General features: G+C 35.9%; 3 protein-coding genes across 3 annotated transcripts; 2 read left to right on the top strand and 1 right to left on the bottom strand.

Moving 5' to 3' along the window:
* The first annotated feature begins 54,248 nt into the window (after positions 1-54,248).
* On the top strand, positions 54,249-65,184 carry LOC117341764 (sodium-coupled monocarboxylate transporter 2-like). Its single transcript, XM_033903627.1, has 16 exons — positions 54,249-54,275; positions 54,419-54,535; positions 55,133-55,184; positions 55,355-55,422; positions 55,670-55,750; positions 57,037-57,110; positions 57,482-57,619; positions 57,834-57,969; positions 58,221-58,309; positions 58,832-58,944; positions 61,631-61,701; positions 61,990-62,076; positions 62,539-62,783; positions 63,497-63,597; positions 63,934-64,052; positions 64,433-65,184. Exons 1-16 carry the CDS (start codon positions 54,249-54,251, stop codon positions 64,565-64,567), a joined length of 1,653 nt encoding a protein of 550 aa, XP_033759518.1. The 3' UTR covers positions 64,568-65,184.
* An 18,056-nt stretch (positions 65,185-83,240) lies between these two features.
* LOC117341763 (sodium-coupled monocarboxylate transporter 2-like) lies at positions 83,241-126,104 on the top strand. Its single transcript, XM_033903626.1, has 32 exons — positions 83,241-83,685; positions 91,183-91,553; positions 94,372-94,440; positions 94,761-94,812; positions 95,242-95,309; positions 95,764-95,844; positions 96,736-96,809; positions 97,498-97,635; positions 97,876-98,011; positions 98,409-98,497; positions 99,085-99,197; positions 100,597-100,667; positions 101,842-101,928; positions 103,073-103,317; positions 103,642-103,742; positions 106,042-106,160; positions 106,384-106,515; positions 114,898-114,966; positions 115,235-115,286; positions 116,197-116,264; positions 116,580-116,660; positions 116,781-116,854; positions 117,184-117,321; positions 117,542-117,677; positions 117,845-117,933; positions 118,326-118,438; positions 118,771-118,841; positions 119,225-119,311; positions 119,851-120,095; positions 121,141-121,241; positions 121,883-122,001; positions 122,616-126,104. The coding sequence occupies exons 2-32, from the start codon at positions 91,206-91,208 to the stop codon at positions 122,715-122,717; spliced, it is 3,468 nt and encodes a 1,155-aa protein (XP_033759517.1). The 5' UTR covers positions 83,241-83,685; positions 91,183-91,205; the 3' UTR covers positions 122,718-126,104.
* Positions 126,105-130,418: 4,314 nt separating this feature from the next.
* On the bottom strand, positions 130,419-143,850 carry LOC117342176. Its single transcript, XM_033904205.1, has 3 exons — positions 143,517-143,850; positions 139,591-139,746; positions 130,419-131,284 (listed from the first exon to the last, which is right to left on the bottom strand). Exons 1-3 carry the CDS (start codon positions 143,746-143,748, stop codon positions 131,064-131,066), a joined length of 609 nt encoding a protein of 202 aa, XP_033760096.1. The 5' UTR covers positions 143,749-143,850; the 3' UTR covers positions 130,419-131,063.
* Positions 143,851-144,179: the final 329 nt, after the last annotated feature.

Genomic DNA, 144,179 nt, shown 5'->3' with positions numbered 1-144,179 from the left:
TTATACTGACAACGGGCGAACCAGTCGTCCCACTCCTAATATTGCTGAGCGCTAAGCAGGAGCAGCAACTACCATTATTAAAGACTCTGGTATGTCTCGGCCAGGGGACAGAACCCAAAGCCTTCCTCACAGGGGCGAACGCTCAACTAAAGGCCAAAAGTGAGGCATTGTCAAGGGAGACATTAGGAAGAAAGTTAAGAAAGAGAAAAGATAAGATCCCAAGTTTAGTCGCCTCTTACGATCATGCAATAGGGGCAGCAGGTACAATTCTTACGCCCTACCTGCGAACTCAATATATTAATGCAGATAACTTAATACCAAATAATAAGATATATATCTGATATTGAAGGCAATGTTATTTCATTTAGCTAATTTAGAAGATACTTAATAATAGTAACAAACATGACATTTACATGTTACTAGGGTTGTTTAGGGACATTATGCGTCCCTTGGAGTTCACGTGAATATCTGCATAACGTTGCAATTATAAACGTGTTTTGGCAATATTGATAGAGTATCTTCAAAACAATAAAAACATTTAAACTTAAGTAACAAAATATGGTAAGTCAGGTATAGGTAGAGAGATTAAAAGCCAACAAGCCAGTGTTCGCCCGCTCAGTCAATTTACTGCTGTTATAAGGTGCAAGGCGTGGATTGAAACGACTGGTTCGCCCGTTGTCAGTATAATGTGACCGGGTGGGGTGTGCTGCTGGGTGTCTGGCAGTATGCTTCAGTGAGGTAGCACTATAATCGGCAAACGTTCCTATATAGCCTCCCAAACACACACAAACGCACCCACCACAGGCATACATATCGCAAACACGGGAGGCCGTCCTTAAATGACCCTAGCTGTTAATAGAAAGTAAAACAAATACAACCAAACCGAAATCAAATGCCCCGAACGGTAGCAGCAACCACTATTTCAATGGTATATACAATGAATGTGGGGGTTATGATGCCATTGTTCAATAATAGTGGAGTATTTTTTACGTCTTTTTCAATACGCCGTTTCCGGGATACAACGCTCAGCGGTTTAGTCGTGTGATGCTCATCGCGTGACTTTATTTAGGGCATGTAAAAAGCAAAAATGTCCGCGATGTCGGTGACAGTAAACAGTTTAGATTTTTAAGGGCACTGGACACTGTACTCAGAAACTATCGGTGTGCGTAGATGTCTTTTACTGGAGCTCTCACTGCATTGACCCCGTTTAAATATCCTAGATCTTTGACGTAACAAGTGGAACGTGGTTGACTCACCCCGGGCCCCTTGCTATAGGTCATCAGGCAAGACCCTTCGGGTCAGATGACCTAAAAAGTGAACTACAACTCAAATGTTATCAGTCATTTATGTAATATTTATCAAAGAGCTATGACGTACGAAAACTATATATATAATTTGCAAACCTCTCGTTCTTGGGGATGAAAGCATATATACTTGTCATCAGCAGGGATATCTGTCATCAGAAACTTTCAAAGGGTAATCTCATATATATTCTATACATGCATGTGTTAATCAGTTTCTTTGTTTTTAAAATCTCACACGAGAATCTCAATCGAGTTACATCTCACGCTATAAATTAACCGTGTATTGTCAACTACTTAGTTTAGAAAACATCTTGATTGTCAGGACTCCCTGTTGATTGGTGCAGGCCGCGTCGGTTAACGTGAAAAGAAACGCGGCCAATCTGTCGTGTTTTGTTGACTAGGCTTAATGACTGTCTACAGCAAGATGCAACTTCACAGTTGTCAAATAGGCCAACTATATATATTCATTAATTGCATCCCGATGGGACAGTTCAAAAATACACCGGGCGTTATAATATTAATTACAATTCACAGGCAAAATAGTTGAACTCTAATTATCAGATAAAACATGACTGAAGTGCAATTAAAAGTGCTAAAATGTTTAAACTCGCAATAGCTGTATCATTGCCATCAGTAATAATCCATTGTAGATATATTTGATATTGTTATACGATTAATTTAACAAATAATCGCAAACCTGTATATAGGAACCGTGACTGACCTTCGTATTTAAAATACTTATCTCCTAAAAAATTGAAAGTGTGTAAATGACATTATATTATGGCGTGGCAAACATTGCACTATTCAATAAACCATATCGATATTCAATATTTCAAATTTATGTTCAGTATTTGATATTAATCCTGACATGTAGGTAGGGCGTAAGAATTGTACCTGCTGCCCCCACTGCATGATCGTAAGAGGCGACTAAATTTGGGATCTTATCTTTTCTCTTTAGTTGAGCGTTCGCCCCTGTAAGGAAAGCTTTGAGTTCTGTCCCCTAGCCGAGACATACCAGTCTTTAAAAATGGTAGTTGCTGATCCTGCTTAGCACTCAGGATATGCATGCGTGTTGTCAGTGCGTATGTATGTTTTTGGAGGCTGCGGTATGCTCGTGTTAAGTCTCCTTGTGATAGGCCGGAACTTTTGCCAATTTATAGTGCTACCTCACTGAAGCATACTGCCAAAGACATCCATCAGGACACCCCACCCGGTCACATACAACGGGCGAACCAGTCGTCCCACTCCTTGTATGCTGAGCGCTAAGCAGGAGCAGCAACTACCATTTTTAAAGACTCTGGTATGTCTCGGCCAGGGGATATAATCCAAAGCCTTACTCACAGGGGCGAACGCTTAACTCAAGGCCAAAAGTTAGGCAGTGTCAAGGGAGACATTATTCTTGATAAAGTATTCAGGTGATTTCAAGTCAAATCGTGATTTTTGTTTTGTAAACGTGGCGACGATTTATGGACTCCATTGTTTAACCGAGCCCGTACACCGAGCTCGATATGATTCATGTACTGGCTTAACAATAGGTCCAATTTTGTCATATTTTGTTTAGTAATAGCAATAATACTGATTTACATTAATTACAATACAAACTCGTATTTTACATGTATAGATTTGTTAATGAAGATTTATACAGGAAATCTAAGTGGTATTTTTAGATGAGCTTTGCTGTAAATGCGAAAGCCAGTAGAAACAAAACGTACCTGGATGGATAACGGAAAACACGCATTAAGTTTTAAAGGAAAACAAAGGATATTTTAATGGAAAAAAACTTTGTGGAAATACTTTGTTATGTTCAGGACATTTTAAAGAAACAGTTTCCTAAGATAAACGGTATGCATGATACGTTCCAATTTTGAGAGAATGAATGTATTTACAACCGTCATCGAGGAACACTCCTCTTTAACTAAACGTGTCACTCAATACGAATTTTTATATCCAAAACACAATATTTTTCCATGTTTAAACATTCCCAAGATACACATTTAGAAATAATACATTACAGATTGGTCTTGGAGTGTACACTCATCTTTCGATCGACGCATATCCACCGATTGGGTCTGGAAACTGGACAAGAATATAAAGCGGTTATGCGGCAATTCCACTATGCTGGAAAAAAAAGTGTCCGAACATTTTCGACGGTAACCAGATAAAGGCATTGCTTTCTACGTCGGTGTCCAAAGTAGGACGACTGGTTGGCCCGTTGTCAGTATAATGTGACCGGGTGTGGTGTGCTGCTGGGTGTCTTCGGCAGTATGCTTCAGTGAGGTAGCACTATAAATCGGCAAAAGTTTCGGCCTATCACAAGGAGACTTAACACGAAAATAACGCAGCCTCCCAAAACACACATACGCACTCACCACACAAGAGGTAACATTACCAAATTTGGAAAGTAAAATCACCGAGGAGGCAAATGAAAGACTAAGTTTAGAAATATGGGGTCGTAAATGGAACCTTGTGTTTCGTGGGGTAGAGGGGGATTCAAGGGAAAATCCATCAGAAACTGAAACTAAAATTCGTCAACATCTCGCAGACAATATGCAATTGAATGCACAGAAAGTGGGAAGCATGTTATTCCAGGCTATCCATCGTCTACCTAATGGACCTGAAGGAAAGAAGAACATCATTGTTCGGTTCATATCCCTATCGGATCGTGACTACGTCCTTGGTAAAGCCGTCGAGGTGTTCCGCCACGGATGTGGATATTCTGTTGTGATGGATCTCCCTCCTTCTCTCGCGCGTCTCCGCTATGAACTTCTGCAAGAAAGGAATCAGCTTCTCGTTGATGAGCGGAGATTCACTAAGCTCCAATACCTCAAACGCGCACCATTTCTAGAACTTGTGAGGCGTGCACCCAGGACCAAATAAAATCCGACGAACAAGCTCCCATGGTGTCATGAGCGGTCCTCGCACTGACTTGTTGACACAAGTGACTGGTATGCTGTTTGCCTGTGTATACACGTGAGTGGACACACCTACTGAACCTCGTTACCTGTTCCATTGTAAACCAAACAACATATAAATGTAGTATGTTTTTTTTGTTTTTTTTTTTTTTTCTCATAGCGATTTCTAATCAAATGATTAAACATACTACCCATTAAATGTGTATGAAATATATTGCAGTCGTTAATAAAATCCAAACCAGAGCTAACAATCAGAAGTCCATGTTATATGTCCTTTATCATATTTGTCTTATCTATGGGTTGATACCCCCTCCAGCTTTTAATCATGAAGAAATACAATTACAGTGTATCAAAATTTGAATATAGTATGTATACTTAGAACTGATAAATGTGTGCTGCTGCTGTATAAAGCCAGCCCTACGGACAACATCAATTATTTTCACAATACCCACCTACTAGTATTACATGATCAAAATTCATAATACCTGAATATCGGATAAATGAGAGATGCCATATTGTGACATGCAATTTGACGTTCTGATCTGGGTGTGAAGTAACTGCATGCTTACTTTGTAACTGATCCTTTTATATCATAATGTGATATCGTATAAAACCTGGGTATCACTAAATGTTTCATTGTATATTTCTGATTATCCACTAGTTGATGAAAGTGGTCTACATATGGTTTACAGTGTAATTTCTTTCTCTTTTTTTTTCCTTCTTCATTGTTCTGATTCGATGAGTATCATCGTGTGTTCTGTTGTTTCTTTTTTCGTTTTTTGTAGGTGAGTGTTAAATAACAGTATTAAGATTTAAGTATATGCTGTGCTTTGTTTAGTTTCCCTTAGTTTATTATTTATCAAGCCGTTTTTTGCTTCTTTTTTGCTTTTGTCGTTGCAACATTACTTCTGTATTACGTATATATTTATACATGTGTATGATATTGTGTATAGTGTCTCTCCACCTCAGTACAAGTTAATTTTATTATAAAATGTCTTTCATGTATGTCATGTATCCCATAGTGTTCCACCATTTGGACACATGCTGATGACTACAATATGTAATAAAACTGTGGATACATGTCATGCATGAAAGTAACATATACATTACATCCAAACTGTATCCTGATATACTCTATGTAATTCTAACTACTATTGTGAACAATATATTTTTTAACTTAATACTAATCATTCTTCTACTGATGTGTAATGATATTGAACTAAATCCGGGACCTCTGCGCAATCTTAAACTTTCTCATCTCAATGTTATATCCATAAGAAACAAATTAGACATTATAGACCATGAACTCTCTGAAAATGATATACTATGTCTTACAGAAACACATCTTAACCCATCTATACCAGATTGTGACCTTGCTTTGGACAGTTTTACTCACGATTTTTTTTCGAAGATATAGGCAAATAGGAAATGGTGGTGGAATTATTACATATACAAAAAATACAGTTGTCAGTAAGCGTAGACGAGATTTAGAACATAATGATATCGAACTCATTTGGCTAGAAGTAACGGTTGATAACCATAAACTACTCCTAGGTTGCATTTATAGACCAGAATCCACTATCGAATACTGGCGAAAGTTAGACGATATATTTGATAACAAGAGGCCCAAAGGGCCTTAACGGTCACCTGAGATTTGAAATATTTCGGCCAACTAAATTGACCCTTTTTGGCCCCACCCATCAGTCCTAATGGGGTCAGTCTATGAAGAGTATTTGATTCTAACATATAGTAGATAAGAAGATTTTTGAAATTTCAGTCAATTTGACCCTTTTTGGCCCCGCCCACCAGCCCCTGGGGGACAACTAGGGCCAACATGTACATAACATCAAACTGTAATCCCATGCTGATAATTTGAACCAAGTTAGAATGAATTCCAATACAAATCCAACAAATAATAGTCAAAAATGTGATTTCCCTATATAAACTATAGTAAAGTTTACCCCCTCCCCAGGGGCAAACGTGAGACCCCAGGGTAATGAAATTCACAATTTTGGTAAAGCACCTTAAGACCCTTCCATCTATGAAGAGTATTTGATTCTAACATATCTGAGAGTATAGAGAAAGATTTTTGAAATTTCAGTCAATTTGACCCTTTTTGGCCCCGCCCACCAGCCCCTGGGGGTCAACCAGGGCCAACATGTACATAACATCAAACTGTCATCCCATGCTGATAATTTGATACAAGTTAGAATGAATTCCAATAGAAATCCAACAAATAATAGTCAAAAATGTGATTTCCCTATATAAACTATAGTAAAGTTTACCCCCTCCCCAGGGGCAAACGTGAGATCCCAGGGTCATGAAATTCACAATTTTGATAAAGCACCTTAAGACCCTTCCATCTATGAAGAGTATTTGATTCTACCATATCTGAGAGTAGAGAAGAAGATTTTTGAAATTTCAGTCAATTTGACCCTTTTTGGCCCCGCCCACCAGCCCCTGGGGGTCAACCAGGGCCAACATGTACATAACATCAAACTGTCATCCCATGCTGATAATTTGATACAAGTTAGAATGAATTCCAATAGAAATCCAACAAATAATAGTCAAAAATGTGATTTCCCTATATAAACTATAGTAAAGTTTACCCCCTCCCCAGGGGCAAACGTGAGATCCCAGGGTCATGAAATTCACAATTTTGATAAAGCACCTTAAGACCCTTCCATCTATGAAGAGTATTTGATTCTACCATATCTGAGAGTAGAGAAGAAGATTTTTGAAGTTTTAGTCAATTTGACCCTTTTTGGCCCCACCCCTAAGGCCCCTGGGGGCTGGGGACCATATAATCCACAATTTTGGTTGACCTTCAGCCATAGAAACTTTCTGCCAAATTTCATTGAATTTTGTTAAGTGGTTTTGGAGAAGAAGTCGAAAATGTATAAAGTTTACGGACGCACGACGCACGACGCACGACGGACGACGGACGACGACGGACAAAAGGCGATTAGAATAGGTCACTTGAGACTTCGTCTCAGGTGACCTAAAAAGTGTTTGATGATGATGTTACGGATGTTATTATAACTGGCGATATAAATGTAGACATGCTATCCCTTCAGCAACACTCTCATCTGGGTCTCTTACTAACAAAATATAACCTAACCAGTTTAATCAACGAACCTACTAGAATTACTCCCACTTCTGCTACTTCTATAGATGTTATTCTCACTAATAACAACAACTTGGTAAATAATACATATGTTCTTAGTCCGGTTTGCAGTGATCATTGTCTTATCAACTTTGGCATATCATACTCAGTATATAAACGAACTGCATATAAGAAAACAATTTTTGATTATGATGGCGCCGACATTGATTTGATTATTAATAATATTAGAGATATTGACTGGATTTCTACTTCTCAGAATAATGATGTTAACGATTTCAGTAATAGTCTTGTTGAATCAATAAATAAACAAATTGAAGATAATGTACCGCATAGGACAGTAATAATACGACCAAATGATAAACCTTGGTTTTCTAATACCATTAGACTGAAAATAAGACAAAGAAATCGTACCCATAAAAAAGCTGTAAATTCTAACTCCCCTGCTCATTGGGAAAGGTATAGATTAATTCGCAATGAAACAATCGATCTCATTAGAGAAACTAAAAAACAATATCTTGCTAACCTTGAATCCTCTCTGAATAACGATACACTACCTCCAGATAAGTGGTGGAGAAAAGCTAGATCTTTGTTAAAAATTGATAATAAAGAAACCTGCATTCCTCCTCTAAATGATAGAGGCACTCTACTTCAACACCCATTCGATAAAGCAGAATGTTTGAATACTTTTCTTCTATCTCTACATCGTCAAATGATCTTGATCCTCTTTCTCCCCTCCTGAATCCCCTTTTCGAATTGACAACATTGTATTCACCCAACAGGACATCAAAGATCAACTCTATACATTAAATGAGAAAAAGCCCGCTGGCCCTGATGGAGTAGTCCCAAAATTGATAAAACTATTAGCTCCTTCTCTCATACTTCCTCTTACTCTTCTTTGTAATAAAACCATGGAAACTGGCTCTATCCCATTATCTTGGAAATCTGCAAACATCAATGCCATATACAAAGGCAAAGGTGATGCAAATGAAACTTCAAATTATCGTCCTATTTCCGTAACTACTTGTTTTAGTAAAATAATCGAAAAAGTAATTTTTAAATACCCATATAACTACTTAAGTGAACATGAAATTATTTCTAAACATCAGTCAGGTTTTATACCGGGCGATTCAACTGTGAATCAACTTTTATCGATATATCATACAATTATGGATTCCCGAGAGAAAGGAAAGGAAGTTCGCACGGTTTTCTGTGACATAAGTAAAGCCTTTGATAGAGTGTGGCATAAAGGGTTAATATATAAACTAGGTTCCTATGGTATTACAGGTAAATTATTAGAGTTGTTTAAGAATTATTTGTCTGATAGAAAACAACGCGTTTTAACTGAGGGTATATTTTCAACTTTTAAATCCGTAAACGCTGGAGTCCCATAAGGATCAGTTTTGGATCCATTTTTATTTCTTTTATACATTAATGATATAACTACTACCGTTTCTAGCGATATTAAACTGTTTGCTGATGATACTTCATTATGTGAAATTATTGAAAATAACGAAGTTGAAATAACCAGAAAACTTTCTAAAATTTAACGAATATAAGTACATGGGGAACGAAATGGGACATAAAATTCAACCCTACAAAAACAGTATCTATGATATTTACTAGGAAAAGAGATGTCATTCATCCTGATATTTATTTTAATATGACCCAGTTCAGCGTCTCTCTACTCATAAACACTTAGGTTTAGTTCTTTCTAAGACGGGAAATGGCTACATCATATCAATTATATGTATGAAAAAGCGTTTAAACCAGTTAATATTTTAAAATCATTGAAACACCGGGTTGCTAGGAAAACTCTTTTAAATATATATAAAACGTATATAATGCCTATTTTGGAGTATGCAGATGTGTTATGGGACAACTGCACTGAACAATCAAAACCATTACTAGAATCTGTTCATTTAGAAGCTGCAAGAATTTTAACAGAATTGCGCAGAGGTACCTCTCATCACAAGCTATATAAAGAACTTAGTTGGGAATCTCTCTCTGACAGACGCCAAAAACATAAATTAATATTGATGTTTAAAATAATACATGATATGGCCCCACAACACCTTAAAGAAATTATTGAACCATTTTTATATCACCAGGAAGACGAACGATATCCGTTAAGGACGACTAGATATTTCAATACCCCTATTTGTAGATCAGTAAGCTATTATAGTAGTTATTTTCCTTGTACATTTAGAGATTTCAACTCGTTCGTTCTCAATTTCGACTTATCTAATGTGAACTCTCTTGCACAATTCAAATCTCTCCTTTTTAATAATACAGATAAAAACTCCGAAACTACAAAAACCTTTCTGAACGATGGCAGTCGAACTATTAATATAATTATGTATCAGCTAAGAAATAAGGCCAGTAACTTGAACGCCGACTTATTTCTTGATCATTTGAGAGATTCCCCACTCTGTTCTTGTGACCGCGGCGAAGAAACAGCGGAACGTTACTTCTTAAAATGCCCTGAATTCAACAATCACATACTTAAATTTAGAAATAATCTCAATAAACCAGTTTTTACTCATTACCATTTTAACATTAGAACACTACTCCATGGATGTCATATCTGCGAAGAAGAAACCAACATATTTTTATTAAAGTGTATATCAGAATATATTACTGATATACATATTATATTAAAGTGTCGAACTATTGTTAGTGGGATTGGAGATACACTGTACATATGACTTATATGCTTGTTAATATTGTTGTTGTGTACTATATGCTTGTAACATACCGAAGTTGTATGGAGAAGGCTTTGCCTGATGCCTAACCCTTTTGCTTTGTTGCAATAAAATTTGTTGAAATTGAAGAAGAAAGTTGTTCAGAAAGAAGAGAAAAGATAAGATCCCAAATTTAGTCGCCTCTTACGATCATGCAATGGGGGCAGCAGGTACAATTCTTACGCCCTACCTGCAGGGCAGGTGTGAGGCAGTATCAAAGAGAAAGGAATAACAAAAATGGGTCTTGCCAAGAGGGCAGCAGGTACATGTCTTACGACATACCTGCAAGACACCCGCATAGCTGAATTTAAGACACTCAAACACATTAACAATAAGGGAGTACCAAAAGCTATTGCATGATTATGTTTGAAATCCTTTTATATGTGTTCGGGAGGCCATCCTTAAATGACATTAGCTGTTAATAGGACGTTAAACAAAATAAACCAAACCAAACATGTTCTAAATAATAAAAATATAGACAATATTTTGTTTGTCAATTAATGTATTCACCATAAAACATATTCAGTTTTTATGCTAATTGAAATCAGCAGACAAAACAGAGCATTATCACCTTATGGCTTACATCTCAAACATTGTTTTATTTAAGATGTATAGGCGATTTGAAATTATTGAAGAAGTTTAATAAGTTGTATATGATACAGCCCAGTTTGTAGCAATGTGCTGATAACATAACGCATTTAATTGAATTCTATATAAGAATGGAAAATTTCGATTTTAGGTATGGGTTTTCTGCTACAGACATTCATATGGCATCACCTATTAACTGTGGTTTGGTTTGGTTTATTTTGTTTAACGTCCTATTAACTGTGACGTTATCAATTATGTATTGCGATATGGATATCATCGCCGTATCACATAGTAAATCATAACTCAACCAACAAAAATCATTAGCCTAACATATTACAAATGTATACTGTGTATGTGTTTAAGAGTTAACAACACCTGTCGCTTTTGGCCGGGCTTTACTGCCAAGAGAGTCGGGCCCAGTGTGTAAACAAGTACCATTGATCCAAAAATGCTCTCCACCTAATTTAATTTAAACAATCCGCCATTCGAAGGATCATTTCTGTCGCCTATCACGGTTCTCTTTTAATTAGAAATAGTTCCTTTCAAACAAACCATTATCAAAGTGGAACGACTGGTTCGTCCATTGTTTTTATAATGTGATCAAGACAAACGCAAACATACGTTACCCGCATGCATCTCGGACACAGGGGAGGTCGTCTTTAAATGACCTTAGCTACTACCCGAACCTGCGTTCACCTAAAAGAATACAAAACGGATCTCCGAGCATACTCTAATATTTTGTTATCAATATGTTTTATATGTATTTATATTTTTTATAATCGATTGCAGTTTGAAGTTAAGTAGTACTTAATTATATCGCACGAATGCTCATTTATTAACAACTATATTCTTCTACTTTCGGTGCAAGTTCGGGGGGGGGGGGGGGGGGTATGAGTTGGTCCCCGGACGACAGTTCTAGGTCTTCCTAACGTCTTCATTGACACTGTCTCTCTTTTTTGCCTTTAATTGAGCGTTCACCCCTTCTGAGAAAGTCTGGTAGTTGCTACTCCTGTTTAGCGTTCGACATTTTGGTTGATTGGGCGGTATAATGTGACCGGATGAGGTGTACTGCTAGGTCTCAAAATACATTTGCTATACTAAACAAAAAAACTGATCACTGGTTTACGATATATACTTACCAATGTTCAAAACGGTTGTTTGTTGTGTCGATAAGCATACTTCGATGAGCAATATCAGTTTCAATTTTAAAATGACGTTAGTCACAGAGAGTCTCGCATTTTCCATAGTGACAGCAAAAATAATTTCCACATACAATGTACACTTGTATACCAATCCAAAAAATCATTTACGATTAGAAGTCCATACTTAACCACCCGAACACTGAATTCGTTGTTATTCCATATGCTAATCAATGAATAGGAATGGTGGTTTCATACAGAACGTTGACATTTAACACATTCGATGACAAAGTATCAAGCACATGGTATTTTCCTTATAAGATCCATTATTAAGTAAACACGTAATTCTGGAAATACACAGAAAATATCATATCCAACAATCATTAGCAGGAAGACCATGTCATGAACTCCGGCATGTTATCGACTGGTTTTCTGTCGTCATTTAATAATGTAAAGGTAAATCTCTATGGACTAACATTTCCTCGGGAATCAACCAATGACACGAACAGATCCAACACGCTGTTTAAAACAGCATTATTATTTTACAAGATTACGACTCGCTGATATTCAGGCGTTTATTAACTCACGTGGTACGAGACTGGTTAGCCTATTAAATGGCGCGGAGACCGTTCGTCAACTTTTCCTTAATTCACTTGTCGTGAACCGCTGAATGGATTCTAATCAAATTTTGTTTCTAAAACATATTTTCGTAAAGGGAAACCAATTTTATTTAAACGGTGTGTTTTGCAACTAGGGAACTGAGGGGCGGGCCCAATATGACCTTAGCTGTTAATAGGACGTTAAACAAAATAAACCAAACCAAACCAAACCAATGGGGAAATACAACCACTTCTTTCAAACCAAAGGAATTTCGTCTGATTGATCCTTGTGTAAATGGAAATAAATTTAAAACTCATTATTGGTCTTGGCCACCGTGGAATTGAGGGGCGGAGCAAAACACCCGGGAAAAGCAAATTCTTTACAATCCTTCTTTAGGAAAGACGCAATCTGGTCTGAATCATCCTTTGGTGAGGGGAACCAATTTTGTATAAATTGGGGGCCCGGGGGCAGGCCCAAATAGGGAAAATATAGCAAATTATTATTAAACCCACACTACTATAACTGTAGACAAAAACTACGCTCGATCAAAGGAAATGTCGGTGAATATCTCCTTGCAACAGAAACAATCGCCGAGACAAGATTATTCTTAGCCGACTTAGGATGGGCCTTACATTATATAACGCATTACTACTTATCGAAGCTTGTTGACCAGCCTCGATGCATCGCGTGCAATGCATCTTTTGCCGTTAAATACGTTTTATTGGATTACATTGATATGCAACTTACAAGAAAGCAAGGCAATTATATCTGAACTATCTGATACCACACTCATAGCTTTATGTATATAATATATTAACGGCGGCTAGGGTCACTTAAGGACGACCTCATTTGCGTGCGACATGCACGCATGTAGTGAGTGCAAATATGTGTTGCGGGAGGCTGTGTTAAGTATCCTTGTGATAGTCCGGATCTTTGCCGATTTATAGTGCTACCTCACTGAAGCATACTGCCGAAGACACCAAGCAGGACACCCCCATCCGGTCACATTGTACTGACAACAGGCGAACCAACCAGGCGTTTCACAACTTTGCCCTGCAGGTAGGGCGTAATAATTGTACCTGCTGCCCCCATTGAGGCGACTATTAAGAGGCGACTAAATGTTTGATCCTATCCTTTCTCTTCTTTCTGAACAACTTTCTTCTTCCTAATATCTCTTGACAATGCCTCACTTTTGGCCTTTAGTTGAGCGTTCGCCGCTGTGAGGAAGGCTTTGGGTTCTGTCCCCTAGCCGAAACATACCAGAGTCTTTAAAAATGGCAGTTACTGCTCCTGCTAAGCGCTCAGCATATTAGAAGTGGGAAGACTGATTGTCAGTATAATGTGACCGGGTGGGGTGTACTGCTGGGTGTCTTCGGCAGTATGCTTCAGTGAGGTAGCACTATAAATCGGCAAAAGTTCCGGCCTATCACAAGGAGATTTATCACGAACATACTGCAGCCTCCCAAAACACACATATGCACTCACCACACACATGCATGTCGCACGCACGGGAGTTTGGTTTATTTTTTTTAACGTCCTATTAACAGCTAAGGTCATTCAAGGACGGCCTCCCGTGCGTGCGACATGCATGCGTGTTGTGAGTGCGTATGTGTGTTTTGGGAGGCTGCGGTATGTTCGTGTTAAGTTTCCTTGTGATAGCACGGGAGGCCGTCCTTAAATGACCTTAGCTGCTAATAGGACGTTAAACAAAATAAACCAAACCAAACGTTACACAACTAAAATGCTGAGCGCTAAGCAGGAGTAGCAACTACCATTTTTAAGACTCTAGTATAAGACTAAAGAATAAGGCGAAAGCGACCGAGGTATTACTCCAGTAAGCGACACGTTCGTGGTTCATACTTCGTGTTGAATTGATTATACGAATGATTAATATTTACATTATGGACATATTACTCATAACGACAGAAAATAACGTCGCTGTGATGGGACAATATCTGTCTGGGTCATTATATTTGTCACCAAAATAAAGCTTGACATATTGTATATAATTCTCTTTTCTTGGCCGAATATGGATGGCGGCAATCACAGAAAAATAATCAAACTACCTTCTATTGCTTTGGATGTGAAGCGCAATACAGTGTAGATCTCTGCCAAGGTGTACACATGATCAATGCCTAGCGCTACCATTGTTATTATAATCAATTTGAAATTTGATATTACTTTCTGAACCAAAATTTAAATGAAATACATATGCCAGTCTGTATCACTGAACAAACTTCGATTAGAAAACAAATGTCATAGGAATGGTCTTTCTGCAGTGTAACATTCATTAACGTGTAGCGTTCTATAACGACTCTGGTCAGACTCGTTTAGCAACCGAAATAGGCAATCTCCTAAAATAAATAGATTAGTTCGGAGAAGGAAGTCTAAGATTAAATACTGTTATTGAATCTGATATTAGAGAATAGATTTTCTTTCGTTTAGATATACATTTACAAGGTCATACTCAAGCTTGCCTGTTTCAGGAGTTAATGTGCATTTTACCGCATTCGCCATTCAGTAATGCATAGTTCCTTTTCTTTTCGAAGATGATCAGCCTATATGTCAATGAAAAGACCAACCTGTGAAACCATTACTACATAGGTACCGCATTCATATAAGATTGACAATTACTTGTAGAAAATGTATTTAGCACCTCGTGTGATTTCTGTCATTAGGAGTTCATTATTTTCCTGATAGGCTGTTGGGAGTATTTCTTGAAGATGAGGGAGTATATTACGATGGGTATAAGTATCCAAACGTGACCAATTCGTTTTTATACAGGACGTAATCATTTCATGATTGTGAAAGAAAAGAATATTGAGATGTACTCGCCAGTATATGTCGCGTGTGTTTGTTTCCTGTCATTAAGGTAAGATAACTACAATGCTTGTTTTTAAACAAATTTGTAGAAAATGGCCACATTTATACGAATAAGTTTTTGACAAAAAGAATATCAAGTGTTTTTCAAATGTACAGGGAAAACACAAATACTTTAATATGACAAAATCCTGAGAGTTTTGCTTTTTTAGAGATGAAGTGGTATTATTTTGTATGAAAAGTATTTCGCAAGTGATTGCAACAATTATAACGTTGGGTCCATTTTACCCGATATACAAAAAAAAAAGGTAAATTCGATGTACAGAGCAAAGCTCTCCCACTCATGGACAATGGAATTGTAACTTCTCCATATGCACATATCAAAACAACATTTCTGATACATGTACATATCAATGCACTTTTTGTCATCTTGCTTTTAATAACGATATTTTTAAAAACATGTTTCGTGCATCATCTCTACTGGTATACGATTTGCTTTGGTGTTTTTATTTGATCACGAAAGCAATAGTAATCTGCTGCACCCCATTCGACATTTGGAATATTCACTTTCACTCACGTCTGCTTTGCTCTTGGCAATATTTCGATTTTTTTGCCTTTATAGTGAAGATGTGCGTTCCGTACCTTGCCCGAGTCCAACAATCGTAAAACGCCTTTTCCAGGTCTAATTTAGGTTGAATTTGCTGTTAAAACGCGTTCTATCGTGGCCGGTCGTGATTCCATTTCTAGATAGACTATATTTTTCAAGGATATAAGAGATGTTATGTATGTAATTTTAGATTATTATTTTTTTAATATTTCAAATTATATTGATCCCTGATCCCTTGTCATCATTTTTTAGCTGATCATTAGTTCCATGGTCGTATTAATTTCCTATGAGAACGTACAGTTAATTATAAATGAAAGAGACCTGAGGGCGTGAAAGAAATATGCAACCGAAAGGATTATATTATTGGTCTTGTAACCCGAGACTGTACCGTGAGTTAAACAATCAAGAATATCGCCCCATGATTGAAGGTTTTGGTGTCACGTCCTCAGATAAGGGCTAATTTTTTTATCAGCCACCATGCTATTTTATTTACGCAGGGTCCAGTTATTCACATATGTTTTAAGAATTTATGCAATGCAACACAATGTTGACGTGATGTAACTGTTATATATACCTTTTTCATACAGTTTCTGAAATCGTGTATATTTTGATTATCTACGTGTATTATAGCTACACCATTGGTTTTGTGTAATAATTAATTTGTCATACGAGTTAGTTTTGTATCGGTGATTCTTAGATTTTTACCTTTCAATATATTAGTATGGGTCTGATGTCTTCTTTTCTGTGAATTCCCTTTTAATCTGTTATTTGGTGCTGATTGTCGATACGCCGTTAAACAATACAATCTACGCGACTTCATTCTACTGTTACCGTGGTGTTATTGAAAATGTATTGTTGCCGTGATGTCGTTGTACCGTTGCAAGTACGTGTTATCTGATATTCCCAATTGGATTCTAGAGCAATCATTAACGGGTAAAACTGGAAACAATTCTGAACGACAGCTGAAACAAAATCCATCTTTAATTTTTGTGAAAATTTTTGTGAAAATTTTGTAACTGACGACACATAAAAATGTCATTTATGTGCAAACACGTTTCAATTGCATTACTATGGAGGCGCATAGTCTGTAATTGGTCAGATCTTTTTAAGGAAATATTCTTTAATACGGTATCTCTATTCGCTTTCGCTTCGAGCGTATTTACTTGCTAGGAAGAGTTTGGTTTGATTTGTTTAACGTCTATTAACAGCGAAGAGCGAGTCTGTCTTCGTCATTAACCATGCAACAGCACTGTGTTCCTTAAACAGAATCATAGTTTAAATATCGACAGAAGGAACAGTTTCAACATCTCCACCTTTTCCATGTATATAACATTATGTGTCATTTTATAACAAAAGCAATTACATATGTAGTTAAGAATAAACCTCTGATATTTTGTTTAATGAGAAAATAAATCCGTTTGAGAGTTGCTTCATTTAATTTATCATTTAATACTTGTTAGCGATTTCATTTTGGATGGAAATCACCCATTGTTGTTGTTTTATCGTATTATCATTTCCACAAATCTTCACTACCTCAAAAATGAAAACATAACAAGAGGCCCAAGGGCCTTAACGGTCATCCGACTCTTAAGACCCTTATACTATTGTTACTATTGTAATATGCATTCTCTGTAGCGTCAGGACCATACCAGGATCATTTCTGGTAAGTTAGAACTCTATCCCACTGGTGGAATTTGAGAAGTTTGAAATAAGTGTTGTTAAGGAAAACCATGATTGCGCAATCATGTTACAAAATGGCAACCGTGGCCGAAAAATAACAACATTTTGTTGGCTTTAGTTCCTTAACATCCTCACCAATTTCCAACTCAATGGCACCAGTGGAACTGAGAGGAAATTTAAAATGTGTTCTTCAAGATGGCGGCCATCTTGGATTTCTGGCCGACGCAACAAATAACAACACTTGGTCAAGACCATCTCAGGATCATTTCTTGTACAAATTATAAGTAAGTTAGAGCAAAATTCCATTGGTGGAATTTGAGAAGTTTGAAACAGGTGTTGTTCAGGAAAACCATGATTGTGCAATCATGTTATAAAATGACCGCCGTAGCTGTTATGTCAAAGTTTTTACGGGGCCGAAAAATAACAACACTTTGTTGGCTCTTTCTTAACATCCTCACCAATTTCCAGATCAAAGGCACCAGTGGAACTGGAAAAGAAGTTTAACATATGTTTTTCAAGATGGTTGCCATGGCGGCCTTCTTGGATTTCTGACCAACAAAACTTTGTCAAGACCATCTCTGGATCATTTCTGGCAAGTTTCAGCTCAATCCCACTGACTATAGTTCATCCTGACCCTTCGGTCACAGATTTTGGAGAATATGTGTTTTATGAATAAACTAACCATTTCTATTATCATAATATAAAAATAATATCAATAGCACTTTGTAAATAATCCAAGCCGTTTCCGTTTTTTAATTAATGAATAGTACTTCATGACAGTTTTATTTTTAACCGATGAAGACGTCGTTAAACAAATGAAATCCTTTTCAATGCAATCTGCTAGTCATGATATGTTGTGGTAACATGGTCAGAATTAAAAGAAAATACATACCAGCAAAAAATCTGCATAGTTATTAATCCTTACCTCCCATCAACTCTATAGGTAATCCGGTGTAAAAATGGGCATAAAACGAAACAATCTCAAAGTATGTAAAATCGGTGTTGTGTTTGGTTTGGTTTAGTTTGGTTTATTTAGTGTAACGTCCTATTAACAGCTAATGTCATTTAAGGACGGCCTCCCGTGCGTGCGACATGCATGTGTGTGGTGAGTGCGTATGTGTGTTTTGGGAGGCTGCGGTATGTTCGTGTTAAGTCTCCTTGTGATAGGCCGGAACTTTTGCCGATTTAAAGTGCTACCTCGCTGAAGCATACTGCCGAAGACACCCAGCAGCACACCCCACCTAGTCACATTATACTGACAACGGGCAAACCAGTCGTCCAACTCCAAATATGTTGAGCGCTAAGCAGGAGTAGTAACTACCATTTTATAAAGACTCTGGTATGTCTCGGCCAGGGGACAGAACCCAAAGCCTTCCTCACAGCGGCGAATGCTCAACTAAAGGCCAAAAGTGAGACATTATCAAGGGGGACATTAGGAAGAAGAAAGTTGTTAAGAAAGAAGAGAAAAGGTAAGATCCCAAATTTATTCGCCTTTTACGATCAATGCAATGGGGTCAGCAGGTACAATTCTTACGCCCTACCTGCAGGACAGAAAAATCGGTACAATCGTGTTTAAAGTTTAAAATGAGAAATGTGGCTATATGTACTCGAATCTTGTGGTAGTACAGACCTGCAGCTTTTACAAAGATCAACATTTTGTATATGTTGACAATTTCGCAAAGAAGCTTCAGAGCAGGGGTATCAGTCATGACGACACTTAACTGAAAGAGATTATTAAAGAGATACATTCTTTAATGTAGGGCTGTAACGATACTTTCCCTCACGATACGATACGCATCTCGATACAGGACCCACGATACGATATGTATCTCGATACATAAAATGATTTAACAAAATTACAAAACCATCAGATAATTTTTGCTTTCCAGAATTTAATGTTTAAATTTGTTTAGATCTTTAAACATGTTTGTTTACTGTTTCTTTCCCGTCAACTGTTTCGTATGGGAATCCAAATTGTCGCCAAACTGGCGACTTCAATGTTGCAGGTGGTGAGGCAAGTTTCCTTCTCTCGGCCATGTTGCTTTTTGTAGTAGGTTTAGAGAGCGCGCAAAGGGCGACAACTCGTTGATAGTAAGTAATTTAAGGTATCGCGATACTAAGTTTACGTATCGTGTATCGTATCGCGGTTATGTACGACGACATTTATCGTAGTATCGATATATCGTTACAGCCCTACTTTAATGTAAAGTGTTTTCTACCACATTACGCTGTGTTATTTCAAACTCAAGCCATTGCATAAATGTGCCGACTGTTGGATATATAAATGGTATATTCCACTAGTTGAATACGTCGTTCCGGCTTTTTGATTGGTCAATAATTCAAACGTTGACCTGAGCTGCAATTGTTATTGACGCCATCAATAATCAAATGACGTTATATCATCGGGTCCCTGCCGTCACCTATACTCCTTATTTGCATACTTGGCTGCGTTTTTCTTTGATTCAAAGCTAGTGTCTTTTGTAACTGTACAAATTATATTACTCGAGTGAAATACATTCCATATCCGACAACCACTCGTTTAGTAATTCCTATGTATCCAATATCGCATATAACAAATACAATAAAATCAAAACACAATTCACTTCTTGTATCAAAATGGTAAACAAAATTGGTTTGAAACGAAAGAACATTATACAAACAAAATTGTAAATCTTGCAAAAATGTATTAGAACACTCCCGTATAATAAGACCAATTTGACTAGTGTTACTAATATCTATATGGTACACACCAACATCATTTGGATATTCAAATTTCAACAGTTTCGTAAAGAAGTTTGAGATCGCTTTGAATCAGTATTCAGACAATAAATTACACTCGATTTAAGCAAATGTCAGTGAATGGTGCTCTTGCTGCAGAACCAATCTCCGAGACAACGTTGCTATTGACTGTATAAGGATGGGCGTTACAAATATAACACTTTCCTTATTGAAACGCTGCCCTGCAGGTAGGGCGTAAGAATTGTACCTGCTGCCCCCATTGCATGATCGTAAGAGGCGACTAAACTTGGGAACTGATCTTTTCTCTTCTTTCTTAACAACTTTCTTCTTCCTAATGTCTCCCTTGACAAAGCCTCACTTTTGGCCTTTAGTTGAGCGTTCGCCCCTGTGAGGAAGGCTTTGGGTTCTGTCCCCTGGCCGAGACATACCAGAGTCTTTAAAAATGGTAGTTGCTGCTCCTGCTTAGCGCTCAGCAAATTAGGAGTGGGACGACTGGTCCGCCCGTTGTCAGTATAATGTGACCGGGTGGGGTGTGCTGCTGGGTGTCTTCGGCAGTATGCTTCAGTGAGGTAGCACTCTAAATCGGCAAAAGATCCGGCCTATCACAAGGAGACTTAACACAAACATACCACAGCCTCCCAAAACACACATACGCACTCATCACACGCATACATTTCGCACGCACGGGAGGCCGTCCTTAAATGATCTTGGCTGTTAATGGGACGTTAAACAAAATAAACCAAACCAAACCAAACTTATTGAAACGCGATGGCCAGCCTCAGTGCATGAGGTGCAATGATCATTTTACCGTTAAACATGTTTTAGTTCTTTTCAAACCAGAGTCTTTAAAAATGGTCGTTGCTACTCCTGCTTAGCGCTCAGCATATTTGGAGTGGGACGACTGGTTGGCCCGTTGTCAGTATAATGTGACCGGGTGGGGTGTGCTGCTGGGTGTCTTCGGCAGTATGCTTCAGTGAGATAGCACTTTAAATCGGCAAAAGTTCCGGCCTATCACAAGGAGACTTAACACGAACATACCGCAAACTCCCAAAACACACATACGCACTCAACACACGCACGCACTCAACACACGCATACATGTCGCACGCACGGGAGGCCGTCCTCAAATGACCTTAGATGTTAATAGGACGTTTAAACAAAATTAACCAAACCATACATCTTTTCAAAACTATTAGCATGGGCGTTATACGTTTTGAACTATCAAAATGTTGTTTGCCTGTATCACAAGATTAAAATAACCATATTAATTTTAAACTAAAAGTTAGTGTACCAGTATCTTTTCACATGTTTCGTGTGTTTGGTAATGATTCATCTTTTGCCTGTTTTGCTTATATCTTGTACTCACTATTTTTTGGGATTAATGACATTTATATTGTGGATGGGCCGTTAAGAATGTATAGCCAACTAACAATATATTCAGCATGCATCCATAGGTTTTATGCTTCGAGCTTTTTGCAATGTATAATTCACGCTTTCTGTTAGAAAGAATAAAAGATCAAACAGGCCAATGAATATACAATGATCATGTTATCTCAACATTGTGATACTGTTTGTCCCTCGGGTAAAAGACTAAGTAATATCCAATTTATTATTGAAGTGATCTCTGGGATTCATGGAGGATGCTTGTATTGTATTGATGTCCGGAGGCGTCCCGACTTTAAAGCGTATATTATCGTATATCCTGTGACCAGTAGGAAAAAGGCAATATGTTATATGTACATTTCGGTTCTAGAATGACATTATCGAAAGTACGTAATTACGCACCTTTAACATAATTTTAGTTAGAAATAAGTTGGACTCGAAAATTGATTGCACGTTTTATCCAACAAGAACGCTGTGCAAATGTATTGCTATGTTAGATGTTACAGGCAAAACACCAATTATACAGGGAATTGTGTATCAGAAAACCGGTAATATTACAATCTGTCATTCATTGTGCTATTGTTACATCCACTCGTACAGGTATGGATATGTTGTATTCTAAAACATCCTAGAAACGTCTTGGTTATTGGAAAATTAAGCGAGATGCATGCGTGTAGTATATGTGTGTGCTTTGGGAGGCAACATATGTTTGTTTGTCTCCACGTGATAACGCGGAACTGATGCCGACATTATACTGATGCCGACATTATAATGTAACCTAACTGTAGGACACTGCCGAAAACACCGAGCAGGATATCTACCCGGTCACGTTATACTTAAAACCGGCCAAGCAGACGTACCGCTTATAAAATGCTTATAAAATACCCTAAAAAGGAGTGGCATTATTTTTAGCTAACCTACACAAAGGGCAAGTGAGATTATGTCATGGTGCGGCGTCCGTCATTCATCCGTTCGGGGTCAACTTGTCCTTACTTAATGACCGCGAGACGCTGATATTTGTCTTGTGGCATGCTGAGGGAAGGGCTTTCAAGTTTGTTAGAATGATTGACCGTGACTAACATTCAAGGTCACAGTAGTCAAATACGTTAAAACTTTTAAAGGAATTTATTTCAATAAACAAGAGTTTCTCTCTAAGCAAGAGTTCCAGGGACTTGTTAATGGGATAGTAAACTGTTTTGATTGTAGGCTACCAAATGTGTTTCCGAAAATGAATAACTTAGACCTATATTCAAGTTCACAGGTGTCAAATAGCCTAGACTCTTTTAAACGACTTCTCTCATTAACAAGGAATTCCAGAAAGTTAATATTCGGCCTGTTGCATACTTGGAAAAGGCTACGAAGTATGTTCAAATGAATGACCAAGAACCACATTCAAATTACCAGGGGCCAAATCGGCTGAAATCTTTAAATGTCTTCTCAATAACTATAAGTCAAAGGGGATTGGTAATGGGCCAAAAACATGCTGGGGTGAAGGGCTACCAAGTTCGTTCATCATATTAATGACGTCGACCCATTACCTGCATAAATTACCTAGATGAACTTCAAAGCGGAGCGATGCATGCTCATAGCGCCTCTTGTTACAGACCTTGATATGCCAGTGCAGTAGCATTCAAAATCGACCATTAATTGAATAATCTGTAAAATCATTAAACAGTATTATACCAAACCCAACCAATCCTGTGGTCAGTTTCGACAAGCGAAATTGGTGGCCATATCCCAGGACAATATATAATGAGACCGACTAAATATATAGGTTATTAGGGAATCCGGAATGAACAGCGCAATGGATGATATATTTTAAGCAAGTATTTGGTACTTGTAATTTCTGCTTGGAAAGCGTTGTCATTGCTTCGTAAGGCTCATGGCTTGTCGATTTCATAATGTATTCAAAGGCAAAAGTTCCGGCCTCGACATGGCTTGTCGATTTCATAATGTATTCAAAGGCAAAAGTTCCGGCCTATCACTGCCCTGCAGGTAGGGCGTAAGAATTGTACCTGCTGCCCCCATTGCATGATCGTAAGAGGCGACTGAATTTGGGATCATATCTTTTCTCTTCTTTCTTACAAACTTTCTTCTTCCTAATGTCTCCCTTGACAATGCCTCACTTTTGGCCTTTAGTTGAGCGTTCGCCGCTGTGAGGAAGGCTTTGAGTTCTGGCCCCTAGCCGAGACATACCAGAGTCTTTAAAAATGGTAGTTGCTGCTCCTGCTTAGCGCTCAGCATATTTGGAGTGGGACGACTGGTTGGCCCGTTGTCAGTATAATGTGACCGGGTGGGGTGTGCTGCTGGATGTCTTCGGCAGTATGCTTCAGTGAGATAGCACTTTAAATCGGCCTATCACAACATGTCTTAGGCAGTATGCTTCAGTGAGATAGCACTTTAAATCGGCCTATCACAAGGAGATTTAACACGAACATACCGCAGCTTCCCAAAACACACATACGCACTCACCACACGCATACATGTCGCACTCATGGGAGGCCGTCCTTAAATGACCTTAGATGTTAATAGGACGTTAAACAAAATAAACCAAACCAAACCAATCCGGCCTATCATAACACCAACATACCGCAACCTCCCAAAACACACATACGCAATCGCCACACGCATGCATGTCGCACGCACGTGAGGCCGTCCTTAATGACCTTAGCTGTTAATAGGACGTTAAACAAAATAAACCAACGGGAACGCATCGCCTACACCAGCTAGCGAAGGGTTCCGATAAAAAGTAAACCTGTTGTGAATAACTAGTCTAGCTAGATTGTTGGATAATTTCCCAAATATGGTAAACTGAAGCGTGCGATGCGCGTGGCGAATGTGTTTGTGTTTTAGGCTGCTGTATGCAGCATGGTCCACTCTGTGCAAAAAATGTCAATTACCTAAATATGAATTTCAACTGGAAAGTATTTCGCCAATGATTAGTAAATTGATTAAAAAAATCTTTGTTCTTATTTTTCTTCATTTCAATAACAAGCTAAAATATTATAGTAACCTCTATCTTGATGGCGACGTTACATTTACTTTTTTCACTTCCAGTTCCTGCATTTCCAACATTGTCTGCCTGGAACAAATAACCCCTATGGCTGTGTCAGACAATTCCATATCGAACAATCCGAAGTCTGGAAACCACAAAAAAGGAGGGTGCGATAAACCAGGACACGCAACACAGCCGCATGTGACACTGGTATCTCTTGATGTACAGAACGACAACCAAAAGCAATTAAGTCACAAAGCAGACGGGGACAGTGGAAGAGATAGTATAGAAATTGCAGTTGATGGATCTAGAGATATCGATGTTTCACGTAGTCATATGATGGAAAATAAAGTCCTCACCAATGTTCTTGGTAACGGGGACACCAAGCAAGGCGTTCTGAATGATGATAATTTAGAAACTGTTATAAAAGTTTATATTGATGGAGATTCGACATCAGAATATGAGACTGGTTCGAGTAAATCTTCAACACAAAGCACGGTCGGGCCGCGATATGATACTGAAACTGTTATTGGTAAAACAGAAAGCATGCATGTCGGTGATACATACAGACAAAAGAGGTCACCGGCGTGGGTTTATTCCTATAGTAGAAGACATGGAAGACGCACATGGAAACGATACAGAGACTTCTGGAAGTGGTATTACCCATATAAGAACTCGTTTGACCCTCTAGCGTCAAATATCATCGGTTAAAGCATTTGCATCTCTCCGCGACTCTCGGCCGGCGAACGAATTGCATATTTAGACGGCTTGAAGAAAACTGGTAAAGACGTTAAGTCATTGAATATTCATGTTAAACTAATAATCGTTTATTATTGAAATCATAATGCAATTTGTATGTTATTTATGCCTTAAATGCATTAAATGCCTATCTGTAACGGTCTTGTAGCGTTCCAATTGCATGGTCAATGGGACTTAGTCTTGTGACGTCTCGACAACAAGCTGCCATTACCAACAAGAAATAAAATTAAAATAGTACGTGGATATCAAAAAAAAACGTCAATTTTATTTTACATTTTGATCAATATATTCCATCATGAGACTATTCAACTTGTTAAAAATAGTTCATTGATCAATCCATGGTAACTATAATCAGATGTTTTCTGTTCTGTTTAAGGTGTGTTGATGGAATTGGTCTCAATTGACAATGATACTTTGTCTTTAATTTCATAAATGAACTGTCGTTTGGCTTCACAAAACATCGGAAAATGGTGGGATTTCAGTTATTCGGACACCGTGTCGTCCGGCGAAAACATTTGGTTTGGTTTGTTTCGTTTAACGTCCTATTAACAGCTAAGGTAATGTAAACATCTTGAGTAGGTAGCATAAAAAGTGTGACATGCCAGTTCAAAAGCCCGTGTAGCCTGCCCTGCAGGTAGGGCGTAAGTATTGTACCTGCTGTCCCCATTGCATGATCGTAAAAGGCGACTAAATTTGGGATCTTATCTTTTCTCTTCTTTCTGAACAACTTTCTTCTTCCTAATATCTCCCTTGACAATGATTCACTTTTGGCATTTAGTTGAGCGTTCGCCGCTGTCAGGAAGGATTTAGGTTCTGTCCCCTGGCCGAGACATACATGTACCAGAGTCTTTAAAAATGGTAGTTTCTGCTCCTGCTTAGCGCTCAGCATATTAGGAGTGGGACGACTGGTTCGCCCGTTGTCAGTATAATGTGACCGGGTTGGGTGTGCATCTGGGTGTCTTCGGCAGTATGATTCAGTGAGGTAGCACTATAAATCGGCAAAAGTTCCGGCCTATCACAAGGAGACTTAACACGAACATACCGCAGCCTCTCGTTACACATACGCACTCAACACACGCATTCATGTCGCACGCACGGGAGGCCGTCCTTAAATGACCTTAGCTGTTAATAGGACGTTAAACAAAATAAACCAAACCTAAACCAAATCTTCCTAATGTCTCCCTTGAAAATGCCTCACTTTATGTCTTCAGTTGAGCGTTCGCCCCTCGTATTTTTAATCACTTTTGTTTGCCCTAATGACCTTTATAGTGTCGATGGGCCGTTAAGCATTTTAACTAACTAATTACAGACCCGTGTACGTTCCCTGTTCCGTCTTAAACGCAAACGCTACGGTAATGCTACGGAAATGGTACGGAAGTGCTACACTAATGTTACGGTATTACGACGGTAACGCTGCGGTTGTGCTACGGTTGACGTTCACAAATATTCAACCGTTTCTGAATAAAATGTCTGGTTCGTATAAAAAGCGGATCCTAGACGAAGCGAACAAGTAGAAACGACAGTAAAATGGTGTCTGATGGAGTAAATGTTGCATCGAGAAGTGGAAGAACGTTTTATCAAACCGTACTACAATAGAAAACCTAAGTATGCGAACATTTGTACAACTTTTAGAAACCAGAAATATTAAGGTCATATAAGGATTTTTCTTTTGGAAAATGTATTAATCTCGGCAACAAAAGACGATAGCATTTAATTTAGAAATAAAATCACTCTCTACACTAGCGCTGTGGTCGAGTATGTGTGGTCTCTGTGTGTCCGAACTTTACTGTTTTGTTTTTATGTATTTATCTATATTTTCGCTATTTATTCACTGTATTTGTACTGATAAACCGTAAGTTTTAAGTAATAAACTAATTGAATTGAAAAACTTGTATCAAAGGGTTAATTTAGGTACAGGTAAACAGATCAAGAATTCTGAACACAGATTGACCAGGCTAATAGACCCCCTATAGGGATAATTGTAAAAATGAGAAACTGACCAGGTGTGGTGATGACTTACACACTTGAGCCCGATGACTCCTAATCAATTGCTGGGCGTCTTCGGCAATATGCTTCAGTGAGGTAGCACTATAAATCGGCAAAAAACGACCTACCACAAGGAGACTTAACATGAACATACGCAAAACACACATACGCACTCACCACACGCTATCATGTCGCACGCACGGGAGGCCGTCCTTAAATTACATTAGCTGTTAATAGGACGTTTAACAAAATAAACCACACCAAACTCCTAATCAATTGTATATCCATTGCCATCAGGTGAACTTAATGGTGGTGGGGAGGGGATTAGTACCCATGGCAACAAGTTAGGGGGACAATTAAGTCGAGCACATGTACATGTCTGGCAAGTCTATATATAACAATCACTGGTACACATAACTGTTGTGTAAGCATTGAAGATTTGTTTAAAAGTCTGATCTCGGATAAGAGGAAACTCTGGCTGGGGAGGGATCAAAACTAAAAACAAGACATCAATAAGTATATACTTAAGAATATACAATGTACATGTGCAATCAGATACGTGTATATCACAGTCTGCAATGGAGCAGACTCTGTGTTTACGTGATAATGGATAACACTCTGAAAATCTGTATTAATGGACTTGTTTTGTGATCTAACCTTCATCTTGATACAAACAGATATTAAATTCAACTAAAAAAGATGTATGGTAAAGTTTTTAAAGTTAATGGGCTCTTGATATGACGGTGCCTTTGTCTAGGGCCCATGCCCGGGGGGGGGGGGGGGGTTCCATACCCAACAGTTGAGTGTCAATCAGTTAACCTTTGCACCCTAGGAAAAGTGAGGAGTGCACGAGATGATTTAAGGTACTGAAGTGAACTGTTTTTTTAAGTTAATATCACAAAAGACATAACCCGGTAATACATTGTTTCAATATATAAATATTTCAACAGTGTAGAGTGAAGAATCTACTTTTGAAATTAATTTTGATGCTATTTGCGATCATTTTAACCATTTGCATGCTTCTAATACAACACATCAGTTTGTGTCAGAGGTATCAGTTTGTGTCAGAGGCTAGACAAAATATTAATATTTATTTTTTTTATTGAATCTTAATTTACTAAAGTTTCTTTTACAGTACATGCCATCTATATGATATTATACATTGTAAGTTCTGTCGACAGATCTTGAGACATGTACATGTCCAGACTACATGTACATTACATAATACTATATTGAAGCCAAACATCTAGGAAAGGCCTGTTGCCAATGGCCACCTGGGCCCAATATGCAATCCCTCCACTGCCTTGAGGGCATGCATCCTATCACACCTACCTGTAAGATGCTGATCAGTCTAGCTCTTGTGTGTCTGACACATGGTACATCTTGCCAGGTGACCTGTCCCCAATTAACCCCCCTGGGTCCAATTATGGCTCATTCTCACTTAGCCAACATACAGAACTATACCTGTATTACCTGACCAACATATCAAATTTTACACCTGAGTGAGTTTAAACTATAGCAGTAGCCTGTTCTTACTTTATGAAAGAAAATATGAAAATGTCAAGTTGAATATGACTTATAAAATAATGATTGACTTATAAAATAATGATTCAAATGAATTTATGTAGGCTACTTATCATACGAAATCTTAGATATTCACGGTAAAAACCGAAACTTATTAAGTCTACATATATCATGAAACCATCATCTCAAGAGTTTAAATTACAAATGTATGCTTTTAATAATAAAAGTATTAACAAGTGTCTTTAATGACTGTTATTTAACTCTGTGTATATTTGTGAGGTTGTGTGTTATTTATTTTTTTTTTTTTTTTTTTTTAACAAAATACCAGTTTCAGAAAAGACACCAAAGGAAATATTTTTTCTGTGCGTACCAATAATTATAAAAACATCAAACTAGCAGCGGATGTGTTTCTTATTGAAGTAAAGCAACGTTACCACGAAGAAAAGTTGCTATTCCAACTTTGACGAGGTATTCGGCGAGCTCCGCGATATATACTTTGATGATGATGTTAGTGTGATGATACAAAAAATATCTGTATAATATCAGTCCTGAAACTACGCGATTCAAATGATTTCCCTCTCTTTTACATTTTTTCAAAACTTTCCTTTTTTCCGATGATGGCAAATTTGTAAAGCAGCACGTTATATTCAAGATTGTGGTGAACTCCTATCCGATATTGACAGTCTACGACTGGTGTAAAACTTTAAAATGTACGTTTAATATAAAGAAATATTGTTTTATAACGTTAACCAACAAAAGATATACAACTGAGTATCCCGACAGCTTGGGTGGGGAATCTCTAAAGAAAGATACACATGCTAAAGACTTGGGTGTATGGCTCACTCCGAATCTTAACTTTTTATTACATGTTAGATAAGTGGTTGGTGAGGTCATGCCAATCTACATATTTGGATTTTCAAAATGTTATTCGCTCTCTTTACATTAGTGCAGTCAGTTAGATTACTGCTCTGAAATATGGTCACCATATCAAGCAACACTCGTACACCAGATTGAAGTTGTCTATTTTTTTTTAATTTCTGTGTTTTAGATAAAAAAAAAAATAGACGATAATAGTCTATATTACATGTACATTTGTACACAATTCAACTTACCTAGTCTGGTGTGTAGGCATTAATACATATATTTTTATTCAAATCTGTACATAGCCTGTTTGATCGAACTTTTAGAGAATAATTTAACTTTTTAGTTCCACATCTTTTTTTGAGTAGGTCGAGTAGCTCCACCCTGCTTTATCCCTGTAAATGATGGATTATTGTAAGAAATTGTAATGTTCTTAAAATAGTCCTTATTAATTTTAACTACCTTCGTCATGTTCCTGACAGTTTTTTAACATCTCACTTGAGAGATTTATGTCGGACGAAGATTTGTTTTCAGAATTAGGTTTCTTTTTTACTGTTCATAACAAGAAATTAGTTGCTGTCGCTACATTTCTTTTTTGACGTTCGGTAGGTATATCTAAATAAATTTCGTTTCGATAAAAAATACACTTCGCAAAATATTCTACCGAACGGTTATGAGACGGAAGTGCTACGGAAATGGTACGGTAATGCTACGGAAGTGCTAAGGAAACGCTACGCTTACATCGGAACAGCGAACGTACACGGGTCTGTAACTAACTGGTTTGCCCGTTGTCAGTATAATGTGACCGGATGGGGTGTCCTGCTTGACGTCTTCGGCAGTATATTTCAGTGAGGTAGCACTATAAATCGGCAAAAGATCCGGCCTATCACAAGGAGACTTAACACAAACATACCCGAGCCTCCCAAAACACACGTACGTACTTACCACACGCATGCATATCGCACTCACGGGAGGCCGTCGTTGAAGGACGTAAAACAAATAAAACCAAACCAAACTAGGTCACTGTGACGAGGGTCGGTAGGGGACATATATTGCTTTAGCAGTAGCCTGTATGCATGTTGCGACAGGTTTGAGCAACTTACAACTGCGACCATGGCTAAATGTCGGTATTGTTTAACGTCCTATGATCAGCTAAGGACGGCTCCCGTGTATGACTTGCTTGCATGTTTATCGTAGAAGGTGACTAAAAGACCCATGAAGAATCTTTTTTTAAGTGGAATATGAATGGACTAAAACAAATCCCACTAACTGTTTAGAGACAATTATTGAAACAAACATACATTAATGAAATTAACATATGAATGTGCACACATGAATTAACAAGCGATTTACAAATACCATTTCAGTTTTCCATTTATTGGTTACAAAATTATTTATTACTTTTCGGGCATTGGATACTAATTAAGTTATTCAAGATCCATTACTAACATAGTTGGACAGATATACAGATAGGGTTTAAATTTTGCAGATTTTAATAAATTTAATAAAATGTTTATGTATGATCGGCGAAAATAGCAAATAAAAAAATATGCAAGTGCATATAATCATAAAAATCACAAACCCATTACCACCGCCTATTCATCATGTTTAAAAGATGAAAGATGCTCCATTAAAAGAGCATGTGCTCTATCAGACAGGCAAATAAAGTCAAAGAAACAGTAACGTTTGATCAACAGAGTACATTTTACTAAAAGCAGTAAACTAATCAACTTAAGTATTTCAACAATATGAAAAAGCCAGCTCGATACAAGATGCAAGTAAACGACCGCTGCCTTCTCAATTGATTCAAAACATTATAATGAAGACTAAAATCAAGAATCTAGTTCCCTTGACATACAATACAGCAGTTTTTTGAGAGCACGTAAAATAACGATGCAGTGTGTTATGATGGAATTAACATTTATATCTAAATTATCACATGTCGCATGATTAGGTAGTCCTTTGATCTTATTGTTTCAATAGGTCACGTGTGGTGTGTTCCAGTCTATCAGGTCCTACAAGACTCTAGGTAAAAACATGAGGTATTACTCGTTTGTGTGTTTTGGGAAGCTGTGGTATGACTGCTGATTTTATATTGGTATCCCACTAACGCTTACTGCCGAAGATATTCAGCATTATAATTCACCTGATCACAATATACTGATAACGGGTGAACTAGTCGTTCCAGTCCAAAACGGTGAGCGTTAAGTAGGAGTAGCAACCATCTTTATCATCTCAGACATAGGGTAGCACCCGAAGCCCACCTCGCAAGTGCGAGTGGTCCATTTAAGGCCTTACAGTAAATGAGATAGTGCCAAAGGATATATTAGGAAGAAGACAGTTGTTTCGAGAGAACAAAAAAATATATATCATAATCTTAGTATGATGTTAGTCGCCATTTATGATCATATACACCCTAGTCACAGACTGTTTATTATGAATAATATGTTCGAATAAAACAAAAAACAACAACTTCATTTCAATTAGAAATTTGTATGATACATTGATAGAGATAAATTTAAATTAAAGTTGCTACTTGGCAGGTTAGCTTAACGTTAGGATATAATTGTATCACATCCGATGGTCATTGATTGTAATACTATATCCAGTGCTTAAACAATGAGTACATTATGCACAACATTGAAAATAATGTGTCATCTGATAATGGTTGAATAATAATAGTTGTATTATTGGTTTGAATTTACTATCGACAACGTATTGTTTTTTTGTTTTTAGTTTTTTTTTGGGGGGGGGGGGGGGGGGGGTGTCCATTTTAGTTACTACTAAAAAAGCATGAACCAAAACAAGCCACAACCATTTGCAGTCTACATCTGCAAGAAGAGAACTACCAACAAGAATCTGATCAGAAAGTGAAGTCACATTCAGGTATGTTGTTAATAAGACTGAATTCTTGTGAAAATAGGTGTATACGTGGCTTTCATACTAATTTTACGCTGACTTCAGACTTGACAATCCTTCACTGTCAATGAAGTATGTTAAGAATCAGAAATATATTACGTCATTTTGACATCATTATCAACATGACATACGATTGTATTTTGATTGTAACTTGAACTTTCAGAGATTATTTTGCATATAGTTTTATATGTGTGTTGGATAAGTTGAGTAATCATTGCATATTGTGATTGTTAATTGATTAGATTCTCCAGTTGTTATCCATCACGAGATACAACACCAATGATTTACATTTGTGAAATCCGATGTTTATGTTTGAATAGAGGATATTGAATGATTTCCCGTTTAATATGATATATATTTCACGAATTTGATAGAATATCGAAATTTGCACGAGTATCAATCCAGCTCAACAAACCTGAACTTTCTATTCAGTTATAAGCATAGAAAACTTGTATGTGTCTGTTGAGATGATATTAGTTTGAAGTCATCCTTTGAAACATCCTCAACATTTATGTAACCATATGCAGTTGTGCTTCGTGTTTCAATCTGTATTTATTTTTACTTTTCAGGCCCGAAAATTGTCCTGCATGTAGGGCGTAAGAATGGTGCCTGCTGTCGTTAGGTAGTTTTATAAATCGGCAAAAGTTCCGGCCTATCACAAGGAGATTTTAACAGGAACATTTTGCAGCCTCCCAAAACATACATACGCACACTCCACACGCATGCATGTCGTACGCACGGGAGGCCATTCCTAGATTACCTTAGCTGTTAATAAGACATTAAACAAACCAAACCAAACCAGGCCCGAAAAAAGAAGACTTGACTGTTGGTGATATTGTATTTGGACCAGAAAAAGTTTCTGGATTGGCGGAGTTGAAGAAAAGAAAAGAAAAAAATGGATTCGGAAGAATCACATATACTGACCGATGATGAATGCTTCCTGACCTACTGACAACAAATGCTGACCTTGGCAAATGTCAGGATTGTCCGTGAAAGATGCCAATGTAAAACCGAATAATTGTGTTTCATGGACAATTTGTTTGTATCGAAAGTATAGTGTATGTGGCAAATATGGTGAAGGTATTTCATAGATATAATGCGTGTCAGTAGTTAGAATAGTATGGTGTATGTGGTAAATATGGTGTATGTGGTAAATATGGTGTATATGGTAAGTATGGTGTATGTGGTACGTATGATGTATGTCGGAAGTATTATACACGTAGTAAGTATGATATACGTGGTAAGTAGGGTTTATTAGGTAAATGCGTCTAAAGGTGCTGTCTAGATATGTATGCCAACAATTGATAAAACTTTTCCAAGAAATTTTTACTGTGACTTGCCTTCTTTGCCATAGCGTTTGTTCAATGTACAGGCGTCTATATTCATTATGGGCAAACTATCCCGGACATACCGTTATCTGTCTGCGTCGTGCCCTTGCTTTCCTCATTAATCCAAATACATTCCAGAACGAATTACTCCTCAGATCTCGCTATGATACATGCACCCAACAGAAGGAACATCTCGGCACGTCCAAGATGTGAAATGATAGCGAATTCTGAAAGGAAATATGACTATCATCACGAATCTGATAATGTTGCATACTAGTACTCATTATATGAAATATTACTTCGTTTTTAGGCAGAAGTTAATAATATAACAACAGCTCCCTATTTATGTTCGGATACGTTGATACGAGAAAGAGAAAGATCACCAATCAAACACAGTGTATTGATTTTGTATTGAAATCAAAATAAAACACTCCAAATTCTCAAGTGAAAGGTGATTCCATCATATTAATCAACACTGATTCAAACTTATACTAAAAATTAATATTCTTTCTATACCTCGTATATATTCAAGCGTTTTGCTTCAACTACAAACAGGCATTGTGTATGTCCACGAGCTTTCATAGAAAAACAAATCGAAAATATTGATTGTTTTAAATATATCAAATTTCCAATAATAGAATGATGTAATTTATAATGTATTCAGACTCAAAACAGTTTCTATTGAACAAACTTTATTTTGATTAGATAAAATGCGGATTTTGAGACAAGCAGACAGCATTTTACAATTGATTATAAAAATAACCAATTTGATAATATAAATAACAGAGACATTTGTTGTTTTCTTGCATTTCAATAACATGTAAATTACATATTAATGATACCACATCACGTATAATTGGCTTTCTCCCTGCCAGACCGTAGTTGTTGTACCCGGGTCATCGTTGTTCACTTCAAATATACTGCGAGCGAAGTTAAGAATAGTGATTACCTCCCTTTTAGCTTGGTATGTATGGATGCCCCGGCTGCCATATAAAATCCCTTGGTAGATATAGTCGTCACTTCTGGTCCTCTAGCGGAGATTCCAAATTACCACCCTTTACGCATGAAATGTTCGACCAATCATAACGAGCGTTACCGATGTACTTTATCTGTGATGTTTACAAACACACATGAAGGCTTGTGTAATTATGACGAGATATGTGATGAATAACATATATACATTGATCAAACACTCAGAATGTTTCAACAAAATTTGTACGTCTATGTACTCAGGTAAAAAGACAACATAGTCGACAAGATAGCTCTATAATGGGCGCTGCAATTTTTATTTACTGCGAAACTAAGCCTTAAGGTAACATGCGTTTTGATTGGATACCCTGAGATTCCAGGGCGCGACGGTTTAAACACGACTATATCTGCTAAGGGCTTGTGGAGTGTAACGTAATCAGAAACCTTGGCTAGGGAAGATTGTAGTCGTTCGGCTCGAGCTTCATTATGCCAAAGAGGAGAAGACAGATATCTAAGTGTAATTTGCGCAGAAAATCCAGTCCCTAACCAATGATGGTTTTGTACATGCCGATGAGACCAAACAGCGACACATTATTTCTTTAAAGGTAGTCGTGAAAAAGGCGCAGCCAAAATGGCATAGGAAAAAAAAATTTAAAAAATAAAAAAACTCCGGTCCGAAACCCCGGATGGCACTCGCCTCATTTTCCAAGCTTATAAGTTTGCCGAGGCAAACAAGGCTTGAGACGAGGAGCCGCAGCAGGAGCTCATTAAGACCTTACAGGACGAGAGAACGAATTTCATCGTCTATATTGTTAACTAGAGTGCTTACAAGCTTACATATATCACAAAAGAACCGATTGCCTACTGCAGTTAAAACGACTAGATGTATTTGCCTGTAGCTGACAAATCAGACATGAACTGTCTCGTCATCAAACATTTGCATTACCACGCACGCTGTAATGCTCACAAATAACTAGCACGCCGTCTTGTTCACCGAGTACCTCAGTCTAAGTGTGAACATCAGATGAAATCAAATGATTATTCCATTCCTATTCACATATTTAGATAAACATGGACATGTTGTTGAGAATTTTTCGTATCAGATATGCTGCAATAGAGCTGCGTCTGATCAGGGTATCTTGAACGTTTTTTGTTCTCAGTCAGAGGGATAACATAGTTATTTCCCTTGGCCCGAACTCTATATAGCTAATACTTGTTTGTTTTAACGCAGATTTTCTTCCATATCTTACATTACATTATTAACCGAAATGATGTGTAATTCAAAAGAAATAAAATATGCTTTAAAATTCTGTTTAAAGTGGGCTCCTGAAAAACAAAAGAATATCTTCTGTTTCCATCTTCAATCGTTCCTTTCTTTTCTCACTGCTCTCTCCGTTTGTTCTTCGTTTCTACTATAGGTGTTTCCTCGACACTCGTCCTCATATGAAGCTATGGAACAAGAATTTAACACCTAAAAACATAAACTGAACTTTTTTTAAGAGAGATTTAGATATTAATTGCAAACATGCTAACACTGCATGCTGAAAATCAGTAATTCTGATAATTATCACGTCTTGAATACAGCTCATCGATAACTGGACTGTCGGTTTTGTTGCAACAACAATTAGGGCGAGCGCCTTATATGCTATACCGATGACATACAATTATTGAGGTTATATATAATATGGGTATTGTTTGACAGAAGCATTTGAAGTATAATGAATCGTTTTAGAGTTTATCGTAAATATAAGATCTAGAAATATATTTTATAAGAAATATCCATTAGACAAATGCCTTATGATAAGAAGAAAAAATGTCAGGCGTTAATATCGGTACGAACTGCCAAGGTTTATCTTAATATGTTTACATTCTGTGTTGCACTAGCCTATATGTCGTTAGTAAACTCAATTGTCGTTGTTCTTGAATTAGGAATTATCATATTGTCAGTGTCGTCACACTCACAGGGGCTCGTTTAAAAAAAATTCAGAAATGTAAGACCGACAACATTAAAAGTCCAGTATTTACATATAAAAAAATCTTGTGAAAAATGGAATGTATCGACATGGTGTCGTTATGTATGTATATTGGATTTTAATTTTTGTGGCTATTAACTGATGTCAAATGTATTCCTTACAAAATCGAGCCCCTGGGAAGTTGAAAATCGACTGCTAAGATCAGAGACATATATACAGAGATTGGCAGCTCTCTATTTGCCCTTGTGTTTACATAGTGGCCCCTGACCTTCCCACAATCCTTTGCGGTCGCTTGGTTCAGTCTTCACTAGACGCCATATTGGAGAAAACTTGAAAACCAGACACATAATTATCGATAATTTCTATTAGAAATCATCACCAAGATCCAATTATGTGCTTTAATTTTATTAATATCAAAGTGCAGAAGTGTCATCAATATGAAATATATCACAATTTGCTGTCCAAGTATTTGTATTTTGAGTATGAAAGACAAGCACAACGCAGGAAAGATCGGCGGGAATCTCCAATTTTCGAAAAGTCCCTATGGGGTTTTCGAGAATACGGATAAATGACAACAATGTGCATGATAATCAAGACCACATTCCATAAGTATGATAGTTTTTGGTTAATGTGGTAACTTTTGTAGTGGCCTAGATAAAACAATGTGCTTTTTGTGTGCGTTTAAAATTGACGATGTTTTGGTCTGACGTAATGGCTGCTTAATTACAAAACTTGGACATGTCGATAAGACCCAATGGATTTTAGAAAATACGGATAAATGGCAACAATGTGCATGATCAATAAGACTTTATCCCATAAGTATGATAGTTTTTGGTTAATGTGGTAACTTTTGTAGTGGCCTAAATAAAACGATGTGCTTTTTGTGTGCGTTTAAAATTGACGATGTTTTGGTCGGACGTAATGGCGGCTAATTACAAACTTGGACATGTCGAATAGGACCCAATGGATTTTCGAAAATACGGATAAATGACAACAATGTGCATGATCAATAAGACTATATCCCATAAGTATGATAGTTTTTGGTTAATGTGGTAACTTTTGTAGTGGCCTAAATAAAACGATGTGCTTTTAGTGTGCGTTTAAAATTGACGATGTTTTGGTCTGACGTAATGGCGGCTAATTACAAACTTGGACATGTCGAAAAGGACCCAATGAATTTTCGAAAATACGGATAAATGACAACAATGTGCATGATCAATAAGACTATATCCCGTAAGTTTGATAGTTTTTGGTTAATGTGGTAACGTTTGTAGTGGCCAAAATAAAACGATGTGCTTTCTGTGTGTATTTAAAATGACGATGTTTTGGTCGGACGTAATGGCGGATTAACCAGAACATGTCGAATAAGTTCCAATACATCGATACACACATGCGCAAAGCCCGATTTACCTGCGCTCGCGTGTGTTTGATAGGAGACAGGATGCTCTCGATAAGGGATATGCTTGAGTGGTCACGAATAAAGGGAGCCACTACGTGTACGGGGAAATAGCGATGTTACTAATCTCTCTGTATATATGTCTCTGCTAAGATGTGACTCGTTTTCACGAACCCGAGGGCCAATACCTTTACAGACCTGGAAGCTACCAACAGATAACTAAACGCAAATATGTAAACTTAACAATTTATTTACACAAGAACAATTAACGACATAACACACAATATAAGTACTACCTATCACACCAAATAAACCCTAATTATCATCATACTACGGGATCCCTCACACACTCGACACTTCATAGTACATATAGGACTAGGATAATTTTCTCATACTCAAAAATATATCCAGAGTATATGCAAATACAAAATATCACCGAAATATCCTATACCACTGGATATTTCTCTCCAAATTAATCACTTAGCTATTACTGTGAATGTCAATTGATAATACAGTTCATCCTAGATAATCAAAGTACTTTAACCAGTACAAAACACTACAAAGATCATAATCAGCTGAGAATGTAAACATGGAAACAGTTCGGCAACACCACCACTTCCGGTACACTTGTACACACAGACTGTTCATAGTTCGGCACTAACATTACCGTACATGTAACAGAGTTCTACTGGGTTGGCACGATCCTGTGCTCTCCACAACACCTGTCTTGGGCCGTATCGTGTTGGTATGCAACGACGATCATCCCGAAGCTGGAATTAGCTGTCCTAGGAAAAGCCGTGGGTCATACAAACGGGCGACGAGGACATCACATGTGGGCTCTCCTCCGGAACACTACCTGTCGCCGGACGGAAACATGGCACCCATATCCAGGCGTCCGGGCTACGCGCTCAGCCGGAGCCCATACTGTAGACTGGTCATATCAATTGAACGCTATATAAAACAAAACAATAACATTTCTCACTACTGTGCCGTGACCAAACAATACCGCAGTTCGGCAAAATCTGCATTCAATACCGTAACTTACTTTTACAACTTATATTACAAAAATAACTTCTAACCTATCTTGTCTAGCTATATAAACAGTTTCTAGAGCTAACATTTATTCCTATTGCCACACAGTGGTCATTATATTACTTCAAAACACAATTCCATAGATTTCCTCACGTGAATTTTACACCGCTGTTTCACTAAGTCATGTTATGTAAAAATACACAAAAATATGGACTTGACAGCTTATACAATTAATACCAATGGAAAATACAAGTTTTACAGATTTGGACTCGCCCCTGGGAACGTCCCGAACTCCCTTTTTATTTCATCATAATGAGTATTTTCTATGGCCCAAAATGTGGCCGTCCGTCCCTCGCCATTTTCTCCATGTGCTTCACCCAACCCAGAGCAAGGCGTGCTCCGATTGGTTGACACTCTGAGCATAGGCCAATCAGAACTGAGTAAAACAGGCCATGCTGTATTATAGTAAAACCCCATAAAATACCGTAATATATCTTGTAATACATCTATTCAAAACTCATTCTAGGCTCAATACTGAATTACCGTAAATAACCTATCACTAAAAAAATTACCCCTTCAGTTTTACAATCACAAAATAGAGAAGTCACACATTATATATATACAAATACTGTAATACCTACTGTGAAGATGACTTTCGTTTAGAATTCAATTTAAGAACTGGTACTCTTCTGAAAATAACGTAAATCCAGTCGATAGAAACTTAACTTAACTTGTTTCCGAGGAATCGAGTCTGTCCTATGCAATATCCGTTCAAAGCCGCACCACTTCTAAATGTTACCCGTATAGCATTGCGGCGACAATGCAATTGTGAATAATTTGACGAAATCTATTGACGTATACGAGATAGAAAATAAAGCCAAATTTGTGCAAAACAATTGTATGTGTTTGCTATCAATTACCACTGCATGAAAACCCGCGTTTAATGAAATAGTTATTTTCAGAAAACTTCATTAAACATTTAAAGTTTGAGTTTAATATTGGTTTAATGGAAATAAAATTCTAGATTTACGAAAAGTTTTATATTTTTGTAAACTCCAGATTTAAGCAAAGTAAATGCAAAGTAAACTTCATTCATGGTACAATCCTAAGTTTATGAACATATTTTCACACAAGACGCAACACGTCAACATATTTTCACCAAATGACTAAACACGTCGTAAAAAACAACATATTTTCACAAGGTGACAAAACACGTCAACATATTTTCTTCGTGTGACAAAACACTTCTTTCAACAAAGGATACCCCTATGTCTGCAATACTACATTAATGCAATAATTGGGATTCACTCCTTACATCAGTTCCTCTACTTTACAAATGATAGCTAAATCCCTCTTCTCTCCCCCTCCCCTCCCTTATCTATCCCGCCTATACGAGCCAGGCGCGTATTCGTAATGTCAACATTCACAATATAACTATAATTTAACGTTTATCAATTCAAAAACATGTACATTGATTATCTTTACTTCCAAAATTGAATTAGTTTCTCATCACTTATTTAGACAATAAATCAAAACTGTAAATTAATATAAAACTTTGGCGGCTTTCTTCTACTTCCGGCGGTTACATGTGTACAGATGAACATTGCCTAGATCATACACACAAATGGTCAGTCAATTGAAGTACTACAAACTGGTGTGACTTTGTGAGATTATAATAAGTGAAAAGCCTTCAAGTATGTCGGATAATCCATCGTTTCTATCTGAGTCGACGGATCGATTTATTTTCCGCCGAATTTGAGGAAACAAGTGATGTTTCTCATGATCATGTGTTGGATAGTTTATCGGAAGTTGAAGAGATGCATATGCCGCCAATCAATCGTCGAGATTTAAATATATGACCACGTCTTACCGTAGTCCAGCATCGTCTCTCCGAAAGGATTCGAGTAAATCAAAAACGACATCGCAGACTTTCAAAAATGCTACAGTAGATATAAACAATAAAACTCCGGCAGGATCGTCATCGAGATCGACACATGTATATGTGCGAACTTGGAAACAGGTCAAGCAGCGCGCCAGGGAGTGGACAAAGCAGCAGCAGGAAGGCAACGCCGGATCGGAATACGCCTGATGTAAGTGTACTAGTGTAAACAATACCAGTATACATGTACTATAGATAATTAGTCTGAAGTCAATTAAACCGTGTGGTAAACGACCTAATTTCAGTTTAAACAAAACTTTAAAAAAAAAATTAAACACGCTGATACGTTATTCTAATATTTATTTTGGCATGACATATCTAATCGATGAATCATGTACATACTGTAATTAACCAGTCTGTTATTTTATATCGATTTCATTTTTAACTAGTTATCGTTACGTATGACTTCTATTGGCTGTTTGATCCCTGTAGAATACAAGTCTGTGTCTCCTGAATTAGTAGTGTTTTAGTGATTGTAATATCATGATTGTTTTATTTGAAAATTGAGATCTTGTTTTTGTACTTCAAGTCTGATAAGTTAGAAGAAAGAGGATTTATTTGAATAATAATTGATATCGTATATGCATATGTATATTAATACAGCAATGCATTAAATATCGTGTTGGCGGTTAACGTTTATACAAGTTTATTCCTTTGCTTCAGAAACTCACAACAAGGGAAGCTGCTTGCTTGAAGTAGGCATCATAGAACGAACGGGGAAAAAAAACAGAAAGTAATGTCGGCTCTGACGATGGAAATGATGTCTTCAGAATATGAGGACGAATCGGACAAAAACAGCCTTTCCAATATCAATGTCCTACCATGGAGGGGCGATGAAATAGATAAGATCATTACGGAACTAGACAATAAACTGAAAAGTTCTAAAAGACAACAGTATAAACGAGTGCGGACAGAAGTGTCCAGCAGAAAATGTCCGGATTAATACGATTCCTTGTGATAGACAATAAAACAATAACGGAATGGTATAGCAAGAAAACTGAGTGTCTAGTTTAAAGAGATAAACTTAACGTTTAGATTAATTTTACACTGGGTTTAATGGAACTAACATTGAGTTTACTGGAATTTACATTGAGTTTACTGGAATTTACATTAAGTTTACTGGAATTTACATTGAGTTTTCTGGAATTTACGTTGAGTTTACTGGAATTTACATTGAGTTTACTGGAATTTACATTGAATTTACTGGACATAATAGGGAGTGTACCGAAATTTACAGCGAGTTTGCTGGAGTTTACATTGGGTTTACTGAAATTTACATTGAATTTCCTGAAATTTACGTTGAGTTTAGTGGAATTTACACTGAATTTACTTGAATTTACATTGAGTTTACTGGACATTATATGGAGTGTACCGAAATTTTGCCGAGAGTTTGCTGGCATTTTACTTTGGGTTTACTGAAATAAAAATTGAGTTTACGAGAATGTTGTGTGGTTTACTTTATTTCAAAATCTGACGTTTACTTGCAGTTTAAGAGGTCAACAAAACATCATTAAATGGCGGAGTTTACCAAGATCGAAAACGGCTACAAAACTAGACTTAAACTTCCATGTTTAGGGGAATTTAATTTGGAATAAAACCCTATTAAACGACTGGTTTAATTTAGTTTAGTTCAGGCTTCGTTCCTAATTAAACTCACTATATCATGCAGTGTACGACACGAGGGACTAAATATTCCTTCTTGAAATTTTGGCTGTTCCGGTATTTGAACTAGGTGACGTCAGTGGTAGTGTTAGTGGCACATTTAAAAGCGTCATAATCTACATTAAATAACAAAAAAATTTGAAAAATAGAATGTCGCACTATTCTATTTATCTTTCATCCAAATTCTAATCATATCGACTGTATACCACCATTTGATCATACAGACAGAGAGTGGGTAGACGCCACACATTTGGTGTGCAGAGCCTTACTATTCAGAATAAAACAACTGTGAAGCATAAGAAGCTTGAGCATTCCCTCACCTTTCGACGTATATATAAAAAAAATCTTCATAACATTATTAATGTAAACTTTGAAAAAATTATCGATTTGTTTTTATTTATTTAATTTGAAGGACACAGAACGCTTATAATTACCTTTACCACAACCAGTGGGCACTATACTATATAGGCTGTTTCGAGAACGTGTAACCACAAATAAATCAAAAGTCTTCATCGCAGGAGCGAACGCTTAGCTGAAGGCCAAACATGAGGCAGGGTCATGGGAGACATTTGGAAGAGAAAAGGGTACACACTATAAGAAAAAAGATATATGAAACAATACCAAATCCAACATGCAAAACTTCAGATGAAGGAAACCAACATAGACAATTTCAGAACGCTCCATTGAGCGATAACAAATTTGAATTCCATTAATATGGCCACCTGACTGCCATTTTGTTTTACTGTCCCGTCTCACTATTAATCTTGCATAAAAAGGTACAAAACGGGACATAATTATGCCCTTTGAGAAAAATATTTCAGGTACTTCTCTAGAAATAGCGATAACTTCATTCCACACAATTCAAAATGCCCACCTGTCGATTATTTTGTTTGCACAAAAGAGGCCCAAGTGAAACCTATATGTGAAATTTGAGAAAGTTAAATGATTTTTTGGTGAAATAGCAATAATAAACCTTAATCGTCAAAAATTCAATTTGGTTGACTGTCGGCCATTTCGTTTTCAGATCAGTTTCAAAATTCCATATGGAAAACTAGAAAGATACATATATATGTCTGATATTGGTTCGTTTAATATCCATTTAAATCGCCATTTTTAGCCCTACGATCAATTTGGGTCTTAATCAGCCTTTAAGAATGTGATAATAATAATAAAAATAATTTTTAGAGAAATAGCGATAAATAATATTTATGAGTGAGCATCTGATTGCGGTAAGCTATTAAAAGAAGAAAGGAACAGATGTTTTGGTCATATCTGTACTTATTAAGCAAAACAAAACCGAATGAGTTGCGAATCGATATACCATGCAACTGAATAGCTAAACCAAACGGTCAAGAGGGCAAATGAATTATCTGATACACAAATAATCATCATATCAGTAAACGTTTACGCTAATGAACGTAAATATATTCTGCTGGTGTTTCCACCAACATAATTCATTTACACATACCTTAAGTCTAAATTATGTTTATTCATTCCTCTTCACGCACCCTTCTAAATAGAAAACACCGAGATCAAACTTTAAGTGTACATTCGACGGATTGTTGAATGAATGTGCGCCTCTTCAATCAAATTGGTAAGTATATTTATCACTTTGGCAAATGTTGAAATATTTCAATAAGCTGTTCATTATTTTAAGATTGTTGTACGTCACGTCACAGACATGTTGGTGTTTGATATTTTCCAGGGTATTACACTTTGTATGCTTCCTTTTACGTCTATCCAAGTGCTGAGCGTCAAGTAGGGTAAAAAAATCAATTTAATCACTTATATACCATAGCCTTAACTAATAACACTCCTCACAAGGAAGAACACTCATTTATAACCAATGTCCAAGTAATCTTTATGAAGGAAAAATATGAAATATGAGAAGAAGAAAATATATCGTCGGAATGCGTCCTAATAGCGTTGCCCTGAGCAGCACATACATTACAGTGCATCGCTACACCTTTCATAGAACATCAATAGTAATATGAGTCTTGCAGAACATGGGTTTTAATGCGCGATAAATTATCATTCTATAATATACGAATTTGCCATGCGCATTAATTGGATGAATCGTTTGTATTAACGATGTACCAATAGGCCAGCAGATCTGTAAATGGAGATTTAAGATCAACTATCAATTTATGTTTGTATAAACAAGTAAATTGACACACAATATCAAGCTGTCTTCAGTCTGAAACATCTTCAAACATGGTTACATAACGTTAGATCCATTTCTCCGAATCGTACGTTTAAAAATAAACCATCGAGTTCTGAACAAGTTCAAGAAAATAGAAATATAATAGTTTGGGAATAATAACCCGGTGATATGAAACGGCCCCTCCCCCTCCCTCCCTCCCCTCTTTCCAAAAACAAAACAGGACGTTCTTAGGTGAAACTGGTGCTCCTAATAAGAAGGAGTATGCTTAGGTTGACGGACAGAGAAATTACCGACAAAAGACACCTAAACAATAACCTCCAAAATGGTCGAGAACCTTTCCTACAATTTCGAAGGTTAGAATTTTGTTTGTATCAACGTTGTCCTTTTATTCTTCTTACCTTTGGTTAGTAACAGTACACTGCATTGTTGACGTGACGTGACGTGACGTGCAAACAAACATGCTCAACAGAACATACTTATACCGTTGCTGTGACATCATACAATTGTTGTAAATGAGTAACCCTCGTCTGAGCACAGGAAGTGAAAAATGGAATATCTCAGCCCAAGACTTGCAGGCAGGATGTAATACATGTGCTTGCTTTGTCACTGCATGCTTCAGCGTTGGCAGCAAAGGCTTTGGTTTCTGTTCACCGAGTCTCGCAATTTAGTATGTATTACACCTGCTAAAAGTTCGACGTAAATACGCAACACACGCATGCAGCTCGCACACGGTAGTGACTGTCCTTAAATGACCAGAGCTGCTGATAGGACCTTAAGCATTATTAAAACAAAGTTATTTGAAAAAGACACTCACTAGCAACAGATAGTATGTCTTTGAAATTACGTATGCCAGCTGATAGAGACGTTTTAGGTCACCATAGACCATAGTCTGAGGTGCATCGTCCTTCTGTTAACAATTTACAATTTCGACTTCTGGACTCTTGAATATCATGTTTCCCCTTCGCCAATGAGCAAACTTTGATTATATTTTTTTAAGGCAAAAATTAGTTTGAGCATCACTTGTTGATCTGTTACTGGACATAATTCACATTGTCGAAGGAAATTGAAATAAGTGATGGCAGTTTGATGACTACAGAGTAACGCGTTTCCCCCTGGTGATAGGATTAAACGTCAATGTAGTTTATATAGGGGTGTGGCATTTTTGATTTGATTTGTCATTGATGATAATGCAAATTAGAATAGTCAGTATGGTCCGGCAGATTTGGCCCTTGCTGACCCCAGGAGTTCATAGCAAGAGTCAGATGGATCAAATTGTTTGAAATTTGTTAGGCAAGTGGGTTATTTGTTTATTAACAGGTGTGATATGATTGATATCGAATATGTTTAACAATACAGAAAAAAACAAGAAAATCACATTTGTATAACTTTGTCAAGATTATTAGTAGGTGTTGTGGTTTAGTTTCTAATTTCAAATACCTAGTGTACAAGTATATAAAAATGCTTCAGCATGGTTGTAATGGCAACAAAGCCTATGAAGTGATGTATTGCATCAACAAATACCCATGTACACGAAATATGGTCAGAATCTGCAATTAATAAAGTTTCAATCAATCGAATCCACTTGATACTTCAGCATGGTTGTCATTGCAACAAAACCCAAACAGCGATTATTAGAATCCACTAATACCTCTGTATAATATATTTGGTTGGAATCGGCCATTATCTTACTTTTGACACGTCAGCAGCCAAATTTACGTTGCCGTGGTGACAGTTTCGGAAACACTCATTATGGAAAATGATAGGTTTTGTTTAATTACACCAAACGACAAAGATTCGACAAAGAATGACTTAACTTTGTTAAATGGCAGAACAGTAATGACCCTTTATCGGAAAACCTGCTTATAGTAACCAGTTGCCATGGCAACCAAAATTTCGAAGAAAAAAAGCGCATGCACATCTACATATGGACGATCTTCACATGTCTTAAGTTTCTTCGGTTCGGTCCGCATCTTTACACATTTGCGAACGATAGTCTGACAGAGGGTGAGTATATCATGTTAATCGTAGAAGGCGACTATATGTGTCTGCTATTTAAGGGCATTGAAGACTTTGCCTCCATTGCAAAACTTGGGATCTTGAATCTTTCCTTTCTTTAGTCGCCGATCTATCTTTTTGTGTTTTGTTTTACCTGCTCTAGGTGTTTCCTTGACATCCGTCCTCATATGACTCTGGTTGTTGCGAGGAGGTCAAACCCCTAGAAACAAAAACATTTATACATGTTTTGCTTGTTTGACGTTGTTTTTTTGTTTTTGTTTTTAACCTTTATAATATTTATGGAGAATTTTAAACTTTAATCTGGCTCTTCAGCCTCACAAATTCTTCATTGTACCAAATCAATTGTAGCCCGTCTACAAAATCGACACTAAAGAGTAAGTGGCGCCTAAACGAGGCATTATTCAACGAACGGCCCCCAAATCGAGCAGAAATTCGAGGCACAATTTCACTGAACAAAAATGTTTACAAAAACTGTTGGCTTAAAGGTATCGGTATATGGAAGATGATATTTGTTGTAATAACACGTTGTTTCGTCCGTTATTTCTTGTGTTTACAAACGTTTCCCATTCGAAACAGTTAAAATAAACAAAACCATAAATTATTTTTTTTTTCTTTCTACCATATTCCATGTATTTGAAGTTTCGTTCAATACATGCCGTGCTCATCATTTGTCGGCACTACTTATCTGTTAAGTGTTGATATGCTGATTCGAAAATAATGAAAATAACACTTTTCTAAAGAAACCGATCGTATATAATTCAATATTTGATTATGTGATATTTGATCCTCTCTTGAACTTATGCAGATCACGGATACCAAGGCCATGACATTTCACAAGGAAATGATTATGAATATATCAGCCTTGCTACCTACATGTAGACATGTATAGCACTTTGTACTATGATCTTATCGAACCAAAAGTAATTCATGTCTGCGACAGAAATATAATCTCAGTTCTATCAAATTCAACATGTGAGACGAGGAGAACAAAAGGTGAAGAGGAGGTCGCCTTCTTATTTATGAACTTGGTCAGTAATACTAAAGCTCACAGACTTGACTATACACGCTTTATTCTTATCATAACAAAGAAATGCCAAAGAACCATAAAGTGTCGTTTTGCACGAACTAAACGCATTTATATACAAATATTTCCATCAATCCATCTCCTTTTATTAATTTCATCAAATATTGCTGAAAGAGTTAATTAAGATTTCCCGCTTTTTCTGTTTTACTTACAAGCTTCTCTAAATGAAAATAAGATACTATTGTATGAATAAGTGTACGGAGATATTAACTGTCCTGTCTATCTGCCAAACATTGATGCGCAGCTGTTTCCAGGTAGTATTTATGCATAACCTTGATTCAACTAAAATGATAGTATATGATTATTCTTCTTCATTTTAATCATTTCGGTTAGGGTCAGATGACCATAACCTCCTAGCCAGAGGTCGGGATCAGTGACCACTTTAAATGGCGACAAATATACACATTTAATTATACCGAATTATTCGTGTACCCCAACTACATGACATTTAGAGTTCCCCGAATTTTTCATGATTTCCAATACACATCCAAGGACGAAGCATATTATTTGGTCACTCCGAACTATATACTCACTCCATCCTAAACATTGCTTCAATTATATATTTATAACAATAATAATACATAACAAGTACTAATTACAATTGGGAACCATTACAGAAGTCCCCCAAACGCCCACACCGCCATACCATTAGGTTTGGCATCCCCAAATCCCTATATACCAAATTTCATAAAATCGAGCGACATCTAAATTTCGACCAATCAGAAGCCTCGGTATGGTTGCTATTTCAACGAAACCCATTCAGTTGTTGATCTTGCAGTCCCCGGATACCCCTACATACCAGATTTCATAAAAATCGGACAATATCTCAATGTGGACCAATCGGAGGCCAGGAAATGTCGGCCATGATGTATATACACACCAAATTTAATCAAAATCGGACAATGTGTAAATTGAGACCAATCAGAGGCCAGGAAATGGCGGCCATTTTGTTAAAATGTGAAAGTGAGGTAAAGAGAGTGACCGGTATCCCATGAGGTATCTACCAAAATTAAGCACCCCTCCTAACCCACCCCTATATTCGTGCAAAGTTTCATTAGAATTCGACAAATAGTTTTCGAGGAAAAGTCCGGACAAAATTCCAGGGCGGAAGAAGTTCGTTTGGGGGACTTAATTAAAGATAGACAATAATTACGTCATTGTTACATAAGAAGCCTATTGCGTTACATTCCTGTCGTGACTGAAGATTCAGCTCGCAATGGGATGAATATATTGTCAAAGCCCTATCACAATAGGCGTCCAATTAAATTAAGCACAGTTTATGTAACTCAGTTCATTAAGTAAACATGACTATTCCATGCACAGTTCCTTATATAATCAAGAATAGTCAGTTTTGTCACATGCATTTCTTCATAAAATGCAAAAATGCACCATTCCAACTTCACTCCATATGGTATCAATATCGGCCGATTATGAATCGTCTCTCCATTAACTGCCATTACGCTGATCAACAATTAATATAAGTCTTGATCTTCAACTTTACCACTAGTTCCACTCTTGGCGATTCTCTTGTCAGGTTCTCTAAATATGTCCACAATATATGTTGCTCAAAGGCATGCCACTATTTGTGCGAAGTGCTTATTACTATCACAGAAAAGTCTCCTCAGCTTTGAAGTAAAGCGTAGTTGAATACAAGTTGCCCGGACGGTTGGTGGATGACAGGAGTAGTACTAGGATTGACAGTCGAGGTACTCTTGGTCTCTCGCGTAACATCGCAATCTAATAACTTGTGCAGCTTTGATACATTTCTTGACATACCTTAACATGGCCAACCAGTGTTGTTTCCCGTTAATCGTTTAGGGTAACACTATATACAGACCCGTGTACGTTCGCAGTTCCGATATAAGCGCAGCATTTCCGTAGCATTTGCGTAGCATTACAGTCGTAATTCCGTATCATTTGCGTAGTTAAATCGTACCATTACCGTACCATTTGCGTATCTATCCCATACCACTAGCGTCTATTCATCGTAGCATTACCGTAGCACTTTCGTTTACCTATTTTCACTCGCAGACCGTCTCCATAACCGTTCAGTAGAATGTGTTGCGGAGTGTTTTTAGTTAAAAATACTTACTTGGAGTTGAGAATTAAATAGATACGCTATAAATCTGTCTGTATCTTTGTTTAGAAAAATTAACATGCTCACAAAAACAAACTAAAGTCACATAGTCCATCGATCTTAGTGCGATACAAAATGGCGGATCCTAGAATCCTAGGATTACCTGTGTATCATACAGGTAAACTAGGGTAGTTAGACTTAATTGTCAGCAATAATATAAACACCACAGTATGTTGCACACAGGTTACCTAAAGGGAAGGCATTTTGTTGGTCGAGTGATACTAGGTGTGAAAGGTAGAACAACAAGAGATAATTACAGGTAAGGCTGTAGACTGCTTCATCAAACTTCCTACGTTAGTGAGAATGTCATCGTGATCTCTGGAGTTATTCATTATTTATTTCAATTTCAACACCCAAAGGTCTTATCACAGAATTGCTAACAAATTGACAAATTCCGAGACGTATATAGCATATATCACATATGATATAAACGTCTTTGCTAAAGTATAACAAGAGTAAATTAACTGCATAGTAAGAGCAAATATGGTATACAAAGTGCAAACACATGTGGAATTGATGTACTAAATAGATATCATCTAGACACCCAAGTAAGTGATGTTATGAATAGTAAAATAACCTTATTCTATAAACAAATCTTCAAGTGAGACGATAAATAAGAGGCCCATGGGGCCTGTAACGCTAACCTGGTTGGTTTTGACCAAACGTTAGAATACTGTTCTCGCTAAATCCTTTAATACGTTGCTTTATTTGTCAATCTCGAACTAAGCTATATATGGTTAAAGTGTAGGAATTCCAGCTGCTTTGAAGAAATAACGAAGTATGGGCTCTCTCAGGGTCTGAAAGACCTTAGGGATTGTTTTCACAACATGATTGTTTTTAAAGAAACTAAGTTCCTTAAGGTGGGGAAAGACCATTGGCCTACTTTTACATCAGAATTATCGTTTATCCCTTAACGTCCAGCGATTCTATACATGGTTATGGGATGAAGGGTCACAGCAACCATTGATGCAAAATCTAATTTACTTATAGGGCCCCGCCCCATTGGCCCTTGGGTGCCAGAGTCACCATTTATGCAAAACATGTTACCCTTTCCACAAGGATGTTTGCGACTAAATTGGGTTCAAATCCATTCATAACTTTATGACAAGTAGCGATTTAAAGGGATTACCACTATTTACCCTATTTGGCCCCGCCCCTTTTGCCCCTAGGGGGTCACCTTTTACTAGTAGCGATTTAAATAATTACCTCTATTTCCCCTATTAAATCCTCTCCTTTTGGCCCCTTGGGGTCAGAGTACTTTCTCCAAAGGATGTTTCTGACTAAATTGGGTTCAAATCCATTCAAAACTTTATGCCTAGTAGCGATTTAAAGACATTACCTCTATTTCCAATATTGGGCCCCGCTTCTCTGGACCCTTGGGGGTCAGAATCATCTTTAAGGCAAACTCTGTTTCCCTTCCCCCCAAGGATGTTTCTGACCAAATTTAGTTAAAATCCACTGTAGTGATTTAAAACAAATGTTGACGGACGACGCACGCCACGCCATGGAAGTGTCTACTGGAGGTACATATACTACATCCCTGTTATATAACAGAACGGATTGAGAAAATGATGATTACTTGTGTTGATTATATTAGTCAAACTATCCAATTCCTGTAATTAAAATATGGATGTTTCCGGGATCTCCGGTGCGTGTAATCTACTACTCGCAAACACCTAAGAACTAAGTTGATTATAAGTCAGTGTTAAATTCAAATGCTTTGTCACTAGTGTCCGATTCATATTATTGTGTTATGTTGCATCTTAACCAGGCACCTATTATCTAAACCCGCCATATCATACTATACCTAGCATCCAAAGTTGTCCTATGTTTCATAGGTTTACCTCCTAAATATGTTTGATTGGCGTCCACAACATCCGCGAATATTATATTTAACTGTTCCTTAAAACTTGCCCGCGTCGCGTGTTGAAGCTGTATATCACTCGACCGCTTTAATCCACGATTAAAACTGTTTCCTGTCATCCTCGAAGGTTTTAATAGATTTGTCCACCCTTATATTGACATAGATATGCTCAAACTTAGTAGTGAAGGTTTGAAATGGTAACCCTAAGGGATTTCGGATGTTTTAAAAGGTATCGTAAATCATGACATAAAACCACTTACCTATTTAACGGTGTGCACCTTTGCGCATTTTGACGGGGATCCTTCCTCGAAACCAACTGGCAGCAGTACCAGGTTGTCGCATAGCTATGGTATCAGCCGCTGTGATGCATAGTACAGTGCTGTTATCTCTGCGAAGGTCTTAAATACTTTGATTGAGGATCTTGGGGCCTTGCAACACCAGTTTGTTTCTTCCTCGAATCTGATGCAACTAGAATATCCAAAATGTTTCTAAATCGGTCTTCCGTTGATTTTCATGATTTTCAAAGTAGTATCTCTTCTCCTTAAGCCATTCTAATTCCTGGTCACGGCACCAAAATTAAGCCTTATATGACACTTCGGGTGTCTATATATGCTTCAATTAAATTACCAAAGCTCAGCTCAGGTTCCGCTTCCAAATACATGTATACACACCAGTTAGATCATGACTCCACAGGTATATGTTCTTACAAGTTAATACAGCCACAACGAAAACACCACCAATAGCAGCTGCCCATTCTTCAATTGGTATTAAATAGTTTAGACCAAAAGTTCGAATATTACCCTAAGCTAACAAAGTTTAGTTTCCAGTGTCCGAATGTAGGTGAGGAGACAGAGGGATTATACACGTATAGGTTAACTGACTGGTCTCTCTGCGCAACACTGGTGCGCAACTGTTTCCATGTAGTCCTCATATGTGCCCGTGGATTTAATAAGAGAATGACCTTATACGGTTATTCTGCGTTATTTCGGATCATTTTGGGTAGGGCCAGGCGACTTTTACCTCCATGCCAGAGTTCGTGACCAGGGACCACTTTAAATGGCGACATTAGACACATGAAATATCGCTATCACCCTAAATTGTTATGACAAATGTTAATATATATTTAATTACCCCGAATTATTCATGTCCTCGAATGCACATGGCACTTGAGTACCAAGAAATATTCATGACATAAATACGCATCCCACGATGACACAGGCTATTTGTCAGTCCTTGGTCGTTTTGTGAAAATGAAACGACTTCGTGTCCCATGACAAAGCCACGAAATAGCAAATGCCGTGAAACAATCGGCGTTGAAACAGATTGCAAATTAGAAAGCCATTTCCCTGTATTATTATATAACAAACTATTTGCAAGAGAAAAAATAACATTGGTATAGTACGAAAAGGGACCTCGAAATGAATGAGTTGATAATATTTACATGTACCATTATTTTCACAGATTAATCATGAATACATAGTTATTTTTGTCATACAGTATATATGTATTTTCGTTTTCCAGGCTTGCACATCTCATAGAATGGCTGAAGAAATTGCTAGACTTGTGCTGGTGGATTATATTACATTTGGGTCCACTATACTCATTTCTATATCTATCGGAGTGTATTTTGCATTTGCGGGAGGGAAACAGAAAACTACTAATGAATATCTTATGGGAAATCGTCACATGAAAGTACTTCCGGTTGCATTGTCACTCATGGTTACTTTCGAATCATCAATCACCATGCTAGGATTTCCAGCGGAAGTGTACGTCCACGGGATTATGTTTTGGTGGGCATTAACGGCGTTTATGTTTGCTAATTTTATTGGAATACTGATCTGGGTTCCTCTAATACATCCACTCAAAGTCACCAGTGTTTACCAGGCAAGTCGTTTTCTTCGCTCATTAATATTTTCTGTGCACTAATATTCGGAGTAGCAAGATTACTCATTCAACATCTTGTTCTTAGTCACTGGTTATACAATAATTGATGTATGAACATGTATTATTTTTTCTTCTTTAATTATGTAATGACTGTCACGTTAAATTCCTACCACTGTTCATATAAAATAGTCTTAACAGTCTTTTAATGTCAGCACACAGGGATTGGGACGTTGTTGAGCGATCTCAGATGTTGAAGAGACGTTAAACTATAAAAAAAAAAACAAAGCTAAAGTGCATATATCTAGGAGACTATAAATCGTTTTATTTATTGCAGTATTTAGAAGTACGGTATAAATCTCGTGGAATCCGTCTAATGGGAACATGTGTGTCTGGACTTGGAACTGTACGTATACATATGATGTATTTAATAAATATGTGCTTACTGTTTGGCAAATATGTTTTCTCTGGTTTTCGAGATGTATATTCAACACATTTGCTGATAAAAGGATCATTTATAAGGCAAACCTACCCTCGAGAGGGTACCATATAACCGTCTCTAATAAAACAAATCGTACATGAAGAAAACCAACACCAAAGAATATCGTCCTCATAGCTTGCAGGTAGTATCTGGGTTTTTCATTTTCGAAGGAGAATAATATATGTATACATAAACACAAAGAACTCAAATAGTATGAATTCAAATAGTAATTGCAGTTGATTATCGCTAACATTACATCTACATATATTCAGGGTAACAGTATTCAGAAATAATTTCTGAGAAACCCTAGCATTATTTTTATTTGCTACCAGTGTACGTGGTATAAGTGATTATACCTTTTTGTTCAGGAACAATGTGTTGCTTTATGTGAATCTGGCGTTGTTAGTTCTAAGTGACTCAAATTGTCGATTGACTTTTAAAAAGTACAATTCAATATAACACCCGGATGACCGTTTAGACTTATGGACCACTTGTATCAGAAAATGGTTTTCTTGTTTTCAGATATTTTACATGGGCATTGTACTTTATGGTCCCGCAATAGCCTTAGATGCAGGTAAGATATGGAGCATTTCCCAGAGCATCTTAATATAATTTAGACTTGTATGGTGTATATTATTTTGCTACTACATTGTATTTTTTAAATACAATACTATTAATTTATGCCGATATTTTATGAATAGATTTATATGAGGTCATTAAAACATTATTAATTATATTTAACAGTCACAGAATTTCCAGTTTGGGCGTCCATAGTACTGGTGGCATCGGTATCCGTGCTGTACACGTCTTTAGTAAGGAACTTGTATGCACATATAACCAAGGGAATTAAATAAATAAAAACTTTATTATACAAAGTACGTGAATTCCAATTACTTAATATTTTCTACATGACTGGTGCTCTTTCAAGAGACATGTAGATTCGGATATAAACATTGTCATTTATTTAAGGTTCAGCCTTGTTTTTAAGCATTTTTGTGTGAAATGATAACAACACAGTTATTGATAATAATATCGTTTAAGTATTACTTAACATTCCAGGGCGGTATCAAGGCAGTGATCTGGACAGACGTGTTTCAGTGTCTGGTTATGCTCATTGGCATGTTTTGTGTCATCATCCAGGTAAATAGTTTGGAAGGAAAAATTACAAGAATTTTTATTCGATGCCATATATGTATGAGCGTAGTTTACAAAGACTACATAATTGTATAACCGCCTTGATATAATTATTACAATCGCCCGACCCTTATTTCAGTGCGTGTTCCTTTTGCTCAGTCAGAATGTATCACGCCTCATAATACAAGTAGTGCAAACAGGCCATAGTTCACCTGATAGAAATGATAACCTCATTTCTTATGATTTAAATATTGAATTTTAGAGGGAATACTAGCAAGAGGAAGCGCAACATTCACATTTGATGTAAACCTAATTAGTTTATTGGAGTGAATGCAATCATGTTTTTCATAACCATTTGATAATTAGCCTACTATCATCAGACGGAAGGCTATTCAACAATCCTTATTACTGCTATTTCTGGGAAACTTCATGTGGGTTTCCCTTGATCTCTTCTAGTTGTTCAGAATTAAATAAAGATTGGCTGACTAAAGGTCAAGGTAACGGGGTCAGAGGACAAGGTCACATTTGGTATAGTTTTACTGTTGGATATTTTGTTAGGACATGATGAAGGAAAACACCTCCAGTCCTCCCACTCCCAAATTGGTTGAAAATGTCAAGTGGATTCCTGAATTTGTTTCTGGCTCATAACAAGAGACGTATTTAGGATTAAAATGAAACAAAACTAACTAATATAACCGTTTCATACAGCCATTTCCATTTCTATACGCTCATTAGATATAGAGGCGGTAGTGTATGATTTATATTCTGCTTCCTTGCCACATGATCGAGCCATTGCTGATTTACCAAGAAATATAAATGGCTGATAGCTTTTGTAATGAAAAAAAAATCTAAGCCCTTAGTATCCAGGACTAAGTTCCTCTTGTCTCAAGTTTCATATGTTAGTTCCCCATGGGCCATAGTTGTGCCTGTTTGATTTAGAATATGATCCAGAAAACAACATTGCTGGGAACGAAGTTTAGTATTGCAATTTCAAATTCATTGTAAATTCGTCTCTAACATGTCTTTTAGATTGGATGTGGGGGCTTCCCTATTATCAGATAATTAAAGTAGAGAAAGGATCATACATAGAACAAATAAAGATTACTTAATTGTTGGCGCTTAAAATCACTTTTCGGTCGATCTCCTGTATTTACATAACTTTAAGTGGAAGAGTCGTGCGAATACAAACGAAATTTATAAACATCATATAGCATCGAGATGGAAGTTTGCACAATGCATTCAGCGATAAAACCGAAACCTCTGCCCAAGATATCGTTCTGTGTTTCATATAGGGTACTAGAACTGCCGGTGGGTCAGCAAATATGTTTAAAATCGTCCGGAATAACGGAAGACTTAATTTCTTCAAGTAAGTAACCTTTACGAATGTTATAATAAACACGAACTTATATATGGCATTTACGTTATCAACAAAATAAATAATCATATTTAGAAATGTAATCTTTCTTTAATTAATCGAGGTATGTTCGGAAATGTAACCATTCCATATTCTGTTTTCACGTAAAAATGACTTGGTCGTTTTGTGCAATTCGATAACGCTAACAAAATTTGAGTGCTAAACAAAGTATATGCGAAAGCAATCGACTGTATCAGATGGATATGCTATATCTGACACAACCTATCGTAAATAAACAGACGGGATTTAGCAAGTGAATAAGAACGGACTAGTTTTCTACTATATCAATAACAACAGTGACTGTTAACGTTTTTCTCGTTTAGTTTTGATCCCGATCCGTTCGTGCGTCACTCTTTTTGGAGCCTGGTAGTTGGAGCTACTACACGAACAACAGGTCTGGTATTCAACCAATCATCTGTACAAAGGATCAGTTCAATGCCTACACAACGTGCTGCAAACAGGCTAGTTCTCCCTCCATATTAGACTTTACATCTTTATAAGGAGAAAATTGTATGAATGTGATAATTTAGCTATTTTGGTTTTTGTCATAAACAAGTGAAATAATCGACATTTTAGCACCTTTCATCAATCCATTAATTAAATTTTGTTTCTTTCCTTTCTTTATATTTATTACCAGTGGAATGATATATATATAATTGTTTCCCTTCTCAACAGAGTCCTCCTGTTTGCTGGTCCAGCGTTTCTGTTCACTATGTCGTTAGCAGCATTTGAAGGAATAATCGCTTACGCTTATTTCTACTCTAAAGGATGCGACCCTTTAGCATCAAAACAAATCACCAATCAAAATCAGGTAAGCATGTCTAATGTATGTTACTTGACGTAATTAGGCTCTTATAGAAAATATGTCATATTAGTGAGATGCGTTGTTTTGCTACAAGTATATCGGAAAACGCAAAATTTGAACAGTAACGCCCCATTTAGACACATTGAAAAAACTCCCTGAGAGGAGAAACGCGAAAATTTCATGACACCGAAATATGTTATTATAAGTAGGTATTCGGTACAGAACTGTTGAAAGCCTGTAAAAATATTTTGATTTAGGTAATTCCATTCATGGTACTGGACATCTTTAGGAATCTACCTGGCATGTCGGGTCTCTTTTTGGCCTCGCTCTTCAGTGCTTCTCTAAGGTAAAGTGTTTAACCTGTTGTAAACGTATTTATAAAAGAACTATTAGAACTATTATTTTTCGATTAGCATTACAATATGGTAATAGTCGTAAAGTTTTGTCAGAGGAGAAAGAAATAATATAAATTTTGGAATATTTTGCGATACCATTCGACATTATTTTAACGATGCATTTTGTGTAAAACAAATAATTAGATCTGTTGGGTATCGGGGCAAAAGAGAACGCGGACATGTTTATTTGGTTCAACTATAAGAAGCTATTTATAAGCAGGTTTCAGTTTAATTAACCATAAGAGATGTCATTCCATTTTGCATACGACTTTAGACTTCACTACAGTTACATAATGCTTTAAAAGTTTACTCTTTACACCGTACGTTTTCGGATCAGAGACAATATAATCGCATCAGGTACTAAATTATGTTAATAAATAAATTGATGTAGTCGCGCGAAATTGTTAAAGTTAGTAATAGATAAATTCATTGCGCTTAGTTGTTTATTTTAAACGCAAATTTGTTTTTTTCAGTACTTTATCCTCCGGGTTAGCAAGCTTATCAGCTCAACTGACAGAAGACATCATTAAACCTACCTTTAAAGGTTTCTCGGATTTCAAAATAACACTAATAGCTAAACTTTCAGGTAAGACTGATGTTTGCTTCAAACCAAATTTTGTTCATATAAGTTGCTGCAGAGCCGCCAACTATACACTGCAATTCACAAAACTGCACACAATTGCGCCCACGATAGAATAACTATCTAGTTAGCACAAATAAATTGAAAAAAGACATGGTAAAGGTGTCCAAATGGTGATAGTTTTTAATACTTAAATTGATAATTCCACAAGGGTTAACACGACAGATTGGTAATGCGGGGAATTTAATAATGTTTTCGGGATTCAATTAATTATTTTCCACTTAATTTTACAATTATTAAGATACATTTATAAGCTCAAAAGTTTATGAAGGTGGTAATTGCATAACGAAATTCATTTTGGGTATTGTTTTAAATCGATAATAATTTTCCCTTTGAAAGAGCTGCAGCATCCTTAAATTGCACGATTGATGAATGGTTTTACATAATATTTCCACAAATTTATAATATATACTTAGCATATACAGCTTCGTGTACTAAGGGACAAAAAAAGTCGACAGGGAAAACAAATTTTGGTAAATCTTGGCCTTTGGCATATACAAGATATAAAGTTGATGTTTTAAAATTAATACACTTTATCCAATATTATATGACCCAGATTTATTACTGCAAGAACATATTTCAACGACCGGCGATCCATTTCAAATACCGACACCATACTACCTGCATTCATTGATAAACCAACCAGAAAAAAAACATTTAAAATTCCTATGCTTACTGTTCATACTTTCAATTTTCACACTGGAATGTTTGATCAATTAAAGTTTAGAATACTCAGTCTGATTTCAATAGTATTTTTGTGGTTTTCACAGGTTTCTGAAACAGTCTCCGCATGATGTAGGGAATTACAGTCAATTCAATGCTAAGCAAATTAACAAAAACAGTTCAATTTGAGTTTTCCTAGGAGGATATTGGAATCAATGTGATGTTTTTCTTTGCAAATTCCATCCGGTATTTGTACAGAATGATACCGAATCTTTTCTCACAATTTTAAATAGTACCTGGTAGGATAGTAAAAATAGTCGAGATTCAGTCGTAGATCTACTAGAAGCACAGAAAGTTGGCTATTCAACTTGAAGTGCTTAACTTACGTTCTAATGTGATCAGTAAATATAAAGGCATCATTAACAAACACGATTTTTAAAAGCATTCCATCAGAAAATATGACATCATAGTCGACTATGAGGGTATATTCTCAAGAAAATGGCAAACAATGACAGCAGTAAAAGTTGTGTAGTTACTTGCGAAGTCCTAACACAGATACTCGTGAATGGACCATATCGGTATTTGATCTTATTTATTGTCGTTTTTCGTAAAAGTGCATCTAATTGTGGAATTGATTGACGTTGTTTTTACTATGTCCGTCCTAACAAAATGAACAAAAACACTAAACACCGCAACAATGCACCAATTTGTGTCAGACAATGCATAACACAACGGAAACATGTAAACAATACGCTTATATTGCACCAATGTTAAACAACGTAGATATGTATACGTCAATAAACCGAGCAAATGCGCTTTGTATATGTGTTCGCGTACATTTTCAAGTTAACGCCTATGTAAAGAATATGTCTCCCCTCTGTCTGGTTTTAAACAATATATTTTATACTTTAAATTCACCACTGATTATACACATTCTAACAAAAGCGTATATGATGCGACATAATTTTTACATTACATAATCAATAACACCAGCTCCACATTCACATTTTATTAAGTTTAACTTCAATTGATTTGTCGGTTGCTACATGTTACATAAAACGCACCAATGCGCCAACTTTGGCATTTCTATAAATACCTGCAAGTCTGAAAGCTCTCTATGTTAGGTGAATCGTGTGTTTTATATTCGGTATCAAAAATGTTTCTTTATATTCTTGAGGATATTTATCACCTGGTACATGCACACACCTGCCTCCGTGTCCGTGAAAGCTGATGCACTGATAGTAGAATAATGTTATCAGTGTAGTGATGCGTGAGGTTCAGACTACTCTCACATATAACATAAGTTCGCAGCTGTACGTGCTGGCCGTATGGGGGGGGGGGGGGGGGGGGGGGTTTGTTGGGTTAGTTGTTTTCCCACTGATAGCACGCTGGTATTTCTCGTGTGTTTCCCTCCATCATCCAAAACAACCTTTTTTCCATTGGCGGCAACGTCATGAAAAAAATATCCTGAATTTATGTATTATGTGTGCAAATATTTGCATGTCTATGATGTTTGTAAAAACCTTGTTAGTAAAACAAGATTTTCTAAGGAGATAGCTCCACGATGAATTCATGGTGTTTAAAGTATGTCAATGACGAAGGTCAAATGCAGATCTGCGAAGGTTAAGTCATTAGGAACACATGTCTATGTGAGCCCTATTCCTACGGTTATCATATTTTTAGCCAAGGTTTTATTTTTTTAAAGTATGTCAAATATCAAGGTCAAGGTCGGCATATCTGAAAACGTAAGAAAAACATTATGTCAAATACCAAACTATACCATCATTAGTATTATCACAATACTGTTTTATTAAAAAATAGCTTATATAAACCACGGACGATCCGACTCCTGGATTATAACAATAGGTTATATGTTTATCTGTATATTACCCATGCAAAAGGGATTTCAAAACTGCTTTATAGACTTGAACAAACTTTATTGACAATATAAATACTTATTTCCCTACAGTGCTAGTGTTTGGAATGGCAGCTGTCGCAGTATCATTTATGATAATCAACATTGAGGGTCCTATCACTCAGGTACCAAGTTTAGTTATATAAATATTTGTCAAAATATACACTGTATGCATCCAGTATTTCAAATCGGACGAATACATACTTTGGAAAAAAATGATTTCCACTCTATAAATCAAAATCAAGCATATAAGATGAATAAATGTAAAGATTAAAAATTTTTTGAAGTGCCTAGATTATTTTGTTTTCAAAGTATCTTTCAAACTCGATACCATAATTCAATTTTAATTAGTGTAAATAATGAACAATGCTAGTTGCAACCAATTGTTTAACTCGATATCATGTAAACCTTAGGTTACGTACAGTATTCTAGCAGCATTTGGTGCTCCAATGACGGGTTTGATGTTTTATTCAGCATATTTCCCAACGGCCACCAAAAAGGTAAGCCTTATCGAAAACCATAGTGATACATGCAGAATCTTTTATATGACTTATCACAGATCTCTTTTACAATACAATAGGCATAGTTTATCCTAGTAATGAATGTGTAAACATGCACACATGTCTTTATCTACTCTTTTTAGATGTTGAAATGCAAAACTTTACAATGGCGGGAAAGATAACTTTGTGATCACGTGAAACTACATATATCATGATATTTTGCTGGCTCTTTTGAACAGCGACCTTTCTCAACGCTTAAGCGATGAGCACATTGGGCACAAGGAATGTTAAAATATATTACGCATTTATGTCAATAGTAGTATTATATTCATAATCAATTATAACAAAAACTATTGACAAAATGTAATTCATTTATTTTTAAACTTTTATATCAAATTTCGTGCTATCATTCAACACCATGATGTACTATATCATATATATTGATACATATTTATCTGAAAGGGGGCTGTGGCCGGAGTAATCAGTAGCATGTCCTTTATATTCTGGATATCAATGGGACAAAGTTTTTCCACAACCTTGAAGAAGACTCCATATCTTCCCGCGGGTCCGACGGATCAATGCCAAGCTTTTGGGATGAACACTACTGGTTTATTGAACAACACCTACTTATTGAACAACACGTATTTTTACTCGTCGACTGAACCCTCCGCTATCACGCAATCAGTATTTTCGGGATTAAAGGAAAAGTATGTCAATTTTTTTTATTGATTTCGTTTATTTTTTGAAATACTTATCGACTGAACGCTCCGCTATCACGCAATCAGTATTTTCGGGATTAAAGGAAAAGTATGTCAATTTTTTTTATTGATTTCGTTTATTTTTTGAAATACTTATTGGTCTTTCGGTGACTTTTTTGCTTATTTTAATACCATTATGAATAAATTATCTGTTCTGATTTCTTACAATACTGTTGGCAGTATTAAAATTATCAAAAGCTTAAATTGTATATAATTACGTCAAGATTTGAGTTTGGCATATAATATTCATGATATAGAACAAAATATGAAGGAATCAAAAAGTGCTGCAGCTGAGGGTAATTGAAAATATTAGATATTGTCCGATTTTCCACAATTACCATTGGCTTATGCATGGTCACGTGAAGAACGGTACTTTGTGATAAACACCCGAGTTAATATTATATAATGACGTCATAATAAGTGAGCCGTTACAATGCTCCAATTTAATTTCCTTCGCCTTCGGCATCTGCTTCTACCACGTCGGTATAAGACCATATTGACCTCACCAACTGCCCATAATTGATAAATAATTACGACTTTTATTATTTTTATGAAAGTTATTTACACCTTTTAGATATATTAGGCGATGTATGAATTATCATGTGTATTCATAGAAAGATGGTTTATTGGTACTTCCACAGACATGCTTTGTTTTATTTCAGTGAAGGTATTGATAGGCTGTATGCCATTTCCTACCAATGGCTTGGTACGTTGGGTATTATTATCTCCCTCGTCGTTGGCTCGCTCGTCAGTTATTTCACAGGTATACAGATTATGGTGACATGGTCGATGGGCAAAGGCATTTTCTACGCATACTTTTATTATTAGGGTTCCTTTTATACTTACTTAACAGCTATATATAATTTGGTTTCGTATATTGGAATTTCTAACAGGCTTTTTTGAAAATAAGTTGCTAAGATTGATATGATTGGCCAAATGCTATTATATTTCATATCCAAATCGGTTTATATTTTATTGTTTCGGTATTGTTTGTAGCTTTAAAACATTGAGATATTCTTTGTTAAACTGACTCTCGCTCAATTGTCATCATTGCTTTAAAAAAAACGAAAAAATAGTAGACACAATTTTGTTATTACAGGACGGCCTGATCCTGCTGACGTGGATGTTCGATACATACTTCCAATAATAGACCACGTATTTCCCTTCTTACCAAAGCGTTTCAGGACCTGGTGCTATGGTGGTGCACCATTTGAAAGGGTAAGAATTAAGATATAATAGTCAAAAACAATTTATCAAGTATAAAACAAATGTCAAACTATTATCATGGGAATAACTAGGATTCTTTGTTGTTGTTGTTAGAGAAAAGCATATAAAATTATCTTCATTTCATGTAAACATCGTTATCAATGTATCGACAATAAGAACAACTTAAATTATATTTTTGTTGTTCAGAAGGCATTAGAAGGATCATTTTAAATTGGATACAATCAATTTAAACCGGTTAAGGTTTCGTTGTCCTGTTAACATTATACTAATCATTGAAACAGTGCTAATATGCAATATGAATGTGCTTACCAAGTACATGTATCCAGTTTAAAATACAGATCTGTGTTACATAGTTATTGCTTTTGTTTCAGCGACAAGAACTTCTAGAAAATATGGACAAAGCATCCATGGACCAGGAAATCACCTTACTCAGTAGCAAAGTCGCTGAAAACACGATAAATGGAAAACAAAATAAAGAGACAAAATCACCTGCTTTTCACCTTTAAACCAATAAACCTTGTGGGATCGTCTGTTGCTCATCTCGCTATGGTATTGGTGATTGAAGGGTATATAAACCGAAAAATATAGTTTCTGATCCCTATTTTATAAGCATAAATACACATTTGCCATCACAACAAACTTCATTACCGATATGATGATGTGATTATATCTATAGTTCAGTGCTCACTTTGTGTTTACGAAGTAAACTTACTAACCTGAAATAAAATAAAATAAAAATTTAAATGTAATTTGGAATAATCTGAAGATCAGAGATCGCTTTCATGGTCGTTTATCATTTTAAAGGCTATATTGATTTGCAGATTTGTAAAAACGGCAAACTAGGAGCAATCCTGTTTAATCCACCAACCTTTATAATGAACAAAATGGTCGGCACCAGAAGCTCTAGATATTTTGCGTGTTTTGAATTCCAGCCTAACTGAAGCTCAAACAAGTTGACGTGCATGTCGTTATCTTAACTGTGTCACGTTTACATTATGTTTATCCTGTGTCCATCGATATTGGAATAGCGTTAATAATGTCATTTCAATAACATTTTTTTTTAAATTATTCAATTGTATTCTTTCACGGCCTATCGACAATAAACTTTTGTGTACATAATTAATCTTTGTGTTCTTGTGGATGTCTTTGGCAGTATACTTCTGCACTATAACAAAAAGACACGAACACACTGCAGCCGCCCAAAACCACATGCAATAATCACGTACATCTCACATGCAGAGGAGGCCGTCCTTGTTTGTAAGGACGTTAAACATAACAAACTTGAGCCTTTGACATTAGCTTTTGATAGGACCACTAAAACCAAAACAAACCTTAAACTTCAATTCGAATTCGTTTTTTTAGTAGATCATACGTTCTTGAGGGAACATTAATAAAACTGGACTTAAATTTTCCAATTTATATTCGTTCTACTGAGAGCTTTTAGGGACATTCCTTCGTTTGAATGAAGGAAACTTAATGGGAAAGGTGTATTTTCCCCAAGTAGTAAAAGTCATCAGCTTTATATAAATACGACAATTTTGCTCTCAAGGGAAACCAAAGTGCTTCAAGTAGTATATCATAAAAAATCTTAATTCGATCCGAAGTACATTATATGTATCACTAATTACCGCGAAGGCAAACGGTATTTGTGTACAAAACGTAATTGTTCTGAAAATTTCGGTGTTACTTTCATTACTGGTATTCACGAAAACTTATATAATCCTCATTCGGGCATAGATTTTACCTATAGAAATTTCTGATGCCCAAACGAAGGAATGCAACTTTAAACATTCATTAACAAATTTGTCACTGAGCAAAAAAGTAATTTGAAACAACAAACCTACTCATATATTTTTAGTAGATGTTTGAAAATTGATTACAGGTGACACGACGTCGTCATATAAGTGTATGTACTACCTCAATATTTTGCAATGTTTGTCATGCAAATATAGTATAATCTAATCTTAAATGAAGTAATGTAGTTTCTTGGTTATACACAACGCTCGATAGAAAAACATTCCTGGCTACGTTTCACAATAGGTACATGTACCGCATGGAACGGTCGTTTGGTGAAATTTGTTGTATACAATATTTGTTTTCCCGTTTCACTTAAAGTAATTGATACTATCTTTTTAGATTTTTCTTTTCTTGGGTGACCCTTGTTTGTTATCCGAACAAATGGCTGGTTTGTCTTCACATATGCATATGTATAGTGAGTCACTCGATCGCGTTGTTTTGATTCCGCGCACCTCGTCCCTTGACTCAATGTTTCAGCTGTGGACTACTTTTTTTGTACGACTATTCATTTTGAAATTTTGTCTGTTATCATACTAACCGTACATTGCTAACACCGTCGTCTTCCGCGACCGAATCTTGTACAATCTCAAGTTGATGCCGTTAACTTAATCACAATAACACTTTGACGTTTATAAGCTATTAGGCTGTAAGTAACATTCAACCACCACCCCCACCCCAATCCCTTCACCTTGCTTTTTCTACATGTGCCTAAAACGAACATTGTGATTCAGTACTCTACGATACCTGTTGATTTTTTTTATATTAGAACTGCTAGTTTTTTTTAGTTTCGAAGGATGCATAAAAAATTACAAATACTGATACACGAAAGCAACGGAGTGTCAAGCAGGGCAGACCAAACGCGGATCTCTTAACAATGTGACGTCAATGGAATGAACACGTTGCAAAAATGTACAACAATGTATATTTTACTTGAATGCACTGATGAGTAACAGAATAAGGCGACACAAGAAAATGCAATGGATCATTAGATGTAAAATTTCCAAAAGCATAATATATTGTAAAGAATAATGTGTAGTAAATTCAACATGCAGACCATTCGATCGTTGCCATGACATTCGACCGTAGTTGTGATCACGAGTTTACTAAAGAAGTGAAAAATACTTATTAACATTCAATGCAGATCTGTGCCAAACAGTGCATACGTAACACGGAGCCAGCTAACAATGTGACGTCATTGAAATGCACAGTGTATTTTACTTGAACACACTATAATGAGTAGCAGACTGGGGTACACAATTAGTGTATACAGCCCTTGTTTGCTGCGACAGATAACGACAATGAAATAACAGCTTCTTTGTTCTTCGTCTTTATTCAGCGATCGTTCTTAATAAAAAAAAAAAGCTACAATATAAACACTTAAACTTACTAACCATCAATGAATTAAATGATGCATTACATTGAATAAAAGAGACACAGATAATTCGTATCGTGTATAAAAAAACCTATTAAAGAGTTCGATTTGTTGAAATTACTTTTTAAATATTTCGATTTATGTCATAAGATTGAATGGATTTATTAAAGTTAAGACTAAAAGGTCATATAAAAATACAAAATATAGACACGCATGCTAATCATTCTATGTTTTTTTCAGTTCCATGATGATAATATTGGCATTGATTGATTGATTTTCATGGAAGTTTGTCTAGATGTTCAGTTCAACAAAATAAATACTAACGTCATTTGATCCATAGGTCAAGGTCAAATTTTGCAATTTTCTCCTAATGAACAATATTATAGATAAAGTCTTTGTTATGAAATGATGCAAATGTAAATACATAAGAAATAAAGATCATTCAATGGTAGACAGGTCAGTCCCTCTTTAATATCTTATTGTATACCATACGTTTGTCTTAAAATTATTGAATCAGAACTATTTCTAATCAAGCTACAGCAATATTCCATTTATGCAACTGATGTGGACAATATCGTCGTGAAGTGCATAAGAATTTTGTTATAAAAATGTAACGCTAAAATGACATTGACTACAATTAAAGCCAATTAGCAATGTACATGTGTATATCAAATGAGAAAACATGAAATACATGCATATGATTTTTTTGTATTTTACATTCCGCATATGCGAGATGCGAGTGGTTTGGAAGGCTGCAGTATGGTTTTGATAATCTCCCTGTGATAGTGCGGGATTGATGCCGACTTTATAGTGCTACCTCACTGAAACAAATTGCCCAAGTTGTAAAATGTATAGTGGTGATGCACTACACGTTGTGTTTTAATCATTTTATATGTTTTCGCACCCATTCCCCGTTACTTCCCTCTGCCATATCTGCTTGCCATCTCGGCGGGACACGATGCAAAGTACAACCAGAAGACTGAGATAGATATAACCATCTGTTTTAACAATGAAAAGTAAATGCTGCATAACGAAAATTAAGGAAAGAGCTTTGGGACAAACTGAGGAGTATGGACAACATACGTAACCATTTAAAAACTTAAATAAGTGATCATCTTGAGAGAATTAATCCATTAAATTACAAGCTGAATAATGAAATAAAATAACAATAACAAGTAAATGATAAAATAAAGACTAAATGAAATAAAGGAATAAGGAACTAAGGTCATAACAACGGGAAAAGGGAAATAACCCAATGATTATTGTTCGCAAAAAGAGGAGGTAATTATCCTATCAAAACTGTATAAAAGATTTATTTTAAGTAACAATAACGACATGTGTAGTCTAACGATAATAAAACTCCATAAACTTCACAACTCTCCTTGTTTGGCTGATAATTCCCAACTACTTATCGAGCTTCGGGTATGTGTACTGTCCCTGAAGCTAAAAATCTAAACTAGTGTCTGAGCCATAACATATGCATGTATGTGCCGTCAGAGTGCAGTAGCTTCCGCTTGATATAGATAATTTAATGACAACAAGATTAATGCTATTTAAAGTTAAGTGTTACGGCAGGTATCTTAATGCCGTTTGAAATCATATCGTTACCGCTTGTCCTCTTATGCTATATGCAGGTACCTACATGTATGTCCTAACGTAACACCTGTATTGACTACCAATTGAGTTAGCTCAGTGTTAATCCATAGTTGATAACTTACCCGTCTTCGACTGGGTATACATTTATAGTATGTTTTTACGTTGTATGGGAGGGGGAGGGGGCATATCAAGTGCCAGATTGTTCCCGTTCTGTCAATTACCAGTAACGTGGACTGGTTCGTCAGTCCTGTCAATCTGTCTGAAACAGCACGAGGCCAAAATGTATACTAAGCGCGCTATAGAGACGATAGCTGTCGCTGCTTGTCCGACATCAGCTCCACCAGTCAAGGCCAACGTCTCATATCATTGGCAGTAGTGACCCGCAAGATGGCTCCCTACAGCTCAGCATTTTGAACTACAGCTCTATAAACTGCCACCGTACACTTAAAAATGTCCCTAAGACAACGACTATGACTAGGAAGTCGGTAAGCTTCAAAGACATAAATTCTGACCCGGACAGGTTCCAGGTTGAATTAACAAAGATTGGTTAACTATCACATGCTTTCCTGTAGGATATCACCGAAACCATACAATCTTAGCATAAAAGTCGTTCGAAACGTTATTCATAATATTTTGTTTCAACCATGATAGCAATGACACTTGCTTTGTTTGGATCGCCAATCATACGCATATTTAGCTGCTCGATCTAACTGTACATAAAGACATCGTATGTAAAATCTTCATCGATGACACTTTCCATGCAAATCGATCGGACTAACTCGTATCCAAAAGTGTGAAGAATGATGTTGCCAATGGCATATTAACTAGTATCGACTCCTTATTAATCAACTATTGTTGAATTGACTCCGTGCTGTAAAGAAAACTGTCGACACGTGTACAGTGGACCCTCGATAATCCGAACACCTTCGTTCCCAGCCCAAACCGTCCGGATTACGAGTTTTCCGGACTACCGAATTTCGTCTACCAGGTCAAAAAAAAAAATTGTTGTGTAAGAGTTATCTCCCTTGACTCTATACAATACGGGACGTTTTAATGACGTTTCATAAACACGTCTAATAGTCAGTCTTCTTAAAAAATAAATATACTTATGTTCTTGATATGATTCTTGTTTTCTTTTATTTTGTAGAAACTAAAAAATAAACAATGTTTTTAAAAGAACATGTGAAGTGAAAGTTGTTTTATTTATAGCGGGCATATGTGACCTACAAACAACACACATGGGTTACGTCCCAGAGGTTCACAAACGAGTAGAAATTACATACGTTAAATACCTGAAATGAAAGACCCACTATGTACAATGTACGTTTTTTTACGTAAATTATGAACCTGAAATGAAAGACCCGGTTTTTACAACTTACCAACAGTCTGTGTTTTTGTGTGTTTTTTTTTTACTGTAAGTTAAAAACCTGAAATAAACGAACTGCTATGTACAATGTACGTTTGTTACGTAAATCAGAAACGTGAAATGAAAGACCCACTATGTACAACTTACCATTAGTCCATACATTTTTTTATATGATTTTTACGTAAGTATGAAGATACAATGAATAAGTTGCAATGTGTAGTCGACGATGTGGTGGGGGTGTGGCGTTGTGGGCGGGCCCATGTACGCCAGTCGCTCTACGATGGTATTAAAATAGCCCACGTTATAGTTTTTTTGTCGTGGGAGGGTGACCGAAGGGAGCCAAGAGGCTTACTATATACTTGTGTTAAAAATTTATCTTTATATATTTATAAGTTATCTTTGCAAAAAAAAAAGTAAAATCGATAGATATATGTATTTGTTCAAAAGTGAGATTATTGTCGTATGTTGATGTTCGAATAGGGGTGATATATAATGTGTCTGTTGTGTACCCCGGGTCTAAGGCCACCAGTTACACCCGACAGTCGAGGACGTCACTGCTTCCGTAAGGTACAGTACTTTGTCCTTTTGCCGGGCTTGGCTGGAGGTATAGATGGTCCGGGGCGTCCCTATAGTGTATGCGGGTTTTTATCTTATACTAATGTATGCAAATTATACAGTATGAGAAAATGTAGAAAAAAGCGGCAATAGAAGTTTTATAAAAGAAAAGCAAAAGATTTAACATAAAAAGGAGGAGAAAAATCATTTAGCTGTCTAATACTTATAAAAAGTAATTTATTGTTACGTGAGGGCTAATGTACCCAGCTTATTTAAATAATTACGTAATAGCTACGTATAAAATGTATCAGTTAAAAACATTAAAAAAAAATCAACTAATTCCTCTGCCACAGGAATAGTTGTCTGGTATCATTTTGATGAAACAAAATATTTAAGTTATTTTGGTTGCCAGGCGGACTGTGTCCTTTAGTGTCCTGGCCAAGAAAGTGGGATAAAAAAAAAAAAAAAAAAAAAGAAGAGAAAAAAAAAAATGATACGATGCTGATGAGATTAATGTAATTGAATGAAGTAGAATTGAAGAAGTTTGGTTTAAAATATTACCAGCTATTATGTGGAGATGATATAAAAAGAGAACAAAAATTATTACTTAACTATTTCCTCTGCCACAGGAATAGTTATCTCCATATGTAGTTTTCACTTTAATCTAATAAAAAAATGTCCTTATACCAGTAAGTACAAGGTATAGATTGTCAGGCGGGTTTGACCCATTTAGTGTCCTGACCGGTATTTCTTTGGAGTTGTCTCCCCTGGTCCACTACAGGATTAGTGGGGGGTTGACTCGTTTCACAATATATAAATAAAAATTTATGTGCGGAGCACTTATTATGGAAAAAGTTGGGTTCTTTATAAAAAGAAAAAGGTACAAGCTGGATATCAAGGGTTGTTAGTTGTTATAAAAAGAAACCTTGATTCCTGAGTTATATCGACTATTTTCTTAAGGAAATTAGTCGATGTACAAAGTATTATTAGTAATCTATTGCCCCGAAAAAAAAGTTCAAATTCTTTAGCACTATGATAACACTTTTCCGAACATGAAGGCGATGGAGTATTCATGAGTCTATACATGAATATATATTTACTTAAAATATAAACTTTTGTATTTTAGTTCATATATTTACTTAGGGAGTAATTCCCTTTTAAAACAATTTGTATTAGGTGGGCTCGCCCTATATTCTCATGACTGACCTTGTGACCCATTTCCCGTTACTTCTTTCTAACCGTACCGGGATCTGAGCCACACACATATATATGCCATTAACACACGGGTGTGTTAATATTCACTGAAATGGCTGCTGTGGGGTATAATGAGAAGTGCGCTAGTGATTGGGCAATCCCCTACCAACAGGACACACCTCCCATATATACCGTCACCTGTATACTTCATATCGCTCACCCGTACCTGTATATTTGTATCGATCCACCTTCATGTTGGGCTGACTTAAATTGCTAACCGCCAGCGGTGTTACCAAGTGTAATCTAAATTCTATTTATCCTATCTATAAATGGGAAAAAGAAAAAAAACCTACTGAAAGGCTTATAATGTTATCCCTATTAAAGTCTATACGGTAGAAAAAATACCTCCCTATTTATACGGGCTTTATTTAATAGTTTAAAGAAATAGTTCGTGTATACTGTCGCAGCAGTATCACGACTCCCCCCTTATTTATTCAATACAGTTATTTATCAGAAATGATAGAGTGGGGCATGAGGACATTAGCGTATGAGTGTGCCGTGCAATACGTCACACCCCTAATTGCCGTATTCCTCCTATATACACTATAATTAAAAATCTAGGCCTATTCTAAGACATAATAATAAAAAGAAGTTCTACTTCTGAGATAGATGCATATAAGACGAAGATGAGTGAAGATGAGTCAAGAGTTGTAGTGCCATGTTATGGCATTATATAAATTCAATGTTAATTAAATTATTTAAAAAGTGACCTTGTAATTTAGGACACCATTGTTTGATGAGACAGGTCCCTGTGCCCCTCGTCATTGTGTTGGGGACAGGTATTGTCTTACAAAGGATGATAAAAGGTTTAAAAGCACGTGACAAGCACCTAGATTTGGATGGTTATTTTGAAGAAAAATAAATTGTATTTATAGCATATTTGCTATACCAGTCTTAGAAATATATTTGAGTACTGCCGTAGTAGCTTTGGGATTGTCTGCAAATAAATTTGGAAATATATTAGTTAATGTGGATGGCTGTATGTCCATATCCCGGAATAGCCTCTGCCTCTGTATATAAAAACGATCACATTTTAATAAATAATGCTCAATGGTTTCTGGTACGTTGCAAGTTTCGCAAAGACCGTCTGTATGTAGATTCATCTGAAATAGATAATGATTTAATCGGCATTTTCCTAATCTTAAACGTGTATATGCAGTGACTAATTGTTTGTTATTACAGATGATTTTTTTGGTAAAAGTTTTCAGAATTGGCATGTGTTTTTTCATTGATTTGCCGATATCAGGATCTCCCCAGTATGTTTGCCAGCAATCAAACATTTTATTCTGTAAAAAGGAATGTATTTCTCCTTTTACTAAAGGTACATGTATGTCAATTTTTTCTGAGTTTAAAGAACTTTTGGCCTCGGCATCAGCCATGTCGTTTCCATGGATACCAATATGACTTGGTATCCATGCCAGGGATACAGTGCTACCTAAAATAGATGATAGTTTCAAGATTTCGTATATAATCGGGTTTGTAATTTTGTGTTCTGGTGTTTGTAATGCTTGTAGTGCGCTCAGTGAGTCTACAAGTATGACGGAGTTATCTGCCGCTGTATTGGTTAGAAACTGTAAAGTAAGTTGTATGGCTGCAAGTTCCGCTGTCATAATAGAAATATTATTACTCAATCGGAACTTATTTTTAATGTCTAAGGCTGGAATGACAAAAGCACATCCACATTTTTGAGTATTTGGATCTTTAGATCCATCTGTATATATATGTGTTCCTTTAAATGAGTCGATATAAAGTCGTGTTGGAACTATGGCGTCTGCAGGAGACATTGATTTATTTACGGTCTCGTGTAAGTCTATATTAATCATCGGTTTGTTCAGGGTCCACAATGGGATTGAACTAAACTCTGCTGTATGTACGTTGACGCCACCCAGCTGAAAAGTAGATTGGATATCTTTTAGACATGTATAATACGATTTGTATGAAGGCAGTATTTTATTTTCATTATATTTGAATTTGAAGTCATTTTCAAGACTTTCCAATGTAGGGTGCGCCATTGTCAGCCCCTCAAGTTTTAATTGATATTTTGCGATGATGGAATTTCGGCGTATTTGAAGCGGAGGGTCTCCAGCCTCGGCTTGGAGACTAGAGAGTGAAGTTCCCTTCATGGCATGCAGACAGGTAACAAGACATTTATATTGTACAGCATTTAATTTTTCTAATTGTGAATTACTGGCCGAGTTGTATACTGCGGCACCGTAATCTAGTATACTACGTATTAGAGTTTTATACAACGTCAATAATGTATAGCGGTCACACCCCCAATCTGTTCCTCTTAAATACTTGAGTAAATTAAGCCGTTGTTCACAACGTTGTACAATATTTTCGATATGTGGACCCCAGGTAAGTCCACTATCGAAGTACATACCTAGAAATTGTATTACATTTGCGAGTGATATTTTTGTGTCTCCCATTTGTATTTCTACGTCTGACAATTTTGAGTGTAAACTCGCACTTTGTTTTTTCCTGAAAAGAACACCAACTGTTTTTGTTTTTGATATTTTGAAGCCCCATGTGTTACACCAGTTTAGTATTTTTGTTAATTCTGAAGATATACAGGTACTTAGAAATTTGATATTTCTGTGTGTTTTCCAGATGGCGCTATCATCTGCGAACTGAGAAATATCTTTTTTATTGTTCAGACAGTCTGATATATCATTAATACATATATTAAAAAGAGTTGGGCTGAGAACTGAGCCCTGGGGGGTACCGTTCTCTAGATAGTGGGTATCGGATATTTCATTTCCGATCCGTACTTGTATAAATCGATCCTGTAAAAAATCTTTAATAAATGCATATATATTTCCATTTATTCCAATATTTTTCATTTTATACAGTAAACCATCCCTCCACATCATGTCAAAGGCCTTTTCAAAATCTATGAACACTGCTAGTAGTGACTCCTTATTTAAATTGGCCTTTCTAATTTCGTTTTCTAATTTCACCAGTTGGTCTATGGTACTTCTATTTTTCCGGAACCCGCATTGATTTACAGATATGACACCTTTGTGTTCTAAAAACCATTTCAACCTGTTGTTGACCATTTTTTCCATAATTTTGCATAATGTGGAGGTGAGTGATATTGGTCGATATGATTGTGGTAAGTTAGGGTTTTTCCCCGATTTAAATATGGGTATTACAATTGAGTGTTTCCACTCTGTCGGGAGAACACGTTTTTCCCAGACCATATTTATAAAATCCAAAACTACTTTTTTGGCAGACACAGATAATTGTTTGTACATGTTATATGTAATATTGTCATCCCCCGGGCTAGTCTCTTTAGTTTGAGACAGCGCTTCAATAAACTCCTGAAAAGTAAACATATTATTAATATTACTTGTGCATGGCACTGTATCATTTACATAATCTGAGTATTGTTTATCAAATTCAGATTTATTTTTAATAAAATCATCTGTATAATTAATTGTTTTACTTACTGCAGTGTAGGTTTCTGCTAAAAGATTACATTTTTCAGTATTAGTAATTACATATCTATTAGTAGTGGTATTCAATAATGCTGGTATTTGTTTGCTGGTATTTGAGGTTTTCATATTTCTCACTGCCTTCCATACTTTTGCTAGAGATGTGTCGTCATTCATATCATTACAAAGATTTCTCCAGTATTTCTCTTTAGTTTCTAATAGTGTTTGTTTGGATAATTCTCTCTTACGTCGATAATCTTGTAAGTTTTCATTGTTAAAATCACGTCGGGCTTTATTATATGCCCGGTGCTTGTCACGTACAACCCGTGTACACTCCCGGTTCCACCACGGTACTGCAGATCTATTAATTGTTTTTTTCTGCTTTTTCGGAACACAGCTATCAGTAATGTTTATAATGGTATGGATAAGTTTAGTGTGGCTGCTCTCGACATTACCGTCTAAGAGTGCGGGAGTTACCTCCCTTGTACTGGTGGTTTTATATCTTTCCCAGTCAGCCTTGTGAAAATTCCATCGTGACTTGTTTACAGTATTATTTAAAAGTGGTTTACATTTATAAATTGTTAAAACAGGATAGTGATCACTATCAAAATTATCTGGGTATACATTCCAGGTACAATCTCCCGCTATTGTGGGAGTAACTATTGTCAGGTCTATCGGTGTTATATCCAGGGTAGCTGGGCTCACTCTGGTTCCAGAACCATCATTTAGTAAAACAAGATTAGTATTATTTATGAACTCATACAAAACTTTACCCTTGGGGTCACACCTGGTACCGCCCCAGAGAGTATGATGACTATTAAAGTCTCCACATATAATATATGGGGTATCTATATATTTGTTAAGTTCTGTATAGTCAGATACAACGTTTGTCTTACATGTATTGTATATATCAATTATACTAATTGATTTGTCGTTTAGTTTAATAACAACACCGATAACTTCCATGACTTTACTTGTAATGTTAAGTTCGTGATAATTTAGATTTTCACGTACATATATAGCCACCCCGCCCCTTCCGTCTAGACGGTTTTTTAATACCGGTGGATAAAAACCTGGAATATTAAAACTAGTGTTTTCTTTTAGCCATGTTTCCTGTAAACAAATGACGTGTATATCATGTCTATTTTCAATAAATTTTAAAAACTCTAATCCATGTTTCGCTATGCTCCGGGCATTCCACTGTAGGATGCCTATACCCGTGGTGTTATTGGTAGACATATTATTTCACAAGTGTATCGGGTAACATTGTGCTGTCGAGCTTGACTCCAAATATGGTTTCAGCTTGACTAAGTACATATATAAGTATTTCTGTCCAACTAGAACCTTCATTGATTTTGGCGATGACAGAAACTGCTAACTGTAGTAGCTTTTTGATAGGTACTGTCACCACAGGTTCCTGTGGGACAGTAACTGACGGACGGACGGACGGACGGTCGGGCTGACTTTTAGGGATGTTGAAATCAGCTACCCCGGAGTACGGTACGGGGTTAATTGTTTCCGGTGTGTTTTCGGAGACTGACTGTGCATACGATTTTTTTTTATATTCTTGTACCGCCTCTCGACGTGAACAATGTTCTGTCACCTGTATTTTTACAATGTCTACAGCCTTTGCAATGTGTAGTTTGGTATGTTCACAGTCTTTATATAAGAAGTTATCGCATCACGTTACGCCCATTTATTCTGATTGGATAATAATAATAAAAACTATTCACAATATTGTGTGTTTTTAATCGTGTAAATAAAATTCAGACATACGCCACGTAATAATTAACATTAATTAATGTGGTGAATCGTAACTCACTTTGCTGTACCAGAAACTCCAAGCTACCTATTTAAAAGTACGCGACACCAGCGAGAACTACCCAAGCTGTCCGATAATTATTAAACCCGTATTCAACAATGTGACACTTACTGAAGTAAATCAGCGGTATCTGACGACTTATTAGTGTGTAATTAACCCGGTTCTTGTGATCACTGCTTAATACGTAAATGTACCATGTGTGTAATTAATAACATGCATCTTTCAATGAGTCGTCATTACACGTAACGATGTTACAAGCCGATATCCTTGTTTACCCAATACAATTGTTAGTGATGTTAATTACCGATAATAAATTTATTACATGCATTTGTGATTGATTAAGTATCGTATCACATACTGTATGTTAGTGAATTAATTATTGCTAACTACGAAATAGCACTATGTAAAATAACTATAATAGATATTGTACGTCAAGTTGATAAAAGCAAGACCAGTCTACACTATAAAACCCTTTAATACTGTAGCATTTAGGTCGATCGTAAAGAAAAGCAATGTACCGTTATAAAGACAGAGCTACATTGTAACACAGGTAAACACCCGGGGCTATGACCTGGCAGCGGTCGCTATGACTACCTACAGTGTCAAGCGATAGTCTGTACAGCTGTCGACACGGGTGACTTGGCCGACATTTTTCTCTCCTCGTGGTGAAAAAATCGTCCGGATTATCGGGGGAAATTTACTAATGAAAAGTACTTTCCGTTCCCAAAATGGGCTTCCGGAATTTTAGTTTGAGCCACATTGACGTGTGAGGACCAACATCAGTGGATGGCATACATTGCGCCGTTTACCATTAAACACATCTCATTGAACTGTATTGAAATAAAGCCTACAAGAGATCATTTATATAATAGTATAAAATATCTAAAAGATCTATTCGAAACTATTTACAAAATGATATACATTATCATGACATATCTTTAAGCCATAGGCCCATACTACAAGATATGACCTACCAAAAGCCTGCCACGTTTATTTTGTATGTACATTTTGTAATAATTCGTGTTATACCTTTTTCTTCACCTTTCATTGAGTAATATATGTTAAGTGTTGATAGACCATTTAAAAATATAGTATTAATGTTTCCCTATGACATTATGACTTAATTCGACCTTAAAACTTTCACATTGTGTTTCATGGGAAAGCAATGCTCACTTTGTCCCGGTGACCTCAGTAACTCTGCAGCAAACGTTGGATTGCTTGTGAAATACAAAGCTTGGTTAACTTTGGCGATATAGTCTTGTATATATATTTATTAAACTAAACACTGTTTCTTATTTTCATTTTTTGTTTTGAATGGGAAAATGTGTATATACTCACGTGACATGTTTAAAAATGAAACTACCCATTTCTGACAGATCGGTAAGAAGTATATATAAAATGGTCATTGTCATGTGATTGGTATCTCTTTGAGCAATGAGGATTGATCAACATGGCACACATATGTCAGGAGAGTTTGTGTTATGATAAGTAAACATGCCACAATATTTTTAATGTCAAACTGGTATAAACAGGAGGCATTCCATGTGACAACTGAGTACTTGTGTACTTTGTTAATCGTTACTGTTTCATGTGATGGTACTATAATCTCAATTATTATTTTTTTATAAAAAGTTTATTGTAATCTTTTATAATATAATGTTATCATCAATATGCATATTTGAGTTTTAATTTCATTTCATTTCAATCTTTTGGCAATTGATTTATTACATTGCTAACGAAGGACGGTGATTGGATGTGCTGGAAACAGGTCCCTTTTTAAATTGGTTTCCACAGTGTGGGAGATATAATTTACGGTTAAGTACTATACTCCGCAATACATTAGGTTTCAGTACATAGGTTTTTAATGCTGGCATTATTACATCCAACGACTGATGCTAAGGTTTATCTTACCTATTTTAAACAGATTGCAACTATTTTGTTACTGTCAAAGTGATAAACTGAATGAAATCAGTATTCGGACTATAAATTAAACACGATTAAAGCAAACGACAGCAAATTGTGTCCTTGCTACAGAGGCAATCGCCGAGACGAGGTAGTCCATTTATAACACATTCCTACTTATTGAAGCGTGATGATCAACCTCAGTGCATCGCATCCAATGAACCATTTACCGTTTAACTCTTAAGTCTAAAAAACTTTTCAGCATATACAAAATTTTAAAATATCTGAAATCTGTTGTTCTGTATCAGAAGGTTTGAGAAACCGAAGTCAATTTTCATTAAAAACTATATGCAAGTATACCAATATATATTTATATTTTTACATGTTTCGTTTATTTGATGTTTTTTCGTTGTTTTTTGTTTTTGTTTTGCATGTATGTTTTCACCCATTCAACTCTCCCTGTTTTTGGCCCTATTGTGACCTTTATAGTGTTGATGGGCCGTAAAGAATTCATAACACAGACTAAGCAAACAACATAACCCAGGTGGTGGAATGGGGATTCGGGGAGCTGAAATTGTGTGGCGATGATACTGTTGAACTCAGCTTTCATACTGCTGACAGGAGGCACGTTGATTTATCCATTCTCCACGTGTAAGGAGATTTTAAATGTTCATGTACACAAAGGATGCAGCAAGCTGCCCAGCACTAGTTTGCTTTCCTCCAACTACTTGATCATCGGAGTTGATTGGCTGCAGTGAAATATACTGTATAATATCACAGTTATGTTATTGTCACTAGTGTGTTAATTCATCATACTGTATGTCGTGGACGGCGTTGTCTGATGCATCATTTACTGTTTTATCTTGATAAAACAAACTTCCAAAACACAGGTGTCTGGACAATATCTCGATAATTTTGCTGCCTTTTCTCCTTTTTATTCTCACTACTACTCTCTATATCCCATCGCTTCTGTTTGACAGCACCATGTGTTGTGCATTGGACCGACATATGCTTTGGCATAAAACCAATAACAACTTCACTAATTTAATAATAACTTGATTAGGTGATCATTCTATGCAAGTTTATGTTTTATTGTGTATTGTATACTTTATATGAAAAATATAAAAATAAAAACTCCTTTAAAGTTCACGAACTTCCCCGATACGGATTCGTTCACAATGTGAAAACATCACAAGCAAACATCCTTATGTTAAAGTTATATTTTCACTGAAAGGGATGATACAATTAAGTACGTTAACATAAACTGAATTTAGTTGAATGTGTGACTGTTTGGCATCGTTTTTATAATAATTTCGTTAGGCTACGATTAGATCAGATATTGTTTACATGTCTATGTTCTACATATTAAAGTTTATTTTTGTCGTAATACTAGCTCAATAGATCTAATGTTTATTGTTCGCAACATGTGACTGAATGTCATTGTATGTTGTAAATCGAATTGTAATTGTAACATTTAGCAATTAATGGTTTTCTCATTCATGCTTCAAGGTATGTTGGTGAAAGTTGGTATGTAACTCCAGTATGAGTAGCTACAGATCAAGTTCGAGTTTCAGGGATTTTTGAGTTAAGGTCACTGTTACTGTTTCTAGCGGCGGTCGGTAGAGAACATGTAATGCTTAAGCAATACCAAGCATGCTTTATGATTAGGTTTTTACGAAATCACAAATGTTTTGACCTGCGAATATAAGCGGCTATTTGGTTTTAGCTAAACAGTGCTTAGATTTGTATACTTGCTATCGAGTATGTATACTACAAAAGTACATTGGTTTTTCATGTCAGCTGACCATAAAGACCCACTGGCCTTTTGTTGTCATGGTAAGGTAATGTTTTTATTCCTCCATAATCTAATATTTGTCATGATCTTTCACTGCAAGACAGGTTATATGAGTTCATTCATATTTTTTTTATAAAATCAAATATCCATATAATGGTGAAATAAAAATGCCCCCCAAAATAAACGTCTTACTTGCAGAAACAGTTTCCTAACTAAAATAGCATTCTCGCTTTAACTACAAAACATTTACAAAAAATTGTGGCATTTGTTCATCCTTTTTTTTCTCTCAAATAATCTCCTTTTTGTTTTAAATAGTATGTTTTTTTCCAATGAGATTCTAGATATTGAAAAAATATAGCATGGGAAGGCATAATAATTCTAATTTTAGGAAATCTAGTTAATTTGTTTGATTTTTTTTTATCATTATTGGTGACGAAAGTAAAGGTTATTTTGTAAATTAGTATCGTTCGCTCAAGCTTAAGTTAATCAAATCACAATTTTCTGTTTCCCGTTTTTTTTCATACACTTACCCGTTTTGAATTTTAACCGTTGAACGTTGTTATATTGGCCCACGGTGGTCATTTTGGATTTTGTCAGTTTGTGTGTTATCGCCATTACCCAGAAAGTCCCTCACCGATATTTCTTGAATTTCATTTAGATTCAGTTCGTATTAGATGAAGTTTGTTAACCCTATTTCACAGATATATTTTTATGGATCCTTCTCAGATTTGAAATGTAAGTTCAGCTTACTTTCAAATGATAAACAAGAAGACAGAGATCCGATAAAGATCACTCGATGGTGGTAGAAAAGTTATCAGTCTTGCCGAAATCAAATAAAGATCTATCGATGTTGGGCGCCAAGATACCTCTGAGGTCTATTGTTATAGACTCTGCTATGTCTCGGCCAGGGGACAAACCCAAAACCTTATCAAAGGGGAGAATACTCAACTAAATGTCAAAAAGTAAGATAGTGTCATCGGGATACATAATGAAATAAGGGGGAAAAGAAAAGAAAAAAATCAGATTCCAAATAAAGTCGCCATTTACTATCACGCAGTCGGAGGTATTGGTACAATTTGTACGCCCTACCAGCTGTAGGGCAGTCGTGTGGTCAGTTCATCTGGTAAAGTATAGATTTACTACTCAGAGCAGTCGGTGTTTGGTAATCCCTACGGTCATGAACATTACGATTATTACATAAATACTTATGTAATTACATTCCAAACGGCGCATTAACAAGGTCGCAAGGGAAAGGGGTAGGTTTCATGTTATCTCCGCTGGTCGAGACAAACGCGTGTTATTATAATTATTATTGGTCCATTCTGAACGGCCTATCAACATGGTTATTACGGTCAATAATGGTGTGGGATTCTGTGGTCTGGTCGAGACTGCTACTCTTGCTTAAGGTTCATGACCACACTTCTGACATAAAATCTCCGTTCAGATGTATTTTACCTGTAAACACAGGGCTTCTTACGAAGCGACTACGGTAATCCCACCAGGCCGTATATGCCCAGAGCTACTGGGCAACGCTCCCGGTGAATATTGTAACACCATCATGCTTGACCGCAGACACTATACTGGCTTTCAAACAGGTATTGCTGATGAAGTACTCATTGGGTATTTATTTAAATTGAAAACAATTGTTATGTAATATTACAACAGTAAGATTCCATTGAAAATGTATACTGTACCCATAATTGACCCCAGGTTACAATCCAAGGACAAACTACTGTATCTGTGTATTTTACCTACACATTGCCAAATAGTAGCAATTCCAACGGCAAAATTTATTTCCTTTAAAAAAAATCCAGAGCCATTTCTGGAACTAGCTTTTTCTAAAAGGTACTGCTAGCAATATTTTACTATTTTTTTTATACATTGTATATTGATTATAAATACAAAAAAAAATTGACTCGTGTACCTACCCCTTCAAAGGGTAGCCCTCTCAAAGGGTAGGTGAGTTTGCAACACTAACAGTTAAAATCTAAAATGTATTTTTAGAATTCAAGTATAGGAGAACCTTTGTAAATGTCTTATGGCTACCCATATAAAAGTATAATTTCGTACCTGTTACCTGTTTTGAGATACATTTTTTAAATGTTTCTACTTATCCTCGAACCAACCAGCTCGGTTTATTAGGAATATTTTGTAGGCATTTGTGAATACAAGAGTGTTCAATTTTCAAAATAAACACAGGTAAAACCATAGCTAATCTCGCAAACACCCTGGTGTTTGTACAAACTATTTCCATAGTAGGTAACATTTACTCGAAGTGTGGTCATGGACCTTAACGCTCAAAATTTCGGGAGCGTGACGACTGGTTGACCCGTTGTCAATATGTGACCGACTGGGTTGTTCTGCCGGGTGTCTTCGGCAGTATGCTCCATCGATGAGAACACCATAAATCTGGCATCTCACACATCCGCGCTATCACAAGGTGGGAAATACAAACATACCACACTCAATGTACACTCGCATGTTTCTCGTAAACAAAGTAGGCCGTCCGTGAATGACCATAGCTTTTGATAGGATGTTAAACAGTGTAAACAAACAATCACAGTCCACGTGGTCCGTCTATTTGTGGGGTTTGTTTACGAGTGTTGAGGTTGTCGGGGTTCATTGGTTTCATATAGATTAGCGGCTTCCGTGCACGTGGTGTTCTCTGGATCCGTGTAATCAGTCCTGGAATACATCTAATTACTAAACTGCTGTCATCTTTATACAGGTAGGTTAATATTTCCCACTTTCTGGAGAACAATGTGATTTGTTGGCATTTCATGATAAAGGCAAACCAATTTTAAAACATTTCTTCACCATATTTAATGCATGTTCAATAAAAGTTTAATAACCTGGGATTACTTTACTAAAAATGTATACCTTAATATTGAAACTAAGTAAATATCTGACACAATATGCCCTTGTGACTACAGATGAACTCATCTGAAATAGACAATAATCCTCCTAACATCATTGAAACTATATCATGTTAGTGTACCGAGAAGTTTGAAATGTTTTATTTTTGCTGAATGTTGTTTCGGTTTAAATCCCTTTTTATTTCCCATTTATTGGGCATACTTAAATCACAGATTGCATATCCTCTGCTTCATCGTGGTATTTACCAATTCTCAGCATGCTGACTGTTATTGTGAATTTGTCCTGTGTATGAGGTTAAAACTGAAAATAAAATCTGACATACATGTATATTGATTAGATTTTTACATGTTGATTATCAACTATACATAAATTACGAACATATGCATGTATTATAAAATATCCAGACTTGACTTTAATATCAAAACATTCCGAACGTTTTAATAGTATTTGTCATCTATTTCTAAATTTATATCAACCACAATATCTATCGCACACACTTCGTTTCGATCGCCTATCGGGCGCACATCGTATGCGATCCCACGGTTGAAGCAGCGAATTACATAAACACTGCTTAGCTATATTCATTTAATAAACTAGATTTTAATTAGTGCACTCTCTTACACACGCACGCACGCATATAATGCATTTATATAAGACTTCGCTATTTGTAATTACACTACAGTTGATCGAGACATGTAATGCAATTTTAATCTCTGGAATACGTTTCAAACGTGGGATATTGTCTGATAATACTACGATCTGGATAACGATCTGATAGACAGTCTAACAAAATATATATGTGCAGGGTACGTTAATTTGCTGTAAATCCTGAAACAGGAATTGAAGAGGGGGCAGCTTGGGAGGCAGTGATACATGTACATTTTTGTACGTACGCTATTGGACTGAAAGGGTGAGCGTCGATATATCCATTCCCCATATGTGCAGGGAGAGGTCAAATGTACACACAGATTATAAAAGTCTGCCCGGCACTCGTCTACTGTTCTCCAACTATTTGACTCTCGGAGTCTCAGATCAACAAACAGTAGTTAACTGCCCTATATACCACACTATCATTTTACTATGATTGATATCTTCATTTATCATGCTATATTTACATTCTGTGTTGCATTTGGCTATTAAAGTAAGTCAGTAAACCAAATTGTATTCATGAGACTGTATACTACAATTTAAAGTGATTCGGTCAGTAGAAGTTCAGCTCCCTCCTGGTGTTGCGGGTTAAAACAATGGCCGCTAGTTACTTTTGGCCTACAGAGATTTCCAATGCAAGCATTTATTTACATCAGCCACCACAACAAAATAAAATTTAAACACTCAGAAATAATGCAATTGTGAACAATTTAACGATATCTACAAACGTATATGTGTCTGCTATTGATAAAGACATGAGGGACTATATTATTCCTTCTGGAAATTTCGGCTGTTCCGGTATTTTAACTTGATGACGTCAGTGATAGGGAAACCGGCAAATTTAAACGCGTCATAACATGCAGTAAATAAAAAAAGATATGAACGTAAATGTAAGGATTGAACTGTTATCAAATGGTAGTATACAGTAGATATGAATACAATTTGGGTGACAGATACAATGTACATACAGTATTACATGTCGCCCTATTCTATTTATCTGTCGCCTAAATTGTATTCATATCGACCGTATACTACCATTTGGTAACAGTTCAAGTAAGCCGTGATTATTTAACAGCCCAATACTATATCAGTTTTAGGTTACCTGAGACGGCTTAGGCGACCTATTCTAACCGCCTTTGTCCGTGTTCCGTCCGTAAACAATTAATTTACATTTTCGACTTCCTCTCCAATACCGCTAAACCAAATTCAATTACATTTGACAGGAAGCTTCCATGGCCAACGGTCAACAATAATTCTGAATTATGCCCTGTCCAAAGGACCTTGAGGGGCTGGGGGAAAAGGGTCAATTTGACTAAGATTTAACAAACCTTCTCAATTCGCAAATATGGTAGAATGAAATACTCTTCACAGATAGGAAGGTCTTATGGTCCTCTACCCTGGAGTCTCATGTATCACCCTGGTGGTGGTAATGGTGGTGGTGGTGGTGGTGGTGGTGGTGGGGGGGGGGGGGGGTTATTACTATAGTTTATTTAGGGAACTCACATTTTTAAGCATTATTTGTTCCAATTGCCATTTGAAATAAAACAAATTGGTTAGAATTATCAATTGTACTTATTATACTACTATATCACATAACTTCTTGTGTGCTCGTATCATACTTACGTCAAAACTATTACTAATTTGGCGATCAATTAGTACAGAGCGTCGTTATGTGATATAAAGTGTAGTAGTGTAATAAGTAAAATGGATATATATATATATTTACTGGCCTGACTCTCGTGTCGTATTTACATAGGCATGATGTTCGGGTACATTGATATCGACCCACTTGTGTAAATATCAACCTTTCTGTTTATAGTGTCGGATGGTACTGACCTTCGTGTGTTGAGAGTCCTATGGTCAGTTATTACCCTATTGCTATGTTAACAAATACCTGTACTTAAGATCATGTAATATAGTTTGATGTAATATAGTTCAAAAGTTCAAGCTAGTACGTGTCGGCAGAATTGGCCTGTATATCTGTATTAAAGGATCTGTTTAATGGGGGAGGAGGAGAGGAAGTGGGGGGCGGGGGGGGGGGGGGGGGGGGGTAGTTGACCACCGGAGAGTCACTCCTGGACACTAGCTCTGACCTTGGCTATCGCAAGGACAGGCCAGTACAGTATGTATGTACTTTACTAAGGTATTGACTTACATCAATTAAGTCTGCATTGTTCCCTGTGTTCCATCATCACGAAGTACAACACCGAAGTCTCGCCTACTTAACCTACACTGAAGAATGAAAACCAAAATCCAAAAACCTTACTGTATTATAGTCTTGCTGTCATTGATATGTCCATTTATCATGCTGTATGTCGTGAGTAGTTAACAGCCCAGCACTATAGCATTGAGACATCTCCATTTAAGAAGTCTGAAATAAGCGGCACATGTACACAATACGAGTAACACCGGGGAAATATTACACAATCCGCACTAGATAAACTACAAATGCATGTTGCTATGTTTGACGACAAGTTGTCTATATAAGTCTGTTTTTATTTCTATATAGCGCTGTTAAAATGAAAATGATTTGACGTTTTTGTTTTTAATTTCTGAATTCAGCGGTCATAGATTTTGATTACACATTTAATATGTATAGCTGTAGAAAACTCCGGTGTAGAATACGAGCCTCGATAGCAGTGCCTGGCCGGGCATGTTACTCCCCTCCTTGCTGTGTGTACTTGACAACAGGAGGTTATATGTAAATGTAGTCTAGAGTATGCAACTGTATATGTATATTTGCTATACTTTTATAATGATACCTATCAACGTTATCATGGAAAGCTCTGTTATGTAGCTATGAAACATAATACTTGAATGGAGAGGCTGGCGGGACATCTTACATCTTCGTTATATACATGAAGTAGTATTTAATCCGTTAATTCGGGTTAGAAATATTAAATATATTCACCGACAGTTGAAGCGCACTCCCTTTTATGCATTGTCATAATTTGTCAAGTACACTAATTTCTACGTGTTAACGTTTTGCTGGGAAATAAAGCCACCATACAACAAAACACTTGACCAAATATTTGTGAGTTGTATATTAACATTACATACAAACGAATAATGGGTATTCTCCAATTCGGACGCTATGAGTATAATAATGTTTTTTTACACACACACAAACACAACACACACAACACACTCTCACACATACAATGTAGATGTAGATTTCTTACCGGTCGTGTCACTTTATTCCTTGCGTATTGCCCACTACACAGAAGAGCCTGTCGTACCATGAACGTAAAAAAAGGGAGAAAAAAACGCATATAACCAAAACCGGTAGGATATCCCAAGGAATCTATCGAATCTTGTAAATGTAACCCCCCCCCCCCCCCCCCCCCAAAAAAAAAATCAAAACAAGTGATATCATCTTATACTGTACCAACTCGAATGTAAGCGCGAGAGGTCTTATACCTTTTCATGTCCTAAGGAGTCTTCAAGTAGATGTCATACTGCTACAGGGCAACAGTGTGCTTTAATTATAAAATATGTATGTTATTTATGCAAGTATGCTGATACTTATTTCCAAACGCAGTCATACAGTACACGTTTAAGGAACCAGTTCTACTGTCTGATCGAGCAGACGCTTTCTTGTGATTTACGTAACTGCCCTTTTATGCTAATAGAGTTACTTCCCATCGAAACCGGAAATCTTAGTACATGTGTACCCACGCAAGTAGACTTTGTGGATGTTACATGATCAAGAGCCGTGTCTGGGTGAGTTATTTTCTCGCACCTAATTTTATGATTTTAATTTCTTTATTTTTTTCTTTATGCATCAACACTTTGTATATTTCAATCGATCCCTGGGATCCTACTGGCTAAACTTAACATGTTTTCATATATTTATACTTATATAATCGTAATTTGGGGCTTCAGAAAAAAATATTTAAGGCTGACAAACGGTTATGAAAATCGCTGATATAGAGTAAGACACTCATCAAAAAAGTATAAATAACATAAACAATTGCTTGAATTGTTTTGACTGTAGATTAAAGACAATTAAATAAATGTGTTTTTCACTGTTTCATAATCAGCAAGTGGGATAACTCGGATTAAAAAACAATGCTATCATAGAATGTTTCGTAATGGAAGGGAAACAACCCCGAATGGTAGAGTCTGTTTCTCTGGTTATAAACAAATAATCCTTCACCTGTTTGGTTTTTACAGGCACCAAACTTATAAGTTATCCATGCCAATTTACAGCAACTGAAAATGGGTTTTTTCTCGAAGGGAGATATACAAGTCTGAACAATTCCATTACCATGCTTTGATATACTAGTATCAGCTTTTATACACTTATTTACCTCAAATATTTTCTTGTTCAAAGCAGCCAAAAATCATGCGAACATACCACACTCTGGTACGAGACTGAGCATCAATTCAATTAAGTTTAAACATATGTTATTTGAAAAAAATAAAAATGACACAAGTTATGCAACTTCGTAACGTCCTCTTTCATGAACTATCATACAATGGTAAATGCATGACAGCACTTTATGTGAAATAATATATATATATAGATGGAACAAATAACTTAACATAAGTATACTCTGATGTAGATACACAATCATTCCTATATCAGCACTAGTTATTTTTTGATATGTTACATATATATACAAAAATAAAACGATCGTAGTATGGCTAAGAATTAGATTTATTTAATCTTATGCGCGTAAAACTTAATTAAGTAATTAATTTTATGCATGGAATATGTTCCATTATCATTAACTGCAATTAATTAAACTATAAATAGTATTTTTGATATTTTTTTGTACAAGCATTCGAATCAATAGTTATATCATATGTAGACAATTTTCTAAAAATATACATATTACGACAGTGATTCTATACGTGACACTGAAAACATAATGAAATTGATTTCTAACGGATAACAACAGTTACATTCTGGTGATAATACTGCAGAGATCTGCATTCCACGTACTACGGCCGTGCCTGAGTCTTTTGGTTTGTTTGTTTTTGTTTAACGTCCTATTAACAGCCAGGGTCATTTAAGGACGTGCCAGGTTTTGGAGGTGGAGGAAAGCCGGAGTACCCGGAGAAAAACCACCGGCCTACGGTCAGTACCTGGCAACTGCCCCACGTAGGTTTCGAACTCGCAACCCAGAGGTGGAGGGCTAGTGATAAAGTGTCAGTACACCTTAACCACTCGGCCACCGCGGCCCCTTAAGTCTAGTGTGTATAATATCAAGTTTGCTATTGCCAACAAACAGTTTAGTTACAGGTTTGCCTTTCCCAGAAACAATGTTTTTAAATTTGTGTACCAATTCTTTAGTTCTGATAGATATATCTAGCGAGTTCTATATTTTCAGAGTACTGGAGTTACAAGATTTTTTATACACTTACAATGTAGGTAATACACAACGTTGACCATTAATTTCTTACATTATATCTACTCGATTAGGTAAAATGTCATTTAACTTAACCAATCCACTGTTAACGCTATTTCCACTATATTACTGGACCCCCCCCCCCCCCCCTTTCAAATTCCTGGATCCGCGCCTGAAGTGTCACTGCGCATGCATGCTGTCCTTTATATTTCTTACGTTATCATCGCGGTGTTAATCATTGTCTTAGTGAGCAAGTTCGTTATATTTTTTTATTACGGGCTTCTAAATTTGTTCAGATGAATGAATTTGCCCTACATTCCAGGTCATATGGGCAAAATAGGCTAAACTACTTCTCAATAACCAAGAGGCTCAGAGACTTGATATTGGGTCTGTAGCATGCTGGTTTGAAGGGCTATCAGGTATGTTCAAGGTTACAGGGGTCAAATAAACTAAAATCGTTAAACGACTTCTTCTCAATAACCAAGAGGCACAGGCTCGTAGATATTAACACCGTAGTTATCGTCCCTGTGTTCTATGGCGGCCTGAACACGTCAAACAGCTCTCGCACTAAAAGGACGATTTTCCACATAAACAACTACCATATAGTGGTATATATAATATATTTATAATATTAATATAGTAAAAATTTCGTCCCGCTTATATATAGTGTATAATGTTTTTACCTGGAACATTCTAAAGTGGTGGGCGTGGGTAAGGACAAACGTTTGTGTACACACCGTTATACAAACTATAGTGAGAATAGGGATATTTTTGTAAGTATTTGTTTGCTTAGTGTTATTTCGTTACCATTTATTTGGACTGCTGTCATTTTTGGCGCCTGTTGACTGTGAAGAATTAAACTTGCAGTTTTATTTCATCTCAAAACATTATCTTTCTTTTTTAAGAAAAAAGTTCTAACAACAGGCAAAGCTTATGAGTATCAAAGTTATTGTGTAAAAGAATGATTCATAAGATGTTTGAATATAAGATATAATTTGGAAGTAAGGACAATATTTAAGAGTTGATACATAATGATAAATTCATCATATCTTTTCCAAAAAAGTATAATTGATGAGCGTTTCGAATCCAGGATATATGACAGTAGTCTAAGCACGAGATACAGACTAAATATTCCATATTCCCCTGACATTATTTATAAAACAAGTGGTGAACTAGCTATAAATAACCACCGCAGACAGAGTGGCCTATTGATCACAGGCCGCTGACGTTTACATTTGGAAACTGAAGTTTCGACATTTCTTTTATTGTCGATATAGTTTTTTTATTTGGTTGATAATATAACTTACTTTAAAGTACATGTAAAACATTGTTCTATTTTGCAGATTGGATATAATCATCGGATAAAATGACGGAGGGAGAAGGTTCTGGGCTTGTTCTGGTGGATTACATCACATTTGGATCTACTATCCTCATATCAATTTCTATCGGTGTGTATTTTGCACTGGCGGGAGGAAAACAGAAAACTACTAATGAATATCTTCTGGGAAATCGTCACATGAAAGCACTTCCGGTTGCATTGTCACTGATGGTAACCTTCGAATCTTCAATCACCATGCTTGGATTTCCGGCGGAAGTGTACGTTCATGGGATCATGTATTGGTGGTCACTGACTTCGTTTTTGTTTGCTAATTTAATTGGAGTACTGATCTGGGTTCCTCTAATACATCCACTCAAAGTAACCAGTGTTTACCAAGTAAGTAACACAAGACACCCAACACCATCCTTAACATACATGCATATTTAAGAAATAATTAACGATGATTCGTGTATTGTTGCAGGATATACAACTCGGACTCGGATATTTTGCAATTTTAATTAATAACGAAGGCCCGCAGGCCTTCGTTATTAATTAAAATTGCAAAATATCCGAGTCCGAGTTGTATATCCTGCAACAATACACGAGTCAAAGTTGATTATTTCTATTCTACCATGTACTGTTTAGTTCTGAGATCGACCTCTTTCTAATAGAAAAACAGCAAAGAAACCCCGGGAAAACCTTGTAATTTATTTCTTGAGTATTGCATTATTTGTTGATGAAATATACAGGCAATACAGTACTACGATCAAGAGCAAAAAAAGGATAAAAAAAAGGGTCCTCCGTAGGATTCGAACTCGCGTCGTGATAAAAAATTATTGAAAGACTAACCCATTAGCCCACTTGGCTATAGTAACCCTTTATGAAACGGGTGAATATTAGATATTTAAAATTGTAACAGCCGTGACTCACGACCGTGTATTATTGGCACGAGCGTGGGTTATTGGAAAACAATACATGGTTTTAAACCAATCAAAACTGGCGTTACATAGCAAACATGGTAGAATAGTTGTTAATAAGTAGATATACGATATCATTTTATTATACAAGAAAGAGTGCCTAAATAAATGACAGATACTATAAATTTTATCTTTATCTTGAAATTGGTATTGGACCTTTAAATCACGCTGATGCGTATGTTCTTATTAGACATTGTAGTTAAAACAGTAAAACACCACATTTCTGAACCCGCACATCCCCTAATTGTCCAACTGTTTGCTTGTTTCCGACCCCGGTTAACTCGAACTGCTTTTTGTCGAATAGCCTACATTCCATTAACTAGCATTTAGCTCACATAGTCAATACTGTGACGTTCGTCCGTTTGTCAACAATTTAAAAGCAACTTCCTTATATTTGAATTTGATCCCTATTCCTTAACCGTATAGTTTTGTTGGTTTCTCTGCAACTATATAAGCGATGAATAACGGTGACGGGGATTCAAAAAGCTACAAATAATGGGCCTGACCCGCAAGGGATTTAAGGGCGGTGCCAAAAGGAATCAATTTGGCTATATTGCTTTAAACAACCCATATAAGATATATGAGATAAACAATATCCTGTTATAAAAAACCGCTGAGATCCTGACCCCATAACCATATATTGCATTGTTTGGCATCAGGAGACAAACAAAAAAATGATGTGTAAAAATAGGCCCTGGGGTCTTTCCACGCCCATAAATACTTAGTTAATTTGTTATATCTTTAAAACCGTCGAGACGCCGAGACCATAACCATATGTGCATTGCCAAGCATCAAGAGATAAAAACAAACCTCATATAAAATTAGGCCCAGGGATTGTTCCTATCCACTAGGGACTTATTGGTCATTTCTTGGTTTATATAATCCGGCAAACCATATACAGCATTGCTGTGAATCAATGGATAAACACAATCCCAATGTAACAAAAGTTCCAAGGATCTTTCTCCATCCTAAGGGACTTATTTCTTTTTATATATATTTTAAGCGTTTTAGATCCCAATCGTAAAGCCATAATATCTTTATATAGCATTGCTTGAAATTAAGAGATAAACACAATCCTGTTACAAATATAGGCTCCGGGATATTCCCTCACATTAAGGTAGTTATTTTCTTGGTTATATATTTGAAGTTTTTTGGATCCCAACCGTACAACAATATACAGCATTGCTTGGCATAAAGAGATAAGCAAACTCCTATTATAATATTCCTACGAGATGAGCGATACAGGTCATCTGGGCTTCTTGTTATTGTCTTTCCTTTGAAATGCATTGTATCAACTGTACGTATCCGTAGAACAAGGGTCAAAGTCGACAATTGGTTACTTGTGTCGGATAAGGCAGCGTCAGGCCTCATTTTCAGCTTCATAAGAGCCATCTAACATCTGTTGTTGACATTGTTTTGCTTGTCTCATATTATTGTTTCATTTTAAAACATATAAACAGTATTTTGGGCAATTTTAGGTCATTTAAGTGGTCAGGAAAAAACTAGAACCATCGTGCTCCGTCCGTCGTCGTGCGCCGTTAAACTTATACTTTCAAAACGCTACCCCCTCTTTAACTCTCAATTAAAATATAGCAAATTTGGTGTGAAACATAATTGGAGGAAGGCAATCATGTTTCATATAAATGAGGCTAATGTGACCCTTGGGGCCCGAGTGGCTGGGCTCCAAATTCGGAACTTTGCTGTTATTTCGTTTTCGATATACATATTTAATGATTTAATTGTCAAATGACAGTTAAGAAAGATGGCCCTCTTGTTTCCTGAGATACAGGTTGATGAAGGTAACAGGGTACTTTTACGCAGGCATTTAAAAAAAAAATAATTCAACTAAGAAAGCACATTTCATTTAGTTCACTTGTATGTCCCCATGTAGGACACAAGCAAAACCAAAAGCATGCTGGGGGTTGCGGTTAGGATTGTGGTAATGATTCCAGCAGTCGTTTGGTTTGACGTATGCGGAGTCGGTGACACATATCAGTTTAAAATTATTCACTGACTTGTAGAGGTGGATATTATACGATTATAAAATATATAAAAAAAAATATAAAAATAGCACAAACAAGTCCGCAATGCATGATGAATTTCCCAGCTGAGTTAATTCTAGCACGAACAGGTCTACTCACTGACAGGTCCTTGTGAGGAAAACAGGAAATTGGCCGATGAAAATCTAGCAAACATTCAAGCCATATTACAAGTTGTTATATTTGATTTTATTCCAGTATCTTGAGCTTCGGTACAAATCACGTTCAATGCGCCTCCTGGGAACTTGCGTGTCGGGTCTGGGAACGGTATGTAAAGTCTACTAGATTTAAATTTATATTATATTAATACATGCTCTATGTCGGTGATGTGCTCTTTTATTGCATTGTGCCTTGATCCGACAATTAACTTGACCTTACAGTGCTGTTACATCACTGATCGATGCTCATAGTCGGTATTTTACATATACAATAGAAGCTTTGGTAGAAAAAAATCCATTTGTTCTGCCAACCGTAATTAAAACATATCCTGTGATAATGTTTTTCTCAACTTACCGAAGTTTTTGACACAGAGCTTACCATTTGGTTTGTGTGTTTAGTTAATCGGGAATGACGCGTATTTGTTACAGATATTTTACATGGGATCAGTACTTTACGGCCCTGCTATTGCCCTAGATGCAGGTAAGCTAGTAATGATTATCATTTAACCATTGACAATCATTATAGATGTTATATAAGCGTTTTGGCATTTTGTTCTGTTCTTTACATTTGTGAAAGTGAATTTATATATTTCAAAAACTTTGACGCAAGTTTTAAAGTATGAATTGAAGATGTAAATAAATATTCATTATTTCTCATGGAAATTGAATAAAATGATACATTTGTAAGTCAATGTGGAACTATATTATTTTCACCTCACGTGGTCGACATGCTTTCCCATCAGCTGTCTAGCTAATCCATCAGTGTTGGGTTTGTTCCGGCATAAATGAAGATTATTGTTATTTTCCTTTTTTTATATTGAGAGGTACATGTATTTTATTTTAATGTATGTTGTAAAATGTCTTACATAACTATCTTGTATTTTTTTTCTTTTTGATTATATGATTTTAGTCACAGAATTTCCATTATGGGCTTCCGTAGCAATGGTGGCGTCGGTGTCCGTTCTTTATACGGCAATAGTAAGAAACCTTTCTAATACCAGATAACAAAGGTACATTTTCAGGCATGATAAGTGAGTCAGGACTTCAAAAATATGATGTGACCAATAAATGCAAAAAGATATCTAATATTTCCATGCGATATATATTTTATCTCGTCGGACGGAGCAACGGAAACCGGTTATCCTGGACATCGGGAGTTTTATATTTGTCGGCTCTTGAGAGTCCAAACAGCATATTTGGTAGAATGAGAACGCCAGACACTGGTATATTGTCCAATTGAAATTCTTTTGCTATTACAACATTTTGATAATTATGTCTCATTTGTTTTCTTTCTCCTCTTGTTATTCGTTCGTTTCTTCTTTTGATCTCACTGACATCCATTTCAATATCAATATTGCTTTTGTGTTGCTTGATAACGGACGCTGTGGTTATTGTTGTTATAATATTGTTATCACATTACCAAACATTTCAGGGCGGTATAAAGGCTGTGATCTGGACAGATGTATTTCAGTGCCTGGTCATGCTGATAGGAATGTTTTCTGTGATCATCCAGGTAAGTTGTATAAACGGAAACTCTACAAGCGTAAAAGTTTGATACACTATTTACTTGTATACATTATTCTCTTACCCTTGACAGGGATATCTACAATTTTACCGGGGGAGAGTTTTTGTTGTCTCACCCTAGGGGTGAGACGAGCTACAACCGCTATTTGCACGTTCTCAACAATTGCATTTCGTCACTTCAACAATGACATGACATCACGTCAACAATTCAATCACGTCACGTCAACATTTACTTGTATTCATGTACCGTCCATACTAGATAAATAAGAGGGTTACAGGGTTTAAGAAAATATTCATTAATCCCCCTGTAAATAAGACCGGGGAATATCAAACTTCGGGGAAGATACTTAAGTTGCAAAACACTCGACAAGCCTCGTGTTTGGTAGCTAAAGAACCGCCCATCCCCACTCCCACCCTCAACCCCCTCGGGTTGTGATCCCCCTCTCTCACCTCCACGGGGGTGAACGATTATATTACGTCCTTGCATGACATCCACCAATACCTTGCACTCAAGGTATGCTTTATTGACGAAAACGTGTGGTTGGATGATACTTTGGTAATACACTTGTTTTTATCCTAGGTGGCCGGGGATCGATTCCCTGATCAACTTCTTGAAGGTATGGGGGTCACCATTCCGACTACATGTGTTTTGTCTTTGTTCTTTGTGTTACTCCCACATTACGACTTCCTGCGCACTTCCATCCGAACCAACAAGTGAATAAGCTGGTATTACTTGTTTCGCAATTGTTGTAAAATAAATCAGTCTTACATTAAAATCGACGAGGAATTACAAGAAAACAAACCTTCGCCCTTAAACTATGATACACCTTGTTTATTATGAATTCCAGTGAAACTCATCCTTCTGTAATTTTTCCTGTAGGGAACTATAAATGCCGGAGGCTCTGCAAAGATGTTTGAGATCGGCGCTGATAATGGAAGACTTAATTTTTTCAAGTGAGTGATGGTACTTAACCGTAAAGGTTTCGGTTTATATGTGCATTGGTATTCAAATAACATTATATAATGTATCTATGTCTAAATTAAGTAACACACATTTGTATTGTTGGCGAATGGGTCTCTCCTTGCGTTATGATAGTTTCTGTAATTGTTACGCTTTTAAAATTTTGAAATAAAAAAGGAGTAATACATATAATGTACGACTCCATTGGAATGTTCTTGTATTCTGGGGAAAGCGTGACTGTGGGAGTCGTGGTGTACGGCAAAGGTTATATAAAACTGTTAGATGTCTGAACGGGATGATTATATATATTATAATAGTAATTGATAACCAACAAAGATGTTTTGTAATTAACTACAATTGGCCTTCGGCGAATTAATTATCACAAACATAAATACATTTATCGTTGTTTATCTACTACACTTGTGCAACTGTGCAATGCTGTGTGTCTAATTGTGATCAATCGTTATTTACTTATGACTTGATAAATGGTCAGATTGACCCAAAAATTGTACTGTCGTTATTACTGCATGACTAATAATCCATTTCTAGTAATACGCATCCAGCGAACATCTTGTTGTAAGGATCCAGTACGTATATTGGACCATATCATCGTTATTACTTACCATATCATTTACATATATACATATACTCGATGCAAGTATCATTGTTCTCCCTTTTCAGTTTTGATCCTGACCCTTTTGTACGCCATACCTTCTGGAGTTTGGTAGTTGGATCAAGTATCCAGATGACCGGCATGATATATAGACAATCGTCTGTACAGAGGATCAGCTCCATGCCTACACAACAGTCAGCCAAACGGCAAGTCATTTCATAATAATTCGTAATGATTTTTTTATGAGAAAGCGGACAAACGGTTTTGAAAAGGAAAAGCTATCACCAATGACATTGTAATATTTTAAAAGAGATATCAATAAATTCACTGTATTACACTTCATAAATGTACTGTGATATACTTCTTAAAGAAATCAATGCAAAGAATTTCTTGTCATGTACATCAAGATAGTGAATATTTATTATTAATATTTTGTTTTTTACCAGAGTCCTTTTATTTGCTGGCCCGGCCTTTCTATTTACCATGTCGCTAGCAGCGTTTGAGGGACTAATCGCTTTTGCCTATTTTTATGTCAAAGGATGTGATCCTCTAGCGTCCAAACAAATCGATAATCCCAATCAGGTATGTGCAAATACTGCTTGTACCAACAATGTTAAAGTCAAAATGCTATCATGTCGATCAATGATCAATATAAGTGTTGTATGCTTGTGAATATGTATTGTTTAGGTTCTTCAACTTGCAAGAGAGAATTTTTAAAACCGCATGGCAAGTCTGAATACTCTGTTCGAGTCTGTTAGTATAGGTATTGGTCTTCGTCACAAGATTTGAGTAACCATAGCCACTTTTTTATTTTAAACTTATCGTGAGTGTACACATATATATCTACATTTTTACATGTTTCGTATTTTATGTCATTTTGCCTCTTGCCCATTTTGCTCGTATTTTAATCACATTTGTTTGGCCCTATGACCTTTATAGTGTTGATGAGCCGTTCAACAATTTTAACTAACTTGTTTAGGTAATGCCATTTATGGTACTGGACATCTTCAGGAATCTGCCGGGGATGTCTGGTCTCTTTTTGGCCTCGCTCTTCAGCGCATCCTTAAGGTAAAGTCTTCTATTTAACGTACCGTATCAGTAAGAGAAAATAAGGTTTTACTTAAAGCTTGTGCGTAATAACATATCTTATTACATTTTTATCAGTAAAATATCAAAACTTTTTTCTGATTTGTCCAATCAAAACGCTGCTTACAAACGACAACTAGGAAAATTAAGATTTGCATATAACTCTCTTGTCATGTTATATAACGTCAAAATGTAAGATAGAATACAGAACGTAATGATTTAGCGTACATTTATTAGCCGTTGACAGGCAACCGCAATAAATTCCTTGGGAGATTGAGCTGCCTCGGTATATTTCGCTATCAAATGTAATAAACATTATATCTATGAATACCTTCAGTTATACCAAATATATATCCCACACTGTTAGATAGCCTCTATACTTTGTTTTTTTTAAGGAGAAGTTCAAATTAAGGTGACAAGGCACAAGAGAAGAGGAATGAAGCAATCTCTGTGCATGCAACTGTTCCTCTGTAAATTAACCCATCGGCGTGTAGCGAAGATGGATTAAACACACTTTTGACTTCAAGTTTCAAAAAGGAAATTAATTAGTTTTACATTTTGTATTTCAGTACGTTATCATCCGGGCTAGCAAGTCTTTCTGCTCAACTGACGGAAGACTTCATCAAGCCTAATTTTAAGGGATTGACGGATATCAAAACAACAATCGTAGCTAAAATTTCAGGTATGACTGAGTAACATAATTTGATTGTAAGATTTAGATTATATGATCACATACCATTTTAGCAAAACGCTTATCCCATTTTATTGACACCAGTGTAGCACGTATACTGCATCGGTGCCGCGTTTGTCACTGTTTGCCGCTTTAATTTGCAGATTACATTGATTACGTTATGAAGTAATAAGAGAATGACAATAGACTCCTTAGACAAAAATAAACAATTTATCTAAAAAGTAAGGCTTCCCCTTCGGATCTGTCGCTCATATTACGCAGACCCTCACTACATTCAAACAAGTTTTAGTTTAGTGTTATCTTTAACAATTTAACAAGGAAAACGTAAGTCAACACAAAATCAACTTTATGCACCTCCCGTCCAGTCACATAATAACAAAACGAGTATATGATTGAATATGGTCACCATATACGTGTATATGGTGACATTTAATTAATATTCCAAACAAAAAACGACATTTAATTAATATTCCAAGCAAAAATACATGAAAATGACAATCAAGAACCATTGCCAACTACAGCATGCCATTATGTATATTTGACGTAAAACTTGCTGAACCCAATCCTTAGTGGGGGTTGCCAAACTCCGCCACAAAACCAAGATGTTCACATTGCAGGTTTCCATAGAATGCCAAATCACTCCCGGAGATATGTTAATTTACGATTACATGATTTCACGAATGCGGGTCGTTTCGCCGGGGGTTCATTTTGTAGATTGTAAATGCTGCCATTTTAGTTTTTTTGTCTTTAGTTCACCCAAGACGAAGTCTCAAGTGACCTTTACTAATCGCCTTTTGTCCATCGTCCGTCATGCGTCGTACGTTCTTAAATAATTTACATTTTCAACTTCTTCTCAATAACAAACAGGCCTAGATACCTGAAATGCTATCAACAGTGTTCAAATAGGGACCAGATATTGGACTTTTAGCATGCTGGGACATTCATATCAAATTTAAGTCACGGGAATCAAATCTTCCAAAATATATCATAATTCATGTGAGCGGTTAGGCCCATGGACCTCTTGTTTTTTTTGTTTTTTTTTTATTATATTACTTCTATTCGAGGCCCAAATATGACAATCAAAATGTTGTAGTATGCTTATAAACGATACAATACGAAAAATCACGAAAGAGATTTAGATAACAAAGACAATGGGAGATACCCTTACGACATTGACTTGTGACAAGAATGACGACATTGAATTGTGACAAGAATGACAACATTGAATTGTGACAAGAACGATTATTATCAAATGATCGTCTATTTAACACATTAATACAGATTATTGATAAGCGACGTTAGCAATGAAATATTAACATTTTTCGTTACCTAATTGTTGAACTTGTTAAACAGAAACAATATATTATACAATCAAAATGTCTTCCTACAGTGCTAGTGTTTGGAATGGCAGCTGTTGCGGTTTCCTTTATGATAATCAACATTGAGGGTCCGATAACTCAGGTCAGTTGTTTGAATTGATAGATAGGTCAAAGCTTATAATTGATTAAGATTCCTCTATGTTATTGTTGTATTATGTAATTGATATTTTACATTTCCTTTAATATAATATAATACATATAATAGTATGTATTTCAACTCAAGTTTTGCATGCTTTCTGTTTCAATTTTTATTCGAAAATTAAGAAACAAACCAAACATATTTCACGAGTTAGTATTATACAATGATCAACCTATTATATTTTTAGGTAAATACGATGATGTATTGATTTCAGAATGTGATATTAATGAAATATTTCTTTCAAGGTTTGAAAAATTATCGTATTCACTGGAAAAAAGGTTGATAAATCTTCAACAAGTTATACAATTATCAGTCCAACCAGATAGAAAGAACGTGGATTATCGATAAAAAGAATTATTGATAATTTCAATAATGTTATATTAAGTCAACTAGGCTGAATGAATATGCAAATTATGAATAACTGGGTTTCAGATGGAAGAACAGTTTGAGACATGGTGCTGAAAACACTATGGTTTAAGTCTCCGTCGCAGCCTGAAAGGTTTTTTCTTTGTTCTATGAAAATCTGGACCGTGAATGATATCAATGTCAAAATGGATGATAAGAAACGATAACAATCATTTGTAATATGAATCATTTTTACCGTTCTAAGCCCTGGCGCAGACTTTTGATAACATTCAATAAATGCCATCAGCACCGGCGTTCGATCAGGTCGCTGATTGGTTAATTTTCTAATTTCGACGTAACGAAATATGAAGAAGTCCCTTGTTACTATACATGTATTTAGGTACGAACTTGTGTCGTAGGATTGTCATATTAACCCGGAGTGCATTTTGTAGGGTTGATATATATATATATAATGTATATATATTTCAGCAAAATGAGATGGGTTAGAATCTACCAATCAAAACACAGTCTAAACACTCATATAAAACACAGGATCATTCAGAGGAACAGCTTGATAAAAGGACATAGCAAACCCTTTTACTCTATAAACAAATACAATCACAGTGTTCATATCGACATAAATCTTCAATAATATACTACAAAGTGTTCGGCTACAACTGAAAATTTATTTCAGTGCCTTAGAGTTTAAAAAGTATGTTTTAAATCTAGATTACTCTAGATAACTCTAGATAACTGCTTATTTTCCACACAGGTTTCCCATTGTATTCAGGCAGCCTTTACTGCCCCATTAACGGGACTGATGTTTTACTCAGCATATTTTCCAACAGCGACCAAAAAGGTTATGTATATTGATAATTTAATGTCCTTCATTGTATTCGAAATGATCAACAAAACTACATACAAGGAATTTATAACCTGTGTGTGCCACATCTGTTTTTTTTAAAGAAAATTGTGTTCTACTGATGTTAAATGCTGTAGAGTAATGCATATATTACATGTTGTAGTATACATATGTATTATAGAAAATGATTTTATTTTAATGTACTCAGCATTAATAAAACCATAGATATTCATTGGTATTTCATTTTTATATACAATATATTTAGAAAACGTATGCTTGTAAAATTTATATATTATAAGCTGATATTAATTTAAGATGGTATATGAAATAGTAAAATCAAGATATGGCATTATTATAAAATGGTATAATCATGAGACGGTATTTTCATAAAATAGTAAAATCATGAGATGGTATTATTATAAAATGGTAAAATCATGATATGATATTATTATAAAATGGTAAAATCATGAGATGGTATTATTATAGAATGGTATTATAATGAGACTTAAAAAAATATACAGAATTATGGATAGTATGAATGTCTTCAATTTCAATAAATAATTGAAAGAATGAAAAAGAAACTGCATATATATACAATTGCGATTGTTTCCCTTTCTTCATGACAGTAGTCACATTTCTAAGATTTTAAGTGAAAGAAGTCCAACCTTTGATTTCTAAAACATTTCTGTACATAAAGGAGCTTTAATATTTCAACAAAAGTGAACGTCGTGATTTCCTTAGTGTACAAAGTTAGACATTTAACAAACATACCTCTAGATTCTTCAATCGTGTTTTGATTGTTAAACTTTTACAATAATAACTTCCAGCATCAACCAGCACAGCAAGATTCGTGTGTCTAGTGGAGGATTGAACACTGTTAAATTTCCGATTAATGATAAAATTAAGAATATAAATCCTTCCTATGAACAAATAGTAGAAACAATTTTTTTTTCTCTACTCGACATAGCATTAGCCCCTTATGATACCATTTGTCCAATGCAAGTAAGCAGAGCATGCATGCACGAAATGTTGAAATATAGAGGCAGTATGAACTATTTAAAGAGGCGAAGTACTGCTATAAGAGTATCTATGAAGAAGTGTTCCGCACGTGTTAATTGAACAATATCTAAACATGTTGTAGGGGGCTATAGCCGGAGTCATCAGTAGCATGTCCTTTATATTCTGGATATCAATGGGACAAAGTTTTTCCACAACCCTGAAGAAGACACCATATCTTCCGCCGGGTCCGACAGATCAATGCCAAGCGTTTGGGGGGAACACCACTGGTTTATTGAACAGCACTTACCTGTACAACACCACATACTTCTACTCTTCGACCGAAACCTCCACTGCTATGCCATCAGAATTCTCGGGATTCAACGAAAAGTAAATTTATTCAAATCCATTATTTTACTCTCTAGTTATAATCATGCTACTACAGCTTCCTGTCGATTGATACTCATTATACTATCGTTAGGATACGTTAAATGCGAGACAGTCGGGTTAAAACAGGGAGGCAGTAGCGTTTTTTGAGATGTCTGTGTTGAATGAAAAAAATAATTTTACAGCCGAAATAGAATAAAGATACCCAAATCAATTCCATGTTAATCATTTTCGCCTGCAGTACGACTAAATACAAAAATTGATAACAGTTTATAAAAGACATAACCTTTAAACAAACTTAATCGAAATCTCTGTGTTGTTTTTCAGTGAAGGAATTAACAGGTTGTATGCCATTTCCTACCAATGGCTTGGTACGTTGGGTATTATCATCTTCCTTGTCATTGGCTCGCTCGTCAGTTACGTCACAGGTATGCAAGCTAAATTTGTTTTGATTTTTTTTTTCTAACTAACGTCATTTTAGGAAGGGTGGTTATGGCGCACTTTGTTTTATATACAGTCATATAGAACGATAGAACAAGCAACCAAAACAATGCTGAAATGTTGAATCTCAGGTCTTGCTACTTTATCCCTCACATGGATAATGGCGTGCCCACCTTAGTTTAACTTTTGCTAGTCGAGGTTGAAAGGCGATCCAAACATGGCTCCTCTGTATAGGAGTTTAGTGCTTTGTATTAAAATCAGATTGCCTAAGCGGCAAGGCCGTTTAAAAGTTAAAAGTCAATTTTTTATGGAAAATAAATGTGTGAATGGAGTTTAAAGAGAGTCATCATTCATTTATTAATGTTGCATTTATTTGTTGTGCCTGATTACGGCTATCTTGTGTCGGCGTATTAGGGCTTTGATGTGTAAGTGCGGCAAAATGTCGTGTTCGCGCATAAGCGTGTTGGTGCGATGAAATGTTGCTTTGACGTGTTGGCACCTTGTCTCGGTTTAAAAAAGCAACAAGACGACATTCCATCTATGAAATCTCACCTTAGAGCGGGTTGAGAATGCACCAAAGCGCCAACAAGAGACGGGCGTAATCGGTCACCTTTATTATAGCATATTTCATAACGATTTCTGTAGGTTTATAATTGATGTGCCACGTAATTTACCTCGCTACAAAACCATAATTTGGTCTGAAGCATCCTGTAATTGAGGTAAATCAGTTTTTAATAAATGGTGGGTCCGGCAACCAACAGGTCTGAGTGGGCGTGCCTAATAAGGATAATTTAGCGATTTTTTCTTCTTCTGATGTAGGAATAAAAGGATGTGGTTCATTTAGTTTGGTTTGAAACATCCTTAGGGGAAGGGAACCAAAATTGCTTCAATGCTTGATTGACATTAAACAACATATCAACTGACAAGGTCAAAGGCCAGGGTTAGGGTCAAATCTTTACACTGATTAACATTTTGCTATGACACGAGGATGCGAAGCTGGTTTTTATGAAGATAAGAGTCAACTTACAAAAGGTCACTGGGTCAAAGGTCAAGGTAAAAGTTTGTATCGTTAGTGATTAATTTTTCTATGACATAAAGCAATGTTTGTAGGTGTGAAACAGCGAGTCGATTGACCGATGGTCAATACCACTGGATCAAAGAAAGTTTTGTAACCTTTCATTTGTTATGACAGTATCAAACAATGTTGGTGTAAATTCAACAACAAGTGAACTGATCATGGTCAAGGTCACCGAGTCAAATGCCACGGTCAAATTTTTTTTCATCAGAACTTTTTTGTGATGATATCATGGAACGATGGTCGTCATAATTAATCATCAAATCAACTGAATGAATGTGATAATTATTGAGTCATGGATTATACAAGATATCAACTGACCAAAGGTCAAGGTTACTGGGTTTGGTTTGGTTTAGTTTATTTTGTTTAACGTCCTATTAACAGCTAAGGTCATTTAAGGACGGCCTCCCGTGCGTGCGACATGCATGCGTGTGGTGAGTGCGTATGTGTTTTTTGGGAGGCTGCGGTATGTTCGTGTTTAGTCTCCTTGTGATAGGCCGGAACTTTTGCCGATTTATAGTGCTACCTCACTGAAGCATACTGCCGAAGACACCCAGCATCACACCCCACCCGGTCACATTATACTGACAACGGGTCAACCAGTCGTCCCACTCCAAATATGCTGAGCGCTAAGCAGGAGTAGCAACTACCATTTTTAAAGACTCTGGTATTTCTCGGCCAGGGGACAGAACCCAAAGCCTTCCTCACAGGGGCGAACGCTCAACTGAAGGCCAAAAGTGAGGCATTGTGTAGGGAGACATTAGGAAGCAGAAAGTTGTTCAGAAAGAAGAGAAAAAGATAAGATCCCAAATTTAGTCGCCTATTACGATCATGCAATGGGGGCAGCAGGTACAACTCTTACGCCCTACCTGCAGGGCAGAGGTTACTGGGTCATAGATATACTAGGACATTATGCTCCAAATGTCAAGAACAAATTTAATCTCTGACAATGAACTGGGATTAGACAAACAAATAAAACTTGTGTTTGACCGGTATGTAGAGTTGGTGGTTACGGGGGCATAAAGAGGCAAACCCAAGAATTGGATAAGTATTTGAAAGAGTCCTTTGTATAGTAGTCCACAATAGAGAGTTATAACACATGTGCTTCTTATTGTCTGACGTGTTGTTTGTTTAAAAATTTGTTTCGACCTTTTTTATGCAAGGCATTTCAAAACCATCATCTTTCTTAAGACACAATTATGTTATTACAGGGCGGCCTGATCCTGCTGACGTGGATGTTCGGTACATACTTCCAATAGTAGACCACGTATTTCCCTTTTTACCAAAACGTTTTAGGACATGGTGCTATGGTGGTGCACCGTTTGAAAAGGTAACAGATAAAACATAATAGATTAAATTACATATTCTAAGTTACTGTATGTTAATTCAAGGATTTACATTCTGTATTTGACTTATTGGTCGTTATTCATCAGCTCGTCTAGTAAGGTTAGCTAGATCAACATATTTAAAACCCATTACCGGTAATGCTTTTTAAGTGTGTATCGTTTGTTTGATATTCACAATTTTTTCTGAGATTGAATATTTTCTTTTAGCGACAAGAACTTCTAGAAAGAATGAACAAAGGGGTCATGGAAGAAGAGGTCACCTTTCTCCGAAGCATGGACGCTGAACATTTGATTAACGGGAAACAAAGTAAAGACGAAAAGTCACCCAATATTCAACTGTAATTCGTCAACCCTGATTGGATCGTTGTTTATTTTGTGCGTGCTATTGATATTGGCGATCGAATATAATCAACCATACAAGTATGTTTAGGGTATTAACCATTAATTCAAATAGCGAAACAGTGTGAGCTTTTGTTTTTATTTGATTAAAGTAGAATATTAAAACATTTTAACACAACGATAATACTTTGCCTTTTATTATGATACTTGTGTGTCTGCGATTTTTTTGTCAAAACAGGGTGGTGTGGTTAGTAAATATGTTATTTAAAGATAACACTTCGTCAATATACATTTTTATTGTTTGCTTATAGATTTAATTGAAGAACTTTGCAGGGTCACTGTTTCCGTTCTGATAAGCTCTTAGATATCATCAGCGTTGTATGAAGACATACACAAGTCCGCCAACAAAGAGGATAGATACAACGTCATCAACATATTCTACACTGATGGATCGAAGGATGGTCCTAAGGCGTTCGCAGCCATGCTTGCTATATAACATGCATACTTTAATATCTTGCGGTGTGTCTTTTGTACAAAACTTTGATTTCCGGTTTACAAATGATGCTTTTATCTTGGCTGCAGAAACACAGACTATCAACCAAGACATTAAAAATAAATGTTTAAGTAAAGTAAAAATACTATTAATGTACCGAGATCAATAATCTGTAATGAATTTTGTCTATTTTGTTCTAACAAGGAAAACATATACATCGCTATTTAATCTGACACCGTACTGTATCTTCGATGTCATCTCGTGTGATACGTTTTGCTGAGATGGATTGTTAACTTACTGTGTGATATTTACGTACATGCTTTGGCTTAAGATGTAAATGATCGCACGGTCAGAATTCAAATGAGGTCACGAAAATTCGGATAACCTGTTTGACCCTAGAATGGGTTGAGCCGTCTGTTAAAGAAGAGGGTTCATCACAGTGAGAGAGAGTCCTGACTGAAGCTGGCCTGGTAATACGACGACAGACTGCAGGTATATTACAGAGATCAATAATTAATTCTTTGGAGGGGGGGGGGGGGGGGGGACTTTTTTCATCGTAGCAGGCAGGTAGTGGGCCCTGGACAAGTATCCATTGACCGTAAGGCAATGTTGAAGTCAGTTTCTGTTGACGTAGGCCATAACACAGTGTGGCCTGTGGCATGCAGCACGTCCCTGTTCCAATTTTGATAGTAAATATTATTATATATATGAATTATTTGTTAATAATACTGATTTGTTTCCGATTAAGATTAATTTTACTCAGATCGAATTGTCTGGAAGCAGGCGCGAAATTAGGCAAATGCCCTGAAGGGAAGAGAAACATTGGATATCATTGTACCGACCACGGTTCGCTTTAAACGCATACCGTAAAATAGTATAGAATTTTGACGGTTTACATGTTTCGATTGTAACAGTGATCATTCATATATTTAATTGTGTCGTTTGTTTGTTCAATTCAAATTAATTTAAACTTAGGTGAAAATGATAATATTGTTGTTGCACAATTTGTTCACGTGAAACTTCCTGCTTAACGAAAACAACAAATATACTGAGTATTGCTAAAGCAATACATGTCCTCTCTTGGCCCCGCTAGAAATAGTGATCTTGACCTTGATCCAAAACCCCTGAATTCAAACTTGGCATGTAGCTTCTTATTGAAAAGTTGCATGCCGACTGTGGAAACTGAGTGGATGGACTGACAGACGGACGAGAAGTGAACCCTATAGCCCCTCGGTTTTACCAGCAGAGGACTAATAAAGTACAATTGTGTAACAAGACCTTATGTCAAGTCCTCAATTAAAAGGGGAGGTGGATGTTATTTTAATTTGGCTTTAGAAAATAAAACGGGGGTCGATTTGTATGTTCGAGAGAGCAAACCTTTATAAAATGGCAATAACAACGAACAAACTATTATCCTCAAACCTGCAACCAACAAACTATTATCATCAAACCTGCAACCATATTCATAGTATGCATGTACTATCATATCGCCACATGATAATACATATTTATATCGCCAGTTACAGTTTTTAACATTGTGAAAACGCATGCTAATCCACGACAAATTCCTATTCGTATTCCTGTTCACGGAGCTTTAACAATAACACCCATGTCACACGTTATCGAGATAAGTGTGTATATAACATTTGGATAACCGCCCTGATAGTTTGCCAGCTACTGTACATTTGTACTTTACTGATTGGCATTCAACATTTTTTTTATGAATTTGTCATGATATAAATGTTGCGAAAACATAGAGAGACTGTAAACAAATATGAAATACGATTAGGTCTTGTGTTATAGACTTTAATGTATTTTCCTGGCACATTATTGGAAATACATCCCCCCCCGCACAACGAAAAACATATAGCTATCAGGTAATTAATAGTTGGAGGCCCCTTTGGAGTGCTTTTAATTTATATAAGGCAACAGCAAATATGTTACGCCAAAATAATCCAATTACCCAGACGTCCTACCTAAAAGTTTAACTAGTCAATCTATTTGTTGAAACCATCAACTTATAAGTGTATAGTAATTATTAAAGTTTATGCCATGAGCGACGTCACAAGGGCATTTTTTGTGTCTCGCATGCTTGTAAACCGCACATAGTAAGTGGAAACAGGTGTATATGCGCAGAGCGACCCATCTCACACCAGTACATAGCGTAGTTAAAAATTACCCACTTCTGTGTAATTGCACTGTGTAAAGCGTACATGCACTTAAAAGCACTAACTGCAGTAGTTTGCATTAATTCAAACTCCAAATAACATTCAAAAACCTTTAGAGCCGTAAGTGGCGGCATGTGTTTTGAGCATGTTCAAATGATATACGAGTGTGAAACAACATTTAAAAAAAATATTTCGTTTGTTTGATGTTGTTCCATTTAATACCTTTTCACTTAACATTGACTGACCCTTTTGAACCTTTAAGTGTTGATAGGTCGTTGAGTATGCAATGAAAATGATAAAACTAACCGTGCGATATGAATCATTTAGTTTGCATCATTTCACGTCCTATTAACAACTACGGTCATTTGAGGACGGCCTTTCGCATGCGTGTGCTGAATATTTGTGGTTTAAGAACCTACGCCATTTCACTGTTTGTCTCCTTATGATAGCGCGGAACGTATGCTGATTTTGAATTGCGTCGCAATGAATTATACTATCGATAACACCTAGCAGGACACACCACCCGGTCACATTATACTGGTAACAGGCCAAAATGCTGAGTATTAAATAATACATACATGTACATAATTTCTCCCTGGCCTGAATTTAAGCGCTAAAATAGTCGACCATGGACCGGTTACATGAAGAATATAGAAAATGAAATAACATTTAAAAATCCTGAGGACGATCCAGGCTAGTCGTATGAAAATGATCTTCATAACCATATTTCTTTAAAATACGTGTTTTTAACGACCGATCAATCCTGACAGACAATTTGAATACATAGGGATACATTTTTAAAACCTTGGCGATCCGGCAATATTTCTGGATAAACTAATTGATATTTCCATGTATGATATAGTATGAACGTATATATATATATCGGTCGTTAACGAAACGTATTTTAAAGAAATATGGTTTTGAATATCGTTTTCATACAACTACCCTATATAGCAATACAGTTGTGTCAATCGATCACAACTAGTTGAAAAGTATCTAGACTGTTGTCTTTAATGAAATGCGATAACTTCTACGCAACATCTTATCTCCATACTATTACTGCGTATTATTAACACCAAGATTAATTAGATTGCACTAGTTCTGAGTTGCATTGATGTCACCTACGTAGTTGACTATGATGTTTGATGTTCCTGTCACTAACATTAAGTTGACCGAGTCCTCCTTTGTAGGTTCTCGTAGAACATCCGATAAAATGTACATATTTTCCTTTGTCATCCTTTCTGACACTGAACTGTTCACATTGGAGTGCGAGATGATCATCACGTCTTCAGAGAATACGGGCCGCTAACGCTGTTCTCCGTATTCTCTTCCAAACACCACATTTTCTCTCCACATTGTCTCTTCATCGCTGACTGTAAAAAGGTCCGCTTCTCTAACAGAATAGGCAGCTTCTTGATCCATCAGTTGTTTCATGCGCGCGTCAAGAACTTTCCTAAATCAAAACCAAAACGTTCTTAATGAAAATGTCCTTGTTTCGCAAGTGTCTAAATTATAAATTCGCTATCAAATATTTGCTCTTCGGGGGACGTGCTTTACCATCTTGTCTGTTGCCCTCGACAATGAATATATGTAGATGATCATCCAAACCTTTAGTATCCATTTCAACAACACTTTTCACGCACACCTCCCTTTTCCCACCATTTTTCTAAAACGGTTATTGCCCATTTCGTAATTTTCTAGGTATTGACATTCTCCAGGCCCTTTATAAGATATGTTAAATCTTCATCAGATACTATCGACGCAAACGGCAGGTTCTCTTCCTCTGACTTTGACGTGACTTTAGGTTTTCTTTTGTAAACCTAGCAGTAACTCCAACAAAAAGGGATCCATCTCAACATCTGTATTCATTATTTCATCCATTTTAAGCTTATGGAACAAATAGAGAATGCAACCCCTCAAACACGTTAAATTCATTCTCAGTCAAGTCTCACATATACATGTGACCACATAAGATAGTTAAAATCGTCCAATGCAATCGCGTCCAACTTACTCAAAGCTATTGATCAATTATAAAACTTTCCAACGTAAACGAGTACAACGGTCTCGAGCGTATAATTGGATCTTAATTGGAAATGGGAAATTTTTATTGGATGACCAATGATGAGCAAGGGGGCATGTCGGGTTACAAAACATATATCTGAAATAGACATGGTTCGTGCTATAAGTGGCGCTAATCCCACCAAACCTGCCTATTTCAGATACCCAAATTGTAAAACAGTGCCGCTTGTCCCGCCCAGATACCGCTGCCTCCAAAACACGCACACATACACAGTGAAGGCCATCCTTAGATGACCATAGTTCTTGACAGAACGTTAAACAAAACAAAACAAAACGAAATCGTGTACATCGTCCTTAGATGATCTAATTGTGCAAATAAATTATACCAAACAAAACCAATCAAAAACATTACTCGGTTGACATCAAACGTAGGGAAAAGTATACTGAGCTTTACAAGCCTTAATCAAGCCATGGCCGACACAAAATCGATTGATATGAAAATAAGATCATACGATTTCGGGTAAATGATAGTCTAATTACATTGTTAAGGCGATCGGGGTAGTAAATCGCCCTTACACTTAGGTGGTAGAAGTCATAAGTGTGTCATTTACCTATCCATGTACCTTTTTACTTACATCACTCCTTTATACAGCTGTTTTAGAGGAAATTACTCTGAACCTAAATCCGCTGCTGTGTTATTCAACACAAAAAATATACGATATCAAGAGTTCCTGTTGCATAAGTTGACTTCAGGAGTGACACATTTTTGTGAATGTGATATATTATGACTTAGTTTTCTTTTTGATTGGTAGATACCAAGACCTGCTTCTTCTATTTGCATGCTATCTTGTGAGGTCTATCAGATTATGTATTTTCCAGGGTATATCATCGAACAAAATGGTTGACGAAGGTATTGCTAGACTTGTGCTGGTGGATTATATCACATTTGGGTCCGCTATACTCATTTCTATATCTATCGGAGTGTATTTTGCATTTGCGGGAGGCAAACAGAAAACTACTAATGAATATCTTGTGGGAAATCGTCACATGAAAGTACTTCCGGTTGCATTGTCACTCATGGTTACTTTCGAATCTTCAATCACCATGCTTGGATTTCCGGCGGAAGTGTATGTCCACGGGATTATGTTTTGGTGGGCATTAACGGCATTTTTGTCTTCTAATTTACTTGGAATACTGATCTGGGTTCCTCTAATACATCCACTCAAAGTCACCAGTGTTTACCAAGTAAGTAATACTACTTGATGTCTCCAACATCTCTACGATCTTTAAGTGTTCTCTTATTGATGTTTGATATTCTAATGGTAAATGTATTCGCTTTTGCATTATAAACCATATAAATCTGCATTTTAAAGCCCCTGCTCTGTCCGGAGATATAAGCTGTCGAAACAAGCTTTTTTTACCTGTCTTTCAGTAGGCAATCAGCACTGGGAGTGCTCTTCGCAATTGATATATTCCAGGAAATGTGTGAGAGTTGCGTAAAGCCATGATGGCGAAAATAGGCCTAACCACACTTATAGAAACATGTTTCTGTTGTTTAAGATGAAATTGTTTTGTGTTAACTAAGAACAGACTTACAATGAATATTTACAACAACTTTGTGCCAATAGTTTATGTCTATGCAGCACAACACCAGTATATTGGCGGACGTGGACCTCTAGGGGCATGGAACATCCTAATAGATTATTTGATATAGGCGATCTATGTCATATAGTTTTATAAACTCTTCCTATCACACATAACAACATCAAGAAATATTTTCCATGCACAAACTGTAGGCATGTAGGCGCGGGAATGGACCTCGCTCTGGGATGAAATGAACGAACAGCGGAAATGAACAAAAACATTTGGCACAAAGCACACACTGTCGTCACATCACTTCAACTTGCACTGTTATTTTTAACCTTTTTATAAGATTATTTATTTATACCACCTGTACAGCAACCAAGATGTTTTCTAATCAATTTCAATTAATTATCGACCGAAAGGATAATTTACACAAACAATACATCATATCTACTAAACTTGTGTAACTGTTCCATGTTCTATGTCTGTATGTGATCACTTGTAATATACTTGTGTCTTGATAAAGGAGATGATTGCCTCGAACATTCGACAACTAACTCGTCTGTACGTTCGTTATTGCATGGTCAATTATCTATTTCTATTAGTACGCATCCACCGAAAATCCGTTTGTTTGGATCAAGTACCTACATTGGAGCATACCGTCATTATCACTTACTGGAACCTTTATGTATTTATATTTATGAAGAAACTTCACAATAACAATTATTCGAAAGATGTTGATATTTTAGACAACGACGTTACGCGATGTGTGACTTACTGTGCCGACTCATCTACTCAGATTTCGATTACACCATTGTTTGAGAGCCCGAACAAAAATTATAGGCAATAGAGAAGACTCAATACACTCCATTATAATAGGAAAGGAGAAATCGGTCGATTTGTGGAATGATAATTTAAAATGAAAAGATTGTTCGAGAACAGAAGTGGACCGGTCAGGTTGTTGGTACTTACCGCGTGGTCAACACCAAAAGACTAGTGACACGCATTTCTTCATCGTACGAGAACACAGGATTTGACACTGACATGACTGTCCTGTCTACCGCTATGGATTGTAAATTCACCTGTCAAATATACGATAATTATCTACATGCTTAACAACATTATGTAGATTTTCAGATAAAATCCGCAATTTATTTCAAAAAATATATGTGAGGGTTTCATTTCATGGAGTTTCTATAACCACGAAATAAACTAAATTAAATATCTGGTCATTTTTATGCTTTTACAGTTGTTTAGACCTAAACAAAAACATATACATTTCTCGAATAGGTCAAAGACGTGTATTGATATTTATGTCTATGATTATAACAGGAACGTATATAGACTACATGTATATGTCCCTGATTGTAGTAGGTCTAGATTACTCTTGAGATGTGTGATCTGAAAGCTCAGATCATTGGCATACGTGGTCTTATATATGTGAGACAAGACTTTCAGTATAACACAATGTTCAATGTCAAATATTGAAACATAGTGATATTGCATCGTATAACACGGTGATATTTGATCTTAAGCTCCAGCTATCTCTTTTGTTTATATGCAATATGGCAGATATTACACACTTGAGACGTCACATCTAGATCTATCTAGAACCAATAACATTGGTGTACAATGTGCATTCAACGAAAAGACGTATATCTCGAAAACGAAACATTTTTTTAACATAATTTCTCAACAGTATTTTATTTTACAAATTTATCCTACAATTAATAACTATAACAAAACAAACCATTTAGTGTAGACTTTAACGAACAACTAATAATGCACTTAAAATATATACAAAATAACAGTCACCACGTTATTTACCCTCCCGCTGTTCACTAAACTTTGCAAAGGTCGCACATATGTATGTTTCTGTGGAATGAAATGTGCATTTGGTTTTACATTTGAAATCGCGGTATTATCAAGTGAGACATTACGAAAGATATAAATAACAAAATGAAGAGAAAATATAGAACCCAAGTAGGAGAGCACATTTATTTTATTATTACGTCATGAGTCGCCATAGACAGCAGGAGTGTATTAAGAGCGAGTAACTCTTGTCTCGGACACCAAACTTTATGGATTGATTGATTCTAATACTTAATTAAATTGCAGTATCTAGAACTACGGTACAAATCGCGTGGAATCCGCCTCTTGGGAACATGCGTGGCAGGATTGGGAACGGTATGTATATCTTGTATGCAGATGAATAATTAGTCTTTTAGGGTGCCATGATTATGTGTTTAAACGCTTCATTTCTGAATGAGTCTGTCTTTGTATCGTCCTAAGTCCTATGATTAGCTTGTATCGTCCGAATTCCTATGATTAACTAGGTCATTAAAGAGCGGTCTTTCCTTTGTGCTAGCTATATGGGTGTGGTGAACGAATGTGTTTTTTACTTCGGTTCTTTTAGTAAAACGTTTTGAAGCTTCTGGAAATGTTTTGTTTACAGATATTTTACCTGGGATCAGTACTGTATGGCCCTGCTATTGCCCTGGATGCAGGTAAGAAAATATATTATCATTCCAAAGTCATTGATATTTAATCCAGCAAAACATTCTAAACCTCTATTGTTACGTGATGATAACAGAAAGATGAAAAACCAGCAGCCACGTTCAAAACACAAGTTTATGATTTATACAAAACTAGGCAAGTTATAGAGATAATTCACAATTACAATTCAGTGGTGTACAAGGTGGTGAGTTAAATCCACACTGTCAGATACTTATCTGATAACAGTTGTCATTGATTAAATCTTTCCTATCTTAATAAATCCAGCAGTTCACAGTTCTAGTCAATTAATAACCAGCAGAATTAGTATAGTTATCCTTGACAATTTTAAATCAATTCTAAATCATTTGTCTGTTGTGGTATTTAAACACACTTCTTGTAAACAACAACTTGTCAAAAAATGCTTGTAAACAAAATATTATGAAATATCTCGCTTCCAGAACATTCCAGATAGGACTATTTACATATTAGGTCGAGGAAGTTATTTCCCTTGTGTAAACCACATACATCTTACATTTCTGTATGGGTTGTCCCCTTTAGTCACTGGTATATACAATTGTATAACACTATATAGTGAAAGCTACAGATGATTCATCAATGTATAGAAAATATTTTGTCATCTATAAATAAAATGTCACGTAACATGATCTAAGTTGTCACATGATATAGATTATTTTGTCATTGATAGATAAGTTGTCACGTGATATAATTTATTTTGTCATCAATCAGTAAGTTTTCATGTGATATTCATTATGTAAGTGACCGAGACAATGATTAATTGTTTTGTATTACAAAAGCACTGAGAATAAACAAATGTGTGTAGAGGAAAAAGTGCAATAAAGTAAAGATAAGTTTCTAAACTGTAAACCTAGATTGTAAAAGTTTATATTTCTGATCTTTCAGTCACGGAATTACCAGTGTGGTCATCCATAGTACTGGTAGCGTCGGTGTCCGTGCTGTACACGTCCATAGTAATGAACCTATTTATATTCATGTCAATGGGCCTATTTCAGACAATGTCAGTCATAATGAGGTAGTCAGTATTTCCCATAAGGTTTCCCCATACCTGATAATTAAATAAAGAATAATATCTTATTTAACAACTAGAACAACCCTGTTTATCCTATCTCAGCAAATTTCACCGATAGTGATGGCGATGAATGTGGTAGTGGTAGTTGAGTGGAGGAGGAGGATGTTGTCACAAAACAATTCATTTTTATGTTGCATCATTATGACAGTTGTTGTTGTTCATAAAATATTGTCATCATAAAAACCTAATATTTCAGGGTGGTCTTAAGGCTGTGATCTGGACAGACGTCTTTCAGTGTCTGGTCATGCTGATAGGAATGCTCTCTGTGATCACCAAGGTAAAGAAATCAATGTAAATATATGCTAAATTGATATTTTAGTAAAATTCTCTACATTAATCACGTAACTGTTCGTGTAAAATTCGCATAATACAATTTCATTTTTTTCCTTTCCTATAGGGAACTATAACTTCCGGAGGGTCAGCAAAGTTGTTTGAGATAGTTAGTAAAAATGAAAGACTTAATTTCTTCAAGTAAGTGGCGTCGCATAAATGTGACATTTCCGATCCCTTCGACAAATATCTGCTTTTCTATTGATATAATACTATCAGATATGGTGTCAGCCGCATCCATGGGCGCCAATTATTCATCATGTGGAACATGTGGTTTTTGTACAACGTAATGTAAACAATGCGCTTGGATGATCTTAACTGTTCTGAATATGAAAAAGTCCATATCAGATTATTAATATCATAATGTATGCCTAGAAATTTCTTCTCCGTTATATGGTATATCTTCTAAAGAACATGTTCAAAGTTACTATAATGAAATCAATATGTGTTATATTTTACTGTCTGCTTAGTTTTGATCCAGACCCGTTTGTACGACATACCTTCTGGAGTCTTGTGATTGGATCTAGTATTCGAATGACTGGGATAGTATTTAACCAATCGTCTGTACAGAGGATCAGCTCAATGCCTACACAACGTGCTGCGAGCAGGTGAGTTCATCGTATTGCTATTAACTTTGTTACACACAGCTTGATTTGGAATTACTGTATGCAGTATTTAACAAATATAAATAACATTTTTCTATTCAATGTAATTTAGATATAACATATTAGTCAATCCTGCCAATAAGCATTGAAATAAAGAAGTCTCTGATTACGAATAATTGTGATATAAATAATAAAATTGTTACAATGTTTTCCTTCTCAACAGAGTCCTCCTGTTGGCTGGTCCAGCCTTTCTGTTCACCATGTCGTTAGCAGCCTTTGAGGGAATAATCGCTTTCGCATATTTCTATTCCAAAGGATGCGATCCTCTAGCATCCAAACAAATCACCAATCCCAATCAGGTATATAAACATAATGCTAATTTTACAACTCCCAGTCTTATATATAATATGTCGCCTTAGTTAAATGAAGTTATGTCGATATATGTGTATATATATGAAGTCGATTTCAGTTTAGATTAGTATTTAATAGAGAACTGTTGAATGGATATGAATATGTTCTGATTTAGGTAATTCCATTCATGGTACTGGACATCTTCAAGAATCTGCCAGGCATGTCTGGTCTCTTTATGGCCTCGCTCTTTAGTGCCTCGCTAAGGTAAAAATCATTCTTTTGAACCTTAGATTAAAGATCAATACAGATACTTATTGCTTGATTAATTTGGATTTTTTTTTGGGCGAAACATGACATCAGAACATATCTAACAAGTAAATTAGTATGCTAATGCCTCGCTACGAAATAAAAAATACAACGCAAATCAAACATGGGATTTCGAGCCGATTAATAAAAGGCGCGATACCATCCCTGTACACAATATATATCTTATGCAAAAGACAGAAGATAAATGATTATTACCCAAGTATTATGTCTAAATGTTCATCTTTCCGGTAACACCAGCGATGTGCCAGAAGAGAATATTTGCACAATACTGAAAAATTGGGTTCATGCTTAAAAGGATTATTAGTTCATCGCTTCATTATATATTTCAGTACATTATCTTCTGGGCTAGCAAGTTTATCTGCTCAACTTACAGAAGATTTTATAAAACCTACATTTAAAGGTTTATCGGATTTCAAAATAACACTTATAGCAAAATTATCCGGTAAGTGTTTTAGTTGGCATTTTATATCATCTGAATATTGAGATACTTACTACCTAGTAGCATCATGAATTAAATCATACGATTATATATCAAACAAATTGTCATGATATTCAAACAACTCAGAATGATACAGGATTCAATTACGATGACATGAAACTGCTTCGAAAGAACTGTCACAAAAATGCTTTAGGTTTTTGTTCTCGTCATAATTTTGTAAGTAATAATTGGATACAGTTCTTTAATCTATATAATTGTTGGAATATTTACAAGCGCTTGCCTTTTAACATCAGGATTGACGTATGATATATTATACCATAAGTTTTCGTCCTCAGTAATAGTGTTTGGAATGGCCGCTGTCGCGGTATCCTTTATGATAGTCAACATCGAGGGCCCGATATATCAGGTTAGTCCACAGATACGTCAAAACATAATGTTTTGTGTGCTTCTGATATTTGTAATAAATTACGTATCACGAAATTGATGTCTCATTGTTAAAATTAATGTTACGTCTTTCAACCTCATTATGGTTAATTCATTTACATTTTCCTTTTACGGAAAAATAATAACAGTATATAGCAAGGTTTTACATTGTGAACTATTCAGATACTCTAAAACACGATAAGCTAGCAGGACAAATATTATTATGTATTATGTTTTAATTAGATAATTTTTCATATTTAGATCAAGCTTAGTAATAATAGTATGCTTTGTATTTGTCCAGAACTGAAAGGATATTGTTAGATATATAAAAAGTGGTTTTTAAAATTCCGTTCATTATCTTCGTAGGTGGCAAGTAGTATTATGGCAGCATTCAGTGCACCGATGACAGGGTTGATGCTTTATTCAGCATATTTTACTACAGCTACCAAAAAGGTAAACAGCATTGATACGTTCATATGTATCATTGTATTCGATTCCGTTTATTACACGTACATGTACCTGTTGAAACTATAAAGAGTACAGACATAACAACGAAACTATTATATTCTGGTTCAAAATCGCCTGAAAGGGGGCAAACAAATATACGTGCATGGAGACGTTTGGAAATGTATCAAGATAATCAGAACAGGTACTCCGGTAGAGTTAACATCATCTGCTTCACCGAAGACACCTGCCAGGTCAAATCTGGATTAATTAAAAAAAACTCCTACAAGTTCCACATACCTACGTTATTTTAAAGAAAACGCGAATAATCCATATACAGGTTTTTAATGGATTCTATATTATTTTGGTAAGCAGTATAAGCAATGGACAAACTTGCTTAGTGTAGAAATACAGTATAAATAATCTTCCTTGCAAACGCAAACATATAAATGAACGCTCCCTGATATAGTTAAGTGGTGACCCATATATAAAAGCATTGAATTACATAAAGGAAAGGGAAATGATACTTTGAAATTTGACATGTGTAGGGAGCTGTTGCCGGAGTCGTCAGTAGCATGTCCTTTATATTCTGGATATCAATGGGACAAAGTTTCTCCACGACCCTGAAAAAAACTCCATATCTTCCGCCGGGACCGACGGATCAATGTCCAGCTTTTGGGGTGAACACCACCGGTTTATTGAACAGCACTTACGCATTGAACAACACATACTTCTACGCCTCGACCGAACCCTCCGCTACCACCCAATCAGTATTCTCGGGATTCAATGAAAAGTATGCACGTTCTTATCAGCTATTCATTTAAGCAATGAACAGCGGTTTTAATGTTGTTATTGTCGAAATGGCAGCAAGATATATGGTGGGCAAATGGCATGGGAACCCGGAACCCGTTAGGGTTCCCATGCTACATTTGCCCACCATACATCTTGCTGCCATATCGACTATAACAACATTAAAACGACGGTTCAATACTTATATTTATATTGTCTTACCATTTCCGTCAACTTTGAAAAAAACTGAACCAGCAAAAAAGAAAGCCCGCCTTTTTTAATATCAAATGACCCACTGGGTGTTATAGCCTGATGCACTGGGTGTTATAGGCGTATGGTGGCAACTGCCTCTTAGCATTTCGTCAATGGGGATATGCGGAGCAAATGTAAATATATAGTTATCTGTATCATTTTACAACCGACACGAGATTGTTTTCGATTTGTTTTCATGAAAGCAAAATAAAATCTGATATCTCCATTTGTAACTATAAGCATAAACAAAATTTTACATGACCTAGCGGTTGTTGAACTTTACTTGCTAATAGTATGTGTGAGTGTTTCGATATCTGTCTTCTGTGATATTGTTCCACTACATCGCTTCTTGTTTGGGCCTTTTTGTTGTTCTTTTTTTTCTCACCTTTAAACCACCATTTATTTGTTCTAATAGTCATTTGCTGTATTTATGGAACGTTAAGAGGAGAATACACATAGGAATTACTCTAAAAACACTAACTGCCTTTTCGGAACATGTGCTTGGCCGGATAAGGGAGAATAAAAGATTGGACGGCTACTGAAGTAGTCCATGACATACATCAATAGTAAATAATGTTAACGCTTAAAAAAATAATCAAAATCTAGATTATACACCTGCAGTAGGAGAGACCTATCAGCATTGCGTAACCCGTTACTTGTAACAATAGGTCACATGTAAACACATTTGACCCTTGACTATGTCCTCTGTTGAATTTGTTTTATCGTTTGAATAAAATCCTAACTATTCCATCTATAAAATTTGTATTTGTACCTCTTTATTATTGTTTATATCTCAGTGAAGGACTTGACAGGATGTATGCAATTTCCTACCAATGGCTCGGTACCTTGGGTATTGCCACCTTCCTCGTGGTTGCATCACTCGTCAGTTACGTCACAGGTATACAGCTAGGAAGGGTTTGCGTTTTTGTTGACGATAAATTGTTTTATTACAACTAGGGTTACACAACAATGAATGCCTTCGACATCGAGGGTAATAGGTAACACATTTGTTTTTTGTTTTAAAATGGAAGCAAAACACACAAAAACAAACAGTGTATATTTTTTTCGTTTTTTTAATGTGCTTAAAGTGAAAGACACCGGAATGCTGTTGCCGATAGGAGGTCAACGTAATTTATCTCATACACTGATACAGTTCTTTCCATAAAAACAGAAATGAAAACATATTTGGCTATGTAAATTATTTTGCAAATAATCATCTTCACATTGACAACAACTGGTAATAGGACGTTAAACATGTAAAACCGAAACCATCCCTTTCTCCTTTAAGTTTAACAGGAATGTTTACCCAAGGATAGATTGTGTGTTTTAAAATGAATCTGATGCATTTATTTTAATAATTTGAATTATTCAAACATTGCTGATAAAAAGGGGAACTAACAAGGAAATATAGTTGATATGCTTCTAGTATAGTAACCGTCAAGGGAGTTCATATTGAGTATATGAAAGGGTCATCATATACATCTCTTACTGTTATATATTTTTATTTAATGTTCCAATGTAGCTATGTTGATGTTACAGGTCGACCAGATCCAGCTGAAGTGGATGTTCGGTACATACTTCCAATAGTAGACCACGTTTTCCCTTTTCTACCAAAACGTTTCAGGACATGGTGCTATGGAGGTGCACCATTTGAAAGGGTGAGATGTATTTTCTGAAAGACACAATAGTTTATATCTTAAATCATTCCCAAATAGACGACAATGAGTATTTAATTAAACCACCGCTTTTCTTATATAATTATGCCTTGAAAACGTATTTTTGTTATACGGTCAAGAAACAAAGAAGTGTTGTCTAACATAGACGTTCTACCAAAATCTACCCGCAGAGGCAGGGAAAGGACAGCCATTTTGAATGACGTCCTATGACATGCGCCGCGTCACACTTCTACGCTCGACTAATGTATTATGGAGTAACGACCAGTCAGGCATTAGTTAATGCTTTTTCGGGAGTTTTCCTTTAAGGCTTATAGTTGATTTTAAAAAAATAACTTAAGTATCTTAAACTACCCTTAGGGATCTGACCAGAACACTAAGCATTTAATATGTTTACGTCACCTTTACAAAGTGCAATCGATTAAGGATACATAGGGTAATTTCGGAGTGTGAAATGCACAAAACGCCATGCGATGTCAGTGTGCCCTGTATCTTAGGTTGATATAACCATGTATTCTGTAATTGTATCACAGTATGTATAATCAAATATTGTCTGGTTTGATATATCTCTATGCATTCCGTAAAATTCTTTGTTGCAGCGACAACAGCTTTTAGACAACATGGACAAAGGAATCATGGACCATGAGGTCACTTTTCTGAGTAACATGGACACAGAAAATACATTAAATGAAAAGAATTGAAAATGTAACCAATTTCATCAATATATAGCAAAGTCAATGACTTCTGCATTTATATGTTGCGCAGTGTCATATTTAAATTTTTTGTTCTATATCAATCAGACCTATATCAGAACTTTCTCAGGTGAATAGCAGTTACACACTACCTTGAATCAATTGCAGAATACTCGTTTGTTATCGTGCAGGATGACACTAATACATCGATGAATTTCCATAATTTTCGGCTGATAATTTGACTGATTATTATTATGCCACATATCTTTTTACTGCAAGATGTTTGACTGTACTTTGATAAATGGATCGGTTTCGTAAATGATATAAGTAATTGACAAATCATAAATATTTACAACAAGGTATTCTGTTGTGATCTGTTAATAAATGATAATACTTTAATTTCCATAGCTCCTAGACAGTAGGTGTCGTTTATTTGTCCATCAATACAGGATTCTACTATTATCCTGTATATATCCTGCATTAAATAATTTGATTAGTTGATAAATCTTCACTAAGTAATATATTTGCCTCGTTTTATATTAGTATAAACATAATGTATATTTTTATATATCCACTAAACGATATTTGGTTGTAATCTTTTAATAGACTAACTAATGGCTTGCATCAATTTTCATGAAATCACTCTGTTATTCATTCAGTATATTTAAAATGTTTATGTAAATATTACATACATGTATGCGTTTATTTCAGAAATAAAATTAAAGCTATACTCAGGCTATCAATTGTTAATTGATATTCATATTACAAGGTCAACCGCATATCATCCTCCACCATAGGGCCTTAAACTGGCACATTCGAGCAAAGCATTGTCCTTAAACGATCCTGTAATCAAGACAGGTAATCAATAACCCCAAATGTTGTGCACACGTGACAAACACGTGATATACACGTGAAAAACAAGTGAAAATATAGTACAAGTTGTATTATCGAATCATTAAGTTACAGTACGATACAGGGATATACTCCACCATTGTCATGTCGGAGACATATTACAGTAAAACGGTATATCTATTTGTCCCGTAAAGTGTGTTTGCTGTTCATAAAGATATATGACGGGCCTCTAGAATTGTCTTTAATTGGAAACTTACATATTTGGAAATAGGTTGTTATTATCTACCCAACGTGAAAGCGTCAATGAACACAATGTATATAAAACATATAAGTTAATATACACTGGTGTAGTTGGACAGAAATTTGCATCTTGAAAAGGTAGACAATAGAATAAAATACTATTTAATCAAGGAGTCTGAGAATAGACAATTAGAATCAGACGTTTTACGTGTTTTGTTCTGTATTCAGTAACTCTTCATTTCTGGAGGAAATAAAGGAAATAATATTAATATGCGGTTCAGTATACGTTTAGCTGGCACTGGGTTCTATATATTTATAGTGAAACTGATTATAGGAGACCATAGTAGAATAGAAATATTCGTATTACTAAATAATTAATATATATGGTGAATTTAAACAACACAATTTATTTCAATGTGTTATTGTTTAATATTTTCGTTGATGGTAAAAATCTTAATGGATTTATTATCACTTCGCGTTTTTATTTCAATGAGAGACTTGATAGGCGTTCTGCCATTTCCTACCAATAGTTCCGTACCTTGGGTGTTAACATCTTCCTCAATATCGGGTCAACTGCCAGTCGCATCACAGGTATATTTCTACATCAGCATTAAAATAACAAGAATCAAATCAAATCGTCGCATTACAGTGTCAAACAATAACAAGATATATGGAAAAATAAGATTAATAACAAACATTCTGAGAGTATTGCTTAAGCTATACATGTCCCCTACCGGCCCACGCTTAGCAGTAACAGTGATCTTGACCCTCTCCCCCTGTAGCTATTCATACTGAAAATTTAAGTTTAAAACTATGAATGAATATAAACACATAAGTAACCAATGTATCATTTCACCTACTTTGTAGGGGTGGTGGTGATATAGCCCTTATTAAGATATTCAGTAAGTGTCTGAGGCGTGAGTGAGAAACTTTGTGTTGATAAATTAATTCATTCAACGAATTCTATACAGCCTATATAGATTGTCTGTCCATGATGATAGTAAAGGTACAAGATATCATCCTCCCACAGTTCACCGGTTCATCTCCAGTTTAAGCCACTTTGAATCACACGGAGAACTGACATTAAGATACTTTAAATACCAATAACTTAAACAGTACTGAACGACGCACGGCAACTAACATTATGACATATATAAAAGACTGGAACACTTCTGAACGTTACATGGGGACTGACGTTACGGCATATATACGACAACATCAAAACAACTAAGAATGAAAATGGTGGACAAAAGGAATTATACCGTAGGAAATTAACATGGACCCACATTGTGACATATGTATGCACATTGACTCTCCTGAACGTATCGCGAATACACTATATCGTTGTGTATCCCTACCTATCTACTGTATACATCACTTCCTTTCTACTTTTTGATACTTTAAAAAAGTCATACTTGAATGAGGTCTAAAACGATACAGAACAGCCAGGCAATTATTTCCAACTTTTTTTTTTACTTTTGACATTTTTATTCAGATTTTCCACATAAAGTAATTACATGATACAGAAAGAAACAAAGACAACTTTCACACACACTTGCATACACAGACTGTATATATATATAACTTGAATACAGAGTATGTAGCTTAGCTATAACTAATAGGTGAATAATACATGGAAACAAATCTTTCATAGAGGCAGCATATGGTATAAAATAATATGACAGAGGGGATGACAAAATGCATGAATCAATTCTTTCTGTCTATTGATCAAAAAGAATACGAAAAAGCCTCCATTTGTGAGTGAATAAAGTGTACCTACCATTTTATGGTTGATGTATATTTTCCCATATTGTAATAGTAAGTATTCTCTTTACACTTTCAAACATGAGCTGTTCCCCTTTAACACGCTGTTTATAGATATATTGTTTAACAATGAGTATAATAAGGCTATGTATGTCATATTGTTTACCTATTTTTCCAAACAATATATTTTTTTTTGACTGATTTAAATATATAAAATTTTTTCAAATATCCAATTTTCAAGTCATATCCACAGCCTCTCAACGTGTTCACATTCATAAAACATATGTAAAAGTGTTTCATCTTCTTCTTTACAAATTGTACAAGACGGATCATCATATATATTTATCTTAGTAAGGTAGTCATGTGTTGCCAATATTCTATGTATAAGCCTGTATTGGAGCCATCTCAACGAGACTTCATTCGTTGTTTAAACACTGTTATTTGAATTTTTTTTAGTTCAATTTCAGTAGTTTCTTATACATTTTTCAATGTAATTTGTATTAAACTTGAGTCTAGAAATAAAAATGTCGTACATATCTCTACAGCCTTTCTTGTTTGTTTTTTTTATAATAGCTTCCAAATAAATTGGAATAAAAGGATGTGCAAAGTCGGCTATAGTGTGGTTTTGACTAAACTCAGACCATATATTTCTAATAGCTTGTCTCAGCCCGTAAACGAGTGTATGAGGTGGAGAAAAATCGTATATTTGCAAAACTCTTCATAAGAATATAAACAGTATTATTTTTACAAATCAAGTCCGACATATATCTTACTCCTTTATCAAACCAAGTTTGATAAAAAAAAAACCTGGTGTATTATTTACTTTGATACTGGTAATATATCAGATTGGCATTTTTATTAGGTCATGTGGCTTAATCGCAATGTTTCTGATATACTCCACATAGGTTGAAAATACTTCTTTCCAGAATGGATGTTTGTATTTCCGTGAAAGGTTTATATAATATTTGTCTCCCAACACTAACAACTTGTTAATATTTGTGCCACATACATCTAACAGCAATGTTTTCCATCTGGCATCCGAGTTGACAATTCTACGTATCCAAGTTAATTTCAAGGATTTTATAAAGGAAGAAATATGTGTCATTCTACAGCCACCATCTTTGTAGTCCTGTACAATTTGACTCCTGGCAACTCTATCTGTAGAATTCCATACAAAAAAGCAAATATTCTGCAATTCTTTCAAAAATGTATCGTCAGGTTTTGGAATGCTTGTAATTCTACTATGTTTGCTATGCAACGCCAGTTTTGATTGGTTTAAAACCATGTATTATTTTCCAATAATACACGCTCGTGCCAATAATACACGCTCGTGAGTCACGGCTGTTACAATTTTATATATCTAAAATTCACCCGTCTCATAAAAGGTTACTATAGCTGAGTGGGCTAATGGGTTAGTCTTTCAATAAACTTTTATCACGACGCGAGTTCGAATCCTACGGAGGCCCCCCTTTTTTCTTTTTTCTTTTTCTTTTTTTTTTTATTCTTTTTTTTTTAATTTTCAAAATCAATGCCATATGATAGATGCTCTTGATCGTAGTACTGTATTGCCTGTATATTTCATCAACAAATAATGCAATACTCAAGAAATAAATTACAAGGTTTTCTCGGGGTTTCTTTGCTGTTTTTCTATTAGAAAGAGGTCGATCTCAGAACTAAACAGTACATGGTAGAATAGAAATAATCAACTTTGACTCGTGTATTGTTGCAGGATATACAACTCGGACTCGGATATTTTGCAATTTTAATTAATAACTCAGGCCTGCGGCCTTCGTTATTAATTTAATTGCAAAATATCCTCGTCCTCGTTGTATATCCTGCAACAATACACGAATCATCGTTAATTATTTCTTAAGTAACACTTGTTTGAAAAAAAGCTGATCATTTTGCAGAATTGAATTTCACTATTGGGCAGATCTTTCACTTTCTCTGGATTATATTTGGCAACATATATTTGACCTCAAGATCTTGAATGATTTGTTTAACATTATTAACATATTGGAGATATTTTACAAGCCCGGTATTCATCTTCCAGAAACCCTTGCCTTTTTTAAAATCTGTGAGTTTTATCTCGAACTCCACCGAAGAATGATCTGTTTTATATCCAGGGGTAATGCCAACTTTCTCGACTACTGAGAGTAATTCTTCCGATATTAAAAAATAATCAAGTCTAGCTTTCTTTATTGGATTGTTCCTAAACCAAGTATAGCGTTTTAGGTCTGGAAAATGAACCCTCCAGGGGTCCTGTTTTCATCTTGTATTAGATTAAAGTCCCCACAAACTATGCAAAAGTCACATGTTGATTCCCGAATTTTATCATTGATCACCTTGTAAAATTATGAAGTGTCCCTATTTGGTCCATATATGTTTATTAGCAGAAATGTGTATTTTCCCCCACTGCCATCTCGAGTGTTATCATATTTCCTGCAGTATCTGCAGTTTCTTTCATTATATTTACTTCAAAATTGTTGTTCAGTAAAATTGCTACCCCTCTAGAGTTACCAGTACCATAACTAGTATATAGATTATAGCCCCATTGAGCTCTAATATAAACTTCTTTGTTCTCTTTGAAGTGTGTATCCTGGAGGCAATAGATGGAAAACGTTTTTCTCTTAAGTACTTAAACAGGTCATTACACTTAATTTTGTCACCAAAACCTCTACAATTCAGGCTCATCATTTTCAACATTGGTTTTGTTTAAATCTAACATTCCTTATAAAAGCTTCGCTACCCTTATACATTCTTATACAATTACAATACTCATTCACACCACATGCACACCATACAAACTTATTATAAACATCGTAGAACATGATATAAGTTCCAATTCCGTTTCAGGAATTCCAACCTTCTTAATATACTCATGTAAAAGGCAGTATAGCCTTAAACATGCATGTACAGTTTTTTTTTGTATATATATTGCAATTATATTACACGTATTTTAAGTCAATTACAGCTGTATTACCCTGCCTTACTATAGACACTGTACCCCCTAGAAAATCTTGATATTAATTTGTTTTAGAATAGTTGATTATATAAGTTTCAGGAGGAATTCCTGTATTTTAACAAAAATTGTCTGATAACTTTAAGTCAATAATTACTTTTGTCAAGGAGTACCTAATACTAACAGGGAGAGCCTACGTATTGGTATCAGAATAAATGTAGTAAGTATTTTATAATATCTGACTCACACGTAAATATATTTACTTAAACAGCATTAATATGTTACCAAACATTCAGAATTGGTACAGGAAATAACGAAATATGAAAAAATTGTAACCTTCTGTCTACATACCTGTATGATACGTATACATGATTACGGAAACTAAATTAACTTACTTAAATTGCTAACCTTGAAATAGACCCCTGTACATGTAATGTGATCATCACCGACACTCTTTCATAATTAAATATAATAAATAATAAAATTACGGGCCGAGGTGTCCCGACACTTTATCACTAGCCCTCCACCTCTGGGTTGCGAGCTCGAAACCCATGTGGGGCAGTTGCCAGGTACTGACCGTTGGCCGGTGGTTTTTCTCCGGGTACTCCGGCTTTCCTCCACCCCCAAAACCTAGCACGTCCTTAAATAACTCTGGCTGTTAATAGGACGTTAAACAAAACAAACCAAACTTTCATAATTCATACACATACCTATGGAAATACACCGTTTTCTTACTGAAACTGATATCTTTCAATCACTTCTTGGATAATTACATTTAACACAACCTTGGCTACCTTGCCGTATTTTCAAAAATAAATAAATAAATAAATAGAATGATAGTTACAGATAGTCTTTCTTCATTAGTTGAAAATATATCACTTTATTGGCTATACTGTCCAATTAAAATTGTTCTTGTCAAGATTACTTTACTATAATAGGATCAGGTTCGTTACTGTCATCAAAGTTGTTCCTTCTTGGAATTCTATGCATGTTCTGAATAACAATTTTCTCAGCACCCTTTGGCTCTATTTTCAGATCAGCACCAAAGAAGTCACGGACTTGTTCTTTAGTAGCTCTGTTATCGTCAGCTATCCCATTTATCAAGATGTTGTACTTTCTAGACCTAGTTTCCTGGTAGCGCAACTGGTTCTCTAACTGTTTAATTCGTTTTATTAGCTCTTTTTGGGAAGAGAGAGTAAGGTGAATTTCACTAATTTCATCTGTTTTGTCTGAACAAAACTGAGTTGCCCTCTGAATTTCCGCCATGTTTTCATCGACTTTATGCAGTTTGTCCTCTACTCTTTTCCCTACCCTTTCTACTTTTTCTACGCATTGTTCAATAGTGGATTTGAAACTGTCTATTTTCCCTCGAGACCATTAATTTTTTAACAAAGCTTTTTGTCTGTTAAGCCATTATTAGTTTCTTTACCCCACTCGCTCTCCTTCGTATTCGTCGCCATTTTGTTATCCACGTGGTCTTGCACTTCAGTATCTGTGGACTGTTTTCGGGTGAAAGATGTATGTAATGGAGCCGTGTTCGTGTTATTTTCACATCTCCCCTGTTTCCTGTCTCTTTGCCTACCGTGCGGCATTCCTTTCTGGACGATTCGTCGTCAGGAAGGTGTTGGAAAAGCCTTTTTTCTGTCCCATTTTATCCGAGCTTAAAAAAAGGCGCCCGGCCGCAATGCCCCGGAACCGAAAGTCCCAAATATTTCCAACTTTTGTGGAATATCATTTCAAATATCCATGTCCTTAAAGAATCTTTCTATATACAAAGGGAATGGGTTTGTTATAATTTGGAGAGAACTTGTGTCCAAATCCCTTGTATAACAAAGATACAAATATCATATATATTTAAATCAACAAGAACAGACAGAAGATGGACAAATATACATTGTTCAAATGGATAATAATATTTATTTTGTAGATGGTTTCATGAAAGCTAAATGATTTTACATAATGCAATTTTTTTTTTAAACATAAGCATGATCTAAGCGGTTCATATTAGTCCTATTGACAGAATAAAATTACATGGAAGCTTTGTACCCAAGCATAAGTAAAAGAATTGTGCAGTTTGAAAGGAGGACAAAGGGAGATGATAGAGATAATCACAGAAAACAATGCGTTGTCATGGTTGATATAGATTTTTCAAAAATAGCTTATCAACAAATTTTGTAAATATCAAATTTCCTTCAAAACTTGAACGATATAGTACTATATATGCGCCTACTGCTGAGTAGTACCGATACAGATTTGTTAACGAAATAATGTTTGACAACTACAAACAAATATCGACACGGGCCTATAAATGTACTTTTCTATACATAACATATAACGTACATGTACATTCTAGCAACATTTGTATCAATTCTGCAAGCTTTGTATAGTGTACAAATCCACTGTCTACATGTTTACCTAAGTTGAAAAAAGTGATCGACTAAAAATGTAAAATTATGAACAATATTTTTTTTCTATTTGTGAAGACTTGATGAAGCTGATAATTATCCATGCGCTATATACTCTATGAACTAATTACATTAAAATTGTTGATATTTTTCAATTGGAATTCGCATAAGATATCTAACAGACGCAATGAGATACGCTAGGGCCACGCCCACTGTCATGATGGAGCCAAACCCACACAGAACCATGGAGTACGGGGTCAGTTGGTGCTCCGGACTCACTTCCAGGGAGTGGATTCGATTCTTGGCACTAATAGCAGCAGACTCTTGTCCTATGTGTGTCCATATCAGGGCGGCTGAAAATATATAAAAATACCCTTATGTCTCATAAAAAAAGTAAAAAGTTCTAGTTACATGCCGCACACCTTATTAGTTTTAATAGCGTTTCATTTCACAACAATGGTGTTAATATACCGCAATCTCAGTTTCATTAGTGTATTTCAGTGGTAAAATCGTATATCAAGAAAGATAACTCTTGAGTTCTTTAGTCATTTAATGTCTTGTATACACCGTACATATATGCTTTTCATATGCGATTTATTCAAGTTCAAACTATATACTCTTAAGTATACTTCTTGTCTTTTGTTATTTGACTAGGACAAAATCCTTACCGGTTATTATTATATACACTGTACTCTATCGTAAACTTTGTTGACGACAATGTCACTTTTAAAAGAAGGAAGGATTCAAGTACGCGAGAAATATATAGCTATTACTGATTAACCTAATTGACTGCAATTCTACTCTCAATGTATTGTTTGATTACTCATTTGTTTATTTTGTTTGTTATAAGAAAGAAAATCGATGTATCATGTAAGTTAATTGGAGTGCATAAATTATATTTCCATGTTTCCTCTGTAGATAACCTCTTGTATCTTTACAAGGAAATGCATTTTAACTAAAGTCAGAATCGACACGAAAAAGCAATATCCAGAAACAAACATGGCGCCGTGCACATTGTGTACAAAGTACATGTAAGAGGTACACCATAAATATAATCACGTATACAGATAGGGATTGTATACAAACAATTAAACAGGACAGGCATTATAAACATTGCAGTTCAAACCCGTCTATGAAGTAGATGAACTCGTTTAAAACAGATTATGTTTGATTAGGGGTTTAACGTCCTTGCAATTGCGAAGGTCACATGAGGACGGGTGACAAGGAGGCACCTAGAGTAAGGAAACAGATTAGTGATGAAAGAAAGGAGAGTTAAGATGCAATTGAGAGAGAAGATGTATCTCGTTCTATTCAATTTTCCCTAGATAGAGGACAGATTACAATCCCTGATATCATTTATTAGTAATATTATACATATTATCGATTTATAATTGAACTGTAGGTGATAGTTTACTATGTCTAGCAAGTTTCAATTATCAAATTACATTAGTGCATGTTCAACAACATGAGAAAGGTCTTTAATGGTTTATGATAATTGAATCGGGATGTACGGCTGTGTGCAAAATCAAGGGACCCATGTTGGATGTTCTTTTACCAAAAACAAGTGTTTGCAAACTGTATGAATCCGCGTAGCGGATTCTTACAAAAGTTTACAAACACATTTTTTTCATAACCCTGTGAAACTAAAAAGTAATTGACATCAACGCTTAAAATTAATTTTTGAAACTGATTTTCAAAATTATATGTTCTTTTACCAAAAAAAAGTGGTTGCAAACTGTATGAATCCGCGTAGCGGATTCTTACAAAAGTTTACAAAAAATTGTTAATGTACAATTTTAACTGATCTTATAAGGGATTCTTTTTCGAAAATAAATACGCAACGTCATTGACTCTACATTTTCGCGCCATTTTCAAAAAAAATATCTCAACCAAATTAATTACATAACCGTCACACGGTTAGATTGCCACCATCCATACGTCAGTTTGAGGACCAGCATTTCCATAGAGGGTACATGTACCGTCGGTCAGCACAAGATGCCGGTTTTCTATTTATCCCTATTTCTATGTTGACATTTCTTCTCGTTTATCAATTCTGACTTAATATAACGTTTCCTTATATACGTCAGTATCTACTGTCGTTTTTGGATGTTATTTATGACATCCTCATCCTTATTCGAGATGTTACATTAATGTAAATATACACATTTGTATAAGCTTGTACATACATTTAGTAAACAATTTACAAGTTTGTCGCCAGTCTGTCTAATAAAAAACTGTTATGGAAATCCAACATTTCAGATGTTCCCCGAGCTGCACGTTTCAACATGAAGGTAGATACAGGAGTGGTGACTGGCTATTTCTATTGTTGACCAGTGTCCAGATGTCCACACTATTGAGCCTGCCTGTGTATTTATTATGGCCGAGTATTCAGACTGACGGAGCGATTAAACCGACATAGTCCTGGTGTCAAACACTGACATTTATGAGGCATTTCTTTCCAAATAGAACAGAAACTGATTAATTTTGATGTTTCGTAAACAGCTGGTTTGTTTTGTTGATAATGAAATAGCCATGTATGAATAAACTAGAAAACAATAAACTTGGATTAAGATATCTGTCAGGGGATGTTAATGACGTATACATTTAACAAACTCAGGCTATGTACCGAAATACTTTGTTTGCTGTGAATTTTATTGAAATCGCCCTTCCTCTGTGGTTCGTCCGTTCGTCCGTCCGTCCGTTTTTCCGTAAACAACTCTAACTATCGCTTTTTATTTTAAAGAACATGTGAAATTTCCCCCAGATTTCATATTTATGTCCCCAGTTGTGCATGTTAAATCTTGTTACTGGTCGGAATACGAGATGGCCATCAGGCGGCCTTATTGAATTTTGACAGTTGAAGTTTGGTATCGTTAGAGCGTACTTCTCAGAGTTCTTCACGGCCCTTTCTCAAATTCATCTGTAGGTTTCCCGTTGTCAATAGCAGTGTATGTCAATGTTTCAAAACCAACATTCGTAACGTTTTATTGATACATTGTCACCGCAAGGACACTAATATCAAAAATGTCTTATTTAAAACACAGAACGCCTCATTTTGTTGCAACTTTTACCCCGAGGCGCTTTACACTGAAATCTTTATATTTCTGCCGTTCAAGTACACGCAAAGTACCATGTGTCACCGGACACGAGTGCGTGGTTACTTAGATAACGCCAATTAACAATGCTTTAGCGGCAATAGTTATCGATATCAGCACGAAGGAATGTATGAAAAAAATCAGTCGTAGTGTAACGTGTTAATCTCGGGAATTAATAGGGGGATACAATGTAGCATCACATCTGATACCAGAATATCACAACAAATGACACAACACAGTGATACGTGTATGTCATAACATAGCAATGTATAAAGTCACAGCATCATTACTACAGGAAATTAATATTTTAACCTTCGGATCAACAACACTTAGTGTACGTGATACAAACTGTATTTTATCATTAGATGTACAACCCAGAAAGACAAATGACGTAATTTGATACTGTGTATATTGTAAGGCGGATAAGCACGTGGAAATGACGATATTGTACACTTCCGGATAAAATTCTGACACTTTGCATGTGAATAGTTCATGTGTTGTTGTTTATTTTTTGTAATTGTGCCATTTAAACAGAGTCCCCGGGGAGTCGCCATCTTTGATGTCAATATGGCCGCTTTATGACTCTTTGTAAGCCAAAGATCAAATTTTAGGATACATATACTTGATTTTAATGTCTAAATATACATTTTTGGGGTTGAGAAATAACCTGAAGACCTTGTAGATAGTTTTGAAACATTTAATATTAGACAACCATTTTGAATTTCAAAATAACCGCCATGGAATTCTATAAATTGCTGTATGTTTTGTTTCAAGAGTCATCGAAGTTTGACTAAGAGGTTTAAATATACAAATATACCTTGTTATTTAGTGGTGAGAACTGTTGTGAAGCTATATTGTTGTTACATTCAAAGCAATAAAGATTAGGCTTCCATATTGAATTTCCAAATAACCGTCAAAACAATCTGTATGTAGACATTAATCATGTTACAGGATACACAGATGTTTTGATTTAGAGGTTTAAATATGTACATTTTTGATCATGTAATGTGCACAGCAAATTTATCCACATGAGGAAGTAGTAGACGATTATGACGACATACCGTTTGTATTACTCTGTTTAACAAACATAGAACTTGCGATAGCCGACGACATTAAGGACCAATTAGAAATTGAGGCTTATTCCTCAGATTGGGAATCTGCACTTGTAGAAAGTGTCAGATCGGTTGATTGTTCGGACTCAGTCGAAGGCCGCCTTAAAACAAACAACAATCAGTGATTGTTTTCAACCGATGTAACATACACATAGTGTCAGTTTGCCAGTGTTTAATTAAATTATGTTACTCAATTCAAAGTTTGTATATGCATGAATAATTCACAATGACATCTTCTTTAAAATATATCTTTCATTCATTTTTTCTTTTGCATTCAGCAGCGATGTAACAGCAGAATCATTACAATGCGAAACTCTCTACAAACCGGCTTTATTATGTGGTCCCAAATGTGTCCGGTTTAGACAGAACCCACTGTACATGCTTAAGGCTGTAGACTATGCAAAATAACTATGTAATAATTAAGAAGTGTGTATTGCCATCATCCTGCTTTCAAAGATGGTGGAAATACTTATCTTATATTCCATACATATCCCCATGTATTCTTTTCGATTGCAACAACATTACCTGCACTTCGTTGATCCAACAAAGATGTATCACTATAACTAAGCAGACGAAACAACTCTACTATTCCCTGTATGATTTAGTTCCCTTGCCTTATCTGACCCATCACAAGAGAATATACACTTAACAGCCTCTTCTTTAGTAATGAACTATCATCCGAAGTGCTTACATCTCTATATAATCGTGCAAGGGCAACGTGTTTGTGACATACATTGTCCGAAGGCTGGTAAAGGTTACAGAGTTGATGTTGTTTAGGATGTATTTCTGCCATTCAGCCTGAAAGAATTAACCAGGGGAAAGCGGGGCAAGTTGACGACAAGTACTGCCTTCACCTCCAACATTCATGAAGCGGCAAGGTGTTTTGAGAGTCGATGGAAACAAAATGGAGCTGTTCCAAATACTATCAAAGGTCATTTATATCGCTAAAAATGAATCATCATCACGATAGATAGCCAGAGTGTCCTGTGTGTACCCAGATGTTCTCATGATTGTTCATAGTATGGATGCAGCTATATGTAACAAGGGACATGGACGTATTCACATCAGAGCCGTACCAATTTTTGCCCTTGGATGAACTGGAAGCGGGAAAATCTCCAAATATTTACCCAAACATTTATGAATTTTGATATGGTGGTCACACAGTCGTCCAAGATAAATTCTACTGTAATAGTATATATATGCTGTTTGACAACAAGGCAGCAAATAACAGTTACAATGCACCAATTGGTATTGGTACTCCCCTCTACACACACAAAAAGAGTTCTTTAACAATATGGAATTCAGCAGCCATCTTTAATTTCAACATGGAAACCAGTATCTTTTTTCCCGAACATTATCCTTAAATAAATTCCATTTCTTTGGCTCACATATGAATAATTAAACAGTATACAGACAAGTATCATTATAAAAAAACCCAATGTATATTGTGACAAATAAAAACAATCACGGTGGTAATTTTTGATTTCAAGATGTCTGCTGAATTCAGTTAACTACATGTATTTATATTGGTTTATTTATTTTTCTTATGTCAAATAAATATTTGTAGATATACAAGATACTTTTAATTTGCATGGCGTCCATTTTGAAATCCAAGATAGCGGCGACTAGGGGGTTCTATCTAATTGACACAATATAAAAAAACAATCAGGAACCCAGGTACTATCTGCATGCATTATGTAACAAATTATCTGCGACGTGCCCAATCCGGGTGTTTATCCGCCTAACAATTAGAAGAACAGTGGTTGTACTTCGACCGTAGTTATACAAACCATCAACGGAGGAGTGGTTTGGGTAGGTAGTACGACCAAGGACTATTAGGTACTAAGTATAGCGTAGCGTATCATGGATATATAGCTAAAATATCAACAATGTACAGCCGAGGGAATCGGAATTCATATTTTACCTTGACTCGAATTCATGTGTTAACGAATCAGTCTGTACAGTGTTAAGCTAAGCTTTGTAACCTTTAAAGGGAAATGAATTAAAACATAAATACATCATCGAGGTCCTTTGTCAATGCCTGTAAATGTACATAAATTAAACGCTTGCTTGATTTGTGTACCAGGAAATAACTAAAATGATCGTCGATTCTATAGATGTACACATGACAGATATACCATATTATGGCAGACATTATCTAGAGGAAACAAAACTTAAATACATGTTTGTTATTGTTTGATAAATGCAAGGCAAGTTTAAAAATTAATTGGCCGGAATTTTAATTATATTCGGCATATCTCAGCAATTAGGTGAGCAGCTTGTCGATGAGACAGGTACGTGGGGCTCAAGTTTGCCTCGCAGTCTACTAGCAAAGTGGCACTTATAGCAAAACGACATTGACGCATGATGTTTGTTATGTCGTATTTAATGTATACTGTAGTCGAAATAACTACAAATGAAAGAGATATATGTATCAGTAAATATCTAATTAACATCAGGTTAACTAAACAATGTTTGGAAATAATTCGACTCATTATCTTCAACATTTTGTAGATAGTTTATCACGTGTTACTCTAGCCTCTTTTAACGTTTTTTGACACCCAATGTTTGTCAATGATGAAAGGGATATGAAAGCACCAATACCGTTAAAATGTCAATTTGGGAAATATCCAAGAAACAAGTCTCGTTCGCATCTTGTATATGATACATTCGATATATAAAATAAATGTAGACATTTTTTTCTGGGTTATTATTGGGCTATAACAACAAATGCGACCCCCGTACATATTATGCGTGCTTTTTAAGGCCTTTCGCGCTGAAATCATTGTGTTAAACTATGATTGTGCTAATCACACTATTTCTGTAGAAGTTATGTGCGTGCGCCAAATCTTCATTGCACTAACCTTTTATAATTTAACAATGCGCAAAAATTTGAGTGACCTAAATTGGTACGTTTATAGTATTTTTCTGTGTTACAACTGATTATCCTTATCGACAAAATTTCATACCACACAACATTTTACTAGCTTCTAAACGGGACAGAAAGTAAAGATAACCATCATCACTCCCCAAACAGATTTTAACACTATGTACATTGTATGTGTCACTATTTAATAGAGTTGACATCGTTGGATTTTATGTTATTCATGAAAAGAGGTCAATGCGCTGCAATTTACGACTGCTAATAATAAAAAATATTTCCTTGTGATATTGTTTGGTTGTCAAACATGACAGACAGCACAAAGACAAAGGAAATAACTTTTATACTTAAACAACCTTGACCCTACTTTCTTAATATCTCCTTAAGTGAAAACAAGTGTTTACAGGAAATACAAAGGAATGTTTGTGCTGTGCTTAAACATGAAATGAAATGGTATTACATGGCAGGCTTGGCGTAGTATACTACTAATGATTAACGCATACATATGGATGCACTATTGTTCCCAAATATGAAAATCTAGAAACAAATCTACACAAAATTTGTTTTGTAATGAATAACATTAATTTGATTATGTGTTGATGCAAAATGCGAATTTGTTTATTTTTAAATAAATATTACAAACGTATATTATACCATATAAAAACCCGTTGTCTTTCCTAGAAGTCATACAGTTTCAAATAAAATGCAATAATGCGATAAATAAATGTACTCCTACTTAATATTGTTACAACGTATTTTACAATACATACGTCATGACGTGTTGATAACTAAGTCATATGTGTATTCAATACATATTCATGCATTTATGTATTTATGTATACATTTATGTATGTCATAGTTCATTTCTCATGATCATCTAATACGGAATCATTTATACCATACACTCTATAGACATATCTTTTATTCACAGGAATATCTGAATTGAAGATGTATATCTTGTTCATTCTTGTTTTCAGTATTATGTGACTCGATGGGGTCAATATACGGTATCTTGATAGATTTTAGTACGATGACTCTAAATTGTCCTAAATTGGTCCCAAATGATGTCGTCCTCATATAATTTTGAATGTTTTGATTTAAAAAAAAAACTGAACAACCAAACTATTTCATCCAGGGCAACGCTTTCATTCATTGGCTGTCTAAGAATTTTTATTCTCTGGGAGATAGGGGAAAGTTTCAAAAAAGAAGAAAAAAGAATGTTGTTAATGTTAAGTTTACAATGGAAATGACTTTCTCTTGTAATTACTCATTTTATACTTTTCGTTTGCATGTTCAATATTAAGAAACGTAGACCTTAAAGTTGTCCTGCTCCTTACAGTACACCACACCGGTATATATAACGTATTGTTATTCTGGGATGTAAATCACACATATATTTCAATTGGTTACGTTCCATAAAAAGTCCATGCCAACGCAATACACATCACCAAACGCGTGTACATTAGTATTTACTGATAGACCACTGGTACCTGAGATATAAATATATTTCAGTTATTTTATTCAAATAACTGTTTTCGATATCGCATTATATTTTGAATAGCATTACTTACCTGATGTTAGAAAGCATGGTGCGGCTATGAAGCCCGCGATATTAGCCAGACGTTGGACCCCAGTAACGACGAGGGCCAGGAATAGCCCGAGGTACAGCGACAGGAGGGAGATAATGGCGAGAACCTGGTTACCTACCGCCGTACTATACTCGTACTCTGAAACATCAAACATGATACTATTACATATAACTATAGCCGTGATATAACTACTTGGAAATCGATATCGTTACAATGCCATTCGCTTTCCATTTTATAATGTGTATACCAATATTATCACCAAGTCTCCTGTACCCGTTTCGAGTGTTTACCTACCAGAGTATCCTGTCTGTGTACGTGGTTTGGTACATGTCAGTTTACAACACCTTATCTACATCTATGATCCTCTGAGGACGGCATCCCTTGGAAGTTGCATGTGTGCAGGGAAGTGTATGTGTGTAATGCTACATTGCTGAATAGTCACAAAGACACCCAATATGACACTTCACTTCAATTCATTTACTGTAGGCATTACGGCGCCCGAGTACATATTACATTCAATATTACATATAACATACATTATAACATGTTACATACAATATAAAATGGTACATAGAATACATAATTGCGACGTGAAATAGCCACCCAGTCACTTTATACTGACAACAGAAGAACAAGTCGTCCAACGCCCAATATGCTGAGTCATAAGTCTAAGTAGGGGAGAAACCAACATTTTAGAGACTCTGGTATGCCTTGAGCAGGAGAACCACTCTAAGACCATCCTCACAGTGGTAAACGCCCAACTGACGCCCTAAGATCAGGCAGTGTCCATTTAGAAATGAAGAAATGATGAGAACCAAATTTAGTTGCCTTTTAAAATCAGGGGTAGCAGGTACAGTTTCTACGCTTTACCTGCATATCATCTCTCTTGTTATGTATGTAAGTATTTATTTGGCCCATATATTGTCCTCCTTATCTGGGGTTAATGTTATTGTCTGGTGTGTACGTCAGTTATCTCTCACTGTTTTGAACACATTTAGAACGCTCCCATATTCAAATTCGATTTAGGAAAACCAGAGGGTAATTGTTGACAATTCGCTTATCATACTGAGTATGCAAACAGATGAAAAGAAAAAGAAAACAAACAGTTTTATGACTGTCTGCGGTTTTCAGACATATATCATACCATCACCTTAATCCCACAAGGATTTGTATACAGATATGATAAACGATCAAGGCACTGTTATGATACTAAAGGGACATGTATTACAGTTCTAACAAATATTACAGATTAACAGTATATCTGGTTAATAAACATTTCCACAAACAATACATTGCCTTTTAACTGGCATTTAGGATGTAAGATAGATCTCTAAGAGGTCATAACTGGGAGTGTTATTCTTTATTTGTGAATATTTCAGGGTATATAGTAAAATAATTTTCATTTCCTTTTCTCTCGCAATCAGGGATCATTGTAACACTTGAACCTTTCATTTTCTTCTCTTGCAATCAGATATTATTACAACCTCTGGACCGTTCATTTCCATGGATCATTTCAACACTTGGATCTTCACTTATTCTCCCTCACAGTCAGTGATCATTGTAACACTTGAACCTTTCATTTCTCCTCCCTAACAATTAGGGATCATTGTAACATCATTGTAACATTTCGATCTTTCATTTCTCCTTTCTTTCCTTTTGTCTCAATTGATATATATTTCCTTTCTGGGGTCTCCTTGATACCCCATCATATCACACTGGTTACTGTGAAGATGATAAACCGCAAGATACCAGGAAAGTGATTTTCATAAAGATTAATGTTAACAATGGCATTTATTCAATGAACAATGGAATCTGGTATGTCGCTGTGATTAACATAGTCGGATCTTACGTAAGTTTATTACCATTTTATCGAGATGCTAATGAGCAAGGTTACTTTGATATTGACTGTTCTGTGATACGTGTCACTTTTAATGTATGAATATGCTTTAACATTAATTCGGATTTTATGCTGATGTCACCTTTATCTTCATTTAGGTCAATTAGTATGACCTAAGTGACTATAGACAAACATACATATGAATACATTACAAGGATCATACTCATAATTTTCGTATTGAAACCAAAATATTCATCTTATTGTTCCTAATATGAATACTAAGCCGTTCTCTTTAACTAACGTTAACACAAAGTGCTTTTAAATGGAAATGTAGTGGTTGCTTTTGAGAAATAAAAAAGGAGAAAGCGAAAATACCTTATCCGCTTTTGAACTCGAACAAGCGACCTCTCGCTATCTATGTGACGCTAGCCAGACAGATAAGATGACCTTAATATCCACGGTATGATGGAGTTTTGAATCAAGTTGAGCGTTTGCCCTAATGATGAGGATTTTGAGTTCTGTCCCCCATGCCGAGACATACCACTGTCTATAAAGTTAGTATTGCTGCTCCTGCTTAGCGGTCAACATTTTGGGAGTCGAACTTATGGTTTGCCTTTGTCAGTATGATGTGACTGGGTGGTTTGACCTGCTGGGTGTGCGGCAGTATGCTTTACTGAGGTAGCACTAATAACTAAATCGGCAAAAGTTCCGTGCTATCACAAGAGATAAACACAAACATACCACAGCCAAACTAATGACTTACTTTTCTTTATCCGGACAAATTACAGGAACTCTAATATGTCGCTCTGGTGCCTAATTTAAATCTGATATATAATTGGTTTGGGCGATAAAAACTAATTGATGATATTGTGATATTTACTTGTACTATATAGTCCGAATATCTAGTCCATATCAATCAAGTGCTAAAGCCATCTTCAAATGATATATACGTACAACCTCTATTATACATAGAAATTACAACAATGTAGAAAACAGCATGTTGGTTCGTCGTCCTCGTAAAACATTTCAACTCCGGCCAGATCAACAACGACAATGTTCATAGGTAAAATCTGACCTCAAATAGTGGACATATATAAAAAAAAAAAAAAAATGAGATACTTATTTTCTTCATCTGTGTCATTTTTCATTTGGATTGTACAGCTGACAGCAGTCAGAGTTATACGTCAGCGTGTAAGCTTACTCTCTCTGATAATAGGAAGTTAATTATGCATTAATGTAAGTTTGTTGGGGTCAATATCAGAATGAAACTATTTGCTTGCGTATCTTTACCGGTTTAATGATCCAACATTTGACAAGCTGTATTTTACAGAGACCACAGACTGGTTAGCTACTTTGTCATTTTACTGTATGAACAATTGTTTTATATCAGGCAAACCTAACTTCAAATTCATTCGACATTTATGTGGTTCCATTCGGGAGTGTGCGTGACTTTATTTTCATAACCATATATTGATAGGTTCTATTCACCAGTGTGTCGCTCGTACGTGGAAACATTTTAACTAGTGCAGGTCATTTACATTATATTAACACGAGAACCTAATTAAAACGTCGTCAACATTCCGCTAATAATTTGCATGATATATTCTCCTGTTTCGATCGCTGCGTGTAAGTGCCAACATTGTTAGTTTGTCCGTACATTTACGTTCATATTTCAGACTACATTATAGATGCCAACTTTATATCACTACCGCATTACGTCCCATACGTGAATTCAGGGTATATCTGGTAACCCTGTGTTAGTCCAACGCTACAGGGGGGGTGTGGTATTGTTACGAGCGTCGATGTAAATCTTAATGTGTAATTAGATTAACGAAGATGACTAAAGACATTCAAACCGACGAACTGATAACATATATCATCTAATATACTCCATTTCCTTTTGTCTGGATTTTACCACAACATAAATAAAACATCAAAGGAGATAGTTCTCACAATAAAGATCTACAATCACATATACTAGACATTAATTCTCTCTATTGTATGTACTTATCGGGTTAACACAATCTATGATAAAACATGAACAAGATCAATTAAAATCTTAAGAACTTACCATTTACCCAGGAAAAATGTGAACTACTTTTGTCTTGATTGTATTTTTCTAAGTACGTAAGGTATTCACAACTGCTAGTCTTTTTCCCACATGCAAGTATAAACCATATTCCTTTTAACGTCATTCCCTGGTGCGTTATTTCCCATCCGGGTGCAAAAATTCCAACTGTAAAGAAAAGTCCTCCAAGAACCGCGGTTATGAAGAGAGCGATTCGGATCCAGGGAGTGAACATGTTTGTATTAGTTGGTGGGAATGTCGGCGTTATATTGACGTCGTCGATAGCGACTGCTATCAGTTAATAACTTTCATGTTACAGTTTTGATGTATGGCCCGTTTGTTAGGTGTACCGTAAATACTGTACATTTCATTGTTTTACCTATCTAATATATACACAAAAAACGGCGTCACGCATCAGGAAGCCGAGGGTTGCTTCAGGTAACATCCAGACATAATCTGGTGTATTGTTAGCTTACGGGACTAAGATATAATCAATACCTATTACCTATACATTGTATATTTCGATGACAATAATATGACAAAAACATTAATACATTGTGTCCTTATTTCATTCTATGGTTAAAGTGACAATTAACCAAAAAGATAAACAACTTCCATGCTGCGTTTAAAACATAGCTTTCCGCATTTTTATTATTCGTTTCTTGA

The sequence above is a fragment of the Pecten maximus genome, chromosome 14 (assembly GCF_902652985.1).
Source record: "Pecten maximus chromosome 14, xPecMax1.1, whole genome shotgun sequence".
NCBI lineage: Eukaryota > Metazoa > Mollusca > Bivalvia > Pectinida > Pectinidae > Pecten > Pecten maximus.
This window is presented reverse-complemented; position numbering and strand designations above follow the sequence as displayed.

Bases quoted from the DNA above. Each gene is read 5' to 3' on its own strand.
- LOC117341764 (XM_033903627.1), top strand. From the start codon at position 54,249: ATGTATTATTTTTTCTTCTTTAATTAT. The intron at 54,536-55,132 runs GTACGTATACAT...TCTTGTTTTCAG, and splicing joins GTGTGTCTGGACTTGGAACT to ATATTTTACATGGGCATTGT. The intron at 55,185-55,354 runs GTAAGATATGGA...TATATTTAACAG, and splicing joins CGCAATAGCCTTAGATGCAG to TCACAGAATTTCCAGTTTGG.
- LOC117341763 (XM_033903626.1), top strand. From the start codon at position 91,206: ATGACGGAGGGAGAAGGTTCTGGGCTTGTTCTGGTGGATTACATCACA. The intron at 91,554-94,371 runs GTAAGTAACACA...ATTTTATTCCAG, and splicing joins AAGTAACCAGTGTTTACCAA to TATCTTGAGCTTCGGTACAA. The intron at 117,322-117,541 runs GTGAGTTCATCG...CCTTCTCAACAG, and splicing joins ACACAACGTGCTGCGAGCAG to AGTCCTCCTGTTGGCTGGTC.
- LOC117342176 (XM_033904205.1), bottom strand. From the start codon at position 143,748: ATGTTCACTCCCTGGATCCGAATCGCTCTCTTCATAACCGCGGTTCTT. The intron at 139,747-143,516 runs GTAAGTTCTTAA...TTGATGTTTCAG, and splicing joins ACATTTTTCCTGGGTAAATG to AGTACGAGTATAGTACGGCG. The intron at 131,285-139,590 runs GTAAGTAATGCT...ATATATTTTCAG, and splicing joins ACCATGCTTTCTAACATCAG to CCGCCCTGATATGGACACAC.